The sequence below is a fragment of the Equus asinus genome, chromosome 8 (genome assembly GCF_041296235.1).
Source record: "Equus asinus isolate D_3611 breed Donkey chromosome 8, EquAss-T2T_v2, whole genome shotgun sequence".
NCBI lineage: Eukaryota > Metazoa > Chordata > Mammalia > Perissodactyla > Equidae > Equus > Equus asinus.
The window spans coordinates 43,245,875-43,390,053 of NC_091797.1; the positions used below are offsets into that span (position 1 = coordinate 43,245,875).

General features: G+C 40.0%; 2 protein-coding genes and 12 non-coding genes across 17 annotated transcripts; 7 read left to right on the top strand and 7 right to left on the bottom strand.

The window, feature by feature from the left end:
- The first annotated feature begins 7,610 nt into the window (after positions 1 to 7,610).
- On the top strand, positions 7,611 to 36,729 carry LOC106827621 (zinc finger protein 184-like). 4 transcript variants are annotated; one of them, XM_070515452.1, is made up of 4 exons: positions 7,611 to 8,330; positions 8,842 to 8,936; positions 22,666 to 22,745; positions 29,147 to 32,837. In XM_070515452.1, the coding sequence occupies exon 4, from the start codon at positions 29,230 to 29,232 to the stop codon at positions 31,123 to 31,125; it is 1,896 nt and encodes a 631-aa protein (XP_070371553.1). In that variant the 5' UTR covers positions 7,611 to 8,330; positions 8,842 to 8,936; positions 22,666 to 22,745; positions 29,147 to 29,229; the 3' UTR covers positions 31,126 to 32,837. The 4 variants fall into 4 exon arrangements, 3 of the variants coding, with proteins under 3 accessions (XP_070371553.1, XP_014691030.2, XP_070371552.1); XR_011505143.1 differs by lacking the exon at positions 22,666 to 22,745 and adding an exon at positions 36,490 to 36,729 and having other exon boundaries at positions 7,631 to 8,330; positions 29,147 to 31,401; XM_070515451.1 differs by lacking the exon at positions 22,666 to 22,745 and adding an exon at positions 11,485 to 11,571 and having other exon boundaries at positions 7,632 to 8,330.
- A 3,488-nt stretch (positions 36,730 to 40,217) lies between these two features.
- Positions 40,218 to 40,290, top strand: TRNAK-UUU (transfer RNA lysine (anticodon UUU)). Its single transcript has one exon. It is a non-coding gene; the product is annotated as a tRNA-Lys (tRNA).
- Positions 40,291 to 45,176: 4,886 nt separating this feature from the next.
- On the top strand, positions 45,177 to 45,248 carry TRNAM-CAU (transfer RNA methionine (anticodon CAU)). The gene has a single exon. It is a non-coding gene; the product is annotated as a tRNA-Met (tRNA).
- An 11,201-nt stretch (positions 45,249 to 56,449) lies between these two features.
- Positions 56,450 to 60,057, top strand: POM121L2 (POM121 transmembrane nucleoporin like 2). Its single transcript, XM_014835555.3, has one exon. It carries the CDS (start codon positions 56,450 to 56,452, stop codon positions 59,549 to 59,551), a length of 3,102 nt encoding a protein of 1,033 aa, XP_014691041.3. The 3' UTR covers positions 59,552 to 60,057.
- An 8,376-nt stretch (positions 60,058 to 68,433) lies between these two features.
- Positions 68,434 to 68,505, top strand: TRNAM-CAU (transfer RNA methionine (anticodon CAU)). The gene has a single exon. It is a non-coding gene; the product is annotated as a tRNA-Met (tRNA).
- Positions 68,506 to 72,211: 3,706 nt separating this feature from the next.
- On the bottom strand, positions 72,212 to 72,293 carry TRNAS-GCU (transfer RNA serine (anticodon GCU)). Its single transcript has one exon. It is a non-coding gene; the product is annotated as a tRNA-Ser (tRNA).
- A 2,386-nt stretch (positions 72,294 to 74,679) lies between these two features.
- On the bottom strand, positions 74,680 to 74,751 carry TRNAQ-CUG (transfer RNA glutamine (anticodon CUG)). The gene has a single exon. It is a non-coding gene; the product is annotated as a tRNA-Gln (tRNA).
- A 6,283-nt stretch (positions 74,752 to 81,034) lies between these two features.
- Positions 81,035 to 81,108, bottom strand: TRNAI-AAU (transfer RNA isoleucine (anticodon AAU)). Its single transcript has one exon. It is a non-coding gene; the product is annotated as a tRNA-Ile (tRNA).
- Positions 81,109 to 86,124: 5,016 nt separating this feature from the next.
- TRNAV-CAC (transfer RNA valine (anticodon CAC)) lies at positions 86,125 to 86,197 on the bottom strand. The gene has a single exon. It is a non-coding gene; the product is annotated as a tRNA-Val (tRNA).
- A 17,487-nt stretch (positions 86,198 to 103,684) lies between these two features.
- Positions 103,685 to 103,757, top strand: TRNAV-AAC (transfer RNA valine (anticodon AAC)). The gene has a single exon. It is a non-coding gene; the product is annotated as a tRNA-Val (tRNA).
- A 7,178-nt stretch (positions 103,758 to 110,935) lies between these two features.
- On the bottom strand, positions 110,936 to 111,009 carry TRNAI-AAU (transfer RNA isoleucine (anticodon AAU)). Its single transcript has one exon. It is a non-coding gene; the product is annotated as a tRNA-Ile (tRNA).
- Positions 111,010 to 124,429: 13,420 nt separating this feature from the next.
- Positions 124,430 to 124,502, top strand: TRNAV-AAC (transfer RNA valine (anticodon AAC)). Its single transcript has one exon. It is a non-coding gene; the product is annotated as a tRNA-Val (tRNA).
- A 6,569-nt stretch (positions 124,503 to 131,071) lies between these two features.
- TRNAI-AAU (transfer RNA isoleucine (anticodon AAU)) lies at positions 131,072 to 131,145 on the bottom strand. The gene has a single exon. It is a non-coding gene; the product is annotated as a tRNA-Ile (tRNA).
- A 12,662-nt stretch (positions 131,146 to 143,807) lies between these two features.
- On the bottom strand, positions 143,808 to 143,881 carry TRNAV-CAC (transfer RNA valine (anticodon CAC)). Its single transcript has one exon. It is a non-coding gene; the product is annotated as a tRNA-Val (tRNA).
- Between the last annotated feature and the right edge of the window lie 298 nt (positions 143,882 to 144,179).

Here is a 144,179-nt window from a genome sequence, read left to right on the forward strand (position 1 = left end):
CTTTCTGTTCTCTAATAGTGTGTCTAAATTATTCATTTTTCATACTTCTGTTTCTCTTTGCCAGTGGTTTTTAACCAAGAGTGCTACTACTCCAGTAGGGGATATTTAGGGGGCATTTAGAAATATGTGGGGATGTATTAGAGGTGGAAGCACTACTAGTATTTAGTTCCTAGGGATGTTAAACATTCTATAACGCATGGGACATTCTATACAATGAAGAATTGCCCCTCTCACAATGCCCATACTGTCCCTATGGAAACCCTGCATGCTGATGACTTGGCTCCACCTCTCCAGCTCTAACCTCTCACCTTCCTCCATCTTCTTGTGTCACGTGCCCACATGTATGACCATCCATTCCCATAAGCTCAACTTGTCTAAGTCTAACTCATCATTGTTTCATAATCTCTCTTCTCAATATCCTGTTTCTTCAGTGAATTTGCTTTATAAACATTTTACTTTTTAAAAACTGTTATGGAAAATCTCAAACATTTACAAAAGCCAACAAAATACTATAATAAAGCTCCATGTACCTATTGTCTAGCTTCAACAATATTCAACACATGGCAAATCTCATCTCATTTCCTTATTTTTTGAGTCTCTTAGGCTGAACATGATGGAATCATCTAACTATTCATTATCTTTTACTATCATATTCCTTTACTAGGATTGCTGTCATGTCCTATAGGGTCTTTAAAAGGTCTGTTAGATTAATCTTTGTTTTTTAAGACAAGTGGGAGTGTTCATTGATCTATTTACTCAAGAAGTATTTTTTGAGTGCCTGCTGTGTGCCAGGCGATCTTCAAAGTGCTGATGATGCAGCAGTAAACAGAACAGACAAAAATCCCACCCTTCAAGGAGGGAGTTTTTATGTTGAGGGAATAATTTAACAAATAAGATAGTGTTAAGGGTTAGGGAAAAATAAAATCAGAGAATAGGCATAGGGAAGGCCAGGGTGAAGGAGAGATGCAATTTTAAATATGATGGTCAGGGAAGGCCTCCTGGAGAAAGTGATAACTGAGCAAAGATTTAACAGAAGGAAGTGAGTCATGGGGGTGTTAGGTAAAAAAGCAGACCAGGCAGGGAGAAAAAAGTGCCTGGCATGTCCAAGGAACACGAAAGAGACCAGCATGCTTGGGGGTCAGCTAGCAAAGGAGAAAGAAGTAGAAATTCATGTCAGAGGGTAACATGGGGCAAGATTGTTAGAGTCTTGTAGGCCCTTGTAAGGATTTTGATTCTACTCTGAGTGAGGTAGGAGACATGGCAGGGTCCTGAGCAAAGGAGTGACATGACCTAACTTGCCTTTTAACCAGATCACTTTGCTTGTGGTGTTGAGATTGTGGGGAGCAGATTGGGAGAATATGGATGGTTGCAATGAGGAGAAACTGTCAGTCATGAGTTAGCCAGGAGACTCGCATAATTTAAGCACAAAGACCTGGATTCTAAGCTCAGATTCCTTTCCACAATTACTGTACATTGCATGTTTAAAGTAGGCTCGGGATTGGTGGGAAGAGAGCCTTCTCACAACGCCCCCAAAAAGAAACCCTGGACATTTCTAAACTAATTAGCCAACCATCTTCAAACTTGAAGGTTAGGTGGTCTGATAGAGCAGGAAGGAATGCAGCGTATCTCACCCTGGCTCACTACATTCCCCAGAACCCCCCCAACAAAGGCCAGATACCTGAAGATGATACTGTTTTGCACTTGGTGAGGTTTTCAGGTCATAAAGCTTAGTTTCATGATGTACCACATAGTTGAATATTTTGGGCATTTGTCACTATTCAGGAAGCACAATGCTTTCATTTAAAGAATGTTTACTCATATCGGGCTTTACTGGTTCTGGTATTGAAAACACCAGCAGGAAATGATATTCTCATTTGAGTGCCCAAGCATCTCTGAGCAATTGCTCTGCCTCCAGCTTTTCAGTACTTTCCCCCTCATCTCCCTAACACTCATCCCCCTACCCCCACCCCAATGCATTTCCCTGCAAATCCCATCATCATTTTCTTTTTGTCTGGGCCATGTGTCTAATTTCTGAAGATGCTTCCCACTGGATCACCTTCCTTCCTTCCCTCACATTTTGAAATATGCATATAGATTGATATGGCCCCCTTTCCCACAATTCTTTTCCTATGTCTGCCTTTTCTCCTTCCCCATCCCTGTGTGCTGTTAAATGCGAAGACATATTTTAGAGTGTAAGAGCCATATATATATATATATCTGTGGACATATTTTCATGATACCAGTTCATCTTCACCAATTCCCTGTCACTTAGCACAAGAGACATACATTAAAAAAATTTCTTTCAGGCTGGGAAAATAGTCTGGAGCAAGGAATCTATTGAAAACCAGGATGTTTCTTAAGAAGACTCAGCCTTGTGGCAGTAATGGAAAGACCCACCAATGATGGTCCTTGGAACTTAAACTTGGGAGAAGATGGGGAATGTGAGAATAAGTTGGAGAGCCAAAAGGGAGACCAGCAAAGAGTATAGGATCAAAAATCAGTTGCTAGCAAGAAAATACTCAACAAAGAGAGGGGCCAGGCAAAGAGAAAATTTGCAAGAACTTTTCTTATTACACAACAAGAAATTCCTACAGGAAAGAGACCATATAAATGTGATATGACTGAAAATATTTTCAAACGGAATACAGAGCGAATGAAACATCATAAAATATGCAGTATAGAGAAACCATACAAATGTAAGGAATAAAAACTCAGTTACCATTCTTTTCTTAATAATCATATAATGATTCATTGTTTCTCATTTCATTTTGGAGAGAAATCTTCTGAATATAATAATTGGAAAGTCGTCAGAGATAATGTAACTTTTTTCAACATCAGAAAATACACAGTGGAGGGAAACCCTTTAAATGCAATGACTGTGTGAAAACTTTCAGCAGGAGTTCTTCTCTTATTAAACATTAGAGAACTCATGCTGGTGAGAAACACTATGAGTGTAAGGAGTATGGGAAGTCCTTCAGCAAGAGTTCATCACTTATTAACTATAAAGAATACACACTGGTGAGAAACTCTGTGAGTGTAAATAATGTGAAAAAGCCTTCCAAAACCAGTCAACTCTTATTCAGTATCAGCTAATATACACTGGAGAGAAACCTTATGAATTTAATGAGTGTGGGGAAAGCCTCTGGCCAAAAGTCATCCCTGACTCATTATCAGAGAACACATAAGGGAGAAAAATCCTATAAATGTGTTGATTGTGGGAAGGCCTGCAGAGACCACTGCTCTCAGAAGTCATTCCAGAACTCACACTGGAGACAAACCCTACAGATGTAATGAATGTGGAAGAGTCTTAGCCAGAGTTCACACCTTACCATACATCAAGTAATCCACACTGGAGGGAAGCCTTGTGAATATAATGAATGTGGGAAGGCCTATAGCCAGAGTGGAAATCTTGTCAAACATCAGAAAATCACACTGAAGAGAGACCTTGTGAACATAGCCAGTGTGGGAAAGCCTTCAGTCAGAGTTCACACCTTACCACACATCAGATAAACCATACTGGAGAGAAACCCTAGGAATATGGTGAATGTGGCAAAGTCTTCAGCCACAGTGCAAGTCTCACCAAATATCCAAAGAATACTCACTGGAGAAAGACCCTGTGAATGTAGTCAGTGTGAAAACGCCTTTAACCAGAGTGCAATTCTTTAAGCAACTGCTAACTCACACTTCCTAGAAAGTCTGTGAATGTGATGAGTACTAATGACTTCTAGTAAATACTAATGACTTCTGGTAAATATTGGTCATCACCAGAGATCAAAGATTTTACTGGTAGGACAAGGAAAATTTAAGTAAGTCTTGACATTTCATGAAAGGTCAGCAAGTTAATGTTGTGAGCAAGAGACCACTAAATAAATTTTGTAAGATACTTGAGGAGAGGTATTGCATGGTTTTGACATTCTTTAGTAGCTTTTTATTAGGGTTTTGTACAAAGACTCAACAGTAAATGCTTGTATCATTTACTAATACATTTTTGGTCAAATCTTTTGTACGCTCACCCTCAGAAACTTTCTTAGGATTTTTAAAATAGGAATGCCCCAACTGGAAATGGAACTACCTAAATAAAATTGAGAAAGTGCTTTTAAGTGGGAAGAGCATCCCAAATTCTATATCTACAAGTTCTATTCAGAGAAGCCAGGAATCCAGGTATCTATCATGGGTCTTCTCAACTGTGAGAGATCAATACCAGAGGACTTGTAGGAGCAAAAGGATACCCTTTAAATAACTGACCCCTTTAACAGAGCAGTTCCATCACTATGCTTCTCTTTACCTCTTCATCCTCAACATCACAAGGTTGTATCTAAAGAGGAAAGACACGTGGGAAGAGAGTGACGTTCAAGATTTATTTCACAAGAATAAATTTTTACAGGATGTAGGCATGTACTCTTTGAAACCTATCTTGTCTCCTTTGAACACACCAGTGAACAAGTAAAAGATTAGGAAAGACACACAGATACTATATCTCTGAGCCTGTTCCTTATTTCTTGGCACTTGGTTTACAAAGCACCATGTAATTTTTCTTCATGCATGAATCCTAATTACTCATATTAAATGAGCCCATGCCGTTTTAAGAGATTGGGCCTTAGGTAGAAAGGTAAGATGATAGTAAATCAGAGTTCCCTTGAGATACCCACAACATACGAAGATGAAACCAGAAATGACCTAAACATGATGAAATCAGGAAACCTGACTTACTTCTTGCTTTCCCTTCATAGAAATGCTCTGCTCCCTCTTTAAAATTCATTTATATTTAGCTTTAGTTTACTGTTAATCAGTATAAGTTCAAATACGACTAAAGTATACTCCAAATTGTATGGCACTGCAGTAATTGCAATACAGACAAATAATGACAACAGAAATAGCAGCAATATATGGAAATTATTTCTCTAAACTTTTAGGCCCGTATTCAGTATGATAAAATGGAAAATACAAGTTAAACTTCAATTAACTTCAATTTTATCCATCCATTGATGAGTTAATGACAGTGTCCTTATTTGGGTACAGCTCTAACAGCTGGCATTTTGGGCAGTTTGAGTATGTTAAAGTCAATAATGCTAGTTTTCATTTGAAAAATCAGTCAAAGTTAGTTAAATGCCAAAACACATAGCCTCAAACAAAGTACTACATAAATTTTCATTACAGAATCTATGAATCAAATATATTTTTAATAAAAATTTCTGATTTCATATATTTAATGGGAATACATTAAAATGTTATATACAGAGATACTGCCTGCCAAAGGGCACAAAGGAACTTTCTGGGGAGATAAAAATGTTCTGTATCATGATTGGGGGTGGTGGTCATTCAGGTGTATACATCTGTCAAGCCGTTTACCTGTATACTTAAAAATTATACATCAATAAACCTTTTAAAAAATAATATGTAAACAGCCCATTCAAAAATTTCTATTATTTCTCTTTCAAATCACGTAATTTTTTTTCTTCAAAATATGTACACTTTCTTGAGAAGTTTGTAAAACTAGGTCTTTATTTAGATTTGCAGTCTACAAGATCCAGATTTGAGTTCAGCAGCATCTACTTCTCTCTCCACACATACATGTATGTCACACACACATACACGCATTTTCATCTCTTGCTGCATCATTGAAGGCCATGAACTTTAATCTTGCCTAGTTTATTTTAACAATAACTATTCTCATTTTTTCAGATAGCATTGCTTGTATTTTTCCAATTTTGCTTTATTTGAATCTTTCATGGCAGTTTTTCATTTGGGAGCACTGAGTTTCTAGATATTTAATTCTGAGTTCTGTTTGACTCTCTCTTAACTTCCCAGTTTCCTTGAGATGCTCCTTGTGTCATTTGCCAGGCTGTGTTCTCAGCAGCATTACATTATTAACGCGTTTAATCTTCACAACAACCTATAGAAGGAACCACCGATATGCACTAAAGGAGAAAGCCACATACTTGGAGGGGTCTCAAATTTTGCCCATTCGTAACCAAAGGATTGTGCAAGACTTGTTTAGATATAGGAATCAAGAAATGTAAAGAGCCAATCAGACAAATCCATTGATCGTTGTTTTCCCAGGCTTGTCCATTTAGGAAGGAACTGAAGAGCTTAAGACACTTTAAGAGAGACAGATATAGCAGCACTTATTCAGCACCATGCACTGTGCTTTTCTGTGCATTACTGACTTCTCAAAACAACTCATGTGCTCCTCAGTGCTAGGCCCCTTAACGTTCATCACTGTTAGAATGAACAACTGACATCAAGGCCATACCTTACCAAGGAATGGAACCTGGTTTAGTTTCCATTTTAAGTATGAAGCTAATGGAAACTTTAAGCAAGTGATATCTTGGGCCTGTTTTTATTTTTGCCTTTGGAAAGTAGTAAGGCACATAGCACAATAATTAAGAATGTGAGCTCCTGTAGCCAAATCGTATGGGTGACTTTGGGGTGAGTTACTTCTCTGAGCCAGTTTCATCATGTGTAAAATGAAGTTAATTATGACCTCAGTCATTCGTTCAAAAAATATTTGATTATCTACAATGTGCCAGTCTCTGTTCAAGCTTATGTTTTGAAGTAAAATGTGTTAAAGCACATCTGATAAGAACTACTAGGAATAAATTTATAGTCCAACAAAATTAGGCTTACTCATTCTCTGCAACAAAGTAGACTAGCACGAGCAGAAACCATGGGGCATCTCACAAAGGATGAAACAGGGGTATTGTAGGATTTTGAGGGAGGGTTTAAAAGAAGCAGTCTTTTGATTGGCTCAATGCAAGGCCACTCTGGATTAAAAGGTGGACTTAGGGTCCTGTTTCTTTGGAAATCTGTTAAGATAAATGTGATATGTCGTGACTGCAAATGCTGTATCTGAAGCTCTGCAGCTGGTTTGGAAATAGAGAATTTTTTTCTCTGCCAAAGATGGCTCTGATTCTCCAGGCAAGACTGGGATGTTCATTTATTCTGATATGATGTCAATTAGTCTCTAACAGCCTATGATTTTAGCAAACAAGATTTCTTAGTAATTTTTTTTTTAGTGGCAGTAGCAAGGCAAAGGCGGAGATGTCATTTGTAAGAAAGCAGTAATTATTTAAAGAGGATCATTATGACACTTTACAGCTGCAGTATGATTTTGGGAGAAATAACGTTTCCTGTTAACTTTGCAGCAGGTTTTATCAGTGTCATCCAGGTCTGGTTAATGGTGGGCAGGTTTTTGCTTTTTCAAAGGAGACAACACATAAAATGTGTTTAAAAGAGGGCCTGGCACACAGAATGTGCTTAATAGTAATTGACTATTGTTATTATAAAGTAAAGGAGTCTGATTTTCCTGTGTTCCAGTGACTTTTAATTAGCTGTTTATGTTGTAAAAAAATAATAGGAACCTACCTTTGTCCTTTGCTTAGTAGAGAACAGTCAATATTGTAATACAGAGGAACTCTGCTACATGCAAATTATTGACGTATACCCTAGTTACCGCAGAAGAGTCTCATAAATCAGGACCCCAAGCAAAATAGCCAGACAAGCAACGCTCTCCAGTGGCCACGCCTCTGTCCAATTAGGATCACCTGGGCCGGCTCTAGCCACGCCCCTGTCCCTGAATCAGCACAGCCGCAGACATGCCTGGGAAATGTAGTCCGCGGAGGGAGAGTGGCTCCAGCCGTGGCAAGCACCGCCCAGGCGTAGTTCTTCTGGGACTGGGGAACCCTTTGTTGGTACTCCCGCCGCGCGCCGTGAGGCTGAGGTGTCTGCAGCACGGCGCAAGCGGGTCCTAGGTTTCACGGGTTCTGAAGCTTCGCGAGGCCTGGAGCTTCGCGGGGGCTGGGCCTTGCCCTTTCGGAAAGAGTAGGGGAGAGGGGCGGCGGTGTGCGGGCTGGAGAGGTGGGAGCGGTTCACCTTTTTACCTGCGGCTGTCTCTAACCCAGGAGGCGCGGGAAGAAACCAGGACGGTCCCTCCAGGCCACTGGACCTGCAGTGTCTCCGCGGGTACTCAAACCAGCTCAGGACCGTGCGGGATCGGGGGTCCCGAGCCCCGGGGTTGGGGCGGCTTCTGGGCATTGGAGCCTGGGGCTGAGACTATCCAGAGAGTGACGGCGGCTGGCCGGCGCCAGTGATAAAATACGAGGCCCAGCCTAGTGCCAAGAGGTCAGAAATAGGTGGGGGCAGAGAGGAGAACTCCCTGAGAGCCACAAACTGGAGAAGAGACGCCCCTTGGCTAGTCTAGGGGCTTGTTTGGAGGAGGCCCAGGGTCACTAAGGAAGCAGAACTAGCGGTAGTATAGGAAACAGCCTGTGTGATGTCACAGCGCCGGGAGCACTGCAAGGTGCAGGGGACGACTTTCCGTGAAGAAAGAGGTAAGAAATAGACCACGTCGGGTGTGGGAGTGATCCGAAGACTGAATTTGAGGAAAGGTAGCCTTCCTTTTGCTCACCTTAAGAATCCTGGGGAAAGAGCTCTGTGTGAGAAGGTGGGAAGAGAGCTTCTTTCCACGCCAGTGGTGGGGGCTGCATGAGAGGGAATGTTTGAAGCTTCGGCCGAAACCCCTCGTGTCACTTCGCATGACGCATTTTTCCCACGCCAGCCTTTTATCTATCATGGCACAATGGAAACGGTTTGGTTTGTTTTACTTAGTTATTTTTTAAAATGTCATACGGTGAAATTGATATGAGAGGGGCGTACTGTTCTAACATACGTATAGATTCGTGTAAGCACCACCACAATCAGGATGCAGAGCTGTTTTATTCACTCCAAAAACCTTCCTTGTGCTATCCCTTTATATTCACACCCCTCCCCCCCCCCCGCCCCCGCCGTTAACCCCTGGCAGCCACTGATTGTTCTCCATTTCTATGGTTTTGTCTTTTCCAGAATGTCATATCAATGGAATCATATGCTGTGTAACCTTTTGAGACTTGCTTCTGTCACTCAGCACAATGCCTTTCAGACTCATCCATCTTGTGTATGTGAGTTCCTTCTTACTGCTCAGTAATATTCCACTGAATAGATGTACCACAGTTTTTTTAATCCATTCATCTGTTAATGGAATTTGGATTGTTTCCAGATGCTTTTGGTAGTTATGAATTATGCTGCTATAAATGTTCATGCACAGATTTTTGTGTGAACTTCAGTTTTCATTCAGCCTAGTGTTTGAAGGCAAACACATCAGAATTTGAATCCTGACTTTGAGACTTATGGCCTGTGTGATAACCTTGGGCAAGTTAACTTTTTTGACTACCTTCATCAGGGAGTTGTTGTGAGGTTAAATGACCCAATGTATCAGTGTTCTCAACTCTTTCAGACCCAACAGGCCCTTTTTATAACAAATATTTTGTAATGCCCTTGTTTCTATTCTGAAAAGAAATTCATTAAATTGGTAAAACTAACCTACATGCATAAATTTTTAAAGCTATGTAATGCCCTTACTCTAAAATTAAGGAGAAATAAAAGGGAACACATTGCAACTCAAGAGAAAAAAATCACTGTATATTAGCACTGGGAAAAAAACCCCAAAACCAAAATTCTGTGGTTATGTATAAAAAGAGAGGTTCTGAGCTCTGATAAGTATCAACAGATTTTCACCCATGTGGATGTTCTGCAGGACATTTGAAAATTGTATGGAACTGTCCTGTGCTGAAGGGTGTGTAGCATCGCTGGCTCTCACACATTAAATGCTAGTGGGGCTCCTTTCTCTGGTCATAAGGATTGGTTCCTGTCCACTGAGAGCCTCTGATTTATGTGAAATGTTCAGTATATTTACTAACTCATGGCAGCCGCAAGCAACAACATTCTGAAACTCCAAGAGGAGATTCTCCATTGTTTTAGTAATTTGGGGACTGGCTCAACAGTTTCACCTTCTTCTAAAACAGTGCTTCTCAAACTTGAGTGTGCATCAGAATCACCTGGAGGATTTGTTCAACACGGATTACAAACCCACTGCTGGAGTTTCTGATTCAGTAGGTCTGGAGTGGGACCTAAGAATTTGTGTTTCTGGGAAGTTCCACGGTGATGCCGATGCTGCTGGTCTAGGGAGCACATTTTAAGAAGCAGTGTTCTAAACCTCTCCCTTCAAATGTTTAAATTCAGTAGGTCTTTTAAAAATTTTAATCTTGGTTAATCTCCGTAAAATTCTGTAAAGCAGTGGAAACAGATACTCTTATCCCTGTTATTTTGTTACTGAGGAAACTAATGTTCAAAGACATTAGCGACTTGCTCAATGCTTTACAGCATTTTGCTCACCTAGATATTAGAATCCAAGGTTCTTCATCCCCAGTTGAGTGTTTTTTCCTTTAAGTAACACTGCTTGTGATAATAAAGGCAGTATGTGCTATATTGAAAGAATTTGAAAAGCAATTTCTCCTAGATCCTTGAAGAACCAAGGGAGATGGCACTATTTTATATCACTTAATGATCCATTCTTCATTTCTTACACTCCCCTAGCTTACTACACTCTCTAGCCCTGCTAGCCTCCTGTTCTTCCTAGAGCATGCTGAGGGTATTCCTGCCTCAGGGTTTTGATGAAGGGACTTTGCACTTGCTTTTCTCTCAGTGTACCCTCAGATGTCTTCGTGGCTCACTCCCTGTTTTTATTCAAGTCTAACCAAATGTTTCCTCCCCAGAAAATCTTCCCTGGCCATCCTATCTAAAATAAAGGTCTTCTTTATCCGCTTACCCTACTCTTTTGATAGCATTTATCACTACCTGAGGTTGTATATGCTTGTATGTATTTGTTGGGGTTTTTTTTGCTGCGTCTTTCTGAGGGACTTTTTCTGTTGTGTCATTGTCGCATCCCCAGTGCTTACAAGTGTCCTTAGCACAGAGTTAAATAGATACTTGAATCCAGTATGTTAGTAATTGGATTATGACTCCAACACAGATTTCAGCCCAGTTTATTCAGTTCAGCAAACATGTTGAGCACCCATCATATGTAGGTATGCACAGTGTTGGTATTAGGGATGTAAAGATGGATAAAACTTGATTCCTGCCTGAGGGAAGGGAGGAGAAAAGACACTCAAAAACATCATTTCAATACAGATAGCAAGTGCTGTGATAGAGACTAGATTACTGCTCTTATTCCCTGGAACCTACTTTGGTCATTCATAGAATACAGCATGGGACTGAGGCCACAGTCTCTGTGGCCCCTCTGTGGTCATGGGATGGCACAGAATATCTAGATGCCCTTACTCACTGGAACTGAAGATTCAGTTGGTGTCGTCTCACAAAGTACCACATATGTGGATTTCTAGACCAGTGCTGTCCAATAGAACTTTCTGTGAATATGTTTTAAATCCATGCTGTCCAGTACCATAGCCACTAACCACGTTGGCCTTTGAGCAATTGAAATTTAGCTATTTCAATTCAAGAATTAAGTCATTAATTTTATTTAAGTAACTTAAATTTAAACAGCTACATGTGGCTAGTGGCTACCATATTGGAGAGTGCAGTTCTAGAATGTCAACTGTTGTAGCTGTAGACACAAACTGACTTCTTCATAGCTTCTTTCTCTCCCCTCAGTGCCACCATCTCAAGACTCTGCCCTTCCTCAAGAGCCCAAAAGAGGAGGGAAAGGCTGACACTAGGCCCATGATAGCCATGTTCAGGGTGAGTTGGATCTCCTTCCTATATCCTAAAGTGTTAGCTTACATTTTCTACTTTCATTCTGTTGGTTTAGGTCCCAACAAAATCCAGTACAGTGATCTGACCCCAGATATTTTCTTCCCCAGTAAGTAAGGCCTAGTCTCTGACCATAGGCTTCATAAGGCTTGTCATCATTTGCCTCCTGCCTTCCCATGGTTTTTCTGTCTTTCATTAGGTAAGCAGCCGTAGCAATTAGGTTCTCAAGTAAGCCATTGTCTGTGGTACTTAGTCCTTGAGGAGTCTATGGCCCAACCAAGGAGTTAAGGAAAAATTCAAGGAAAGACATAAATTATTTTCAAGTGATAAAGACAAAATATCCCACAGAAGTTCAGAGGAGAGAGAGTATAATTTGGAAAATTTCATGAAGGGGATAGAATTTTGGTCGGCACTAAAATATGGTTGGAATTTAGTCAAAGGCAGGACAGAGGGCCTTTAAGGGGAGAAAACATAAGGCCAGCCTTAGGAGTAGAAGTGAGCATGTTTCCTGTGGAGCAATAGGTGGTAGGTTTATATTGAAAATTGTGAGGGTGAGATTGAGTATACTAGATAGGAATGAGGCGTTTGGATTTTACTGTATGGCTGATGGTGAATTAGTAGAAATTTTTGAAAAAGAAAATGCCATAATGAAGCTTGTTTGGTTTGACTTAGATATAGGGGATAAAAGAGAGTAGAGTTAAAAATGACTCCAGTTGGGGAACCTCGAAGATTCGAGAGAAATTAGATGATTTGGAAGGGAAACCAGTGTGCTGTGGAGAGGATTCAGGTGGGAAGCTAATTAGGATGAGCTAATTTTTTAAGAATATATTTACAGCAAGGCATATAAGGCAAGTGAAAAGAGACCTCAAACTTGGATGAAGATAGGATTCCAGAGGTGAGGACTGGGCGTGTACAGGCAGGGACCTGCCTGTGGTCTCCGTTATAGTAAGCACACTTTCTGAAGCTCTACAGTCTGGCCCTCATTACATCTCTGACCTCATCTCTTATCATGCTTCCCTTTATTCCTTTATTTCCAGCTGCGTTGATTTCTGTTTTTTTTGCATTGACTTCTTTTCTTTTCCTTGAATGTACCAGGCTCATTCTCTTGCCTCCTTCAAGTCTTTGCTCACATGTAACCCAATCAATGAAGCCTTTCCTGACCACTCAAGTTAAAATTGCACCACTATCCCCCTTACTCACGTCAGCATTTTCTATCTCCTTTGCCTGATCTATATTTCCCTACCGTACTTTTCACCTTTTAATATAATCTACAATTTATTTCTGTGGTTAGCATATTTTTTGTCTTCCCCTACTATGGAGTATGCTCTATACAGGCAGAGTTTCTCTTTCTTTTCTTCCTTGTTTTTGTTTCTTATCCACTGCTATATCATCTGTGCCTAGAATAGTGCCTGATATATAGTAGCTACCCATTAAATTTGTGTTAAATAAATGTTGAATGATTTAATACAATTATAAATTTATGATTTCCAGCCTCACATTGCCCCTTGATAATCTTGGTAATCCTTGACACTTCTGTGGAAAACTTAGACTGCTATATCTATTTCACACTTCTTTTGTTTCCTCAGACCTTGAACCACTCTATTCTCTTCACAGATTACAAAGAAAATACAGTCTCTTAGATGGGAATCCTTTCACCATCCTGAAACGAACATCAGCCTGCCTAAATCTGTATAGTCCCGTTCTTTATCCCTCCCCTTTGAATTGAGGAGCTCTATCTACCCTTCTGTAACAATTCTTCTACCTGTGCTTTGGATCTCATCTTTCCTGTATCTTCAATACCTTTATTCTGTTTCCCTTCTCCCTCTTTCTATTTTATACACCCTTGGCAGTTGTATCCTTCCTGTTATTTTTTCCCAGCTTTAAGGTATATTTTACATGAAATAAAATTCATCAATTTCATCTGAATGTTTTGAATTTTAACAATTGTTTACAGTTGTGTAACTTCTACCACATCAAGATATAGAACTCTTTGTCCAGTATAGTACCCACTAGCCATATGCAGCTATTTAAAATTAAATTAATTAAAATTAAATGAAATTAAAAGTTTATTTCCTTGCTTGTACTAGTAACATTTCAAATGCTTAGTAGTCACATGCGGCCAGCAGCTACTGTATTTGACAGTACAAGTATACAGTGCTTTGATCATTTCAGAAAGCTCTATTGGACAAGGCTACTGAGTGCTGCTGTAACTATGTCTCATAAATTTTGATATGATTACATATATTACCATTATATTTGAAATATTTTCTTATATTTTTTGTAATTTCTTTGACTAATTGACTTAGCACTACGTTGTTTAATTTCCAAATATCTAGGGATTTTTCCACATATCTTATTGTTATTGATTGCTAGCTCAATTCCACTTTCCTCAGAGAATATATTCTGAATGATCTCAATCTTCTTATGTCTGAAAAATGCTTTTATTTTACTTTCATTTTTTAAAGATACTTCCTCTGGGTGTATAATTCTAGGTTGACAAGTTTTGTTTTTCTATCAGTACTTTAAAGAGGATGCGCCTCTGTCTTCCCAACTGCATGATTTCTGGTGTGAAATCTGCTGTCATCTTATCTTTGTTCCTCTATGTGTAATATGTCTTTTTTTCCTCTGGCTGATTTTAAGATTTTCTCTTTATCACTAGTTTTGACCAATTTGATAAAGTGCATTGGTTCTGTTCTCCATGTTTCTTGTGCCTAGAATTTGTTGAGCTTCTTGGGTCAGTGGTTTAGTAGTTTTCATCAAATTTGTACAGTTATAAGCCACTATTTCTTCTAATATTTTTTTCTGCCTCGCTCCCCCAATTTGGGAATTCCAGTTACACAAACATTGGTCTGTTTAAATTTGTCCCACAGTTCATTGATGCTCTGTTCATTTCTTTTTTAAAAAACATTCATCGTTCTCTGTTTCTTTTTGGATAGTTTTTATTGCTATGTCTTCAAGTTCACTGATCTTTTCTTCTGCAATTTTTAGTCTACCTTTAATTCTATCAGTGTATTTTTCATCTTGGTCATTTTAATTTTTATCACTAGAAATTCAATTTCAGTCTTTTTTATTTCATCCACGATTCTCTACTTAACTCTTTGGACATATGGAATATAGCTATAATAATTCTAATTCTAACATCTGTCAGTTCTGGATTGGTTTTGATTAATTGTTTTTTGTTGTGAGTTGTAGTTTTCTTCTTATTTTTCCTAGTAATCTTTGTTTGGATTCCAAACATTAATTTTATCTTCTTGGGTGTTAGATGTTTTTGTATTCCTAGAAATATTTAAGAGCTTTTATCTGAGATGCAATTAAGTTACTTAGAAATGGTTTAATCCTTTCTGATCTTACTTTTAAGATTTTAAGGTTAAGAGATATATATATATATATATTGTAGATCTATTTTCCTTTAACAAACCTTTTCTGATGGGTAACACACTCCTGCGTGTTTCTCCTTTACTCTCATACTACTACCACACTCACAGCACTTCTGACACCAGATGTGTGGGATGTTTTTCCCACACCAAGCAGTTCACTGTGACACCAGCTGTGTGTCCTACAATTCAATTCAGTTCTGACACTAGTCAGAGTTAGTGAAGACCCCACAGGTTAAGGGCTTTTTCCTACAGGATTGCCTCCCCCTTCAGATGCCAATTGCAATTAGTAGGCCCCCAGGTTGCCCACAACTTCTGTCTGACTTGGCTACAAATTGGACCGTCCCATGACCTCCCTTTTTGGATTCAGTCATTTGCTGTAACAGCTCACAGAACTCAGGGAAACACTTACTTATGTATTCCAGTTTTTTATGTCATAAAGGATGCAGATGAACAGCCAGATGAAGAGATATAAAGGGCAAGGTACAGAGGGTTGGAGCATAGGAACTTTTGTCTCTATGGAGTTGAAGTGTGCCACCCTCCCAGTACATAGATGGTTTCACCAACCTGGGGGCTCTCCAAACTTTGTACTTTGGGGATTTTTTAGGGAGGATTCATCATATAGGCATGACTGACTATTCATTCAATCTGTAGCCCCTCTCCCCTCCCTGGAGGATGGGAGGGTGGGGCTGAAAGTTCTAAGCTTCTAATCATGGCTTGGTCTTTCTGGTGACGAGCCCCTATCCTCAGGCTGTTCAGGAGCCTATCAAGAGTAACCTCAGAACAAAGGACACTCCTATCACTCAGAAATTCCAGGGGATTTAGGAACTCTTTGTCGGGAACCAAGGACAAAGACCAAATATTAGAACAAAAGATACTCCTGGTGCTTTTATCACTTAGGAAATTACAGGATATTTTAGGAGCTCTGTGCCAGGAATGGGGTCAGAGACCAATATATGTTCTTTCTGTTATTTCTCACCTTATATTTTCTTTATGACAGTGCATTTGAGTACTTGTAATACCGAATACTTTGTAAATGCTTTTGTATTATATGAATAATTTCTGTGTTTAAAAGAAAGAGTCATGCAGTATATTTTAGATCCTACATTGCTTCCCAGATAGAGACTGATGAAGAGTCATTTATTTATTCAACCATGACTCATTGTACACTTTCTATGTACCAGGCACTAAGTGTGCCCAGGCACTACTTTGTTGTTACATGTTTTATGTATTGGCTATGTTCTCTCTGATATTCCTGGTGAGAGAGGCAGACTTATTTTTATCTGATCCTGAGCAATGTCACAATTCTCTTGTTCATTGTTTTTTATTGCTTCAACTATACCAGTTTGCATACTAAGTTTTCAAGATATTATTTGTCAAATCTAGTTCAGTTATATTTGGCCTTCAACATAATTAGCTGGTTGCTACTCTCCATATCCTTCTGCCCTCACACATGCATAATCTCTCTCATATCAACATGACTCATGAGGATGGTACTTTTTTTTTTAATCAATGATGAACCTACAGTGACATGGCATAATCACTCAAAGTCCATGGTTTACCATAGGGTTTTCACTTTTGGTGTTGTACATTCTATGGGTTTGGACAAATGTATAATGCCATATACCTGTCATTATTATGTCATACAGAGTATTTTCATTGCCCTAAAAATCACCTGTGCTCTGCCTATTCATCTTTCCCCTCACCCCCAACCCCTGATCTTTTTTTTTAATTAAGATTACATTGGTTTATAACATTATGTAAATTTCAGGTGTACGTCATTATATTTTGATGTCTGTATAGTCTGCATAGTGTTCACCACCCAAAGTCTGGTTTCCATCCATCAGCACTGGTGTTTTTATTGTCTCCATAGTTTTGCTTTTTTCAGAATGTCATATAATTGGAATTATACAACATAGAGTCTTTTCAGATTGACTTCTTTTACTTAGTAATATGTGTTTAAGTTTTCTCCATGTCCTTTCATCACTTGATAGCTCATTTCTTTTTAGCACTGAGCAATATTCCATTGTTTGGGTGTACGACAATTTATTTATCCATTCACCTACTGAAGGATATCTTGGTTGCTTCCAAGTTTTGGCAGTTGTGAATAGAGCTGCTATAAATATCCATGTGCAGGTTTTTGTGTGGATGTAAGGTTCAGCTCATTTGGGTATATACCAAGGAGCATGATTACTGGATCATTTGGTAAGAGTATGTTTAGTTTTATAAGAAACTGCCAAAGTGTCTTCCAAAGTGGCTGTAGCATTTTGCATTCCCACTAGCAATGTAGGAGAGTTCCTGTTGTTCCACATCCTCCCCAGCATTTGGTGTTGTCATTGTTTCAGATTTTGGCCGTTCTAAGAGGTGTGTAGTGGTGTCGCTTTGTTTTGATTTGCATTTCCCTGGTGACATATGATGTGGAACATTTTTTCATATGCTTTATTTGCCATCTGTATATCTTTTTTGGTGAAGTGTCTGTTAAGATCTTTGGTCCATTTTTAAATCAGCTTGTTTGTTTTCTTATTGTTGAGTTTTAAGAATTTTTCTGTGTTTTATTAACAATGCTTTAACAGATATGTCTTTTGCAAGTGTTTTCTTTCAGTATGACTTGTCTTCTAATTCTCTTGATACAGTCTTTTGCAGAGCAGAAGTTTTTAATTTTAATGAAGTCCAGCTTATCAATTATTTCTTTCATGCATTGTTTTGTATCTAAAAAGGCAATCAGCATACCCAATGTTATCTAGGTTTTCTCCTATGTTACTTCCAGGAATTTTATAGTTTTGCAGTTTATATTTGGGTCTGCAATCCATTCTGAGTGAATTTTTGTGAAGGGTGTAAGGGTCTGTGTCTAGGTTCACTTTTTGCATGTGGATGTCCAGTTGTTCCAGTACTATTTGTTGAAGAGACCATCTTTGCTCCATTTTTTAAAGTCTTTATTCCGTTGTCAAAGATCAGTTGAGTATATTTATGTGGGATTATTTCAGGGCTCTCTATTCTGTTTCATTGTCTATTTTTGACCACACTTTCTTGATTACTATAGCTTTATAATGAGTTTTGAAGTTGGGTGGTGTCAGTCCTCCAACTTTGTTCTTCAATATTGCGTTGGCTATTCTGGGTCTTTTTCATTTCCGTATAAACTTTAAAATCACTTTGTTGATGGTCATAAGATAACTTCTTGGGGTTTTGATAAGGATTGCATTGAATCTATAGGTGAAGTTGGGAAGAACTGATATCTTGAAAATATTGAGTCTTCCTATCCATAAATATGGGATATCTCTCCATTTATTATTTCTTCTTTGATTTCATTCACCAGAATTTTGTAATTTTCTTCATATTGATTTGTACCTATTTTGTTAGATTTATGGCTAAGTGTTTCATTTTCTTTCAGTGCTCACATAAATGGTATTGTGGTTTTAATTTCAGATTCCACTGTTCATTGTTTGTATACAGGAAAGCAGTTGGCTTTTGTGTATTAACCTGGTATCCTGCAGTCCTGCTATAATGCCTTATAAGTTCCAGGAGTTTCTTTGTCTTTTATTTCAGATTTTCCACAGATGATCATGTCATCTGTGAACAAAGACAGTTTTATATCTTTCTTCCCAATTTGTATGTGTACCTTTTAATTACTTCTCTTGTTTTATTGCATTAGCAAAGACTTCTGATACAGTGTTGAAAAGGAATGGTGAGAGTGGACATCCTTGCATTGTACCTGATGTTAGCCAGAAAGCTTCCAGTTTCTCACCATTAAGAATGATGTTAGCTGTTAGTTTTTTAAAAATAGTCTGTATCAAGTTGAGAAAGTTCCCCTCTATTCTTAGTTTACTGAGAATTTTTTGTCATGAATGATTGTTGGATTTTGTCAAATGCTTTTTCTGCATCTATTAATGTGATCGTATGGTTTCTCTTTTTTAGTTTGTTGATGTAATGGATTTACATTAAGTGAAACTAGCCTTGCATACCTGGGATAAATCCAACTTGGTTGTGGTGTATAATTATTTTTATGCATCGTTGGATTCAATTTGCTAGTTTTTTTGTTGAGGATTTTTTGCATCTATGTTCATGAGAGATATTGGTCTATAGTTTCTTTTCCTGTAGTGTCTTTATCTGGTTTTGGTGTTAGGGTAATGCTGGCCTCATAGAATGAGTTACAAAGTATTCCCTCTGCTTCTATCCTCTGGAAGAGATTATAGAAAATTGGTACAATTTCTTCTTTAAGTGTTTGGTAGAATTCATCAGTGAACCCATCTGGGCCTAGTGCTTTCTGTTTTGGAATATTATTAATTAGTTATTCCACGTCTTTAATAGCTATAGGCCTATTCAAATTGTGTATTTCTTCTTGTATGAGTTTTGGCAGATTGTTTTTCAATCTGCCAAATAGACCAGGAATTGGTCTGTTTCATCTAGGTTGTCCAATTTGTGGGCATTGAATCATTCATAGTATTCCTTTATTATCCTTTTAATGCATATGAAATCTTTAGTGATGTCTTCTCTTTATTTCTGATATTAGTAATTGGTATCATTTTTCTTTTTTTCTTCATTAGCCTGAGTAGAGGCCTATCAATTTTATTGATCATCTCAGCTTTTGGTTTTATTGATTTCTCTGTTGATTTCCTGTTTACAATTTCATTGATTTCTACTCTAATTCTTTTTTTTTTTTTCCTTCTGCTCACTTTGGATTTAATTTGTGCTGCTTTTTCTAGTTTCCTAAGGTGGAAACTTAGATTATTGATTTTAGATCTTTCTTCTTTTCTAATATATGCGTTCGGTGCTATAAATTTCCCTCTAAACACTACTTTCACTGCATCTCACAAATTTTGGTAAATTGTTTTCATTTTCGTTTAGTTCAAAGTATTTTAAAATTTCTCTCACGAATTCTTCTTTGACCCATTTGTTATGTAGAAGTGTGTTTTTACATTTTTTTCTTTTTGAGGAAGATTAGCCCTGAGTTAACATCTGCTGCCATTCCTCCTCTTTTTACTGAGGAAGACTGTCCCTGAGCTAACATCCATGCCCATCTTCCTCTACTTCCTATGTGGGATGCCTGCCACAGCATAGCTTGCCAAGCAGTGCCATGTCTGCACCCAGGATCTGAGCTGGTGAACCCCAGGCCACCAAAGCAGAATGTGTGAACTTAACTGCTGCACCACCAGGCTGGCCCCTGTAGAAGTGTGTTTTTAAATCTCCATGTATTTTGGGATTTTCCAGTTATCTTTCTCTCATTGATTTCTAGTTTAATTCCACTGTGGTCTGAAAGCAGATATTGCACGATTTCTGATCTTTTAAATTTGTTAAGGTGTGTTTTATGGCCCAGGATGTGGTCTGTCTTGGTGAATGTTCCCTATTAGCTTGAGAAAAATATGTATTTTGCTGTTGTTGGATGAAGTAGTCTATAGATGTACATTATATCCACTTGATTGATGATGATGTTGCATTCAGCTGTGTACTTACTGATTTTCTGCCTGCTGGATCTGTCCATTTCTGAGAGAAGTTGAAGTCTCCAATTATGGCAGTGGGTTCAGCTGTTTCTCCCTGTAGTTCTATCAGTTTTTGCCTCATATAGTTTGCCTCTCTATTGTTAGGTGCATACACGTTAAGAATTATTATGCCTTCTCGGAGGATTGACCACTTTGTCATTAGCTAAATGTCCTTCTTTATCCCTGATAACTTTTCTTACTTTGAGGTCTGCTCTGTCTGAAATTAATATAGCTGCTCCTGCTTTCTTTTGATTAGTGTTAGCATGATATATTTTTTCCATCCATTTATTTTTAATCTATATGTGTCTTTATATTTAAAGTGGATTTCTGGTAGACAATATATAGTTGGATCTTGTTTTTTGATCCACTCTGACAATCTCTGTCTTTTAATTGGTTCATTTAGACCATTCAAATAATCACCATTCAAAGTGATTATTGATATAGTTGGATTAATATCTACCATATTTGTTAGTGTTTTTTATTCTTCCACTCTTATTCTGCCTTTTGTGGTTGTAATTGAGCATTTTATATGATTCCATTTTCTCTCCTTTCTTAGTATATCAGTTATGCATTTTTAATTTTTTTAGCAGTTGCCGTAGAGTTTGTAATATATGTTTACAACTAATCCAAGTCCACTTTCAAGTAATACTATACCACTTCACGGGTAGTGTGAGTACCTTATAATAACAAAATAATCCTAATTCCTTCTTCCTTTGTCTTGTATCATTGCTGTCATTTATTTCGTTAATACACAAGCATACGTATTATACATAGATATAGGATATATACATAAGCATACGTAATCTATTATTGATATTTAAAAAAACTGTTATCTGTTAAATCAATTAAGAATAAAAATATTAAGTTTTTATTTTACCTTACTTATTCCATCTTTGGTGTGCCTCCTTTCTTTATGTAGATCTGAGTTTCTGACCTATATTACTTTCCTTCTCTCTAAAGAACTTCTTTTAACATTTTTTGCAAGGCAGGTCTGCTGGCAAAATCTATTATTGATATTTAAAAAAACTGTTATCTGTTAAATCAATTAAGAATAAAAATATTAAGTTTTTATTTTACCTTACTTATTCCATCTTTGGTGTGCCTCCTTTCTTTATGTAGATCTGAGTTTCTGACCTATATTATTTTCCTTCTCTCTAAAGAACTTCTTTTAACATTTTTTGCAAGGCAGGTCTGCTGGCAAATTCTGTCAAGTTTTGTCTGAGAAAGTCTTTATTTCTCCTTCACTTTTGAAGGATAATTTCACAGGGTATAGAATTCTAGGTTAATTTTTTTTTCTGTCAATACTTTAAATGTTTCACTCCACTTTCTTGCTTGCAAGATTTCTGAGGAGAAGTTGGATGTAATTCTTATCTTCGTTCCTTTCTAGGTAAGGTATTTTTGTCCTCTGACTTCTTTCAGGAGTTTTTCTTTATTTTTTATTTTCTATAATTCAAAAATGATATGTCTAGCTGTAGTTTTTTGGGTGCTTATCCTGCTTGGTGTTTTCTGGGCTTCCTGGATCTGTAGTTTAGTGTCTGACATTAATGTGTGTCATTGTTTCAGATATTTCTTCTGTTCCTTTTTCTCTTTTCTTGTCCTTCTGTTATTCCCATTATACTTATTATACTTTCTGTAGTTGTCCCACAGTATTTGGATATTCTGTTCTGTTTTTTTCAGACTTTATACTCTTTGCTTTTCAGTTTTTGAGGATTCTGTTGATAATATCCTCTTGGAGATTCTTTCCTCAGCTGTGTCCAGTCAACTAATGTGTCTCTCAAAGGCATTCTTCATTTCTGTTACAGTTTCTCTTTTTATCTCTGGCATTTTTCTGTTATTCTTTCTTAGGATTTCCATCTCTCTGCTTACATTGCCCATCTGTTTTTGAATGCTGTCTACTTTATCCTTTAGAGCCCTTAGCATATTAATCATAGTAGTTTTAAATTCCCAGTCTGATAAATCCAGTATCCCTGCTATATCTGGTTCTGATGCTTGCTGTGTCTCTTCAAATTGTGTTTTTTGCCTTTTGGTAATTTTTCATTGATAATTGAACATGATGTACTGGGTAAAAGGAACTGCTGGAAATAGGCCTTCAGTAATGTGGTGGTAAGATATTGGGGGAAGGCAGGCATTCTATGGTCCTATGATTAGGTCTTAGTCCTTTAGTGAGCCTTTCTCTCTGGACTGTGAACCTCAAAAGTGTTTCTTTGTTTTTTCCTTCTCCCTTCGTCCCACAGGATAGCAGGAATGGGTTAGAGGATTTCTGCCATGTCAAAGGCCAGAGCCAGTTGGAGTTGGGTATTTCCCTTCTTTTAAGGTGAGTTAGGCTCTGATAAAACCCAAGCAGGTTAGGCTGAGGTTAACTAATTTCCCCTGAGGGTCAGCCCTGTTAAGAAGAACAGAATGTTCTGAGTTATTTCAGAATGGATCCTTTCTCCCTTCCCCTGCCAAAAGCCCAAGAGGACTTTTCTCAGATGTTTACTTTGGGAATTTAGTCGAGCTCTTGGAGCTAAATCTCACAATATTATGGATGCCCTCCCTCCCCATGACTGCATCCCCCTAGAGTGTTTTACTCTCAGAGTTGTCCACACTGAGCCTTCAGCAATTCATCAGTTATAGTTCAGATTTTTCTACCCCTGGCACTGGTTCCTGCAGCATTTTCCACTGGTGAGTCTCTGCTCCTATAAGTTGTGACTGCCTGTATTCCTCTGTCTTTCCCTTCTCGGGGGCAGTGGTTTGCCCTGTGTCCTGTGGTCTCTTAAGGATCAAAGAAGAATTGTTGATTTTTCAGTTGTCCACCTTTGTATTTGTTGTTAGGATAGAGTGGTGACTTCCAAGCTCCTTATATGCAGAAGCAGAAACCTGATATTTCTTAAAGTATGGATTATTCCATCATGTAGACTTAGGAAATTTGATTTTTGGGGGGGGGGGCGGCCTCCACATAGAGCTACAAACTGCTAAAGTCTAAGAGTAATGGAATGGACAACCTGGAAGAATCAAAATAGGAGGTTTTGGTGAGAATGTGTGTGATGTTTGTGAGTTCAAATTTCAGAGATTTAGCACTCTGTGGAGATGGCTCAGTCTTACAGTTGACTTTGGGAATGGGTACAAGAATTATATAGAAAAATTAGAAACAAGATTTCTATATAAAATGAAAGCTGAAAGATCAAACATGCCACTTATAATAAAAACTGTAAATTGGATTAAAATACTTTCTAAGTATTCTAAATGCTTTACATATTTACATATTATTTACATATTAACTCATTGAATCTTTGTGATAAGCCTGAATTGTAGTACTTGTTATTGTCCCTATTTAAAGTACAGCCTCTTGGTTTAGTTGTGTTTTGGTTTTTGAACCAAAGTGATAAAGAAAGATTTCAAATAAAAGATTATACAGATATAAATAAAAAGGAAGCTGAACTACAGAATTAATTTAAAAATAGAATTTATAGCCAAAGAAAATAAGACAAAGGAGGTCTTTTAGGATTATGATTAAGTTTGCTTTTTTTGAATATCTAATACATCCATATAGTTCAAAAATAAGAAATTGGAAAAGATATACAGTGAAAGGCCTTCTTCATGTTCTTTTTCTGCCCAGTTCCAGCTCCCCACCCTCCTTAGATAATCCTGTTCTTATCTGACCAGACTTTATAACAAAAAAAGAACACGTTATGCATACTGTTTACCATCTTGCTTTTTTCACTATATCTTGGGGATCTTTCCATATCAGTATGTAGATCTTCCTGTTTTTTTACAACTGTGTATAATTCTGTTTTTAAATTTAACCAGTCAGTTCCCTATTGAGGAATATTTGGGTTTTCAGATAATGCTGCAATGAATTCCTCCATATATATGAATTTCCCAAAGTAGAATTGCTAGATAAAAGGTTCAGTTATGTACCTGTAATTTTGGTAAATATTACCAAATTGCTTACCATTAGGGCTATCCTAGTTTATACACCCTTCAGCAGGGTATGAGTATGTCTGTTCCCTATGGCCAAGATAAGCATTTTTGTTAATTTGAGAGGTATAATCTACAATAAAGACATACCATGGCTTTTTCTATCCTGAATAGCATAGCACCAGAGTTTATAAATATATATAAATAAAATATACATATACGATATACAAAATATGTTAAAAATGCAAAAGAAATATTGACAAGTGTACAAAGATAATATGCCTTTCTTACTACTAGACAGAATCAAGCAAACAAAAAATGAAGATGTGTTGGTGCCGGGCCAGTGTCATAGTGGTTAAGATTGCAAGCTCCGTTTTGGCAGCCCAGGGTTTACAGATTCAGATCCCAGGCGCAGATGTAGCATCACTCATCAAGCCACACTGTGGCCGCATCCCACGTAAAATAGAGGAAGAATGACACAGATGTTAGCTCAGGGCCAATCTTCCTCACACACACACACAAAATAAATAAATAAAAAATAAAGATGTGGAATGTCTGGATAATTCATTAAAGTTGATTATGTACCTCTACAAATGGAGCATACATTTTCTACTATAAAATCCAGGGAAAATTACAAGGTTAATCATATATATTACGCAACCTAGCAAACCCTAATAAAGTTGTTGAAAACTTTCAGGCTCAATTATCTGAATCTCATGCTCATTTTTATCTTAGTCTCTTTATTCATGTTCTTCCATCTACTGTGCATGCTTCCTTTTATGCCAATCCTTGTGGCGGGTATTTACAGAGTTCCGCAGAATGATACACAAAAGAACATTATTTATGCTAACAGTTATATATTAGTGGAATTAGTTATAGTATTCATGATCTTGATATATATAATTTTTTTAAGTAAATACTTTTTTGAAGCAAGTTAATTTCTTTTAAAAGTGGTCATTAATGTTGCTTTTTTAATGATCACACATTTATTTCTTGACTCTATAGTTTATTTATCCCTCACCACTGTACTATAAATATGCTCATGAAGGGCATTCATTATTCCTTTCCTTTCAAAAGAATCTAGTGACTTTTTCTTAGCCCTCTTTTATCTTCTTAGATAAAATTGAGTTCATTGTCCTTATGAAACCATCTTTTTATGCTGTGCATGAGAGTGTAAAACTCTGATTTACCTAATTTTCTAACTACTCCATGAGTTCCTTTCGTGGTTTCTCTTTCTGTCTCTTAGTAATGGGTATCTGTGAAAAGTTGTCTCTGCAGTGGTTGTTACGGTTTATAGGTTGAATCTCCCCCTTAGCATTTATGCCTGTAATTATTTAAAAAGTAGAAACTTGCCACCAAACATTTACTTTTCCAAAAATTAGGATAGTGCTTTTATCTTAACTTTTGCTTTGAACAGTTTCCAGGGCTTAGTTAAAAAAAAAAAAAGTGACTGGACTGATTTTTAAAAACTACTGTCATTGTGGCATTCTCATTAAAAAAAAAAAAAAACAACCAACATTTGTCCACTCACCAAACATTTGGCAAACATATGCTGTGTGCCAGATATTGTGCCAGGAGTTGAGGGCTCAAATGTTAAAGACTTCAGTCTCTCATCTCCAGGAGTTCAGGGTCTAGTAAAAGAGGCTGTGATAAGTGCTGTGGTGAAGAATATGCTGACCCAACATGGGGAGCAGTGGTGAAGAAAGTGGACTCTGGGCCCCAGCTGACTGGGTTGAATCCTGGCTCTGCCACTTACTAGCTCTGTAGCCTTGAGAAAATTTCTTAATCTCTCTAAGCTAGCACTGATCAATAGAAATATAATGCGAGCCACATATGTCATTTAAAATTTTCTAGTAGCCATGTTTAAAAAAAATAATGAGAAACAGGTAAAATTAATTTTAATCTTATCCCATAACCTAAAACATCGTCTTAACATGTACTCAATATAAAAATTTATTAATGAGATATTTTACATTTTTTTTTGTACTGGATCTTCAAAATCTGGTATATATTTTACACTTATAGCACAGCTCAATTTGGACTAGCCATATTTCTAATGCTCAGTAGCCGCATGTGGCTAGAGGTTACTGTATGGGATAATACAATTTTATGCCCCATTTATTCATTCATAAAATGGGGATAATAATAGTTTCTATCTCATGGAGTTCTAGTGAGGAATAGGTGATTAAATACGTGTAAAGTACTTAGAACAGTGATGGTTCTAAGCATGGTAAGCACTCATTAAATGTTAGCTGTTATTATTTTTAAGGATAATTATTTTATTGTTGTAGAGGCCATGAGAATATAGATAAGGAGCCTAGAAGAGGTGATGTTAAAATTGAATCCTGAAGAATGGGCAGGAATTAGAGCAAAGACTAGGTGATGGGAGGGGAGTTCTACATGAAAAGAGCATGTACAGGGAGACATAAGAAATTTGATGAATACTAGGAAGTAAAAACAGTATGGTTAGAGTATAAGGTATGTGTGAAACTGACAGATGATGAGGCTGGATTGGTAGGTGGATCAAATCGTTAAGGACCTTTATCTCAAAGGGTCGGTCAATGACAAGCCACATATATGATGGTGATCCCATAAGATTAGTACCGGATAGCCTAGGTGTGTAGTAGGCTATGCCATCACATATAGCATGTGTGAGTACAGTTTATGATGTTTGCATAAGGATGAAATTGCCTAATGACACATTTCTCAGAACATATCCTGGTCGTTAAGCGATGCATTTCTGTATTTGAAAGATCGCAGTATCAGCAGTATTGAGGGTTGGAAAGGGGCCAAATGAGAGGACTTCTTCTGATTTCACAGAGAGAGTCAGTAGAAAGCTGAGATTAAAACTGAGGATTTTATGAACCTGTAGCCATAATAATTTCTACTACTTCAGACAGAGCAGTAGAGATTAAGTGCTTGGACTCTGGAGTTCTGGCTGACGTGTTTCTTGGGGCAAGTGACTTCAGCACTCTGAACCTCCTTTGAAATAGAAATTCCATTATCCACCTGATAGGCTTCTAATTAACTATTGTTAATATTGTGAGGCAGCTTGGCATAAACTCAATACAACCAAAAAAGGCATCAAAGTTTCTTTCTCTTTCCTCTAAGACATGAAGTAGTGACTCTGGAGACACATATATGCACACATGAGATAATAGATAAACAATGTAAAACACTGCTTTTAAGTGCTAAAATTAGAAGTTAAAACAGTAGAGCAAATATTGTGGGAGATCAGGAAAACTGGGGAATTAGGAATGTCATGGGAATAGTATAATTTGAGTGGGGCTATGAAATATGGTCAAGAATTAGATGAGCAAAACAAAGCAGGAAGGGCTTTTTGGGCAGGAGAAGCAACAATAAATTAGTTACAATGAGGAATGAATGTTGAATGTTAGTACAGTTAATTAAGTCATTAATTCCTCTTGTTTAATGCTTGCTTATTATATGCCAGCATCTAGGGGTCACACTGAAGGCATGTTTAAGTGAAAATCTACATACTGAATAAAGAGGCTGCCCCTCAATTTTTTCTTTCACTTGACTCAACATGGGCAGTCAGGCTTCTGCATACCACTCCTTCCCCAAGTAGAAGGTTGAAGTATTTCATTCTGGGGAAACTAATCAGCCCAAAATGAAAGACAATAGGTGCCAACGTTTGGGGGGTCCATTAACGATATGGGCAGGTGTCTGCCCAGTAATCCTGCAGTGAAACCCATTATTGATCATGCCTTTACACACAGACACTTAACTTTCAATCAACATATTAGAAACTCACTCTTAAGTATTAACCCATAGTGAAGGACTGCTTCTAGATATGCTGATATATAAAAAGAAGGATCATCTGTCTTTTGTCCTCTATGCTTAATGTTTCTTGCCTTTCTGTCCATGACTGAGAGTAAAAACAATCTAGATTTGTCTTAGGAAAGCCCTAAGAATTGTTTTTCACTTTAAAAGAGTAAATTTTCCCCTTTTCAACCTTTCTTTTTTCCTTTAGACCTAGTTTCTGCTCTTACATCAAATGTAAAGCAGTAATATTAGCAATTATTCTGCAAAAAGGGATTAGGTAAAAGTATTGCTTTGTGTAAGTCAAAAAACCAAATCTAGTAGAAAAGTTTATTTAAAATACATTTAAAGAGCTCTTAATTGGCTTTAAGATAATAGTTTAAATGTTGATTAAGTAGTTTTCTCACTGGAGGCTCCCTAAAAGACCATCTCTCTTTGATAACAGTTTTTCTTTCTTTTTGTTTTTGTTTTTTTTGTTTTTTTTGAGCAAGATTAGCCCTGAGCTAACTACTGCCAGTCCTCCTCTTTTTTGCTGAGGAAGCCTGGCCCTGAGCTAACGTCTGTGCCCATCTTCCTCTGCTTTATATGTGGGACACCTACCACAGCATGGTGTGCCAAGTGGTGCCATGTCCGCACCTGGGATTCGAACCAGCGAACCCCAGGCCGCTGAGAAACAGAACGTGCAAACTTAACCGCTCTGCCACCTGGCTGGCCCCACAGTTTTTCTTTCTTAATCCTTGCTTATCTTCATGTGTTTTTTTTTCCACTCTCTGTAATTTAGCATTTTCCCTAATCATCCTTCTCTCCTGACAGCGTTTGCTTCATTCTCTTTGATTACATTATGTCTTGAATCAGACTCTTTCATACCACTAGCATTTTGAGTTAACCCCTCCCTAGATTACGAGGCCATGTTTATATTCCCAGTATGGTATGTTCTCGGTATTTGTAATTTCATTATCTCATTCCTAATATAGCAGCTTCTTTTCTCCCAGCATTGGACATATAGTAGATTTGTATTTTTATGTCTTTTAGATGAGAAGTCTGGACCTAAAGCCAACAAATCAACAGTAAAGCAGCAGGACATTTTCAACGAAGGTTCATTCCAAGGAATAAAGATGGAAGAAATTACAAAGAGAAAGTCTGTATTGGGAGAAACCTGGAAATCTAGAGGCCAGTTTAAGAATCAGCACCTAAACCAGGAGAATTATCTGGGACAAGATATACTCACCTGCATGGAAATTCCTGCCAAAGAAAGAGATATAGAGTCTAATGAATTTGGAAAAGGTTTCAGTATAAGATCAGTAGTTGTTTTGGAGCAGAATGATCCTGTAGGAGAGTGTTGTCATGAATATGGTACACCTGGAAAAATATTCCAACAAAACTCAGATTTAATTAGACAGAAGAAGTGTGATGGAAAGAAACCTTGTAAATGTAGTGAATGTGGGAAAACCTTCAGAGACCACACTACTCTTATTCAGCATCAAAGAACTCATACTGGAGAGCGACCCTATAAATGTAATGAATGTGGAAAGAGGTTTAACCAGAGTTCCCACTTAACAAACCATCAGAAGACTCATACAGGAGAAAAGCCCTACAAATGCAATGAATGTGGGAAGGCCTTCAGTTATTGCTCAGTCCTTATTCAACATCAGAGAATTCATAGTGGGGAGAGACCTTATGAGTGCGTTGAATGTGGCAAGACATTCAGTCGTAGTACATACCTTACTCAGCATCAAAGAATTCACACTGGTGAGAAACCCTATAAATGTCTCGAATGTGGGAAGGCTTTTAGCCAGAGCACACATCTTACTCTACATCAGAGAATTCATACTGGAGAGAAACCTTATGAATGCAATGAATGTGGTAAAACCTTTAGTCAGAGTGCACATCTTACTCAACATCAAAGAATTCATACAGGAGAAAAGCCCTATGAATGTAATGAATGTGGGAAAACCTTCAGTGATCACTCAGCTCTTATTCGACATCATATTGTCCATACTGGCGAGAAACCTTATGAATGTAATGACTGTGGGAAAGCTTTCAGTTACTGTTCAGACCTTATTCAACATCAAAGAATGCATACTGGAGAGAAACCATACAGATGCAATGAATGTGGGAGTTCCTTTAGTGATTGTTCAGCCCTTATTCAGCATCAAAGAACTCACACTGGAGAGAAGCCCTACGAGTGTAATGAATGTGGGAAAGCTTTTGGTAACTACTCAGCTCTTATTCGACATCAAAGAATTCATACTGGAGAGAAACCCTATGAATGTAAGGAATGTGGAAAAGCCTTCAGCAGAAGTACATACCTTACTCAACATCAGAGAAGTCATACAGGAGAGAAACCATATAAATGTAATGAATGTGAGAAAAGTTTCACCCAGAGTTCATTCCTTACTCAACACATGAGAGTTCATACTGGAGAAAAACCCTACAAATGTATTGAATGTGGGAAAGCTTTTAGTGACCGCTCAGGGCATATTCAGCATCAGAGAACTCACACTGGAGAGAAGCCCTATGAATGTAATGATTGTGGGAAAGCTTTCAGTTTCTGTTCAGCTCTTATTCAGCATAAGAGAGTTCATACTGGGGAGAAGCCCTATAAATGCAATGACTGTGGAAAAGCCTTCAGTGATCGGTCAGCACTTATTCAACATCAGAGAACTCACACTGGAGAAAAGCCCTATAAATGTAATGTATGTGGAAAAGCCTTCAGTCAGAGTACAAACCTCACAAATCACCAGAAAACTCATACTAGTGAAAAATCTTATAAATGTAATGAATGTGGGAAAGCTTTTAGTTACTGTTCAGGCCTTATTCAACATCAGATGACTCATAGTGGAGAGAAACCTTATGAATGCAGTAAATGTGGGAAAGCCTTCAGCTGGAGGACAGACCATAAAAAACATCAGAAAACTCATACTGAAGAGAAACTCTACAAATGTAATGAGTGTGGGAAAGCCTTTAGCCAGAGCACATATCTTACAAAACACCAGAAAATTCATAGTTGAGAGAAAGCAAATACACATACTGAATGTAGGAAAACCTTCAGACAAAACTCTTCTGTTCCGCATGAAAAACCTCACACTGGAGAGAAGTCCTCTGAATACCTTGGGAGTTTGGCCAGTATGGTGACTCTTCCCAAGGAAACAGAAGCAGGATCTTGAAAACTGTCAGCTACCTAGAGTGGCCACATGGCTTAGTGGAAAGAGCACAATTCTGAGTTTTAGAAGTCCTGGACTCTAATTTCAGCTCTCTTACTAACTAGGTCTAGTACTTACTTCAGGGTAAGTTACTTTACCTCTTTAGACCTTAATTTATTCATCTGAAAAATTGGAATGCCTGATTAATCTTTAAGATTCACATTTATTTTATTTACTACTAGTGCAGGCTTTTATAGATGTGATTCTTAATTTGTGACTTATTTATAATAAATACATCAGGTGTGATTCACAGTGTGAGCATGTAGTAGTCATTAAGGATTCAATAAAAATGTAGACCACATGCTATATATACTATTTATTACCTTTGCATTGGTTCTCCAAAGTTGAGCATATCATGAATATTGAAGAAAATTGAGAGATAAAATAGTATAAGTTCTATGAATTATTGCAGTGGGAAAGTTGAGATCTTTTCTTGGTTAAGAATCTGGTTGTTAGATAAAACCTTAGAAAAGAATGAACTAAAATGTTGGTAAAGGCTAGATTACCTAGAATCTGTCCAAACTTAGTCTTGAAATATAAACTTTCTCTACTAAGTTTAGTATGGTTGCCATCATGTCCCAGATGAAAAGGAACTAGAAAACATGTCTTGGGCAGGTTACCAAGAAAAGATGAAATTGGAAAGTTTGTTATTTCCATACCTAAATATATGAAGGCCAGGTGGATGAGAATAAATGCTGAGATCCAACACATCTAGAAAAGTCTATTGTTCTATTGTCTGACTTTTTCCTGTGACTACAGAGACAATGGCCTGAAAATATGAAGATTTACCCCAGAAACCTGTGATTTTATTGACCAGCTAGGGACAGAAAAAAGATAGAACTTATCCAATGTATGGTTTTGGAGACTCTTCTAGACTTACTGAATCTGGAGTTCATTTTGGTGTCCAAGAAGATTGTTCACACGTAAGGGTAGATTATTATGGACTTGCTACACAAGCTTTGAGAAAACCTGGACTTAAGGAAGTTGTGTTTAAGCCTGACTGAATTTATGTATCCTTCTAAGAACATGTGAAAGTCATGCTTTCTCATCAGAAAAATATGGGACAGATTTCATACAGTTTTGTGAGCAGTTACAATATATATATATAATACTGGTAGTTCTATAATCACATATATATTATACTAACAATAGTTCATTTGAAAGTGTAATGGAGAAGAGATTCTATTCACAATAGCTATAGAAATATAAAATATTTAGGAATGAATTTAGTAAGAAATATGTAAGACCAAAAATTCATTAAAAATTTTTTTATAGTGTGGCCCCGTGGCCGAGTGGTTAAGTTTGCGCGCTCTGCTGCAGGCGGCCCAGTGTTTCGTTGGTTCGAATCCTGGGTGCGGACATGGCACTGCTCATCAGACCACGCTGAGGCAGCGTCCCACATGCCACAACTAGAAGAACCCACAACGAAGAATACACAACTATGTACCCAGGGGCTTTGGGGAGAAAAAGGAAAAAATAAAATCTTTAAAAAAAATAAAATAAAAATAAAAAATAAAAAAATTTTTTTATAGTGACAATAAGTTAATCAGTACACGAGAAATGTATCATGTACCTGTAGGGGATGAGTGAATAAAATTGTTAGTTAAAATCATTAATTAGCAAATTTAATTTGAGGTTATTCTAAGTTTAATATGAAAGAAAAAAGGGATGAGAATGGGCAAAATATTTCCAAAATATAATAAAGCTGGGGTGGGGAGGTGTGCAAAAACAATTGATCCATAAAGCAGAAAAGAAGACTCTGAAACAGGCCCAGTACATAAAAGAATTTAGCATGTGAAATTCTTCATTATGAGTGGTTGGATAACTAATTCAGTAACAGTTTTCAGGCAAGTAGCTAACCTTTATAGTAAATAAATTTACCAAGTGGATTAAAGATCAAATGTAAAAATGAAACTATGAGAGAAACAAATATGTGTAGATAAATACCTAACTGATCTTGAGTTGTGGAAGCTTTCCAAACTGTTCACAAGAAACAATAGTTATTACTACCAAAAAAAAAAGCTAAAATTTGTGTTTCAACATACCTCAAAAAGTGAAAAAGCAAATGACGGATTAGGAAAAGAACTTTCTTGGTGGTATATGTGATGAAAAAAGGGTTAATATCTATTATATATGAGATTTTATGAAATAAAAAAAAGGAAAGGAAAACAAGGATATGACACAAAAGAAGAAATACAAGTAGCCAATAAAATGTGAAAAATAGCCGTATTTGTTTTCAGAGAATTGTGGATTAGAACAATTATTTATACATTTTTTGTTTCAACAAATTGACAAAGTACAAAAAATACAGTGTTATTCAATTTTGAAGGATGAATGCTCTAACCCAACCTTGAATACTATGTTTATTGGTACAGTATTTCTGGAGGCACTTTGACTCTATGTAACATGAGACTTAGGAATATATGTGTTGGTTAACCTAGTTAGGTTGGTTAACCGAAGTGGATATCACTTCTAGAAATGTATTCTAAGCAGCAGTCGTTGATGTGCACACACAGTTATCACCAAGGATTTCTATTTTAGCATTGTTACATGGATGAAAGGCTGGAAACAACCAATTTGTGTCAGACAATAAGAAACTGGCTACATCTGGAATATTTTGCAATCTTTAAAAATAATCTTATAGAAGAATATTTAGTGAAAACTAATTGATATGAAATAAAAAACAGGTAAAAACAGTAAGTACTATATATATCTTATGCACTAAGCATAAAAGGAAAATTGATCAATTTAATGACATTAAATTTATAAAATAAGAATAAGTGAAATTAAGAACTCTGTTCATCAAAAGACACTATAAAAGAATGAATCTAAGTCACAGAATAGGAGAAGGCATTTGCCACATAAATAACTTACACAGACTAGCATGAAAATGCAGAATCTATAAAGACCTTCTATGACAGAGAGAGTGAGCCAGGCAGAAGATGCTTTGTCTTTTCTGATTTACCCTGAAATGTCAGGCATAGTATCACTTCTGCTTCATTCTGTTAGAAGTGAGTCACTAAGTCTAGCCCATAGTCAAGGAGATAGGATTTAGAATCCACCTTTTTTTTTTTTTTTCAAAGATTGGCACCTGAGCTCACAACGGTTGCCAATCTTTTTTTTTTTTTCCTATATTTTCTCCCCACGTCACCCCAGTACATAGTTGAATATTTTAGTTGTGGGTCCTTCTAGTTGTGGCATGTGGGACACCACCTCAGTGTGGCCTGTTGAGCGGTGCCGTGTTTGCCCACAGGATCCGAACCAGCGAAGTGGAGCACATGAACTTAACCACTCGCCCATCGGGCCGGCCCCTAGAATCCACCTTTTGATGAGAGGAGTGCTGAAGAATTTGTGGGCGTATTTTAAAAGAACTACAGCAATCAGTTTTTATAGAAATGAGGAAAATGCTAATTAATCCTAGATGCTACTGATCTTCCATCAGAATTGCTAAAATTAAAAAGACGAGAAGCACTAATTATTGACAAGGATGTGAAGTCATAACTTTCATCGCCACTATTGAAAGTTTAAACTGATATAACTACTTGAGAAAACAGTTGGACTTTATCTAGTAAATTGAAGACATACATACTCTATTATCCTAGATATGTACCCAAGACAACTGTGCACACGTACACCAACAGATCTGTGTAAGAATATTCATAGTATTGTCGTTTGTAAAGGCAAGAATTGGAAACAACCTGAGTGAACATTTATGGTAAATTAGAAAAATAATGTTTAATACTATTCAACAATAAACAACAGGTCAGAGCTACAGCAACAATACGGATGAATCTTACCAACATAATTGTGTGAAAAGAAGTCACAAAGGAAACATTTAGTATGATTATACTTATATGAATTTCAAAACCAGAACAAATAATAATATTTAGGCATGTATATGTGTGTGGTAAATGCATTAGGAATATAAAGAAATGATTACCATTGAAGTCAAGACTGGTTTTCTGGGGGAATAAGGAGAGTGTGGAAGACAGAGGTTGTGAATGGAAGGGACATATAGAGGGTTGCCTGAGTGCCAGCAATGCTCTATTTTTTTTGTCGTGAGTAATGGCTAAATGAGTATTCACTGTATAATTACTTGTTAAGCTATAGATACAGATTTTATTTACCTCTCTGTGTCTGACATTTTACAATAAAAATGTAAAACAAAACAGATAAGAAGCTTTCTATGTATTGATGTGTAAAGATTTCCAAAATATATCGTGAAGTATGAAAAGCAAGGCCCAGAACATTTGAATCTCTATATTTACATACTAGTGGATAAAGAAACTCCAGAAGAAGAGGTAAGAAATTAATAATAATAGAACCTGTGGAAGATGGAGGACAGAGTGGAAATCAGGTAGGCGGGTGACAGAGATGGGAGGGAAACTTCTCTGGAGAACTATTTATACTTCTCTTGAACTCTGTGAGTGTATTACCTTTTCAAAATACTAAATAAACAAATCTCTTAAAGCAGTATTCAGAAGCCTCACAGGAAAGTGTGTCTTCTTTAGAACAGATTCTCCTTCCCCCGGAGTCTCCTGTGTTATCTTCATCTTTAGGCACCAGTAGCTCAGGAGTCAGTTTATTCCTGGACAGCCTGAAGCTTTGGAAAGGGGAAGAACTAATGGCTACACAGATGAACATCTGCCGCTCTCCGGATGGTACTGGAAGTCTCAGGTGCTTAGTCCTACTGCAGGGTCAAGCTTTTAACTTCTTGCACAAGCATGAACCAGCATGGTGGATCACGTGATTAAACAGAAGACCCATGATTAGCAACTCCATCAGGTTTATACACACAACCACAACAGAGAGCTGTAGAAACAGAATCTAGAACATTTACCTATGAATAGACCATTCCTGTACCCTTTCAGGGTTAAACTCTTGAAATTTGCTTACACATCTACCTGTGGAAAAACATTGAGTGCTCCCTATGTACTCCAGTAGGGCATTCATTCAACATTTATTCAACAAAGTATTGAGTAGCTGCTATATTGTAAGTGAAGAAAAGTGAGGCCATCTTGTTTCGCTAAATGGCCTCCTCTGTGTGACTAATCGCTGCTCTGCACATACTATAAAAAGTTCACATTTTCTTCTGATGTATGGCTTCTGCTTATGTGTATACTCCCTGAGAGTTTGATAAATTAAAACTTTGTTCTATGAATTTCTCTCCAGTTACAGGCTGACCACAGGAGGGAAACACACTTACAAGGTATCCATCAGAGCTGACAGAAGAATGGAACAATAAAAGACCCTGGAATCTGTCATGCCTGAATGAAATCCCCTCCTAACTGCTCATTTTCCCTGTGTAACTACTTCAAGATTCTGCAATTTTTGAAGACGGGTTTTTTTTTGAGACATCAGTCTGCCATCTTCCTGATTATGCCGGCTAATCAAATTAAAACTTCCTTTCTTGATCCCTGACTCCTTGTGATTGATTGGCTCAGATCATGGAGAGCAGAGCCAGCCCATTGCTTGGTATCAATATGACATGTACTCCTCTAGATACTAGAGCTATAGCTATGAACACAGTGGGCAAAAATCTCTGTCCTCACGGAGTTTGCATTCCAGTGGGAAATGCAGACAAATGAAATGAATAAGTAAAATAGTATAATAACTAATGAAAAATAGCAGGAAAGATAATAGGGATGGCTGGTTTTTTAAAAAGTATTTTCTAATTTTAAATATGTTGAACAGTTAAGCCTTCACTGAGGAAGTGGTATTTGACCAAAGACCTGAAGGATATAAGGAAATGAGTTAAGCATATATTTGGGAAAAGTTGTTTCCAGGCAGAGGAATCAGCAAGTACAAAGGCCTGAGGCAGGAGGATGCCTGACTTGTTGGAGGAAGAGCAAGGAGGCTGGTGCTGGCTAGAGAGGAAAGGAGGAGAGAGGAGAGGGGAGGGCTCTTACAGCCCACTAGAAGCACTTTGGCTTTTATACTGGATGAGAGAAGAACCCTTGAGAGGTTTGCACTACTGCTGTGTCTAGACTAGACAGGGACAAGGATAAATAAAAAACAGGGAGACCAGTGAAGCGTCTATTGCAAAAATCTAGGTGAGAAGTGATAGTAGATTTTCTAGTGTGCTAGCAATGGAAATAGTAAGAAAAACAGCTGGATTATGGATATATTTTGAAGGTGGAATTGATAGATGGGACGTAGGATCTAAGCAAAAAGGATTTACAGATGACGGCACAGAAGGAGCAGTTGTTTACGGAGGTGGGGAAGATTGGTGAGGAGCAAATTTGGGAGGAAGATTAGTAGCTCAGTTTTTGACAATAAGTATAAAATACTTGTTGAGAAAGCAGTTGCATATGTGAATCTAGGGTTTCATGGAGCAGTCCAAGATGGAAAGAGATATTTGCATTTACACGGTATTTAAAGACGCAGCCTTGAGCATGCTAAGGTTTAGGGAAAGATTATACAAGGGATAGTTATAATATGTCATAAGTGCTATTAATAGAATTGAAATAATCTCAGGAACCCTGGGTGTATTCCAGGAGCTACTAAACCAGTCTTGAGGAGTCAGCAAAAGCCTCCAGATGGAAGTAACAGAAAATGTCTGACCTGAGATCCAAAGGACTAGTAGGAACTGGGAAATGGGAAAAGGGGAAAGAATTCCAGAGGAAATGCAACTGCAAATCCAAAAACAAGAGATGACATGAAACAATGTGGAATTTCACTGTCCCTTTCCACTCCAACTCCTCTGTCATACCCTCCTGTTGGAGGAGAGACTACAGACGTTTAGGGGAAGTTAAATGGAGAGATTTAAAATTTGGATTTGGTGAGTAATATTTATGTGGCTTCTAATCATTTCTATGTGGAGTAAAGTTGTTATTGAACATCTAGTGGTATAATTTCTGGCATATACAGTGCAGAGGCAGCTTCAAACGACAGGAGCCTTCATGTACAGAGACTTCCAAAAGCCCTATTTCCCAAGATAAGTCCCGGGAACAAAAATCTTGTTTTCAGACACAGCAACTCCTGGTCCCTGTCAAAATGGACCCAAAAGTTATCCAGTAGGAAATGGAATTCTGAAAGTCTGGCTCCCTTGCAGGTAAAGAAAAAGCTTTGATACCAGCTGGTTAAAACATCGCTGCCCTGGAGGCAGGGGTGTTAATTCCACACATCCTCAGGTTTTTCTCAAGTGAGAGTTTCCTCAGGGCTTTGCTCTGCGGGCTCTTCCTGGGCTCCCTCTGCAGTTCCCCCTCAAGCCCAGAAAGGCGTTTGAAGAAGAGGGTTCAGAGGTTGGAGCTTTGGCCGATTGGGAAAGCGCAGACTTGCAAGCACTGCTGGAACCATCTGGTTCTCAAGGGGGCTGATTTTAAAGAGGCCAAGAAAAGGGAGGAGCGAGCAAGGAAGAAGGAAGGAAAAAGATGGATGCGGAGGAAAAATATGAAACCATTCTCCTGTTGGAGAAAAACTAATTGCGATAATGGAATTGAATATTAGCGGGGGAACATCAGTTTATAAGCAGAGTAGCACAGCGGAAGCCTGCTGGATCGGTAACCCAGATAGCAATGAATTAAGACCATCATTAATTCTAAATTTATAGCAACTTCATTGCTAAGCTGTATTCAAACAGTTGAACTAAATCTAGATCTTATATATTTAACCTTTCCTAAGGAAAAATCTTTCTAAAATTTGCCTCTCTGAGACTTAGTCTGCCATAGAAGTGTGGCACATAAGTTCAAGGAAAAAATCTCACCTTTCTGCTTGATAAATTAAGACATTTCTGATAAATTAAGGCTCAGTTGACGGTGGCATATTGCCCCAAGGGTGTAAAAATGCTTTCCTCTAGGTTTCTTGACATGGAAACAATTGGAAATACTGAGTCAGAGACACCTCTTTCAATGGAGGTGGTCTCTATATGATTTCATGGAGGAGGCGGAATGACAATTCCACATTTCCTTCCATTACAACTTCCAGTAAAGGGTTTTTCAAATTCTTATCCATTATTCTGCCTTAATGATTATGTGCTACAAGTAGATGCAAAAGTAACACAATCCACGAGAAATATTTTTAACAGAGATTTGGGGCCACAGGAAAGAACAACATCAGATTTCAATATTTATACCAGTACTTGGCACAGAGAAGTATGGTAGGAAGATTTGAAAGACTACAAAATGATGTTGTATTGGGATAAAATTCTATGGGAAATATGGAATCAAAATAACGAAATCAAGGAGATAAAGGATCATTGTAAAATCTTCCACAGAGAGGGGCCTCTCTCTCACCCTCTCTCAAGGGATGTTGCTAAGTATTAAATTACTGTAGTTTTTAGATTCTTTTGATGTAAGTCACTATATCCTTCAGAAGAATTTAAACTTATGAAGAAAAATGTTAGATGTCCAGTGAAAACATGTGATAGGGAATACCAAGTTTGCCAAAATTATTTTAGGAGGTTAAAAAAATCCCCAAAGCAGTGAAATGTACAGAGTAGGTCCACCACAGTCACCACATGACATTTCCCTCCTTTTTAATGACTTGATTTTTTTCCTTGGACTAAGAAAAACATTGGTAGACTTTACCAAATTTGGCAAATTCTTACCATTGTTCTCCACTGGTTGCTTTCACTTTTCTCTCCTTGTTTTGTTTTTTTTTTTAAATTTTTTTGTTGTTCCTTATGTCTTTTTTGGGTTATTTCTTGGTGCCCAGTAACTAAGGGCTAACAGACATAACTAAGCATTCCATAAATATTTATTGGGAGCAATCAGTTGGTTTTTTTAAATTTCCCATTCTATAACTGTACAGAAAACAGAAACAAGTGCTGGGTAAGTTGACTGTGGAGGTTAAAAATCTGCTCAGTTGCTTTTCCTGAGTGCAAGAATGCATGTGCCACACCGTTGAACTGAAAAAGTCATTAATCCTATTTCTGTCCATGGCTATGCCATACCCCTGGAGCCTGGGTAGCTCAGTTGGTAGAGCATCAGACTTTTAATCTGAGGGTCCAGGGTTCAAGTCCCTGTCCAGGCGCTGGGGTGTGCTATTCCCTTGGTCCAAAAGATACTTAATTCTCATCTGCTGAAGACAGAAATTTGGGTTAAAGTTTGAAGACTTTTACCTGTATGGAGTGAGTAAATGCCAAGTCAGTTACTTTAACCAGTAGCTGAGATTTGCTATCCTATTCCAAGCAGAAGATGACTTTAGCAGTTTTTAATAATGGAGATTTCCTGAGTAACACAGTACAAAGGCTTACGGCCCATGAAATATAAGAAAGCTATCCTTCTAGATAAGTGTGTTTTAGAAAAGGAACAAGAAACTGTATTTATTGAGTAAAGTATTCACTGCGTCAGAACCCAGGACTTTTAGATTTTCAGTTCTTCACTCTTACAACTGAACTACATAACGGATGAGGAAAGCTCTCCACCAAACCATGGTAATGTCACATTCTGATGATAAACACACATGGTAGGGAGTTACATGACAAATACTGCAGTATGGTCTTTAGGCGAAATACTCACCCTACCCAGAAATAGCAGGACACTTTAACATTCAGTTCCACAGTTTTGGCCAATTGTTTGCTGATGGTGCAGTTGATTGCTCAGTGGATTGCATTTTTCTTTAGAAATATGCATTTCCCCTCTCTCTTTGCCAAAGAATTGTACTTCCCATTCCATTTGAAGGTTATATGATGATCTACATAGAAAATCATAAGGAACCTAAAAACAAACAAACAAAAAACTTCCTAGAACTACTAAGAATGTTCAGTAGAGTCACAGAATACAAGATCAAAACAGAAAAATCCATAGTATTTCTATATACTAGCAATAAACCCGTGGGCGCCAGAATTAAAATACAGTACCATTTACATTGCTAGAAAAAGACAGAAAGAAAGAAAAACTTAGATGCAAATCTACCCGAACATGTACATGCTGAAAACTACAAAACTACACAACGCTGATGAAAGGAATCAAAGACCTAAGTAAATGGAGAGATATTCTGTGTTCATTGATAGGAAGACTCAACATAGTAGAGATATCAGCTCTCCTCAAAATGGTATACAGGTTTAAGACAATTCCTATCAAAATCTAGTAAGATGTTTTTGTAGATTTAGACATGACTATTCTAAAATTTATATGTAAAGGCAAATGAGTTAGAATACCTAAAATGACTCTGAAAAAGAGGAAGAGGGGCCGGCCCCGTGGCCGAGTGGTTAAGTTTGTGTGCTCTGCTTCAGCTGCCCAGAGTTTCGCCAGTTCGGATCGTGGGTGCAGACCTAGCACTGCTCATCAAGCCACGCTGAGGCAGCGGCCCACATAGCACAGCTAGAAGGACCTGTAGCTAGAATATACAATTATGTACTGGGGGACTTTGGGGAGAAGAAAGAAAAAAAGAGAAAGATTGGCCGCAGATGTAAGCTCAGGGCCATTTTTTTTTTTAAAGAGGAAAAAGTGTAAAAAGTCTCTCATGATTTCAAGACTTATTCTACTGCCACAGTAATTAAAAAAATGTGCATTATTGGCGGAGGGATAGACAGATAAGTCAATGAAACAGCATAGAGAACCCAGAAATCACATATAAGTATAGCTAAGTTATTTTTGACAAAAACGCAAAAGCAATTCAGCAGAGGAAGGAAAGTCTTAGTCTTTTAAAAAAAATAGTGGTGGAACAATTGGATATCCACAGGCAAAAAACGTGAACCTCAACCTAAACCTCACACTTTATTAAAGAAATTAACTGAAAACAGTTCATAGATTTAAAATAAAATATAAAACTTTTAGAAGAAAAAAGTATAAGAGAAAATTTGTAGGACCAAATTGTGCTGCTGCACAATCTCCCACTCAGAAGTGACTGGACAGTGGTGAAAAGAAATCCTCCCAGTGGGTAGAGCTTTAGATGGTTCATTTGATCATCCACTTTATATGGAGAGAGGAGAGGCCTAAGGTAAGGCTGGATATGGAACCCTAGGCAGTAGGGAATGGTTGTCTGGATGGTCGGGAATCTGAAAAGAGCAAGATTTGAAGATTAGAGACCAGAAGAGTGGGGAAAGTCATGTGGACTGATTTATGGGAACTGTCACAATGCTGAGGATCTTTTTGTCATATATTAATGCCTACCAGATAAACCTCTACTTCAGAACAGGCACTAACAATCAGGTGGACAGATCGACTCATCCTGTAGATGTCATCACCTTTAGGTTTCAATAAATAGGAATTTGTATTATAAAAAAATGAAGAAAGGTGTTTACCCTCCTTTATTTTGGTGGGGGCTTAAGTGTGGTGAGTCATGTCTCTAAGTATCTCAAATGATCCCAGATATCTTAAGATGCAAATTTCCCATATACAAATATCCAGCTGATGCTAGAAAGCCATAAACCACAGCTGACAAAAGTAAATGCTGAATGAACGGAGTAACGTTTCAAACTACTGTACTGTGACAACAAACACAACAAAGGAAGGTGAGAATTACTGATCCTAGAAGAAGTGTAAGGGGAACTCAATATACAAATCTCTTTGAAGCATATACAGAAAACAAGGGCAGGTGCATCTATGCAAAGCCTTTAGAGCCATTGGTCCTGACATTTGAATGAAGGCTTGAGGGAAGCCGTGGAGTAAATCCTACACACATCTAGGTAAGTATTTTCCAAGCAGAGAGAACCACATGAGAACAATATGTTGGATGAGGTAAAATAGAGGAATAAAAAAATTATTGGAGCAAAATATGCTCCAAGAGATGAGGACCAATATCTACTTAACCACACGGGCAAGAATTCTTCAGCAGATGAGAGGAACAAGAAACCACCTCACAAGTGTGGGACAGAGGTGGAAAAAACTGAATCCAAGAGGACTGTTTAGACCAAGTGTGATTTTCCTTCGCCCACTGCAGGAATCAACACAGATAGGGGCAGATGGAGTGTAGCCCCTGGAGAGTTAACGTGTTTACTGTGTGATATCAAAAATGGCTGGTGGCATTAGAATACTCCTTTCAGTCTTTGACTACTGGTCCTACCATTAGGGAAAGGTCACTGTGTTCTACCCCATTATCTGACTCTAGAAGGACAAACCATTTCTAATACCATTATATAGGTAATAGTGTTTTTCAAATCGCTTTGTGACTCAGAAGTGAATGAGTGTGAAATCAATGTAAAAGAAAAGGTCATTATTAGTGTTTTAATAAATGAAACAGAATGTAGTGGGAATAGGAAATATCAGAATAAGCCCCACGTAGTAAAATATTGTTTTGTGGAGTTTGGCTTCTCTCTTTCCCTCTATATATAGGTAGATAGATACAGATGTAGATATAGATATAGGTAGATAGGTAGGTAGATTCAGATAGATATATCTCTCTATATAGACATATATATAGATGTTTGCATATTGTATTGAGTTTTGATTTAAAATGTATTTCTGACTCTGGATTGCAGTCAGAAAAGTTTGAAGAAAGACTGACTTTTGAGAGGATACAATTTGAAGATCGCAGCATCTGCTTGAGAGGACAAAGATCTGGGAGGACAAATGCCCAAAAGGAATAATCGAGTTTCACTTTCCTTGGATTCAGAATATCCCTGAAGACTTAAGAGAAACACATTGCCTGTCGTCTGGTTACTGTCTGTGGGCTCCCTTCCCCTTCACGTGAAGTCTGGGGAAAATATATCAAAATTCAAGAACACTCTTGTCCCAGTCTTGGTAAGGAAATCTTCGCTGAACAGAACATCCATCCCACCTGGACTGCCTTAAGAAGGCCCACATAAACGCTGTTTCAAGTGAGGGCCTCCGTGTTGGAAACGCTGAAAGCCTGAAATTGTCTGGAAGGTGGCAAACGATGTTTCTCTCTCAGCCTGTCTCCCCTGCTGCCCTGGGACCAGGGGACCCAGCTACCGGAGCTGCGCCATCGCGGTGCGCGCCCCAGCTCTGCTCCGGTGGGGCTGTGAGCACGGCTGGGAACTGGAGGAGGGTCCTCAGCTGTGCGAGCAACCTTCGCTCGCCCGTGTACCATGAAAGAAAATGCTGCAGAGGCTGTTCCTTAAGTTCCATTGTGGACAGGGAAATGGAGTAAAAAGAGAGAGCAGCAAACAAACAAACCCTAGCATGCAACCCATGGCCTAGCCGTGTGACTGAATGAACACATTACGCTCATCATCCAAAAGCTTACATTACTGAAGATAAAAGGTTTACAACATCCCGGATGAGCCCTATCTAGCGTCATCACAGAGGCAGCTGCAATCCAGAGCTGGTGTTCAGGGACTTCCTAAAGGTTCTGCTCTCTGATAGAAGCCACGAGAAAAGGAAGGTCCTATCTTTATTAGTTTAGTTTTTTTTATTATTATTTCCTTGGGTTTTTTGTTTTATTTATTTTATTTTTATGTCAAAACGGCCCCAAACGAGATCCAATAGAAATTGAGGTCGCCATGTAATAAGTTGAGCAATAAATTTGGTTTATTCTCTCTGTTCCAGGGGCACCGTCCTCGTGAAAATCTTGTGCCCTTGCAAGCAAATAAAAACCTCTCTTTTATCCAAACGATGTTTATGAGATTTTTTTTTGCAGGAAACAAACAAGACGGTTAACACGATTCCTCTCCAGTGGGGGCAGGGTTGGCTCCAGGACTCCTCAGATCTTGCCCGAGAAGGGTTCACCAGAGTTTTATTCCGCGTGCTCTTCCTCGGCTCTCCCTGAGCAAGGAGCGGCTCCTGGAAGAAAAAAAAAAAAGAAATCCGAGTTTGGACACTCCGGCAGGTTAGAAAAGCGCAGTCCTGGACCCACTGGTTGTGGAGGAGTGGATCTCCGACTTGCCTGGGAGAGAGAGGGGCGGCGAAAACGTTCAAAAGGAAAGGGACGGAAAAGATAAAGAATGCTTTCTCTGCGCGGGAAAGGTGATCTGGATCATTGAAATGAAAAACAGGGAAAAAGCAAAAATGGCTAGCAGAGTGGCGCAGCGGAAGCGTGCTGGGCCCATAACCCAGAGGTCGATGGATCGAAACCATCCTCTGCTATGGGGTCTTTTTTTTCTTAAACACTTATTCCTTGCTAAGTTTTATTCCAACTAGGCTGTGAGTAAAAAGATAAAATCAGTTTCTATGTATAGTTCATATTTATCTCTTCCATGTGTAATCAATCTTAAAATTCACCTGTCTGAGAATCCTTCTCCAATTTGCGTTCTTCTTTTCCACCTTCCTTTGAAATGCCGTTTTCCCACTAGACAATTCCTAAACTCTTCTTCCTACCTGAAGTGGCACACTGCCCAGAATTGTAGAATTCCTTCCATCCCTGGCGTCCAACAAAAGGAAAATTGGAAATCTTCCTTCAGTTGAGGTAGTCTTGTACATCATACACCATTTCATGGAGAAAAACGAGGCAAATTCCACATTTACTTCTGTTAAATCTTCCAGTAAAGGGTTTTCAAATTTATTATCTACTTATGATGTTTTGATTGTGTATTACCAGTAAATGCAAATATAACTCAAACCCAAAGAATTAATTATAACACAGATTTGTGGTCCCATCAAATAGCAAAACCGGATTTCAATATTTACACATATATTTGGTGCAGACTAATATAATCGAATGATCAAGTAAAGACTTTAAGTGTAAACATTCATTATATTGGCATAAAATTCTGTGGAAATACAAATTCAAGGAGAAAGAAGATCGATATAAAATTTCCAAATGTCACAGAAGGGCGTGCTCTTCTGTTTTTTTAAAGGGATGTTGGCAGATATTAAATCACTATGGTTTTTAAAATCTATTTGATACAATAAAGGAATGTGATGCCATTGCTTAAAAAATATTTAAAAGTTTACAATATGCCAGTCAGTACAGTCTTTACATGTATCTGTTGAAAAATGTTAGGCGTCCATTAGAAAAATATATGAGGGTGTTCCAAGTTGGTAAAAATTCCTCTGGAAGGTAAAATCACCTAAAAACTAGTGGAGTTAAGGGCACAAAGGAGGATCGTACTCACCCAGGACATTCCCTTCCTTATGAATGATTTTTTCTTGCATCAATAAATATTTGGCAAAATGCAATAATTCTAACTACTGTTCTCCACTAATTGGTTTCCACTTCTCCTACTTTGTCATTATTTTTGTTTTTGTTTGTCACCAAAAGGTGACTAGTGAATGTATTAAGTATTAATAAATATTTACTGAAGACAATCAGTTGGTTCCACCTCTTGAGTCTCTCACCTTTTACAAACTGTGTGTAAATAAATAAGGATTGTTGTGTTGATGCTATTTACATTTCTTCTATATAGGCCAGCATGGCTTCTTAGACAGTGCAAACCAAACAAGTAACAGCTCACCAGTGAATACCAAGTAACGCTCAGAATACACGAATACACTTCTGTTCAATGAATTTGCCCTAAGGAATTTAAATCATTTCTTCAGCTATCGTTCCCGAGTCCAAGAATATATTTACAGTACCAATCAACAACAGTGATATTTGCTCAAACCATTTCTGGATATAAGTAAGAGGTTTTCCCTGGAGCCTGTGTGGCTTGGTTGGTAGAGCATCAGAACTTTGACTGGAGAATCAAGGATTCAAAGCCTTGTCCAGGTGTGACAGTATTTCCTCTCTTGGTGCACAAGGTTTGTTTCTATGTACTTGAAGGAATATACCTAAGGAACTATACTCAAGGTACCTCACATACACCTGGATGTAATTTAAATGTTAAATTCTGAGCCCTTTGAGGCCTCTTGGGTGATGGTGAGTGTGTTTTGCATGAGGAAGAGACATGGATCATTGGTGGTCAGAGGGGAGACTCTGGTAGGCAGCATCTAAGATGACCCCCAGTGATCTCCACCTCTTGAAATTCATGCCTCTATGCAGTTCCCTACCTAATTTTATCAGGGTTGGTCTTTTTGTGACCAACATAATTGATGGATCTGGCTCTAGGGGAAGCCAGTTGCTATGTCACCAGCAGCCCTGTGAAGAGGCCCAAGTGGGGAGAAAGTGTGACTTCCTATTAACACTCAGACAATTTGGAAAGGGATCCCCCAGCCCAGTCAAATCTTAAGATGACTAGAGCTGTAGCTGGCATCTTGATTGCAACTCCTGAGAGACCCTGAGCTGGAACTACCCAGCTAAGACACTCCTAAATTTCTGACCTACAGACACCATGAGATAATAAAAGTTTATTGTTTTAAACCACTAAATTTGAAGTTATTTGTTACAGTAGTAGGTAAATAATACAAACTTCAAACCAAGTTTATGACTTAAGGTTCCCTGAACTACCCAGGAATTCACATCTAGGATGCCTATCTGCTAGAGGTTCACTTTGTGGCTGACTTCTCAGTGACAGGGATGTTTTCTATTTCTTTTACTCCACACTTTCCTAAGTGACAAGACAATTTTTCCTGCAGTTCATTGGGGGTGAAGGTTGAGTTTTCTCTCTAGGTCATTATTAACCTGAATCTATACCACAGGGGACATGTGCTAATATAGGGTGGTTCTCCATTTTGAGCAGGTCCCAGTGACTTCACTTTGCCTCTGTTTAGAAGCTGCTAAAATATAAGCCCAATTTTTCCTCCATGAGTAAATGCTCTAAAAGAAAAGGCAATTGGGCGCTATAGTACTCTGCTTCTCTTGTTTTTATTTCCTTTTAGATTTTTTTTTTACATGCCTCTTAGTTCTCTTTAATGTTTTATTATTTTTGTTTTCTAAAATAAACTTTTAGGGTGCTGGCCCCGTGGCTGAGTGGTTGAAGTTCTGCACTCCGATTCAGTGCCCCTGGGGTTCTGACCCGGATCCTGGGTGTGGACATACTCCACTCATCAGCCATGCTGTGGAGTCATCCCACATACTAAGAATTGATCCATAATATACGTATACATATTGATTTATAACTTTCTTTAAGCTTTTTTGGAGGGAAATAAAGTATTTTGTTTATTTACTTTATTATTATTTTTTAAATTTTTATTGCAGCAGTAACATTGGTTTACAACGTAATATAAATTCCGGATGTACATCACTATATTTCGATTTCTGTGTAGATTACATCATGTTCACCACCCAAAGACTAATTACAATCCACCAGCATACACACGTGCCTAAGCACCTCTTTTGCCCTCTTCCCTACCCCCCTCCCCTCTGGTAACCACCAATCCAATCTCTGTCTCTATGTGTTTGTTGTTGTTTTTATCTTCTCTTTATATGCGAGATCATATGGTATTTGACTTTCTACCTCTGACTTATTTTGCTTAGCATAATACCCTCAAGGTCCAACCATGTTGTCACAAATGGCCAGATTTCATTCTTGTGTATGGCTGAGTAGTATTCCATGGTGTATATGTACCACATCTTCTTTATGGATTCACCCCTTGATGGGCACCTAGGTTGCTTCCAAGTCTTGGCTATTGTGAATAATGCTGCAATGAATATAGGGGTGCATATAAATATATATATATTTGCATTTGTGTTTTCATGTTCTTTGGATAAATACCCAGCAGTGGAATAGCTGGATTGCATGATAGTTTTATTCTTAATTTTTTGAGGACTCCCCGTACTGTTTGCCATAGAGGTTGCACCAGTTTGCACTCCCACCAACAGTATGTGAGGGTTCCCCTTCCTCTACTTCCTCTTCAACATTTGTTATTTCCTGTTTTGTTAATTATAGCCTTTCTGAAGGTCATGAGGTGATATCTCTTTGTAGTTTTGATTCGCATTTCCCTGATAGTTAGTGATGTTGAACACCTTTCAAGTGTCTGTTGGCCATCTGTATGTCTTTTTTGGAGAAATGTCTGTTCAGATCTTTTGCCCATTTTCTAATTTGGTGGTTAGTTTTTTTGTTGTTGAGACATATGAGTTCTTTATATATTTTGGATATTAACCCCTTATCAGATATATGATTTGCAAATATCTTCTCCCAATTGGTAGGTCATCTTTTCCTTTTGTTTATGGTTTCCTTTGCTGTGCAGAAGCTTTTTACTTTGATGTAGACCCATTTGTTTACTTTTTCTATTGTTTTCCTTGCCGAGTCAGACATGGTACTTCAAAATATGCTGCTATGACCGATGTTGAAGAGCATACTACCTGTGTTTTCTTCTAGAAGTTTCATGGTTTCAGGTATTACATTCAAGTCTTTAATCTATTTTGAGTTAATGTTTGTGTATGTTATAAGATAATGGTCTATGTGCATTCTTTTACACGTGGCTGTCTCTTTAAGCTTTTAAAGAATTAATTTATAACATTTTTAAGCATACAAATCATATGGATGGTAAATGAGTTTTCACACAGGGAACCCACAAGTAACTTCCATCTACATCAAGAAATAAAATACTACCAACACCTCAGATACAACCTTTATGCTATCTCTCAGTCACATTTCCCTTGCTCTAAAGGTAATCACCATTCTGACTTCTAACACCAAAATTCAGTTTTTCCTGTCCTTAAAATTTATGTCAATGGAGTCATATTGTCTGTGCTCTTTTGTGTCTGGCTTCTTTTATTCAATTATATCTGTAAATTGATCTATGCTATTAAATGTAGCAGTAGTGTCTTCATTTTTGTGGCAGTAGAGTATTCCGTTGTATGTATATTATACAATTTAGATATTCCACGGTTGATAGACATTTATGTTGTTCTCATTCTGGGACTATTATAAGTAAACACAACAAAAGGAACATTTTTGAATATGTCATGGTTCACAAATGTATGCATTTTTTCTGGGTCTATATTTAGAAGCGAAATTGTTGGATTAATGGGTATGCATAGGTCCAACATTATAAGATATTGCCAAACAGACTTCCAAAACAATGATTTGCATTCTTTTTAATTTTGCTATTTTGCTAGGTGTATAGTGGTAACTTAATGCATTTTAATTTGCATTTCCTTAATTAATAATGAAGCTGAGCATATTTTCATATATTTATTGGCCATTTGGATACTTTTGTTTTGGTAAAAAGACCTTTCAAATCTTTTTGCTTTTTCTATTGGGTTGTCTGTATTTTTATTATTGATTTGTATGCATACATATTATGGATAAGAGACTTGTATCAGTTATATATGTTGGAAATATCTTTTCCCATTCTGTAGTTTGACTATTAAATCTCTTAATAATGTCTTTTAATAGACAGAATTTCTTAATTTCAATTTAACCCAAAATATTACTATTTTCCTTTGTGGGTAGCCTACTCAATATTCTGTTTAAGAAATCTTTGCCTACCCCATGATCATGAAGATATTCTCTTGTGTTACGTTCTGGAAGCTTTCTTTTACCTTTCATATTTAAGTCTAAAATCAATCTGGTATTGATTTTTGTTTGTATAGAGAGAGAATAGGATTCATTTTTTCCCCATTAGATATCCAATGGATTCAGTATTGTTTATTGAAAAAAACATCCGTTCCCCCACTGCTATACAGTGCAATCTTTTTCACAAATTGTGTCTACAAATGTTTGGTTCTGTGGTTCTGTTTTTGGACACTATTTTGCTGCATTGGTCTATTTTTAGCATGCTGTCTTACCACAGCATTGCAATAACCATTGATATCTATCTATCTACATCCTCTCATTTTGTTCTTTTCAACATAGTATTGGCTACTCTTGGAATTTTGCATTTCCATATAATATTTAGAATGAGCTTGTCAATTTTCACAATACTGTCTTTTAATTTTAATTGCATTGACTTTATACTTCATTTTAAGGAGAATTGTAATCTTTACAATACTGTCTTCCATTCAATAAATACAGTGTATCATTACATTAATTTAGGCTTTCTTTACATTCTTTTGGCAATGTTTTATGGTTTTCTGAATAAAGATCCTGCACAATTTTGTAAGATTTATTTCTAGGTTAAAAATGTTTTTTGGAGCTATTGCAAATGAATAATTTTTAACATTTTAATGAAGATAGATATATACGTGAAACTCCACATATAAGTATAAGCTTTGATAAATTTTTACAAACTGAACATATTCATGTAAAGAGCACCCATTGAATTAAATGGGGGTGCGATCTCAGGACAAATTGCTTAGAGGAAGAAAGTGGGAAGAATTTATCCACCAGCCACTGTCTCCAATTGGTCAAAGTGTTGCTCCATGAACCATTAATAGCTTCATACAAAAGAAGAAGTCCCCTACGTTCCTGACTCTTTTTATATCTTTTTCTAAACACCTTAAAGATAATCATTCTTTTAAATTTGACTTTTACCATCATCTTGCATTTCTTTATTTGAACATTAGCATTTTTTATTAATATAATTTTCCACGTTTTTAGAATTTATATGTATGCTGCACTATATGTACTCATCTGCAATATCCTCTTTTATGCTTGAAGAGACTGTCATAGGTTGAATCAAAATGAATTAGCATTTCTCAAATTTTTATCTTGGTGTAGTCAGGACTACTGTCTATATTCACAACAATTCTAAAAATATCTTCTCTTGCAATTAAAAGAATTTTCATCAAGAATTTTTTTTACTGAGGTTATGTTGGTTCATAACATTATATAAATTTCAGGTGTACATCATTATGTTTTCATTTCTGTGTAAACTACATCATGTTCACCACCCAAAGACCAATTTCCATCTGTCACTGTACACATGTGCCCTGTTACCCTTTTGGCTCTCCTCCCTTCCCTCTTCCCCTCAGGTAACTACCAATTTAACCTCTGTAGCTATGTGTTTGTTTGTTGTTGTTGTTATCTTCCACTTACAAATGAAATCATATGGTATTTGATTTTCTCCGTCTGACTTATTTTGCTTAGCATAATACCCTCAAGATCTATCCATGTTGTCACAAGTGGCAAGATTTCATCTTTTTTATGGCTAAGTAGTATTCCATTGTGTATATATGCTACATCTTCTTTATCCATTCATCCATTGATGGGCGCTTAGGTTGTTTCCAAGTCTTGACGGTTGTGAATAATGCTGCAATGAACATAGGGATCCCTGCAAATATCTTTTTGCATTTGTGTTTTCATGTCCTTTGGATAAATACCCAGAAGTGGAATAGCTGGGTCATATTGTAGTCCTATTCTTAATTTTTTGAGGAATCTCCTTACTGTTTTCTATAGTGGTTGTACTAGTTTACATTTCCACCAGCAGTATATGAGAGTTTCCTTTTCTCCACATCCTCTCCAACACTTGTTATTTCTTGTCTTAACTATACCCATTCTGATGGGCGTGAGGTGATATCTTATTGTAGTTTTTATTTGCATTTTCCTAATAATTAGTGATGTTGAATGTCTTTTCATGTGCGTATTGGCCATTTGTATATCTTCTTTGGAAAAATGTTCAGATCCTTTGCTCATTTTTTAAGTGGGTGCTTGTTTTTTCCGTTGAGTTGTATGAGTTCTTTATGTATGTTGGATATTAAGCCCTTATCGGATATATGACTTGCAAATATCTTCTCCCAATTGTTAGGCTGTGTTTTCATTGTGTTGATGGTTTAATTTGCTGTGCATAAGCTTTTTAGTTTGATGTATACCCATTTGTTTATTTTTTCTTCTGTTTCTCTTGCCTGGTGAGACATAGTATTCAAAAAGATACCACTAAGACTGATGCTGAAGAGTGTACTGCCTACGTTTTCTTCTAGAAGTTTTATGGTTTCAGGTCTCACATTCAAGTCTTTAATCCATTTTGAGTTAATTGTTGTGTATAGTGTAAGATAATGGTCTACTTTCATTCTTTTGCATGTGGCTGTCCAGTTTTCCCAACACCATTTATTAAAGAGACTTTCCTTTCTCTATTGCATGTTCTTGGCTCCACTGTCAAAAATTAGCTATCCATAGGATTTCTCTCTCTCTCTTTTTTTTTTTTTTGATGCAATAGAAAGCTCTATGGGGAGCAAGGGAAAATGATCATATCTGAAATGGCACAGGTAGATCTGGAAACTCTATTATCATGCTTAATCAACATCAAAGCACATATCACTGGGTAGCAAGATGAAAGAAAACTAGTGGCGTTCTTCAGCATCAGGTTTTTCTCATATATAGAGGACATATGAATGGAAAGACACAAGCTAGTTCCATAAAAGAAAACAAAGCAGCTCACCAGCAAGAGGACAAAATGGGTGGCTTTAGTTTCAGGAAAAGATTGTGGAGAGAGGCTGGTACTGTGAATATGCAAGATGACCTTGTGATGCCTGAACAGGACAATCACCATGTAGAAACTGGCCCAAATCATGAAGAACAACAAGAAGACATCTTGAATAAATATGACACTTTGAAATAGCATTTCATGATGGTATATAAACTGTCTTGTCTTACAGTACCTCAGAGAATATAAAAGTCCAACATTAGTGGAATTTCTGGTGGCAATGCTTATGATGACCCACACATTGATTAGCATGTTGCTCATCCAGGAATAAATCAACAAGGGCAGAATTTGTGTGAAGATTTTGGGTTTGAGCCATGCCCATTTAGAATAAGCCAGACTGATAATAACGGCCTGAAATATACTCACTAGAGAAGAAGTACATAGAGAAGCACCCCATGTCACTTTATAAATGTATAGCACTGCTTTACAACCAATATCCTGCAAAATATTTCTAATTCCAAAGGATGACATTATATATGGAATGCGCCTGAAAATAACTGTTATAACATTAGCCAATGTTAGCTGAGAATCACATCTAAGGGCTTCTTCTGATGAGGTTGAATGAATAAGATGACATATATATAATGAAAAGCAATAAGTTCCCCATAAGCCCAATGCCAGTTTGAAAGATAACTAAAATTCCCAATATTACGTCACTTGAAAACAAAATGATCATGGTTTTCTTAGAACTTTAGATTGAAGCCAGCATAGCTTAAAGAGTCACATAAATATAATCCAAATATGAAAGCAATCACTGAATCCTTGGAAAGAAAGTTCAAACATTCAACTACTCAGGAATTCACAGCATATTTGTGGCATTTCCAGAGGCTCGATGTCGTGTATTGTTCTAACATCTAGAGAACAGATTAGGTTTATGTAGCAATTGAACTTCACATGTACACTTTCACCATTTGTTCTAGCCCATTTTCCAGGAGTTGTCTGTTTTGTTTTAAAGAAAACTTTGCATATAATGAAAAGCAATTTTTCTTCCAAGTCTAACATTGTATTTTAATTTTATCTTAAAATTTTGCATATTTTGCCCTTTTTATCAACAGCAATCTTTATAACTTATAAATAGTAGTACATGTATGTCAATCCACTTTTCAAAATGATAATTGCACCACACTGTTCTTTTATGAATAATAAAACATATTTAGAGCATATAGTTAACAACTATTGCATCATTCCTGCTGTTAAAATGCTAATTTTGCTTGTTATGAAAAGTTTCCTTTGCTTAGGGAGCATATTTATTGTGTTTACAAATATAGTGATGGTTCAGTTGAAGTTGATAAAGTGACCAAATGTAGTAAGGTATTAGACAAATTTACTTTCCAGTCAGCCAACAAGACAATGAAGTGTCTATCATTTAATTAACAAGCAGCCCTTCTCCTGAGACTGAATTACCATTAGTAATTATATAATTCTGCTTCTTCACAACAAGGTATATTTAAAAGTCTGACCTCAAAAAGTTATGTCTTCTTTTGTGAAACTAACGCCGCCACCCATGTTGTCCTCTTGCTGGTGAGCTGCTTTGTTTTCTTTTATGGAACTAGCTTGTGTCTTTCCATTCATATGTCCTCTATATATGAGAAAAACCTGATGCTGAAGAACGCCACTAGTTTTCTTTCATCTTGTTACCCAGTGATATGTGCTTTGATGTTGATTAAGCATGATAATAGTTTCCAGATCTACCTGTGCCATTTCAAATATGATCATTTTCCCTTGCTCCCCATAGAGCTTTCTATTGCATCCAAAAAAAAAAAAAAGAGAAATCCTACGGACAGCTAATTTTTGACAGTGGAACCAAGAACACACAATGGAGAAAGGAAAGTCTCTTTAATAAATGGTGTTGGGAAAACTGGACAGCCACATGCAAAAGAATGAAAGTAGACCATTATCTTACACTATACACAACAATTAACTCAAAATGGATTAAAGACTTAAATGTGAGATCTGAAACCATAAGACTTTTAGAAGAAAACTAAGCCAGAGTCAACTAGGTAACTAACATTCTAGAAAAGTCAGAAACAGGGAACTTTTAAAGATTACTAAAACAATTCCTTCTAATAACAATAAAATAGGCACGAATTGAGTACGACTCTTTCAAGAACACGTTAAGGTCATCCTTGAACTAGCTCTCTTCAAAACCCACTCTGTCCAAAAGCGAGTCCAGACATCCCCCACTTCTTGGCTCCGCTCCAGGAGCTCCGACCCACTGGGCTACGTGTGGACTGCGAGTGGAGAGATCGTGGGAGTGCGCTGAGCTAGGGACTAAGCCCGGTGGCTACCAAGGGCTCAGGTTCTGGGTCGATAGACAAAATATCCCTTCGGCCTCCTGCCGAGCCTCGAGTCCCCGCCAGATGGCGATCTTCCTTGCATTCTCAAAGTGCAAACAATCGGAAGGCGACCCGGATTCAGCCTCCGGGAAGCGACCCTGGATGGGGCCGGGAGGTGGCTGCGTCAGGAGTTTCCATTCCCAGCAGATGACTGGAGCCTACTGGCTGCAGAAAGGAAAGGGCAGCGGGAAAGGAGAAGTGCGGAAATCGCCATCCAGCAAATTAGGCCTCGAGTCTTCCTGGCTGCTGGTGCCACGAACGCCACCTGGGCTGCTAGGGTCCTCCCGACCGGGTCTCCAGTCCTGCTCCGCGACTCACCCTGCCAGGCTCAGACTGCATTCCGCACTCCGACTCCGGGGAACCCGCGGGCGGAAGGATCGGTGCCGGTGCCGGGAGCCCGGAAGCCCGAGGCTGGCCGCAGCCGGATCCTGGAGATCCCGCGCCCGCTGGACTCTAGCTCTGCGCCACTCAGTGAACTGGGCCCGCGCGGCTCCAGGCTGGCGCTGCGGAAGCCGGGCGAGGCGCCGCGCGCTGCCGCCAGCGGAGGTGAGAGCAGAGGTCCGAGCGCCCGGCTTCGGCCTCAAAATAATACTGGGGCTGCCGCGGCCCTGCGTGTCCTCTTTCCCACGGGGCGCTGACCTGCGAACGCGGAGCCTAGGGGGTGTCGAGCGCCCAAAGGTCCTTGCCCTTTCCTCGCGCCCAGATCCCAACCGTCATCCGAACACTGCGCCCTTCGGCTCTGGCTGGATCACCAGACATCAGAAACTTCGTGAGTCAGGAGACGAAACCCTATTCAAAGTCACAGACCTCGCCTCATTGCTCCTTATGGGCAGTTACCTGGGCAAGCCGGGACCCCCGCGGTCGTCTCCAGCAGAGCCGTGCACAGACTTGCCCCAGAGGCCAGTGAACCGCCGACCAGCTCAGTCCCTTCACCAGGTTCACCGGGTTCAGCACATCCATCGCGTCCATCCTGCCCCGCGGCATAGACCTGCGAGGAGACCGATGAACTGGGATCCTACCAATCCCACTGCGAGGGTGGTCAATGAGGCTTGGAGGCGATTTCCCATGAAAAGGTCCCAGAATTCCATCATGGGGCCTCTTCCCTCAGACTGGTGGGAAAGTTACTTCAGGCGGAGTATCTGGTCTCTTCGGCACCCCAGGGCAGTATGGAGCCCGGTGACCATCAAGATCGCTCCTCCTCACCGGGGACTGCCCCCCTGCACTTCCCCAGCAGAGGTAATAAACTCTGCAGGGTCCTTACCCTCTGAGAAGACCCCAGACCCATGTGCAAAGGAGTCAGTGCTGAGGGCCCTCAGAGAGTGCAAGAAAGGGAAAGTGAGGTTGGAAGAACCGCTATTCCCTGAGAGCTTGGATAGTAAAAGAAGGAGTGCAGAGACGAGACCATCTGCATTTAAACTGCTGAGAAAGAATGGAGTCCTCCCTTCTTTTGTGCCCAGGCCTGGTCCTCTGAAGAGAAGCCTCAACTCCTGGAGTTCAAACCACAGCTTGAATAGGAGGCCCAGTTGCTACTCCGTGAGCTCCTTGGCCAGCACACACACAGGTGGCCTCGTCAGCTCCAAAAGAAATGCTATTACAAGCTCTTATAGCTCTTCTAGAGATTTCTCTGTTCCTTGGAAGAGAAGTGTTTCCAGTGTGTCATTCCAGATACCAGAGTGGCCAGTAAAAAAGAAAGAAAAAGGCCGTCAGTCTCACTCTCCACTGATACCACTATTGTCGAATGAGTCCCCAGCAGCATATGGCAGCTCTGGGCAGCAAAATCAACAGATTCCACTGCTGCTTTCTAGCCCCGGGAACCTGCTGTCTCTGAGTCCACCTCCCCAGCTTGGTAATGCAGTCCCTGAAGAGATCTTGGCATTAGGGAAGAAAGCTGGACTCCAATGGAGCAACAAAGCCAGAGGGGATACAACTGAGGCCACCACAGATTCTGTCCCTGAGACTCACTCTGCCATTCAGCCTTCCCTGTCTCTCACCGTGCGTTCTGTAGGCACAGCTCCAACCCAGGGCAAAAATCCTCAGTTGGAAAGCTTAAAGAAAATGCAGAAGTCTCCAGGTCAACTGGCCTTCCCACAATCTACTGGAGAGGCAATCAGTGTAGGACATTCACCTCTGAAGACACCCAATCTACTGTCTCCACTTGGGTGCTCACAGACAGAGCCCCTTTCAGGCACCTCTTCAGACTCTAGGCCCACATCTAGTTTCATCCTTCTGACCCCTATTTCTCCCACATCACCAGTCACTGACACCACATGGCCACCTTTGACCTCTCAGACTAATAGGTCTGCCATGCCCCCAGACGCACCTGCCATTACCTCTGCAGCACTCACTAGGCAAAGTTCTTTGTTTGGAATGAATAACCCAGCTTCTCATCCTGCATCTGCATTTCCTGCTGCAACTTCTGCTGACCCCATGTCAAAACCCATTTTTGGTCTCCCACCCAACAGTGAGATTGGAGGCTCCTTATATTCCAGAATTTCAGTCACAGCTGCAGTATCTTCAACTCCGGGTATCTTAACTCCCACCTTCAAGCCTATCTTTGGAAACACAGAACCACTTAAAACTATGCCTATGATAGCTCCTTTCTCTTTCAAGCAGACCACTTCTCCAGCTACTCCTGCTTCTACCCACCTCTTCCATGGCCTGGTCAAGGCTACCTCTGTAGTCATGTCCACCAACTCAGCTAGCACATCTGAAGACTCTTCTTTCAAGCCACCTTTGGATTTTGGTATAGTGAATGTTACCAGTCCCATGGGCAACGCTTACTCCATCCCTTCCACTTGCCACACTCTCCTTCTTGGGGCTGCCCTTGCCTTCAGAGCCAGCTTCTCCCCAGCCACAGGCTTCATTTTCCCACCACACCAACGTCCTACCATTCCTACTGTACATACAGTCACCATTTTCAGCCGGGTTCTTCCCAGTGCTATCCAGATATCCTCTAGTAGAAGCACTGCCAATTTTAGAAGTATGGGCAGCCCTCTGTCAGCCTCAGCCCTAGTAACCACAAACCAGCCTGCACTGTTGTCCAGTACCTCCAATTTGACCTCCACATTTACAATTCCCTTGGGGTCAAACTCAAGGCCACCTTTCTCACTATCCCTAGGAGCCACGCCCCCGCCTGCATTTGGGGCTGCAGATGGGCAGAAGCAAGGGGCCCCCCAACCAGCCATTGGCCCAAGCTTCAGTAGCTCTTTCATGTTTGGAAATTCAGTAGTGGCATCCCCAACCCCAACCGCAGCCCAGCCAGCCTTCAGCAGTACCACACAGTCAACCGTCGGGGGTTTGACACCCTCAGCCTCCACCTTTCACATCCCTGCCGGCATCTGGCCAGACATTGGCAGCACTCCAGCAGGTTTTCGCTTTGGTCAAGCTAATACAGCTGGCTTTGGAGTTGTCACCCAGACCTACCATAGTGGGGCTTGTGGCTCAGTGTTTGGCAGCACAGCCCCACGACCTTTTGCCTTTGGGGGCTTAGTGACTCCTATGGACTGTGGGGAGTCTGGAATCAGCATGACTGCTCCAGACATGAACTCCAACTCTGGAGCATTCAATGTTGGAGCAGTGCCAAGTGGGAGTACTAGCACCATCACACCCTTTGGAAAAGGCTGGAGCCAGAACTCCCAGGGCTTGACCAGCCAGAGCACATCTTTTGTGTTGGGGCGGGCTAGCATTTCCTCAAGAAAGGCTATGTTTGGGGGCTCCTCCATGGCCCCTTTTGCTCAGAATACCCTTGTCCCTGGGCCAGTTAAAACAGGCCTTGGCTTTGGGATGCCCTCTCCACCTGCCCGGGGCTCTGTTGGAAGAGGATCTTTCAGATCATCAGCTCCTTCCTTTTCCATTGGTACAAAATCAAAAACCCCAAAGAATCGGGAGCAAAGGCGTTCCCGAATGCATCATACCCACAAGAAATAGCCTGTGTTCCCTGTGACCCATACCCTGATTTGGACCTCAGTATTGTTGTGAAGAGCTTTAGTCTCTTCCAATTCTCTAAAGCAAAAATACCCCAGATCTAAGGTTAGGGTTTTACATGCTCACCTTGTGGGTCCTAATCTACATTCTAGAAGAAGATGGAGGGCCAAGGCTTCTAGTGGTGATAGCAGAATGAAACTGGGTGGAACCAAACCTTTGAAATTGAATAGAACCTTGCCTTCCCCTCCCTGCCCACTCCTCTCTGTGTCAGGTGTGAACTCAGGACACTGCCTCCTGCTTTTTCCCAGATATGCCAGGAAGCCGGCAAGTACAGCCTATATCCTCTTGCATCTTTGTGAGGAGGAATAGATTCTCTCTAAATCCTAACCTGCTTTATTTGGCTCTAAGAAGTGGTTCCCTTTCTCTGGTCCCCTGGGGATGCCAGTTCCTCATTTCTTGCTGCTTTATTGCTCAGTGGATTCTTGGAGGAACTTTTGATGTAATTTGACCTTGAAGCCAGCTTTTCCTTGAGGATCAGCAGTCAGCCCTTAAGGGCAGCCGTGTGTGCTGCTCTTGAGGGGCACCCACACAGGCTGCCCTTGCTGTGCCACTTCCTGTCACCAAGTTGTTTTAATCTTTGCCCAAGAGAAGCGGTGTTCCAGTCCCATCCTTGTCTCTGCCAACTTAGCCCTAAGAGATTGGCGAGTCAAGACTCAGCCTGTCAGACCCCAGAAAATGGCAACACTTAGCCAGCCTCCCGCCAGGCTTGGAGCAAGCGGCTTGGCCTTTCCTGCTTGCAACTTCTTCATTTGTCACTCTTTGTGTTGGGGCGGGCTAGCATTTCCTCAAGAAAGGCTATGTTTGGGGGCTCCTCCATGGCCCCTTTTGTACGTTTATATAGAGACTTGTTCTCTTCAGTTTGTCTGATACTGATGTGTATTTTGTGCTTTCAATGGAGTTTAGAGGAGAAATGACTTGCGGGAGTGGTTCTATGTTGATAGAGCCAGATTTAACTGTGTAAAGCTTCTGGGACCTGGCTAACTGGATGAGGCAAGCAGCATCAATTAATGGCTACAGGTGCTGATTCCTGAATTTACAACAGTATTTTGACTTTAAGGAATGACATCTGAGGAAATAATAGGGTCCAGAGAGGGAAAGACAGGGTGGTGCAACCTTCTTCTTCTCTCTCCGCTATAGGTCATGAGCCCTCCAATATAAGCCAGAGATACTCAGTTAGGGAACCAAAGCTTACACTTCAATTTTTCCTTTAATTTCTACCTCATGAAATCACTCCTCCACATTCACATCTCTCCCAGATATACGAGGCAGGGCCGGAAGCCTCTTGGGCCTGAGAACAGAGGGAGAAAGGGAAGAACAGCGGATTCCCAAGCTGACTTCTGCTCTGTACCCAATGGGCGGTCTCTGAGTGAGCTGTGACATATTCCTCGGCACTTCTTATCATCTTGATGGAAAAAAAAAAAAAGGCAAGAATGACTCCCTGAACACATCTATCTCCTGTTTTACGGTTATCTTGGAAGACGCCTAATTGCAAAAATAAGCAATTTTAAATTGGCTGGTACAATAAAAATAAATTGTTTAAATAAGTCTATGGTAAATTACTGTTAAACTCATCAATTTGGAGGCAGAAACCTGTGAAGAAACTTGCCCTAGCCCACTCAGTAAAGGTTAGATTCAGGATCAAACTCCAGTGGCTCCAACGTCTGTGCTCACTTCTCCCTCACTATAGCAAGTTACCAAAGTTAGAACTCTAACCTGGGTATGTCTGATTCTAAATATCCATGCCCTTTCAACTTTTCCAGGCCTCCCATGACCCAAGATTGTCATCTTACAGAAGGGGACCAGAAGAAAGTATTAGGCATTGTTTACAGCTGTCTACATTATAATTTATTTAACATTTATCTAGTGATGACTATATGTCCTGTATTGTGCTTTGCACAGGACATTCAGAGGTGGAGGACAACTTCTGTTTTGGAGATTACAATTTAGTGGGGAGACTGATAAGTAAGCTAGTGATTCCAATACAAATGACAAGTACCAGGGGAATGGAAGCAGGGCAGAGGGTCATCTTACCTAAGACTTGAAACTTGACTTCTGTCTTAAAGTGTGTGTTCTGGGTATCAAGTAGAGAAGGGCATTTCAGGCCAAAGACAAAACATGTGCACAAGCAGGTCTGGAAGATAGAGCAGATCTATTGAGATAATCTCCAAGGAGTCAGGCATAGCTGGGGAGCAGCAGGGGGAGATCATGGATATGCTTATAAACCATGCAGTGCAGTATGGACAGTGTTCTAAATACAATGGATAGTGATAGAAAGATTTTAAGCAGGAAAGATAAAAGCTTGGACTTAGACTACTCTGGCTGTCACTTGAGGGCGGAATCAAATAGGGACAGACTGGAGCTTTGGGAACTGGTGGGAGACTGTGGAGACACCAATGAACATTAAAGATGTGAGTTTGAACTAGGTAGTTAACGGTGATTGCTAACCAGGTAGTTGACAGCTGGGATGAGGAGACAGTAGGGAGAGGAGGAATTAATGAGCAGAACTTGGTGACGGATTGCATGGTTCAGTAGAAGGCACTCAGAAAAGATTTATTGAAATAAAAAACTTCTATTTTACATAAGGTATATTATATATATGTATTTTAATACGTTACTTTTTATTTAATATTATACACATTTTCTCACTATGACAAATGTTCTTTGAAAATATACTTCTAAAAGTTCCATATATTCTACTGAATACAGGACACTTAGGGACCATAAGCTTCATGTCTGTTCTGAGCCCAGAGTAGAAACAAATTAGGCTCACAAATATTTGCTACATTGACCTGAAGATTATAGTTTATTTATACATTCCAAATATTTTTACTAATATTGCTAAGATGAATATCTCTGCCTGGAAATCTGCTTCTACATCTGTATTTCCAAAGGATTGAAGCTTGAAGTGGAACTATTGGGTATATATGGAAGAATACCTTTAGACTCTTGCTTTGCTTATTGATTTCTAACTTCACTCTGTTGTAGTTAGAGAAGATGTATTGTATTATTTCAATCTTTCTAAAATTTATTGAGACTTTTTTTTGTGGCCTAATACAAGGTCCATTCTGGAGAATGTTTCATGTGCACTTGAGAATGTGTATTTTGAGGTTGTTGGGTATAGTGTTCCGCATATGTCTATTAGGTCTTGTTGGTTTATACTATTGTTTAAGTTCTCTATTTCCTTCTCAATCTTCTTTCTAGATATTCTATCCATTATTTAAAACTGAAGTCACCAACCATGACTGTAGAACTCTCTATTTCTCCCTTCAATTCTGTCAATGTTTACTTCCTATATATTTGGGACTCTGTTTGTTTGATGCATATATTTTTATACTTGTTATATCTTCTTGATGAATTGATCCTTTATCAACATATAATGTCCTTCTTTGTGCATTATAGCAATTTTTTGACTAAAGATATTTTGTCTATGGGCTAGCCCAGTGGCACAGCAGTTAAGTGCACACGTTCCACTTTGGTGGCCCGGGGTTTGCTGGTTCGGATCTTGGGCGTGGACATGGCACTGCTTGACAAGCCATGCTGTGGTAGGCATCCCACATATAAAGTAGAGGAACATGGGCACAGATGTTAGCTCAGGGCCATCCTTCCTCAGCAAAAAGAGGAGAATTGGCAGCAGATGTTAGCTCAGGGCTAATCTTCCTCAAAAAAAAAAAAATTTTGCCTAATATTAGTATAGCCACCCCAGCTTTCTTTTGGTTACTATTTTCATGGAATATCTTTTTCCATCCTTTCACTTTCAATTTAATTGTGTCTTTGGATCTAAGGTGAGGCTCTTATAGACAGCACATCATTGGATCATTTAAAAAAATTCATTGTACTAATCTCAGCCTTTTGTTCAGAGAATTTAATCCATTTACATTTAAAGTACTGATAGGGAAGGATTTACTTCTACCACTTTGCTATTTCTTTTTTGTATGTCTTATACCTTCTTTGTTTCTCTTTTCTTCTATTACTGCTGTCTTTGGTATGTAATAGATTTTTTGTAGTGTATCATTTTGATACTCTTCTCATTTCTTGTTTTGTGTATTTTTTAGATAATTTCTCAGTTCTTACCATGGAAATTATGATTAACATCCTAAATTTATAACAAGATGGTTTGAGTTGATACCAACTTACCAACTCAGCTTCAATAGAATACAAAAACTGCTCCTATACAGCTCTGCCTCTTCCTTTATGTTGTTGTCGCAAATTACTTCATACATTGTGTGCCCTTTAGTACAGATTTATAATTATTGTTTTATGCATTTGCCTTCTAAGTCATTGGGAAATAAAAATAGGAGTTACAAAAAATATATAATAATACTACCTTATACATTTACCTATGTAGTTACTTTTACTGTTCTTCTCTATATCCTCATATAGCTTCAAGTTGCTGTATAGTATCCTTTCATTTCAGCCTGAAGGATTTTCTTTAGCATTTCTTATAGGGTAGGTCTACTAACAAGAGGCTCCTGCAGCTTTCATTTATCTGGTAGGGACCAAATTAACAGAGTGCATTGGAAGCTGTCCAGCAAGCTACATGACACACTATCCCCTTTTGGGGACACACAACCTTAATGGCTACTTTGAACTACAAGTCCCTGTGACTGATAGTTTTGCTGGAGGGGGTCTCTGGAAAAGGACAGCAGCCCTCACTCAGAGGTACTCCTTGGGGTGTTTGACTCACTGCCTCCCTGGCAATGCTGTCAGATTCACCCTTTGTGAACAGCAGCTACTAGCTTGTTATGGAGCTCTTATTGAAATCGTATGCCTGATCCATGGAGCCTGATATTCCCATTTTGGTGTGAGTCAACTCAGGCTCAACAACTAACAAGGAGAAAGAGACCAACAAGCATTGCATGCCAAATGGAAATAGTATGTTCAAGAACACAGCTATTTTGGCCCCAATAACATCTCAGCTTTAGGTGAAAAAATGGCAGCTATCCCTCTGAAGAAAATGTCATCCCCTTCTTTGATACTTGAAGCTGGGCCATTGCCTCAGTGAAACCCTCAACTCACAGAGATTTCCTTAAATGCCTAGGCCTGGACCACTGATGGTTCAGCTAAGCTGAAACCCCGTGGTGTCTACAGGTTACTGTGGCTGTTAAAACTCAGACACAGCTATGTAGAACCAAAAATGCATGTGGTTACTCAACTCAGTAGGCAGAACTCAAGGCCATGCTCATAGCTCTAGCCAGTTGTCTCCTCAATGAACCTGACTGTTCCAGAGCATGATATATCTTTCCTTTCCCTAAGAACAGCCCCAGGGTGGCAGCCTAGACAAAAGGGGATTTAGGGTATGCAAACTTAATTCTGGTTCAACAACCTGAATTCTCTTGTTGGACTGACATGCTCTTAGATAAGGATAATGAACACCTGGAGGAGTATATTGCTTGCCAAGTCTCCCTACAATGATCCTACATGTGGGAAAAATGGGAGACATAATATGTTCCTGTGTTTTATAAAAGTACCTTTGTCCCTCTTTCACCATAAAATGACTCTTCCAAATGAAATGTCTGAGTGTGAGTAAGAGGTGATTGACAAAAAGGGAAAGTTATAGCTACCTGAGTGAGATACACTGGAGCGAAACAGCTACTGAGGCAACTTGGAAAAGAACACCTTTGACTTGGGGAGGCACTAAGGAGGAAGGGACATTAAGGATCTTTTCTCTCTCAGAATTGTCCCTTTTGCCCTCCTCATGGATGAAAATGGCTTGGAGTGGCTCTCTCAGGCTTACTAGCTACTGGCTTACTTAGATGGCTCTGACCACAATTTGGTCACCACTCCTGGTAAGTTTACCAAGAAATTTATTGGAATCTGCCACAGCTCCTGCACCTCCATGCAAAACACCTGTCAACACCTTCAAATATCTTCCCAGCCCATTTTTCTATGATCATCCCTCTGTCATTCTGTGGATCCAACTCTATGCTTCAGATTCTCCTCCCTCATGCTACCTCATTAGCTTGCTCAGAACACAGGGATTCTCAGCCGAAGGTGAGGAACTGAGGAATGAGTCTTTTAGCAGAGCTATGCTCCAAGCCACCTGCCAGTGTTCAGGATAGGTGCACCACAGGAACTCCAGCCTGAGAGCTAATTTCGTGACTCTCATGTTGGATCTGTGTTCCTAACCCTTTGTGAGCTTCAGGCAGGGAGAAACGCTGGTTTTGGGGGGGCATATTCAGCTTCTTGTGAATTGCTCCATCTCTGGCCTTGTAACCACAGATCTGGAGTTGATGATGAGAGCTGTCCAAGCCCTCCCTCAGCTGTTTCCTTTTCTACTTGTCCTTGACTTCAGACATGCTAAATCCTGCAGTTTTCAGAAATGATTATCTCCTTTCTGGGAGGTGCCACATAGCAGTTAGATATCAGATTACAGATCATTTTAGAATCAAGCTAAGATGTCGTTGTTGCCAGGGGGTTGAAGGTGAGAATCTCAAGACAGGTCTTCATGCCAGTGAGGTTTTTGGTATCTGGGCTGGAGGCATCTGGTCGAATCTTATCTTAAATGGCATCTTTTTTTTTTTTTTTCTGATAAATCAGTTCTCCTGGGAACCACTAGTTCATCACAAGTGAAAGATTCATCCTATTTTATGACCCCATAAAAGATAGACTTTCTAATGCAGTGTCACCTTCAATTACCTTCCTTTTTCTCCCCACAAAAGCAATTATTTGCAATAAGGGTGTGACGTCTGAGCTAGTTGGATTTGTTGGATTTGCAGACGTTGTTTTATCAACAAGCCACAGGAAAGACAAAAAAATTAACAATAATAGTCACAATAATACAGTTGGAGCCCCCGGTGACCTACCAGACCACTCTTTTTGATTTAAGAGCTTTTCTGATCAGCTTTGTACCACTATTATCTTTTAAATACAGAACTAGTAAGTGCTATTATAAAAAAATGACATCCTCATGTCTAGATTGTTACAAACAGAAAGTTAGCCTTTGGCAAACAGTATATCTTTAAAGGCTCAAATTTTTTCTTAAACCATGCAAGCCTATGCTACATGAAACACACTTTTCTATTCTTCAGAAAACTAAGTTTCCAGTGTGGTTGTAACTTCTCATTTTTTTATTATTCTTCCATAACCTGAGATTTCTGCTCAAGTAGAACATCCTAATAGAGTCGAGACATATATCTGTCAAGTGTAGAGACAAGATTTTTTGTATTTTAGGGGTCTCATTTTACAGGAGTCTGGACTGTACCATAAAAAATGCAAATAGTTTTCATGCTAAGGAGGAAGAAGGAAATTCTAACCAAGGTGATATTGTCCTCACAGGTGCGGCCAGGGATGAAGCAGACAGCTTCATTTTGCAACCTTATAAATTAAAGCATTTTCTTTGGGCATATGCAAGGTTCTAGTCACATCACATTGGGTTAAGTTAGGGGAGAAACCATGTGAAGGGCATTTGGCTATGTAGAGGGCCATATCAGGATTGGCCTCTTCACTATTTCTTCTCTCCTCAGTATTTTCTCCTTACTCAAATGTCTGCATTATGAAGTACCACACATATATATATATATATATTTTTTTTTTTGGTTTGCTTTCGCTCTACTCTTTGTGGCTTCCTAACAGAAACCATGAAGCTAGACTTTAGAGACTCCCTAACTTCTCAGAGGTGGCATTACAGAGTTTCTGAGCATGTGCCTTTGGGCAGCATTCTTTATCAAAGGAATGCAAGACCAGCTTCCCAATTCAGCAACCACTACTTACAGCTTATAGATTTCCTAGTGTTGATGGAATTGTGACTTGTGGACAACATAGAGAAAACCTCAGTCTGTCTTTGCATACATAAGTCTTGAAAATATGTTTAGCTGAATGAAAGGACATAATTTTCACCTGTCTGAGAATGTGCTTCCAGAAACTGAATACTCTTGTTTTAGTTTTGATCTTCCCTATTTCACCTCTTAGAATTGTTATGAAGGAAATGGATTCCTGAAAGTAATACTTTAAAAGTAAACTTCCTTTCTACTTATTTAGGAGAATGCTTTCAAATCTATCAGAGCCTGCATCTCTATTAAATCTGTCATTGTTTCATGCATTAGGGGTTTTGAGGAAACCTACCATCCTGGGAGGAAAGCAAGGTTTGACAAAGAGGCATTTTGCATTGAGAAGGTGATGTCAGCTGGAGGCAGTTTCCCCAAAGAGTGCTGTGAATTTTCTCCTGCTTCTAAGGACCACTTCATGGTTCTACAACTTAGTTTTGGAAGTTGTCCTCTGGTGGCCTTAGCTACCTGAAGTATACAGAGAAGGTACTTTCTTTTCTTTTCTTCCTTCCTTCATCCTTTCCTTCCCTTCTCTCCCTCCTTCCCTTCCTTTCTTGGTTATTATGTCTCTGTGGTTCCCGTTTTTCAGTACTTTTTTGAAGTATATTTTGCGTGCAGTAAAATGCAAAGATCTTAAGTGTAGAAGAGCTCAATGAACTTTGCATATGTATACTCCCGTGCGACCACTACCCGGGTGAAGATTGAGAACATTTCCATTGCTCCAGAAAAATTGCATTATGTCTCTTTACCCGTCAATACCACATCCTGGAAGCTAATCACTATTCTGATTTCTATTACCAGATAGTTTTGCCTGCTCTTGAACTTCACATAAGTGGAATCATATAGTATGTCCTGTTGTGTAGCATTTCTTTGCACAGCATGATGCTTTTGAGATTTACAGTTATTCGTGTCATTACATGTATGATAATTCACAGAGGTCATTTTTCTTACTGTTAAATAGGATTCCGTTTCGTAAACAAACCACAATTTATCTATATAAGGAAATGTGAGATAGCTGATGATACTACAATTAAAGGAAACAGTAGGGCAGGAAAACCAACAAGCAGAGTGGCGCAGCGGGAGCGTGCTGGGCCCATAACCCAGAGGTCGATGGATCGAAACCATCCTCTGCTATGGTTGCTTTTATAACACAGAGATTCTTTCTCCAGCATTGCAGGTAGAAGATAGTGGGAAGAAAGTCAATTTGCAGCTGTGCGTCCTTGTTTGACCACTCCTAAAATGTATTGCCACCCATCACCTAATCTCTAATAATTGTTAAGCATCTGCTTTTCCTGTTTTTGGAAAACCCACCCTTCTCACTCATTTCAAAAAAGAGACAAATCTCTCTCCCTTCTTACTCAGGAAGAGGTGACAAATTTACCGTTAACTTCCAAATGATCAGTGTTATGTCTTCCAGCGAATGAAATACACACTTGTCTCTGGTTATGGTTTTATATTTTCTTTACACTTGAAAGAAAGACATATTTATTGATTTCTGCCCAATGATTATATTGCATTTTTACTTGGGCATGAGTCTCCTGCTCATTGTCACTTCTTTATTCACTCCTATGCATGATTTATCAAATTTAGATCAAGGTAATGGGAATGTTCTGAGAATCCTTCTCTAAAGCAATACATGTTGCAGTAATCATGAAGACACCATTTTATGGACTTCATGTGAAAAACAGAGGCAAAAATGTGAAATGGTGAGAAAAATGGAAGGAATACATTAAAATAAAAAAGTTTGTGCATCAAGATCCCATGGGCAAACTCAGGGAAAAAAAACTGCAAAACAAAACACAGAAGTCTTAGGATATTTGCAAAAAATTGTTTAATTAAAGTGTTCTCTAGTGAGTCCCTACATTATGACAAGAAAATATAGATTCCTCTAAACAAGAAGCACCTTAAATAATGAGAATTTTAAAAAATCAAAAGGAAAAGTAGAAATAAGGTGACAGGGGAGAGACCTGTGTTGTTCCTTTACTTTGTTGCTTTGATGATGTTCTTATTTAAAGGTCCCCTAAACTAACAGTCTTCAACTTATTTTGCCTACTTACCCCCCAAAAGCATTTTGACTAACTTTAAGTATCCAGGGTTAGGAGCTTGGATGGATAGCTTTGGTACATGTACACAATGGAGTACTACAAAGGAGAATGAATAAAAAAGATGTCCATTAACTGATATGGAGTAATTTCCAGGAGACATTAAATACAGAAAAAGTAAAGTGCAAAAGATTATATATCGTATATATATACATAGAAAGATAAATCAGAAAACACTGAAATTGATTACCTAAAAGGGTCGTGGTCATGGGGAAGATGGAGTGGAAGGGATGTGGGATGGAGTGACACTTCCCTGAGCATGGTTTTTTTTTTTTATTATGAGAAGGTGTAAAAATACCCTAAAACAGAAGGCAAAGTGAAAGAAATGAATCCAGTTGTGTTTGCAGTGAACACCATACCATACATAAGGGTAAAAAAGAAAGTACCAACGAAGTTATTTATTATCATGGAAACTGAGGCAGGGAGAGAAATACAAACAAATCCTGGATTCTTTCTAATTGTTTTCTTTTCTGTTATCACATGGACAAAGCAATTTTGAAGCTATTATAGGTGTATTATAGGATAGAGTTCATGAATAAATGTGCTGGTGTCACTTCAACCAGTGTTCTCATTGTAGAAAAAGGAACATCCGAATATGAGGTGGAGGGAAGATAAAAAAGAATCCTGTGGGAATGGACTAGAATTGGAGATATCAGTGTGAACTCATGATTACTAAAATATGCATATGTATGTGCATATGCATACACACATATATATGTTTGCATGTGTCTATACATTTATTATGCATGTGTATGCAAATGCATACATTTCTTAGATATTTTTGCTAAAAGGTCCTAGAAGCAAGGATACCCCAGAAGCGATAAGCACACCCAGACCCTGGATATTGGTCTCTAACACTATTCCTCACTAAAAGGGCACCTCTAAGAAATAACTGACTTTAGGACTGGGACAGAGTCAATGCAAGTCGAGCCTGGAACAACTTATTATGCCAGATATTAAGAAAGTCCTCAAAAACATGATCATAGACTGTCAGAAGGACACAGTAATCAGCTTGAAGGGCCTACCACTGACCAAAACTGGGTTAATTTGAGTACCAAAATAGTTAAAGGCAATAATGATTGTAAACCACCAGAAAAAACAGGATTTCACCAGCCCATACTGAGAATAAATACATAAATAAGTGGAGGTTGAGGGAGAACTCTTATTTGCAATAGAACGCCAAAGTGCAGATTGGTAAACGTGAAGAGAATGCTGGAGTTGAAATATAATTTTGCAGCTATCATAATAAAGATTGGTTCGGGTAAGAATCCTCAATAGATGCTAAATCTGAGGGGTAATTTTGATGGGGAGCAAGATATTTGCATGGTCTTAAGATGTCTCCTTCAGATTGCTTATTAGTTGCAAGGGGGGAAAGTATACTATGTATCACCTTAACTGTGTGATCAGAATTAACCCCATTAATGAGAAGCAATGGACATTGCATGCCTCCAGATTTGATACCCTGGAGAAGGACATATCACTTACATGGTGTTCTGGCTGGGGATGCATAACCTGAATGTAATTATGAGGAAAAAAATCACCAAAAGCCCAAATAAGGAGTCTTCTATTTTTGAAAAAATATGAGTGCTTACTGTATTCTTCAAAAATGTCAATATCTTAAGATACAAAGAGAGGCAGTAGAGTTGTTCTAGATTAAAGGAGACTAAGGGGCTATGGACAACTAATGCAATATCTAATCCTAGATGGAATCCTGTACTGGAGGGAAAAAATGCTACAAAGGGCATTATTGGGTCAATTGACAAAATTGAAAATTATTTTAAAAACAATATCAATGTTAAATATACTGAACCGATAATTATACTGTTGTTACGTGTAAAGAATATCTTTATTCTTAGGAAATATCCACTTAAATATTTAAGAACAAAGGGCCATGATACATACAACTTACTCTTAAATAGGTCTGAGAAAAATAGAGAAATACAGAGATAGAGATAGAGATTGAGATGGGGAGAGAGAGATGGAATGGTATAAAATGTTAATAGGTGAATCCCAATAAAAAGCATATGGGTGGTCTTTGTACTATTGTCCTTTTTATAAGTTTGAAGTTATTTCCAAATAAAAAGTTTAAGACCCTTTTAATGGAAATTTGAAAAACTAAGAAGAATGGTATAATGAACACTCAAGTTCCTACCAACCAGCTTAAACAATTAGCGATGTTTTGTCAGTGTTGTTTCTTCTACTATTCGCTAATCACCAACTAGCATTTTGAAGCAAATCGAAGACAGGAGGTTCCAAAGCGCTTCATTGTAACAATAAGCAAAGAAAGGTAGGGATTACTCTGACTTGAAGAAATGAAGAAGGTGATATGCAAACTTCTGTCAGTTGTTCAGAGGAGCGGGTAGCCAGGGTTCTGACTGAAGCCTGGGCTCCTCTGGCTCTGCGATTTGAGCCTCGATGTGATTGTGACGAGGGATTGCGCCATGGGGACACCTTTCCAAAGAGTCCCCAGGACAAGGTCACGGCACATCCATGTGCCTGATGTTTGGTAAGTTACAAGAAGAAGCAGTAAGTGGTGTTCTAAGAGTAGAGTGTATTACACTCAGCCAGACATGCAAGAACACTAGAATATCTGAGAAGGAAAGGAAACTACCCGATTGGGGGCAGAGGGAGGAGGGAGGAAGCGAAGCAGGAAAGTTTGTACTTTTCTTTGAGCAATCAACTCAGAAATCAGGAGCAGAAAATATGTGTCTCAACTCGTGTAAGCTGAGAGTAGGGGTCGACGAGGATGGGATTCGAACCCACGCGTGCAGAGCACAATGGATTAGCAGTCCATCGCCTTAACCACTCGGCCACCTCGTCCCACGGGAATGTGTGTCTCTTGAATACTCATTTAAGTCTTCCTTTTGGAAAACACTTGCACTTTGATCCTCATGTGTAGTACTGTTCTTCAAACTGCAGTCATCTTAAAGAATTTTCACACAGAACCAGTTCTTCCCACTTTTCTCAAGGGAGTATTTCACACATTGACAATCTTTTCCTAACCTGCCAGCGTCTCCAGCCTCTATTGTCATCCTTCCTCAGTACTCACACTTGCCTTTCAGTCACGATGAAATTCTTTCTATTCTCCCCAGGCTCCATAATCTCCTCTTTTCCCACCCTCAACATGCTTTAGTCTTCTTGCTCTGCCCTCACTTCACCTGCCTTGGTTCTCTACTCATTCATCAGATCTCAGCTTAGGCCATACATCCTCTTCCCCCACCCTCACCCCCTTTTTTCCTTACAGTCCTTTTTACTAAGCCATTACAGTTGAAACTTTTTTGAGAATATGTTTTCTCTTGCAAACATATTTTCATTTCATTTCTGCCACAGAATTTTATCCTAATAGTATGTATTTTTGTTCTCAAAGACCCTATGATGCCACTCTGTAACAGAAAATACTTATATAAATTGAAATTTAATTTTTAGTTATTTCCAGTGACTATAAATCTCTGCTTAGGAGTTTTACTTCTGACTTGAATTACCTTCACATTTAAAGTAGCATACAATAAAAGATATAAATAGATAGTTTTGATAACATTTATTATATATGTAAAGTAGAACTGCATTGGAAATGCATCTTTTAGTGAAAGGGCTGGGGATATTTGTTCCCATTAATTCATGTGTCTGGGGATGAAAATTTCTTATGACTGGAATAAGAAGAATTCGGTGGAAATGAATAGCAAAAAGACCACTAGTTTGTGGTTTTGAATAAGTGTGGGGCTTACAAAAGGTGCTTTTATATTTAAGTTGCATTTTTTAAAGTAGAATCTTCAATACATTTCCACTAAATGTAATAAACAAATAAAAATGATAGCTACCAGGGGACGTGCAACCACGTAAAAATATAGTTTTACAAAATATGGATATCTATTTTCTTTGACAAAAGTCAATAGGAATAATTTTCTCGTCTGAATAATCGTAAAAAAAATTAAAGCACTAACTTTCCATGATATGCTTATGTTCCCTTTCTTTAAGAGTGTAATGTTGTTAGTCGAGAGTAGACGAAGAATTTGTCAACTCCTCCTCCATGAAATCGCGTAAAATACACAACTGAGGCGGAGCCGTGTCTTGTTTAGGGGTGAGACTTCAGAGACACCAATATTTCCAATTGTTCTTGCTTGTCGGCAGGGAATATTTTTACCCCTGAGGTAACGTAGCCACAGTTAAAATGTTGTATAAAAAGTAATAGAACAGCATCATTTGCAAGGGAGTGTAAAAGTAGAGATCGTTCACATCCATGAGGAGCGGGGGCGTGGTCAGGAAGGCACAGTTTAGGAAAGTTTCGCTTTTTCCTGGTGGGTCTCGCGATCTCCGGCCTCGCAACGTTGCTGCCAAGTTGCTCCGCTGCCCGACGCCCTCGCTCATCTCATCTTCCTGAACGCTAGAGCTGACTTTTCCTGTCCGCATTTCCTCTCTTCTCGCCTTTCCCGCCGCTCCCGTCTTCCCTCCGGGCCTCTCTCCAAAACTAAACGGCCCCCCATTCCTGGGGCGACTGCGCTTCCGCAATCTGCAGAAGAGGGTCCCAGCTCTGCGGGAGCCGAGCAACTGCAGAGAGACCCGAGGAGCCCCGCGCCCAGCAAAGTCCCCCGGACCCCTCGTTGGGAAAGGTCGCGGCGGCGTGGAGTCAACACGTCTGTCCTCCGAAAGGAAGTCTGTTAATCGGCTCATTTCCCCGCTTCTCCGAACAAGAAAAGCTTGCTCGTGCAAACTCGAAGCAGCGTGTCCACTGACTATTGACTATAGCCAGTTATAGCTTCCCGTCCCCTGGTCAATCGACCCAGACCTCTGAATTTGGGCTGCGATCCCCTTGTGTCTTGTCCGCGAACAGTTTTCTCTCGGCCTCCGTCGACTCTCTCAGACCCATTGCCTGGGAGTAAATCCGTTTCTAAATTTCTCTGCCCACGACTACCGCCGCATTTCCTCTCGCTCTTCTCACCTGCCGCTCTTCTCTAGAGATTTCCAGCTCCAGGAAGGCTCAGGCGACTTCCTTGTGCATTTCCTTTCGAGATTTCTCTTTTTTTCCCTCAAGAAGTAAGTGGTGTACAGCAAGCATTAAGTTGTCCTTTGGCTGGTGACTGCTGAGGCTGGGTTCAGCAGATTTGACTTGGGACTATCAGGAATAAAATCGGGCGCAGAGATTTGTAGAACAAGACAATGGGTTGCAGAGAGGTGATGGGGACCGAATAAGAAAAAGAAAGAGAAAACTAGGTCCCACCGAGATTTGAACTCGGATCGCTGGATTCAGAGTCCAGAGTGCTAACCATTACACCATGGGGCCCAGCTGTTTTTAGGGTTTTCTGAAGACCAGGATGACCTAATTCTTCATCCTTAAATGTGGTTATTTGAAAGCTCAGTACATTCGGTTTTTCCTCCTCTGGATTTAAATCATGGATGGTTACCTGTTACACGCCAGCACACAACACCTTTTACACCAGAGTTTTAATGGAAAACGCCGACTTCCAAACGTCAGGAATCCTCCCCCGCATTTCCTCCCAAGTGGTTCCGGAACCTTGTGGCCCACTGGAAAACAGCGGAGTCCTTGAACAAGACTGCGCCCTTACGGTGTTTATGGCTTTGTGACAGGTGTTTTGTTAGCTCACCTAAGGCTCACAACTATCCTGTGAGACGGGGACCGTTATCGCTGTTTTACGGGTGAGGAACCCGAGGCAGAGACCTGAGATCCTTCCCTCTGCTTCATTATCAGGTCTTATCTTTCTCGAAAATCATCTTTAACTAGTGTGATATCTGGCGCTTTTGCGGACGCGTTGAGGAAAGATTTTACCGGTCCCAGGAGAGACGTCGGCGTTTAGGGAAAAATCGAAATCAGTGTGCTTGAATGACGGGCCTGGAGGAGGATCCCAGAAGCCCTGAGAGCGCAACTCCGGGGGCGAAAAGGAGGGAGAAGGACAGAGCGCAGCCCGCCGTCCTCCTACTCTGCCCTCACCAACCGGAAATACGAGCAGGAAAGACCCCCAAACGGACTCAGAAAGATTCCCCGCCCCTGCCTCGCATAGCCCTTTCTGGCACACACAGGACCATACTGTGAAAATCCACAAAACGACTTTCTGTTCCTGGGATGACTTTCATTGAGGGTCCTGTTTCAGCATCTTCGTAAACTTCTTCTGCTGACCGTTAACTGGCTCAGAGCGCGAAGGTTCTCCGTACAAGTTTAATTAGGAATCTTGAGCAATTTCTTTGGTGGTATAACAATACATAGCTGTCCTCAAAGTCGTTTACTTGGGTTGCATTCTAGCTCAATGAGAGCGGACCTAGTGGGATTTGAAGTCTTCTGATTTTAAGCACCTGAGGCCAGGAGTCGAGGCCTGCGCGCCCCCTCTTGGGCACCGACGGTAAAGCGCAAACACAGCCAGGTGCCGTTCAAGAGCCTTACATACTTTCTCATTGAATTCTACAAAATCCCGACAAGTAAACATCATCATCATCATCATGGCCTTGTACATTTTAGGGATGAAAAAACATTGCCTCGATCCAGGAAATGGCAGAGCTGGGCATCCAAGCCAGGTTGTCTGGCTCCAGAGCGAACTAAGAACGCGAAGAGCTAACAATTACTATGTGACGTGGTCTCCCTTGTTGGACTTCGAGAAATATTGTTGGAAATAAGTATTTCTGTGTCTAGGCTTGGAGAATTACTTATGTCTTAATTTCTGTTAAAAGTGTCATCAATATTAATAATATTTTTTAAACATAGGGAAAAGCATGAAGATTTAAGAACTCCTTTTTACACATTTTTACCACAAATGCCCAGAATGGGATGTTTTTACACTGCAAACCCAATGACTTTATTAACAATGTGTTGAGAGGAACAAGTTTGTGACCTTGATGTCTACTCTCCTCACAATCACCTTAGATTGTCCTTCTCCCTTAGCTCTGGGGCACACTCCTCCTGCCCAGAGACAGAGCCCAGGACACTCAGAGTCAGTGTGACCAAGCTCAGAAGTCAGGCTACTTTCTCAGAGCCATCGGAGCCCAGGTCTAGGGTCTGAACCGGCAGACTCTGATGGAGGCCAGGTTTTGTGGAAGGGTAGGGAGGAAAGTTAAGTTCCTCAGATTGCCTCCTGTCAGTCTTGCGGGATAAAAATGTTAATAATTGCCAGAATTTCCTGAGTGCTTTGCTTGCTCAGGTAATAAATAATTACAGACCAGAGACTTGTGATATACATATACTTTAAAAATGATAAAACTGTGACTTACAGTTTTTAGAGACTTGTTCAGGGGCTCACAGCAAGTAATAAGTCAAACTGCCAGTAGCCCCTCAAACTGAGGTGTTTGATGCTCCCTGACTAACCCAGGGTGGCCTCTATGTTAACACCGCCATGATCACTCCAGTTATGCATGCAAAAATGCTTGGAGTTGCCTTCTCCACATGCTCTCACTCTCTGCCCTCTCTTCCTGCATCACACCTGAGCTGTGGCCTGAGTTTGCAGTCCATACGCTCATTCAGGATTCACGGACAGACATGCTGAGTTCTTCCAGCTGCCTCCTCCCACATCTCAGCCTCTAACTCCAGATGCAAATCCTTTGTTCACCGATTTTTTATTCATTTTCTTTAAAATAGTAAACATCTTAGCGGCTTCTTATAGTATATAATCTTTGTAGAAAATATGAAACAATAAAGGAAAGATGAATGAATTCCTTCCAAACCTACTCCAGTACCACAGAGACAACCACTTTATTAACAGGTTGGACTATACTCCCTTAACCTTGCTCTAAGCCTATGGAAAAGAACTTTATTTACACATCTATAACTATAGTCATACATAAATAAAGCCCAATAAACCTAACGTTATGTAATTTTTAGACTTATGTGTCCTGGACACACTTCAAACATCGATACATAAAGGTCTGCCTTCTGTTAATTATTTAATTCTATACTGTAGCATAATTTATTTAACTAGACCTCATATGTTGGACATTCAGGTGGTTCCAGTTTTTCTCTCTCATAAAGAAGTTTCACATGAACACACCCATGCCCTCTGCCACTAGATCTGCCACCTGCTGTCTGTCCTCCCAAGGCCGACCCCTAATTCCTCACACAGGTACCCGGCTCCTGGGTCTCCCGGCTGGCCCTCTGGCTGGCCCTCTCTGACCCTCACAGCCTGCTGCTAACCTTACCTTTGCCCCCTGGCTCCCATCCTTATTACCTTTGGCAGGGGCTCCTTTGTACTCACAGGCTGGGGAGCCCTGGGGCTGACGTTTTACTTCCCTGGGTTGTGGGAAATTGGGCCTGGCGCTCCTGTGTAGGATATAGAGTGGGGTGAAGTGTGGAGGGGCTGCAGGCACAGAACCCCTCCTGGAGCCCTTTTCCGAGTCACGGTTAGAATCTCCCAGGCTCCAGGGCAGGCAGCAGAAGGGAGGACAGCAGCTTCTGCTTGACTCTTGGGAGGAGGCGGGGAGAGGGAAGCATAAGACCACGATTCTCTCATTTGTATAAAGGAATATTTTTCATGCCTTATAAATGCAAGCTTGGTCTTGCAAGTGTGGAACATACAGAACTCCCCTCTCCGAGCCCCTGTCCCTCCCTAGGGCACAGAGTGAAGTAGAGGGACCTGAGAAGAAAGTCATCCACAGAAAATCACTCATGAGAGGTGCAGGGAGAAAATCTGTAAACTTGACTTCAGACAAGTCCTGAGAGGGATTTTCTTTCCCCCTGGGTCCTTCCCTTCCTTACAGTTTTCGCCTGATGGGTTCCTCTCCCGAGACCGAAATTCATGCTGTCAGCGCTCTGTCATCCTCCTGGCCTACTGAGTGGAGCTCTCCTCTTAGATGTCCCTCTGGCTCCACCTGCTAGAAAGTCTTTCTCTGTGGGTCCTTCCCTGCCATCCCTGAATGCAGCCTCCCCCACTCCACCCCTACCTGCTGCAGGCCTGGTCCTCTGAGGAGTTTCCAGCCTGAATATAACAGCTGGTGGGTCAGGAAGAGGGTTCCCCTTCTGTTCAAGGTTGAAAAAGGGCAGGGCGGGTGGAGAATTTAGTTGATAGAAGTGCAAGGTGAGGTGAAAGAGCAGGGGAGAGAGGTGCGCGAGACCACGCCTGAGGATGCCATTTCTGCAAATAGATGATGCAGATCCTACTCAACTCCAGGCTTCAAACCCCTGGGAAAAATAGTTGTGAGCTGACCTTGTGATTTACTGACTATGATTTCTTTATTTCCACTCATATATTTCTCATATAGATTTATTTCTAAAATAATCTTCATATAGCTTCCATTAAATAAAATATAACTAGTTATTTGCATAGAAAAAGTAGCTAAAAAGGTAAATAAAATGAAAAATTATTGTTATTTCCAAAAAGATACATCATTGATTTACAAAATTAGATAGATGAAATAATTTTTAATGAAGGTAAGGAAGTTCTCAGCTTGTAGTAAAAATGGTACATTAAATTTTCTGCAAATATACTTTAAAATTAGAAAATCAACTACTTGAAATGGTGAACATAAGGTTTCTTATCTCGATAGAATTGTAAGGCAACCAAGATCATCAATTTTTATACTAAATACCGTAAGGTCTAATTTAATGAGCTAAATATCTATGTCAAAATAGAGTCAACTAGGATGTCCTTATTCTCCTGAGAATTTCAAAATCAAATAGTACACAAACTACACTTTCTAACAACACAGTACAGGTTGAATGTGACTTTTACGAGAAAGGTCATTTAAAGATCACTGGCAAAGAACTTGTTCCCTCAAGACCCACCCAGGCCACAGGCAAGTCCAACCATGTCCCATCTCTCTGTATGCTCTGATGTGGACAGGGACAGGGACGGCCTAAGCCAGGGACTGAGCAGGGTCCCTCCAGTGGACTCATGTGCTGGGCAGGTCCCATTCATTTATCCACTTGCAGCCTCTGAGGCTGTGTCAGGTGACAATCACCGCCAGGCCTCCTAGGGGAACAACCAGAATTCACCCATGTCGAGGCACTGATGGAGGAAGGAGGTGTTTTGATTCCCCGCAGGTGAAGGGCAGTGTGATGACAAAGAAAACGTATATGATCTCGCTTACCCCAAGTCTTAGATAACCTTCATCAGAAAATCTTACCTTCAGCCTCCCAGCCCAACAGAGATCTGAATACCTCTTTTGGTTGTACTGTCCTCTCAGGAACCCTGGTCCCAGGCCCTACTCTCTTGCAAGCACCCTCCTCTCCCCTACCATCCCTGGCACACAGAAATCGTGGAGAAGATGATCTGACCTGTGTTGAGGCCTATAGCCTGGACCCTACAGACAGGTTGACCTAGGTTGAGCCTGGAGACCCAGTCCAGTACCTGTGCAGACTTCTTGCCATAAGCAACAGGGGGCCCCAAGATTCCTAGAAAGGCAGTGCGAATTGCCCCAAGACAGGCCACTGAACTTACCGACGGACCCCTCTCTGCTCTCAAATGCCTGCAACCGGGAGCAGAAACAGCAGAGGCCTTAACTTCCCCTTCTTTATCCTCCAAACAGTGGGGAGACTGGTTTCCAGTCAACATGGAATAACAGGGATCAGACTTACCATCCTGCCTGAAAGAACCAAAACCTCACAAAATATATGAAATAACAATTTTTAAGGCACCAAACATCAGGTAAAGAAGGATAGTAATCAGTGAAAGAGAAAAAAATGAGGTCATTGTGGGGGAAAATAAATTGAGAACTAGGATTGCCACCAATGCACTGCCTTTAGAGAGTTTCTAGGGCCCATTTCAGGGAAGGGGGACCCAGGCAGAGGCTGGGGAACTTCCTGAGCTGAGGAGAGGGAGCTGATAGTCCAGGAGACCAACACAGCCGGAGTTGGCAGGACAGAGTAGCAGAAAGGGGAGAGCTGTGAGAACAGGAAACTCCGGAAAGAACTTCCCATTGAGCTGAATACTGATGGTCTCATGCAGGCAGGGAAACTATACCAGGCTGATGAAAGACTACTTGCAAAGGTCAGAGGTAACTGTGATATTTAACTGTCCTTTCAAGTCAGAAGCAATGATGCAAGATGCATGTCTGTCTACTGATCACAAGAATCTAGATTGGACTCTTGTTCTAAAGAAAGAAAGTCCGTGTTCTGTGTTTCTTGTTCAAAGTGATAAAGACACGTAGGCAGAGGAGGTCTCCTGAGCCAGTCCTTCACTTTCCCTGGTGCTTCCGCACAGGGTCATCTCAACCGTCAGTGAAACCTTAAAGAATCTTCAGAGACAGGGAAAGAACAATCTTTTAACTTCTCTTTACTTGTATCTCTGGATAATTTGAGAAAGGAGATTGGTTGCAAAAGTGCTTTGGAAAGACAATTTAAAATCACATAAGCTTTTTCCAAAAAGTTAGCAGAAATTTTTTCCACTTTTTTTTTCCCCATTGTGCAGAGCTCCCACTCGGGCTCTCTGCCCTTGTGGGGCTCCCTGCATTGCTTCTGGAGGATCACTGCCCTGGGTAAACGCTCAACTTGTGGCAATCCGAGAACTGAGATGGGTTATGAGTGGGTTATAGGAAAATGAGGGGAATGGATCTGGAACTTCTTAGAGCGTTGAAGCGGGTTTCTCTGAAAATAATTAACAACCTCCTTTTGGAGGTTAAGCAAAAGTCGTTGGCCCGTACGGGGATCGAACCCGCGACCTTGGCGTTATTAGCACCACGCTCTAACCAACTGAGCTAACCGGCCCCTGGTCACTTTCAACGTCTTTTCTTTTTTTTTTTTTTTTTTTTTTTTTTTTTTTTTTAACTGTTCAGTTCAAACTAATTGTTAGAGTTATTTGTCTTAGAATTTCTTTGCTGCTTGTCACCCTTAATAAAAAGAACGAGATGCTTTCTCTTACAACAAACACAAAACAAAAGAATTAAAGAACATTGGTTTTAAGTCGCACTCATACACTTGAAGGGGAAACACGCTTTTCAAATTGCGGCTAGTGGCCCGAGAATTCCTGGAAGTATTTGCTGCTCTCTACACGGCTGGTGATCAGCACGTGCAGATAATGAACCTGACGCCCTGAACTACGAGCGAGTCCAGGCTTCGGAAAGGCCGCTCACTAGTAGATAACACTTTGTGTCTGAAGAATATTCCCACAGGTCTGATTCTCAATTGTCCCAGAGTCTCCCAGGTCGCACTTGCCCAGCGCCTCCGGGGTCAGACTTGGTCGCCATTAGGGAGCCTTCCCATTTACCAGCTGCCTCAGATTTCCGGAGTGACCTCAAATTGGAGGTCACTTCAGGAGTCTCGGTACTGTCCAGTTCTAGAAACGTGGCTCTGCCACCGTTCCAGAGGCCATTGAACCAGATTTTTCTGCCTGCCCAACCTTTCTTAGCAGTCTTCGTCCCCCAAAAATGTTAATATTGTTTTCAGTATCTTGTTTATCCTTCCTGAGATTTTAAATGCACATAACACTTACATATATATTTTTTCTCTTTACAGGGAGTGGTATTTTATCCACATTTTTTTGTCTTGCTTTTTTATCTTTTACTTAGAATGTATTTTTGTGATCTTTCCATATCAGAACAGAGAAGTGTTTTTCATCTTCCTTTATCTCTGCATGGTATTCAATTACATGGAATGTACCACAGTTTAACAGACAGTTAGCTTAATCTTCCCCATCCTGCTGTTGCAAACACTGCTCACATCTCATGTGTGTCACGATGCCTTGCAGACATGCTGGAAAATGGCATCAAATAATATGTTCATTGGCAATTTTGATGGACGTCATCTGATTGTGCTGACCCCAGTATTATTTTTATTTCTTTTAACTATATTGAGCACAAATAAATAGGATCCTGGCCACATTCCCTATTCCTTCTTCTTTCTGAATTCCCTGCTACATACTACAGGTCTGAAGCAAAACTAGACAGCCAGTGAAGATGTGGAGGAATTCACAGTGCAGGCATGTTTAATTTGGAAATACCACCTTCTCGCTGGTAGATGAGACTTTGGGGGTGCGGTTAATGGTGTTTGACTAAGGGAAAGTGATAGAATCAGACAGAAGAAGGAGGGGGCTAAGTGGACAGCCAGGGGAAGGGCCAGCAGTGGCTTCCTTTTTTTACATCTCAGAAAGAACAGCATGGACAAAAACACCTGAGGAGAAAGGAGCTAAGACGTGCTGGTGTGTCTGGAGAGTAAGACTGAACTGCAGAGCAATGGGGGAGAGTAGTAGGGGATCAGGCTAGAAGAGAAGAGAATGTGTAGATGATGCTGGACCCTCTAGCAGAATATAATATCTAAATCAGGGTACTTTTGTCGGTAGAGAGAGTGCTGAAAATAATTAATAGTCATTAATTGATCTGCATCAGATGTAAACTAAGAATAACAGGTGATGAATGATCTACCTCAGGTGCAAATTAAGAAGTATTGGGCCAGCTGGTGGCGCAGTGGTCAGGTTCACGTGCACTGCTTCAGTGACCCAGGGTTTACTGGTTTGAATCCTGGGTGCAGACATATGCACCACTTATCAAGCCATGCTGTGGCAGGCATTCCGCATATAAAACAGAGGAAGATGGGCATAGATGTTAGCTCAGGGCCTGTCTTCCTTAGCAAAAGAAAAGAGGAGGATTGCCAGTGGATGTTAGCTCGGAGCTAATCTTCCTGAAAAAAAGAAGAAAGACGTATTATTTATAGACAAAATTAAAGATTTTTGAATTGATTCTAACAAGAATGAGAATCCATGGAAAGATTTTATGCAGAGCAGTCACATAAAGAGAGTTTCAGATGATCTCCCAGTTTCAGGCACTTGGGAGGCATTAGGCAACTACAGCAACAACATGTTACTGCTACGAACAACAAAAAAAATTCTGCCTTCATAGAGGGTGGAAGCAGATATAACTAATAGACATGAGAAAAATGGGAATTTCATAATGTATACAGGACTGTAAATGTGATTGAAAAAATAGAGTTAGGTAGGGGGAACTGTAGTGTTGGGTGAAGGCTGGAATTCTAAACAGTTGTTAGTGTAGGCTTATTAAGGTTTCGGTAACACATTTGACTGGAAGAAGATGGCAGAGAGCACAGCCAGTGCAGAAGTCCAAAGCTGGGTGCTTGCATGGAATGTTTGAGGAATAGCAGGAGGGCCCATGTGGCCAGAGCACAAGTGAGGGAGAGAATAATGGAGATGAGACAGAGAGAAATGGAGGGTTAGAATGTGTAGGACCTTGTAGGAGATCTTGGGAATTTGGCTTCACCTCAAGTACAGTGGGGAGCTATTGGATAATTCTGATTTTAGGAGAGACAAATCTCACTTATGCCTTAAAATAATGTCTTTAGTAACTCTTTTGTGAGTAGAGTCTAGAGGAATGTATTAGACTGAGTTCTCTGGAAAACAGTCTCTGGGGTGTAGTTTTTATGAAGGAAGTTTATTGGGAAGTGTTTCCAAGAACAATATACAGGAGGAATTCAGAGGATAGAAGTATGAACTGGGATGTTATTGCAACAGAGGTGTCAGCCAAGCCCATGGGGAGCTCTGGAGTTGCAATGACCCTTGAGAGTTGTCCTGAATTGAGACACAGGAACTGACTTGTATCCACTCAGAGACCTGTCTTTAGATGTAGGCTGCTCTCAGAGAGAGGGTGTAACCTTAGACAAAGTAGCTTCCTTTAGTTGAAGCAATTCCTGGGAGGAGCTCAGCTTTGAGCTATCAGCAAACAACACTCCAGGCTGCTGGGAGAAATGTGTGCCTTGCATTAGAAAGGAATGTTTTTGGATGGAACATCCATCACAGCCACTCCAGTCCACCACTTGTTCTACTCAGAGCCCCTTCCTTCACATAATGAATTCATCCCCTCTGGGAATATCTTCTCTTGGACTCTGGTTGATCTGGTTGCTCACTTTTCCTGAATGAACCAATAAAAGGCAAATGGCTGCTTGGTCTCCTCCAGAGAGGCAGCATTGGTGTGTATTGTTGGCAGGTTCAGTGTTTGGCAGTGGCAGTGACTTGATCAGCCTTCATGAATGGGAACCCTGGTTATCGGGCCATCCCTGCCACCAGGCTACTCCATTGATGTGACCAATTTGCCAGCACTGGAGCTGCTAATTACTAAGGCTGGCTGACAACAACTGGCAGAATCATTCTGGTTACTTGGTTGTTTAGTGCTTCTGTGGTGGATGCGCTCTGGTGGAGGTTAACGTGTGATAGAAAGATCTTCACACTTTGTGCTCTCTCTGACCAACAAGCCAAACCGTTAGTTGCTATGCATGAGTTCATGTCTATTCTGATATCCGAAAGAAGTAGATGTCTAGATCCACCACCCAAAGCTCTGTCCACTAGGAGGATCCTCCTCTCACTGCTCTCTTTCAGAGATATTACAGGATGGGAAGTGGTGCATCAGCACTTCTCTAATGCTGGTAGCCTGATAGAACTGTGTTAGAGAGATTCATTCAAGAACCTACTTAACACTCCCAATGAGGCACTTTAGTTTTAGGCTTGAAGAAAAAAGACAGGGCTGTTTTTAGGTCTAAGAGGCAAAACAATAAAGAAAGACCCTGAATATTTTTCCTAATGTTTTAAATCGATTCACATTCTTACTAAGTCCAGGCTCATGCCCCAGCAAAAGGGACTTTCTTGTTGAGTTGAACACGAGCCAAAAGGGAGCTACTTATGCGGACTTTGCACTCAAATGAGGATACACATGATGGACTCAGCCATTTGCAAAGAAAGACTGTCCTGCATGGTCTGTGTTCTTGAGTAAAGTATGAGACTAACACACACAACCAAGTCACTATTAAACCTTTCCCTGTGTTCTTCCTCGCCTCCAAAAAATCCCAGTAAATGACTCCACTTATCTAGAGGATGCCGACTCCCTCCTCCTACCGGGAATGGTCTTGGTCAGAGCTCAATGATCTCCACCAGCTGGATGCTGAGCCCTGGGAAATGTCCAGCAAGAACATCTGCAGGTCCAGGTTCCTTGCGAGGACCCCAGCGCACAGACACGCAGGGAAACGCACCCTAACCCCCATCCTAAATCCACCTGGAGCGTCCTGGACTAAGTGGAGCTTCGCTTTGATCCCACTGAAGCTGAACCACTGAGTCCTGGCGCTGCAGGCATAGCGTGAGCGCCCTGAGCCAAGCCTTGGCCTGGAGGGGCGGGTTCAACCCAGGACTCCGCTCCACCCCAGCTTTCCGCAAAAGCGCATCCCAGGAGAAAGCCGTTGATCAAGTTGGCTGCGAACGGAGCTCCTGAGGTCTTCGTGGGGACCAGGCGGTGGGCGCATCCAGACAAGGATTCGTCAAAAGAGGCAGGGTCAGCTGTAGGGTCTGCTCCACTGACATCTCCCTGCAGAATCTTGTTTTATCCATCTCCCTCCCCACGATACCCTATGCCCCAAATGTCAAGAGATGCCTGAAAATATTCGGCAATAAATAAATTGCTGGAGATTGGTGATGTCCACCCAAGTGGCCATCAACACTCGATTTCGGATCTTTTCCTTTTAGAAATCCTGAGATCCCTCAGAGGGACACTTTAGATTTCCAAGAAGACGGAGAAAATCTCCCTCCACATCTGCTTAGGCGCCTCATTCCATTGACACCCGGGTGGACCACGGGCTGGAGATGGACACCTGACGGAACAACCTTCTGTTTTCTAGCCAGCACCCTACTCCCCGCCAGCAAAGAGAGCCAAGTATCCTACTGTAGTGCAATTTTAAATACGACTTAGAGGAAATTTAGGAGAATCTTCAAAAGCAGATGTGTTTGGGCACAGTTGTTTCCGCCCGGTTTCGAACCGGGGACCTTTCGCGTGTGAGGCGAACGTGATAACCACTACACTACGGAAACCCGAACGCTTGTTTCTTCCTCTTCTTCAATAGAGAACAGATTTTTTTCTGGCTACCTCAGGTTCGGTAACATTGAACTGATCTTTTCTTTCGAGAATTTCTCAGGGCTACTGCGCCTTTCTATTTGTTCAAATCAATAATATTGGAGGCAATTAGTCACACCAAGGAAATGCTACGCTTAGGGTTAGAATCGCTTTCTAAACGTAGGACAGAAATTTTAGGCAGCCTGGGGATATGGTAGATTTCAGAAAAATTCTTCGATTTTGTCCTATTTTGGTTTATCCGACCTGAGAAGGTTCTATGATGTCCATCTCTTGGGTGCCAGAAAATGATCCCAGGAAAACAACCGGGGTCCGGTGGACTGGAACTCTGGAAACTGCCCGTTCTGTGCCAGGCTGCATTTAACCTACAGAAACTGGGGGGCGGAAAGGGGGATGTGCCCACTTGTCTGCCAGGCAGAGCTAGGACTGTGCATGGAGAAGGGAGGATCGTACTTCCTATGACTGGACTCAGAGCCCAGAGCGTCTAAAAGACGTCAAGTGGCCCCCTGACATGGAATGTGTATGCTCAGTGTCCACGTTTGTCACTGTTTTATAACAAGAGGAGGACCACTGTGATAACTGAAAGGCAGACCACGACTCAAGGGGTCTTGCCAGCAGCCTTTGGAATGGTGACTGGAACCGTATTTCAAAACCTCAGCAGTACCGAGACCTCGGAAAGAGATCTCATCTGATGCCCATGAAGGTTGCGATTTGAGGTCGCTCGGGAAATCTGAGGCCAAAAGGCAGGGCGACTGAATGGCGTCCAAGCCTGGCCCTGGACGCGTGGGCAAGGGAGATCGGAGGAGGAGGAGAACCAGCGCAAGGAAAATGAGATCCTTCAGAAATCCTTCCACCTTGGCATTAGATTTCCAATTTGTGGGGTGCCTGTGCATCCCCGAGTTAAAAGAGAAACAGTAGGAAATCGCACCCAGAGGATCCGGTAGATCCTGGAAGCTCGCCCAGCATGACTTATGATCAATTTGAATAATTCACGTTCGTTTACAATTTTTTAGTAAAATGACAAGATAGAGCAAGTTTTCTCTTTCGAATATTTTATGTGTTATGCTAAAACTGTGCTTCCCTTAACAGTTTCACATTCGTGTGGGAGTTTTTTGTTTTTGTTTTTGTTTTTACAAACTAGTGAATTTTTTTAAATGAAAGTTTATAGTTAGTTCGGCTTCTCACGTTTCCACCTAAATTCTCACATTTCTTTATAGACTTATATTGGAGACCAATGGTATGGATGCATCAACAATTAACATCTGAATTATTTTTAAATTTACTTAAGAAAAATAACCTGAGAGCACTGGAACACACTTTTAAATAAATCATAATATATTTTCACTCTGTCAGAAAAGAATAGCTCATTAAGGGGGAAAACCTTTGTTAATATGTGAGATAAAATCATTCAGCAGATAAAAGCGCAAAAATAAAAAAGTAAAAATGGAAGCAAGAATTTAGCAAATTTATTTATTTTAAAAATTTTATTTGACCAAGAAACTATAGAAAACTAAATCTAAAAAATTATAAAATTAAACCAGATAAGTGAGGCTGACACAAATTGCCTTGAGAATTTATATAAAGTTTGAAGGAGAAAATCCTTCTAAGAGTGTGGTCTTGGGGGATGGGAGGCAGCATGGAATGTCTCTAGCAGCGCTAGCTCTGAAGCCAGACTTCACTGATACTTGATATCAATTCTGTGATTTATTTGCTTTGTAGTTTTGAGCACATTGTTTAGCCTCTTGCTGCCTTGGATCCTCCATGTAAGAAGCCCTGTGACAAATGCTTGCCCCAGGGTATGGATTATTATTATTACTTTTGAGTGTGTATGTGTGGGCGCTTTATTTATTTATCTTTTTTTTTATTGCAGTAACATTGGTTTATAACACTATATAAATTTCAGGTGTACGTCGTTATTTATTTCGATTTCTGTGTAGATTACGTCCTGTTCACCACCCAAAGACTAATTATAATCCATCACCACACACGTGTGCCAGATCACCCCTTTCACCCTCCACCCTCCCCACTCCCCTCTGGTAACCACCAATCCAATCTCTGTTTCTACGTGTTTCTTTGTCGTTGTTTTTATCTTCTACTTATGAGTGAGATCATATGGTATTTGACTTTCTCCCTCTGACTTATTTCACTGAGCATAATACCCTCAAGTTCCATCTGTGTTGTCACAAATGGCCAGATGTCATCATTCCTTATGGCTGAGTAGTATTCCATTGTGTATATATACCACATCTTCTTTAGGTATGGATTATTATTATCCCAAATAGGACTGGCTGCATAATTTGCCACGCCTAGTTCAGAATAAAAAATAAGGGTGCTCTATCTGGGGCTGGGGAAGCTAATCTCCCCTTCCCACAGGCTGCAGCCCCAATTCATGGCAAGGACTGCAACCTCAGTGCAGAGACTCACTCACTACTCAGATATGGGTGGGAAGGGGCGAGCCTCACTTCCTACCTAAGGAGGGGTGACGTTGCCATCTCCACTCTGGGTGGAAGTGTTGGACCCAGAGCCTGGGCCCCGCCTGAGGTGGACGGTGGCAGCAGTCATGGGGCTAGGCAGGGCAGGGCAGGGCAGGGCAGGCCAGGTATGTCCCAGGGCCAGGAAGCAGAAGCAAGTGGCCAAGAACATATCCCAGGGAGGCAGGGAGCCAGCAGAAAGCAGACCGTGTGCAAATATCCAAACCCACAGTGCATGCTTCACTGTCTCATTAGACTTCACTTAAAAAATACAAACTGAGGGGCCAGCCCCATGGCGGAGTGGTTGAGTTCCTGTGCTCAGCTTAGGCTGCCTGGAGTTTCCCTTAGGCAGCCTGAAGTTTCCTGGTTCAGGTCCAGTTTGGATCCTGGGTGCAGACATGGCACCGCTCGTCAGGCCATGTTGAGGCAGCATTCCACATGCCACAACTAGAAGGACCCACAACTAAAATATATAACTAGGTACTGGGGAGATTTGGGGAGAAAAAGAAAAAAAATACAAACTCAAAGAGAAAATTTTTAAGGATTTCAAGACAGTGACCTCAGAGCATTAATCCCCAAGCACAGGGTCCTTCTGAAAATGAAGATCTGTGCACTTGCACTGGTCTCATCCGCGAAGCTGATCTGGAGATCAAGATCTTTGATCCCAAATCTGAATGGGTTCCTCCACCAAGACAAACAGTACAGCTTCTATTGCTGCCATTTATTGCTTTAAGAAGGCTGCTTGTACCCCTTTTGATTGAAAGACAAACTTTATTTCCAGGCATTTCAATATTTGGAGTTCCTGGAGTACTCATCTGAAAAAGATTCACATTCTTCCTCCATGTCTAACTTGCAACTTTTGAAAACGCCTAGGAGAAAACTTGGAGCCCTATGAGCCACTCATCAGGCCATAAAATTGGTAGGAGTCACATTCTACTAGCATCCTTGTGTCTGGAGAAAGAAATGAACAGGTTATGGATTCATTCCCACAATGTATTGAGCACACCTGTATTCCAAGTGTGTGAAGGTTCTGAGATGCGGAAAGAATGAAGAGAATTTGGAGACTGCAGCAGCTCCTAACACTTGCTTGTCCTTTCCTCTCAAGCAGTAAAAGGATAGTGAGAAGGATGAAAACTTTGACACCTACGGAGCAACTTGCTTAAAGCTTCTGGTTCCTAAGGTCGCTGAGAAACGAAGACATAATAAAGTAGGTCTGCCTGGAATTTCCTCTAGTGGAAAAGAATCTGCACACTAGAGGGAACTAAGTCTTCCAAGCTCTGTTGGCAGATCCTTGGCCCAGTTTCACTCTGATTTCATGGTTTTGAACATCTTCTCTTTTGCTGTGAGCCTTCCTGGGACTAGAGGAATAAGCCTCCTTTGAAATATTTATTTTGTTCTTGGGTCGTGACCAGAGAATTTGAGTAAATTTCCCCTTAGAGGTGAGGTTCATTACTGTGGGAGTTGAGATTTTTTTCTTTATCTTCTCACCAGGGGAAGGTAGGGATTAAGAAGAATGTGATTTTGTTGTTGTCAAAAAATAACCTGAAGAGACAATATCGTGGACACAATTCTATAGATGGTAAAAAGGAAGAGTTGTATCGAGAGCACTGCTGGCAAACTGGGTTGTTAGATTAGAGAGTGGTTTGATAAGTTAAAGTCAAGGGTCAAAGTGAGTGCATTTTCTTTACTTCTGCAACAGAATATGTAGTTCAGGCTGGAAACAGCAGGGAAAGCCCTCCTGAGAATTTACCCTTTGGTCCTAAATCTAGGTTTCGTTAAAATGAGACACACATCAAGTATGCCTTATGCTAAGTGATTTCCCACCATCTCCAGCTTTTTAAAACAAGTATCATAAAATTAGTTTACATATTTTCTCATTAAAAAAAAAAAAAACAGCAACAACAAACAGGTTTGGGATGGGGGTAGAATTGAGAATAGGATTGCCCAGTGTTGGTGTGTGTGTGTGTGTGGTGGTCACTCTCCATTAAGCACCTGGATCCTCTCTCTTTCTTAGAGTGTGAGCGCTGATACTGAGTGTCCACGTGCCTGTCCAGTGCTTCCCCTTTGCCTGGTGAATTAGTCTGCTTGAGACGACATAGCAAAGTACCACAGACTGGGTTAAACAACAGAAATTTACTTTCTCGCCATTCTAGAGGCTAGAAGTTCAAGTTCAAGGTGTTAGCAGGTTTGGTTTCTTCTGAGGCCTCTCTCCTTAGCTTGCAGATGGCCACATTCTCAATGTGTCTTCACATGGTTGCGCCCTCTGTCTATGTGTTATCTGTGAACCAATCTCCTCTTCTTAGAAGGATACTAGTCTTATTGGATCAGGGCCCACCCCTATGAGCTCATTTTATGTTAATTATGTTTTAAAGGCCCTATGTCCAAATACAGTCTACATTCTGAGGTCCTGGGGGTTAAGAATTCAACATATGAATTTTGAGGAGACATAGTTCAGTCCATAGCATCTAGTCTTTGCTTGTTCACCTCCACTGTCCCTCAGGTTAATGGACAGCAGTTCAAACTGATATTCCTTACGTCTTTGTTTCAGGTTAATCATTGTAGAACAAACTACATATGTTACTCACTTATTTCTTTGTTAGTCTGTCTCCACCAGGATGTGGGCTTCACAAGGGCATGGGGTGGGTTTTTTTGCTTCTTTTTTTTAACCCTGTCCTATCACATGGCTTAGAGCAGTGATGACTTTCAAACAGAAAATCAGTAAATATGTCGCTAATTCTCCCCAAAAGTGTGTGTTATTAAACTTTTGTATGTTTGCCAATCCAGACTATGAGAACAAAGATGCAACCACAAAAAACTAGGAGTCATATGCAACCAAGGTCGTTATCTACTCAAAAAAAAAAAGACTGTAGGGATCCTTTATTTTACGTAATACACACAGAAGTGCAGAGAAGAAAAATAAAGTGACAAATATATGCCAAGAGGGAAAGATATTTAAATGTTGCAGATTTGACCAGAAGATATTTTGACTTGTCTTAGTAAAGAAAACACCAAATTTTCAAGATGTTTGTTTTGTTCCTAAGAATGTTTGAAATAGACATCCCTGTTCTTTCTCTGAACCTCTCCACATTGTGGATGCTTGCTTGCTAACTCTCTAAATCAAGGGTGAGATAAAGAACAGAGATGGAATTAAGGTTGACTTGAGGAATGAGACAGGACTTAAAGAAGTAGTAATGAGCAGGGATGGAGGGACAATCATTAACTGGTGAAAGCAGAGAGGAGATAAGGGATGGAAATGTGTATTGAGCACATTGCCTTGCAGGAAAAAAATAATTTTAATTTTGGACATCTCTACTTAAATTAGCTACACCCAATTACTTCATCAAAATCTTTATTTATTCTGCTACAGTTACACTGGCCTATTTACTAATCCTTCAACACCCTAGGCACAGTCTCACCTCAACAGTTATCATGCCCTTGCTGCTACCTCTTCCTAGAAAGATCTTGCCCAGATATCACGTCTCCTTTCATCTTGCCCTCCTTCCTTCCTTTATTACTTTCCCCCTGCTGGTCCTATGCTCATTGACACTTTCACTGAGAATCCTACTCAAAATTCCAAACAAACACCACACTTTCAATATCACTTCCTTGATTAACATTTGTCCACTTCATTCATCAAGATCTCTATGTGACTTGTTTTCTTTACTGTCTATCATCCCTCCTCTGGAATGTAAGATAGATATTTTTGTCTTTTTTGTTCACAGCTCTATTCCAAGGAACTAATACAAGTGCTTGACATGTAGCATAAGCATTCGATAAATATTTGTTGGATAAGCGAATGAACAAGTTAGTGAATTATGCTTTCTTCACAGGAGAGTAGGATGCCTGCCTAGCGAAAGGACCTACACAGGTATAGTCTGATTTCTCGTTGTGCTGATGAGGCTACTGAAAAAACTGGCAAAAAGTTAAGATACTTTTAGACTCAGATGAAAAAGTAGCAGGGCCCAAGTCTGGCATAAGGGATAGAGGGATATGCCATGAGCCGCTTTTGACTCTGTATGAAACACTCCATTGGAATTTTCATGCAATGTTTTTGTCACTAGGCCATCAAAGTTTGATCAGAAAAACAAACTTTAATTAAATCAAATCCAAGGTGACTTGGTGCAGTCCAAACTTCTCTTCTCAATTTTACTCACTCCCTGCCAGATCTCGTGCAGTCTCATCATTTAAATACTATCTATATGTTAGCAGCTCACTCATTAATATCCTCAGCCTGAAACACTTCTTTAAACTCCAGACTGGTATATCAAACTGCCTAATTGATATCTCCAGTTGTGGGTCTTATAATAGGCATCTCCAACTTAGTATATTCAACATCAAACTCTTTTTTTCTTCTTTTTTTCCGAGGAAGATTAGCCCTGAGCTAACATCTACAAATCCTCCTCTTTTTTTTTTTTTTTTTTTTTTTCTGAGGAAGGCTGGCCCTGAGCTAACATCCGTGCCCATCTTCCTCTACTTTGTATGTGGGACGCCTAACACAGCATGGTGTGCCAAGTGGTGCCATGTCTGCACCCTGGGATCTGGGCCAGCGATCCCTGGGCTGCCGAAGCAGAACGTGTGCACTTAACCGCTGCACCACCAGCCGGGCCCGACATCAAACTCTTGATCTCCCCCCACCCCAGTACCTTCCCTCATTTTATTCCCCTTCTCAATTAAAGACAACTCCGTGCTTCCAGTTACAAAGCCAAAGGGATTGGAGTCTTCTTCAATTCCATTCATCCCTCACTCCCCATGTAGAATCTGTCTGGCTGTTTCTTTAAAATGTGTTTAGAATCTAACCATTTGTCACTATCTCAACTGCTACCATGCTGGTCGAAGCCACTTTATATCTGGCATGAAATACTTAAAAATATCTTAATAGACTTCCTGCTTCACCTTTCCCCCTCTACAATATTCTCCATGGGGCAACCATAGAGAATCTTTTAACATTAAGTCACATGAAACCACTCCCTTGCTGAGAAGCAAACAATGGCCCTTGTTTCACTCAAAGTAAAAGCCAAAATCCTTACAATGATGTGCAAGCTTTTCCTGCAAAGCTCATTATTTCTCTAAGCTCTTCACCTTCTCTCCCCTTGCTCACTCCATTGCAGTTCCAATTGACTTTCTTGCTTCTCCTTGAACACTCCTTGAACACAAGACACATTCCTGCCCCAGGGCCTTTGTACAGACTGATTGTTTTCTCTAGAACAGTTTTCCCAAATATAGACATGCCTTGCTCCCTCACTTACTTCAAGTCTTAGTTCAAATGCTACCACATCAGTTTTATTTTACATGAATATTACTCCCAGAATTCCTTTTTACTCCCAGAATTCCTTTTTTACATTCTTGTTTTATTTTTCTTCATAGCACTTATCTTCTTTGAACACATTACAAGATTTGCTTAATTTTTTCATATACCATGTTTTCTCTGCACTGGAATGTAAGTTCTGTGAAGAGATAGGGAATTGTTTGAGGTCTTTTGCTTATCCATCTCTGTATCTACACAGTGCTGGCCACATACTGAAAATTCAACAGATATTTGTTGAATTAATACACCAAGTTTAAGGTTCAATTTTGTATATTAGAAAAATGAAATTCCAAGAGGGTATTGACCTTCCTGGAGTCATGAAGATAATAAAACTCATGTTTCAATCTAGATATCTGCATTTAACCCCATCATGATTAAATGTAGCTGGCTGGATTTAATGCTTTTCAGCTTCTGCTTGATTGCTGACCAACCATGGTGACCTCTCTTTTGTTTTTTTAAGACTGGCCCTGAGCTAACATCTCTTCCCAATCTTTTTCTCTCTTTTTTTTCCTCCCCAAAGCTCCAGTACATAGTTGTATATCCTGTTTGTAAGTCATTCTAGTTCTTCTGTATGGGATGCCGCCACAGCATGGCCTGATGAACAGCATGCAGGTCAGCGCCCAGGATCCAAACCAGCAAACCCCAGTCACTAGCCACCAGCCACCCAAGCAGGGCATGCAAATTTAACCACTAGGCTGGCCCCCATGACCTCTCTTTCTTATTTGTCATACGTTTGTCTACTTCAAAATCCTAACACTCTTCTGGCACAATTTTTGAATTAGAATTGTAATGACCATTATGGGAAATTTTAGCATGTCAAAAATAATAACTTAATATATGTAAGAAGAACTCTAAAAAAACAGTTAGCACTCCTCAGAAATGGAGTAAGTGCATTCCACTCATCTCTCTTGAACGGAACTAAGTCTAGGACAGAATGCATGAAGCAGCTATCTGAGGACTGTGAAAAGTAAATAATAGAAGCAGATTGGGGAAGAAAGCCAGAACTAAAGTTTCACCAAACTGGCTGTGAGTTTCTCACCTCCTTTCCTCCAGTAGCTCCCAGACTAGAATCAAAGGCGGCCTAAAACCCAGAGCTGCTCCAGCCCTCAGGCAATCTCTCCTGTGGTTGGTGGCAATGGCAACAGCAGCTATGCAAGCATAAAACTCTGAGGGAGGGGAAATCTTGACTCTGACCAGAGGAACTGGTTCCAAGAGCATGGAGGAGATCTGAATTGCTTTTACTCTCTGTCTTCTCACTGCGTGACCCCAGAGGAAGACTCAGCTGAGTGAAGTGCCCAACAGAGCAAGAAAACTGAATCCCGAGTCTTCTAGCCAGAATACTAGGAAAAGGATCCACTGAGAGCTGGAAAGTGGGAAATTGCAGAAGGGAACTCAGAAATGTGAACTCATAAAGTTGTGTATGAACTTGGGGACTCAATTCTGAGCTGCACATGCATATATCTAACCCTAAATGGCATATGAAAAGTATTTTTTAGCAGCTATATAGAAGTGTAATTTACCATAAAATGGATCCATTTTAAGTGTACAATTCAACGGGGTTTTTTTTGGCAAGTCTACAAAGTTCTGCAAATGTCATTACAATCTAATTTTAGAATATTTCCGTCACCCCATGAAAAAGAAACTTCATGCCCTTTTGCAGTCATTTCCCATTCCATTCCCAGCCCCAAGCAACCGCTAAACTACTTTCTGTCTTTAAGATTTGATTTTTGGTCATTTCATGTTAAAGGAATCGTACAATAGGTGGAGTTTTGCATCTGATTTCTTCCATTTGGCGTAAGTGTTTTGGGTTTCACCTATGTTTTAGCTTACAACAGTATTTTGTTCATTTTGTTGCCAAAAAGTGTTCATTGCATGGATATGCTACAGTTTGGACACCCATTTACCTACTGATGTATATTCCGGCTGTTTCTACTTTGGGGCTAACATGGGCAATTCTCTTACGAACATTTGCATACAAGTATTTGCATGGACATATGTTTTCATTTCTCTTGTGTAGATACCTAGGAGTCGAATTACTGCATTATATGGTAAAATTATGTCTAACCTTTCAAGAAATTGTAAAACTATTTTCCAAAGCAGCTGCACCATTTTATGTTCTCTCTCTGAAACCCATATGAAGGTTTCAGTTTCTCTATGTTCTCACCAACGCTTGCTGTTGTCTATCTTTTATAGTATGGCCATCCTCGTGAGTGTGAAGTAGTACCTCATTGTGATTTTAATTTACATTTCCCTAGTGACTAATATTCATCATCTTTTCATGTGCTTCATGGGCATTCATATATGTTCTTTGGTGACATGTCTATTAAACTCTTTGCCCATTTCTTAATTTAGATTATATTTTTTTCTTATTATTGAGTAGTAAACATTCTTTATATACTCTGGATCCAAGTCCTTAATTGAATATTTCACTTGCAAATATTTTCTCCCAGTATGCTGCCCGTCCTTTCACTTTTTAAATGATATTCTCTGCAGTGCAAATGTTTTAAATTTTGACAGAGTTTAATTTACAATTTTATGCTTTATATGCTTTTGGTGTGATATCTCAGAAATCTTTGCCTATTCCAAGGTCACAAAGATTTATTCTTATGTTGTTTTCAAAGAGTTTCATAGTTTTAGCTCTTACATTTATGTCTAGATCCATTTTGAGCTAAAATTTACAAAAATTAATTACAAAATTAACTCAAAGCTAATTTGAGTTAATTTGCAATGAAGTAAACTGGTGTTTTTTCACATGAATATCCATCCAATTGTCCTTGCACCATTTTTTGAAAAGACTATCCTTTCCCTCACTGAATTGTTTTGACACTTTTGCTGAAAATCAATTGACAATACCTGTAGGAGGTTATTTCTAGACTCTCAATTACGTTCTGTGGATCCATATATAGACCCTTATTGCCAGTTCCACAGTCTTGCTTGCTGCAGCATTGTTGAAAGTTTTCAAACCAAAAGTATAAATCCCCCACCCTGGTTCCTCTTTTTTCAAGAATAGTGTGCCCCCTGGGTCTTTTGCATTTCCATATGAATTTAAAGATTAGCTTTTAAATTTCTGGAAAATAACAACCTAGCTGAGATTTTGGTAGGGAATATTTTTATTTTATAGATAAATTTGGAGAGTATTGTCATTTTAACTAGAGTCTCATCTATGAATGTATGATGCTTCTCTATTTGTTTAGCTCTCTCCTAATTTCTTCCAGCAGTTTTGTGTAGTGTTCTGTGGACTAGGAGCGCACTTTCTGCAGCCAAAAACAAGCATATCTGTCTGGAATTCCCTTCAGGAGTGAAAGAGAATCTGCGCACTGTGAGCAGGAGCTGAGTCCACTGAGCCGTGGAGGCTCCTGATGCACTTCCTCTGATGTCAAACCTTTAAGCAGCTTTGGGTGGGTTTTTCTGGGAAAGAGGAAAAAGGAAGAAAGCACCCCAGGTAGATGTTTTTCTGTGTCTTTTCAGGCCGGAATCGCAGAGTTTGAGAAAGGCAAAATTTCCCAGTGAGTGAAGTTTATTCCAGCTGAAGGCGAAATATTTTCTTTCTTTTTTTTATTTCTAATAAATTGGGAAGGGTAACATAAGAAAAGCACAAAAATGTCTAGCTTTCTCTGAGGAGCTACTGCGTGAAATCAATATGAAAACTTTTAAGCAACATCATGAAAAATAGCTTGGCTAGTTGGCTACACTTATGCTCAAAAGAAGACACTTCTTTTAGTGGATCGGCAAAGAAAAAACAGAGGGGAGAACGACCCATGTCTCATAACTCTACATAGGAGGTATCTACATTTTTTATTCTTCATCAGAGAACTGTGTTTTCCCAGATGAAGGTAAGCCCCTATTCCAAACACACTGACCCTGATTGTCCAGGTGAGGGCTTCAGGTCTGGAACCAGAGGAATGTTGATACTGAGACAAACTCCCCCTGGAGTTAATTTGGAAAACCTCAGTGCAGGCAAATTTGGAGTTTGAATATGCGACATTGGCTTTAACAAGGAAGTATTTTAACTAAGAGTTCCAATGATCCACTAAAGAAATCTCTTTCCTGAGCACCTACTACATGCTAGGCACGAGCCAGGTGCACATAATCTACCATTTCAGTGAGACCCTGCCAGACTCTGCAGGGATAGGTTAGTGGGTTGTTTAAGAACTCATTCAGGCAGGTCCCAGATGGGTGTTTAGGGGTTTATGTTGAAAGTCTGTGAAGTCTCCTGGAAACAGAGATGAAATTAAATCCTGAACTAAGGTTTGGAGAAGAATCAATGTATAAACATCATAAAACATCTATTTAGAGCCACCAAGATAAATAAATAGATAGATTCTTCTCCATCATTTTGGTTACCAGGGGGAGGAATTGCAACGTGAGACGCCTGTATCAGCTGTATCACACAAGCTTAAAAGGTCCAAGGACAACTCTCCCCAGGCTTAAAATCACTGATTCAGCAGGAATCTGGCTCTTGTTGGTAATGCACAGAGCTTACTAAGTTCACAAACGTGTGCCCTCTAATACCTCCATGGGAAAGGAACATGAGAAAGGAACATGTCACTCGCTTCATTGGTCCATCCAGCTCAGAGCTCTGTCTCTGGCCATTTAGATCTCTGTGCAGTGAGCAAAGAGATGGCATGAGAAATTCTTGCCTTTGCACATTGAAGGAAGTCCAGGCTTGTCAGTGCTTGGGCTAGAGCAGGATTGGGAGGAGCGAGTAACAGGGGCAAGAAAAAGCATATCAGACAAAGGAGTTCCCGGGCATTGGCAGACATGGGAGTTATTGTATTACTCTATTATGACTCTTAGCATAGAGTAAAATCATCTGTGGTGTTTATAAAATATATTTATCTAGAAAGTGTAAATACATAAATGTAACCAATACAGATTAATAGAAATATATATAGAAAAATATCTTTATGACCTAAAGGACAGAAAAGAACTTTAAAAAAAAGCTGTAAAAGCACAAACAGTAAAGCAAAACATTAGTATAGTTTATTTCATCCATATTAAAGATATGTTCAATGACCGCCACAATGGAAAAGTAAATAGACAGGGATGACAAAAGTGGAAGATATTTGAAAAGTTCAAAAATGACAACTTAATCTATATAATACAGTAAGAAGCCGTGAAAATCAGCAAAATCAGACAGAAAGCACAATAAAAAATGGGTAAAGAACAGGGACAGGATACCTATCGGAGCCAAGATACAGAAGAAGAATCTGAAAAGATTAACAAAGACTTTAAATCATTAATATTATTAATAATGTATAAAAAGTCAAAATAAAATGAGATACTATTCTACCTACATTAAGTTGGCAGAATTAGAAAGCTGCGTGTGTCAATTACGCAGGAATCGGATATAATACCCCTCATGTCCTGCCTATGGGAGTTTATCCAACGCAGCCATTCTGAAGAGAAATCTAACATTTTTTAACCAAGCTAGGATTATTCATACCCAATGTTCCAGATATTCTGCTCCTAGGTGTGTATGATCCCCCCTACACACACAATTCTCACAAAGGCACAGGTTGTATCATATGTGTGTGCTAACTGCAGCATTATTTTGGGTTTTTCAGAACCAGATTCAAACTTGATGCCATCATTGGACAGTAGATAGGCAAGTGTGGTAAACGCAAAATATTGAATATTGTGCATCTAGGAGATGTGATAGAGTAGACGTACGTGGAACAACACGTGTGAACTTTAAAAATAAAGTTTTAGAAAAGATATTTAACACAATGAACATTTTTCATTTATTATACTAATCATTCTGCTCTCTGGTCTTCAAAATCTTGCTGCTGCTCTCCACTTTCTCATGTTTGTCCTTGTGCATTTATGCCTTCAAGAACCCTAATATTTCCTACGGTGTAGTTTGAGATAGAGAGAAAGCAAATGCTGTGCTTAATTTGCCATAATTATAATTAGGCCCATCTCTGACTGACTGTGAGACCCCAAGGATTAGTAAAATAGTAGGTGGTGATGGTGCACCACCATTTATTTGGAATCAAAACACTAAAGAGGCTAGAAATGAATTTTTATGTCAAATTTTCCTGTCTCTCATTTCACCACTGACCATTTCTATCTAATGAGGTTAAGCTGAAGCAACAAATGGCACATTCAGGACATGATCAGAACTTCATTGGCAAGCTGTTGCTATTTCCGATCACTCCTCCCAAGTTCTGAGAAATGCTGGCTCGGTCACCACCATCCTCCCTCCCCTCCTGCTCCAACTCCTTAGGATATGGAGCTAAAGGAGAGGACCCATATAAGCTCCACTTTTAGGAGTCATAAATGAGACTATCTTTTATTCCTGAGCATTAATTTCTCTGCTGGTGCAGTATTTAAGGCCTGCTCAGGCCATCTGAGTCCCTAGGCTCCTCTTTGTTGGCTGAAGCTGGCAGCATGCCATATCTCTATAGTTTCCACGATAGTCCCCAAGATTAACCATTAATTCTGTGTTCTGAGAATATTTGGCAATTATAGGCACTCAGGCTTTGTTGAAAATGCTTTTAGGTGGCTCCTTAAGGCAGCCAGAAAGAAATGAGGAAATGTAAATGTCAATGTGATCTCAGAACCCTGCAGTCCACTGGAACAGGAATCATCCTGGATGGGAACGATTGTGAAACAACTTCTTGATCTCGCTGTTATGAAATAAAAACCCAGGAAAGAGCGATCAGTGCTTGGTTTACTTTGAATCTAGTGGGGAAAAAAACTAGGACCTCTGCGTGTAACACACAAGTGATAACCACTACACTAAGACCCAGTGTCCTTCCTGAGGATGACAGGGGCAGACAGTAGAAACAGCAGGAAGCCAACAACAAATTGGCTTCAGTTAACAGCTCCATGGACAGTCTCATCACAAGCTCAAGTAAGGAGGATATTTTAAGTGCTAAGTAACCTTACAGGCATCTCACTGGGTACAAGTTTAAAAGGCCCATCAGTTAGAATACATTAGGAAAAAGTAAGTTTAGATGTCCAAAACTGAATTCCTGATTTTTACCTGGTCCTTTTTTATTGGTTCATTAATTCATTCATCCACCCATTCTTTTAGAATATTAATTGAATTCCTATTATAAGCCAGAGATTTTTAAGTAGTTGGGATGAAAATAATGAAGACAACAGACAAAATATCTTTTTCCTCATGGAACTTATGTTTTAGTTTCAATCAAATAATAGTGGCTGATTAAGTATGCCTTTCTTTGATGAAAATTGTAACCACACTTAGCAGAACTTTTTTTTTATCACCTCCCCTTTATAGGATTGGTGAAATTTGGTCCCCTAGATACTGTTCACAAAGCTAAGTTGAAATATTTAGGCATGAGGAAGCTGCCAATATATGCATGAAACTATAATGAATATATAGTGTGGAAAATGTAAATCTACACACAAGGGTACATATATACATGTATATATTTGCTTCCTGGTAATTGGTCCTAATGAATAATTTTTCTCTACCTTGATTTTAAACTTCCCAAAACCCATCCAGGCTCTTTATTTCTTGTTGTACAAATTTGCCTGAACACTGCCCCGTCTTTGTTTTCAACCTCAGGAAAACATCTAATTTAGGAGTGATAAAAAAGGATGTCTGAATCTTACTATTAAGGTCCTGACAGGCTACCAGCATAAGGAAACGTACAATCAAATTGATGTCCTGTCTGATAAGATTTTAATTCTTCAGGTCATTCAGCTTCAAAAAGAAAAAAGCCTATGAGGCCATTTGTCCCTTAGACAACAGAGAAGAACACTTGGGACCCTGCAATCCTAGGTGCTCAAAAGAAAGTGAGCCCAACCTGCCCTGGAAAGATGGCTTTTCAGTGACCACTCCCCACGCCCCCAACTCTTCACAAATGCTAAGGCTCTAGGAGATTGCTCTGGAAGCAGTGCCAAGCAATAGATTCATCCCAGGGGCAAGGGATATTGTCAGGGAAATATTGCCTTTTGCGCAGAAGTGCTCAGCAAAGAAAGCTGAGGACCAGTCTCCAACAAGTAAATATGCGTGTGGTGTTCACTGCACAGTTCTTCCAAATGTTACGAATGCTAGAAACATTTATCATAAAATATTGCTCTCCTTCATTCATTGTTTATATAAAAGCCAAGAGATCTTTGGATCAAAATGGAAAATGTCATGTTCCTCTTTAAACAGTCAATTCTTTCCCACCCATCACATCCGAATTAAATCTAAATTCCATCCTTTATCTCCCCGATCCAGTACATGTTATTTTACTTACAGTCAGTGAATAAATTTCCATGAGGAAAAGTAATAAGTAAAGGCTTACTCTGATTCAAACCTACAATTGGAGCTCCTCACACCGCATTCACCCTCAGTCCCATGTTCACCCCAACGCAAGAAGCCCCTCTCCATTCAAAGCTCTTCAACCACCTCATATTTTTTTCCATTAACTAAGTCACCTCATTTCCACTAGCAAGTATTTCCTGACCATTAAGCCTGGAAGGGATGTTTCTTTTCTGAGCTCATGTGAGAAAACTCTGTGACTTTTCTAGTTGTTGTTCCATGCCGTATTCTCATTGTAACTAAATTACTATGTGCAAATTTATCATTATAATCAGCTTAGGTCCCCTTTCCCTTCTTCTAGTTTGTCAGTTCCTTTAGGGCATCAGATGCCTCCAGTGAGCAGAATGGGACTGGGCTATTTAATAGTTTCTTTAAAACAAACATCAAACCAAATTGCTCAGAAAGGTTAACAAACACACATACGCATTATCTTAATAGCTCTTTATCTTACTGATCTGATCTCAAAGCAAAAAAATGTTGGCCTAGGATCCTGCCAATGAGAACCACACCTCTCTCCTCCACTACTCACAGTATTTCCATCAGGTCACGTTTTAGCTGCCACCAGAGGGAGCCAGTCGGGGATCTTTCTCAAAGGCCCGGAAACCTTGGTCCTGTAACTAGTTTCTCACGACTAGTTTGCGGACAAGCACTTTTTAGCAACTGAGCCCCTGGCTCAGCCTTAGAACATAATAGAAGGCAGATCGCTTGCAGTGTCCGCGGTAAGAACAGCGACCTAGGATGGCTGAAATGTGAATAACAAAGGAGAGTTAGGTAAATCACAAAAGTCATCTTCCTGTTATAAGAAGTTAACGTACATCACACATCGAGTTGACACGTTCCAGAGCAGTAAACATGAGTGATGCAGAACAGAAGAGAGCTGTTCATTTGACGTCTACTGGACTTCCTCGCTGGATTTCACTTTCACAAATTTCCTAGCCACCCACACCACCCTCGCCTGGCAGACAGCTGGGCACAGTCCGCCACTCTGCCCTCTGGCCCTCAGTCTCTCGCTACATTGCCGAGGAAGTCCCCTGAGCTCAGCCAGTCGGTTCTAGTTTCTAAAGGATAATCTTCAGTCATCGAGAGATGAAGATCATAGTGTCTTACAAGCACAAAAATGCACGTAGAACCTATCAAGAAATTTCTTGAAATAAAATTTCCCAGAAGCCACCCTAAGATTTCCCTGCCTGATGCTTGTAAAGTAACTGGGGCTCTGGAAGTAGCATTTGCTTGACTATGAATTACCGAGTTTAGGTGTTGTTGATTCTAAGAATTGGAAAGTGTAGAAGGGAAAACAGTGCCTCAAGTAAGAATATATCCGGAAGGAAAGGATAAATTTAGGATTCATTTTAACTAATTCAGGACTGTAAGAGAGACAGCCAGGGGAGTTTCCGTAGTGTAGCGGTTATCACGTTCGCCTAACACGCGAAAGGTCCCCGGTTCGAAACCGGGCGGAAACAACTGGGATGTCTTTCTTGAAAGCCAGGGTTTTTCTACCTCAATTTGTCTGCCTTTCCACCAAGGCTTAATATGTCTACATTTCCGACAAGTCTCAATCTTCGCGCTCCTTTTGCAGCCCAGCAATCTCAATTACAAGAATTATGAAACAAGACCAGTGCTGAAGCTTGCTTCTTTGCCAGTTCAACAAGTAATTGCGCTATATCCTTTCCTTTGCGTTGGAGAAGATTCTGCACTTCCAATGAAGAACCGAGGTCTCCACCTGTTGTGGGCAGGAACAGAGTGAATACCCTTAAGACAGGGGTGTGGTTGATGTATGCAAGGAGGATCAAGAAGCCAACTGTAACTGCAGCAGAGAAAACCCAGGGAGACTAATTCGTGTAGGCAGAGAGGTAACAGAATGAATAGGACAGATCAAGTGGAACCTTATTTCTTAAAGGACTTTGGCCTTTACTCTGATAAAATGAGGAGACGTTGGATTTTAAGCAGGGAAGTAACTTTATTTGACCTGAGTGTTTTAAGAGGGCTCCTCTGCCAGCTCTCTGGAGAATGTTCTGTATGGAGAAAAGAATGGACTCAAGGAGATCTATTAAGTCCGTCTCATCAGGCTACCAATCAGAAGTAACCATGGCTTGGACAGAATGGTCCTATTGAGTTGGTGAGGAGGAGTCACAGTCTAGCTACATATTAAAGATAATTCAAGAGAAATTCCTCAGAAAATGGATGTGAGGAGTAAGAGAAAGTAGAATCATTGATGACTTTGAGGTGTTTGCTGAAAAGTGGAAGAATGGAGTTGCTGTTAACTGAAATGGAGAAGACTGGATGTAGCAGTATTATTAGGGAAACAATGGGAGTTCTGTTTCACACGTGCTAACTTTTAGATGCCTAGCATAAAACCATCAAGTGTAATACTAAGGAATGGTTGAATATACCAGCCTAGAGTTTAATGAAGTGGTCTAGACTGCAGATACACATTTGTGAGTTGTAGTCACATAGATGTTATTTAAGCTATGAGAACAGATGAAATCACCAGGTAGTGAGTGTATATAAAGAAGAGTTCAAAGGACCAAGCCCTGAGATATCCCATTATAAAAAAGTGAGAAGAGGGGAAGCAAAGGATGTTGAGAAGGAGAAGTCAGGGAGATAGAAAGACAATCAGGACAGCAGTGTCTTGGAAGACAAAAGAAGAAAATGTTTTAAGAAGCATAATGTACCCATGGCCCCTGAGAAGCCAACAACTTCGAAGAGATCATTAATTTTAGACATTTAGAGGTTACTGGTGATCCTGACCAGAAGTTTCCAGGAAGTGGTGGTGCCAAAAAACCTGAATGTAGTGAGCTTGAAGAAAAATAAGAGGAAAGAAACTACAGATAGTAAATCTGTGTATTTCTCTAGAGATTTTGTATGAGGTCGTCTGAGAAATAGGGCAGTAGCTAGAGGAAACTGTTGGGGCCTTTTTAAGATAGGAGTCAAACAGTATATTTGAATATGAGATTCATGAGATTAATCCAATAGTCAGGAGAAGATTGTTCTAGTCAATGAAGATAAAACTCTCTTTTAGTCATTAGTAATACTGATAGGAATACAAGAAAATTCCTCCCCATGAAGAAACAGAAGAATTTTTCAAAGTCCTATGGTAGCAACATGTCACAAATAGATTTTAATTGCATGTTTGTCTTTTCTGTTATTTTCTCTTTTCAAGACAAAGATACATGAAGACTGTTTCTAGAACTATCCTAAAATTTAAAATATGGAATTTAAAATGATGGAAGGGATCACGAGATATCTACTTTGGAGTAACAGATTTGGCAATCCACTAGCTTCCCATGTCATTAGTTTCATTTAATAAATGTTGCTCCACTGTCAGCCTGGATCACAAAAGTGCCATATGCTTTTGGAGGGTGGCCATATTTTCTAACATGTAATGCTGACACCCAACGTCTGGCCATAAATGACTGGGTCAGAGCTCTTAAAGGCAGTCAATCCATGGGCTGGCAAGCAACCTGTAAGAAGACCTCTAACCTGATCCTCAGTAAAAATCTCTGCCCCAAATGTGGTTCAATTATTTAGATATGTGGTCCATATGGATTTTTTAGGGGGTAAATTGAAACTGGAAAAAGTAAAGATAATCAGACAGTAGACAGACAAGACGTAATAGATTCAAAGAGAAAATGACACTGAGAGACTTATTCATTCACATTAATTCCAGATTTGCCAGCATATAGATCAACGAACTACTGCCCTTGAGTAGGTTCAAGATAATCTAGACCCTCTATAGATCTTGTTAAATTTAGAGACTATTCTAGCTGGAGTATAGGTGACCTTATCCCCAAAACCCTAATTGGGTAACTCCCACTCCACCTAGGTTCTAGATATGGAAAGAGACTGGAGATGGAGAAAACTAACACCAAGCAGGTCCTCCTTTGAAATTCCAGAAAAGGGAAATGTGCCATTTTTGTTCTACTGGCCCAACATCTCTGGAGGGCCAGATCTAAGGTGATGTTGGCTTCTCTCTCCGATCCTCTCTTCAAGTATGTGTCCTCTTTGCTTTAGACAAATAAGAACTTAATCACTCATTGTATTTGAGTATACTATGAGTCAGATACTGCACTCATCACTGGGACAACAGCTGTGAACAAAATAGACAGAAATCTCTTTCCTTTCTAGCGGCAGGTTTACAGAATTATTTGTACAGTTGAGTTGCAAATATAATGCTAGATGATATGAGCATAAATGTTAAGGAGAACAATTAATCTTGGAAGGATTAGGGGTGAGTTTTTATTTTCAATTTCTAAATGGGGTATTGGCGACATTTGAGCAAAAATCTGAAGGAAGAAAATGAATGAGTCACGGGAATATCCAGGTAAAGTTATTCCAGATGTAGGCTATAGTGCCCATAAAGGCCCTGATGTGGCATTTACTTTGTATATTTGAAGAATAGCGAAGAGGCTAATTCTGCTGGAGTAAAATGAATGATATTTTAATGTACATATCAGTTATCTATTGCCACAAATACACTGCTTGACAAACCATCCAAATTCAAGCTTAAAAGCAATTAGAATCTAGTTAGCGTGCTAGTCTATGGTTTACTAATATAGGTTGGAATTGACCAGACTGTTTATGTTCCAGCTGGGCTGACTCACATGTCTGGTGAACAACAGACAATCAGCTAATCTCCATACATTATTTATTTTCTGGCATGCCAAACCCAGGCAAGTTCTCATGAGAATGGTTCAGGGCAAAAGCAGTCAGGGGAAAACAAGCTCCCCTCCTGTAACGAGTACATAAGCAATTATAGCAATGTTGTGGGATACCAGGTTAATATGCAAAAGTCAACAACTTTCCTATATACCAGCAATGAGCATTGAAATTAAAAACACAATAAGATTTACATTAGCATCCCCTAAAATGAAATAGGTATAAATCTAACAAAAGTTGTATAAGATCTATATGAGGGAAATTACAAAACTCCAATGAAAGAAATCAAAGAACTAAACAAATGGAGAGATATTCCATGTTCATGAATAGAAAGACTCAATATTGACAACATATCAGTTCTTCCCAACTTGATCTACAAATTCAACACAATCTCAATGGAAATCCCAGCATGTTATTTTGTGGATATTGACAAACTGATTCTAAAGTTTATATGGAGAGGGAAAAGACCCAGAATAGTCAACACAATATTGAAAGAGAAGAACAAAGTCAGGGGTCTAACACTACTTGACTTACTTACTTATTTTATAAAGCTACGGTACTCAAGATACTGTGGTGCAGGCAAAACAATAAATACATGGATCAATGGAACAGAATAGGGAGCCCAGAAATAGATCCACACAAATACAATCAATTGATCTATGACAAACAAGAAAAAGCAATACAATGGATAAAGGACAGCCTTTTGAACAAATAGTGCTGGAACAATTGCACATCCACAAGCAAAAAAAGTAAATCTAGACATGGACCTGACACCCTTCTCAAAAATTAACTCAAAATGGATCATAGACCTAAATATGAAACACAAATCTATAAAATTCCTAGAAGGTGACATAGGAGAAAATCTAGATGACCACTGAGTCTAGTGATGGCTTTTTAGATACAAGGCCAAAGGTACAAGCCATAAAAAAAATCAATAAGCTGGACTTCTCTAAAATAAAACACTTCTGCTCTGTGAAAGACACTGTCAAGAGAATGAGAAGACAAGCCACTGACTGGGAGAAAATATTTGCATGACATATAACTGATAGAGGACTGTTATCCAAAATATACAAAGAGCTCTTAAAACTCAACAACAAGAATATGAGCAACCTGATTAAAAAATGGGCCAAAGACCTCAGCAGACACTTTACTAAAGAAGATGTACAGATGACAAATAAGCATATGAAAAGATGGTCAACATTATACATCATTAAGAAAATGCAAATTAAAACAACAGTGAATTTATCACCACACACCTATTAGGGTAGCCAAAATATAAAACACTGACGACGCTAAATGTTGAGGAAGATGAGCAGCAACAGTAACTCCCATGTATTGCTGGTGAGAATGCAAAATGGTACAACCACTTTGGAAGACAGTTTGCAGTTTCTTACACAACCAAAAACACCATTAACAACCATACGATCCAGCAATCCAGTTCCTTGGTATTTAGCCAATGAGGTGAAAACATACATCCACAGAAAAACCTGCACACAGATGTTTATAGCCGTTTTATTCATAATTGCCAAAATTTGGAAGCAACCAAGATGTCTCCCAGTAGGTGAGTAGATAAATAAAGTGTGGTAAATCCAGACAATGGAATTCAGTGATTTAAAAGAATGAGCTATGAAGCCATGAAAATATATGTAGGAACATTAAATGCATATCACTAAGTGAAATAAGCCAATCCAAAAAGGCTAAATACTGTACGGTTCAACTATATGACATCTGAAAAAGGCAAAACCATGGAGACAGTAAAAAGATCAGTGTTTGCCAGGGTTTAAGAGGGAGAGAGGGATAAATAGAGCACAGAGGATTTTTAGGGCAGTGAAACTATTCTGTATGATACTATAATGGTAGACATATGACATTATATGTTGGTCAAAACCTATAGAATGTACAACATCAAGTGTGAAACTTCATGGAAACTATGGGCTTTGGAGGATAATGCTGTGCCACGGTAGGTTCATCAGTTGTAACAAATGTACCGTTCTGATTTAGGATGTTGATAGTGGAAGAGAATGTGTGTGGCCGGGGTGGGGCTATGTGAGAACTTTCCAGGAAATTTTGATGTGAACTTAAAGCTGCTCTAAAAAATAAAGACTACTTTAAAAATCAGACGAAAAACTAAAACATCAGTGAAAACAAGCAAACAGAAAGAGCAAAGGGCTTATTCAAGAATCTCCTTTGTCAAGTTTGCTAATATCTCGTTGGCCGAAGTAAGTTGCAGCGCTCAGCCCAGAGAGAGTGGGAAGGTACTCCAAGGTCACATGAAAAACAGCAGGGAAGGGAGAAGGAATGGGATCATTAAGGGAATAAACCCACCACCAGCAGCTAATTATTTCTGGTTGATTTGATGCAGAAAGATCAAAATAAAAATCATCTTTTTTATTACCCGAGTATGTGCTCCACATCTTCCAGTTTGTTACCCCAACTCCATCATCACCCCAGCCATGATCATGATCCATCTGACAGTTACAACATCCCTAAGACTCACCCATCCCTCACGCTGTCCTTACTCCATCTCTGCTATTCAGCCCATCACTGAACTGAAAGTTAAAGTGCCTAAGACTGATTGAGAGGCTCGGTGTTTTTATTATACATTACTTGGACATTGAAAGAAAGAAAAAAGGAAGAAAGAAAGAGATAGAAAAGAAGAAAAGAAAGAAAGAAATGATTTTACTTGTAGATCACAGTAAAATGTTGAGAACATAAACCAATCACAAACTTAGGACAAGACTGATTGTTCTGTAGCCATGATAACTGTAGCCACCAGAATAGATTCTAAACCAGTTCAGGCTATCAATGATAAAGCCATTCTGTGAACATACTTTTGCATGACATCCAACCACTGCCAACCCTTTCCTTCTGACAGTCAGCCAGCCAGGGATGAACTCACGTCAATAAACACGACTTTGAGCGTCAACCAAACAACAGCATTCTCTCCCAAATAACCAGACTTCCATAGATTCTGTCAGTCAACCCACTCAGCCTCTGAAAGTCCTTGCAACTCTAAACTTTTTCCCCCAAAAAACATCATCCATGGGCTCTCTCAAAGGAACTGTGCTTCACCAACACAGCTCTCTCCTTAAATGAGCTTTGACTTTGTGTTTTAAGTATTGAGGGGTGGTTTCCTCATCCTTTGAAAATACCCCTTTGTCAAATCTGATACATCTAAATTTCATTTTTTGCTGGGGTTATATTCGTCATTATTTTTTCATTTCTGAAATTCTTCTGTATTCTATACAGTAACATGGCCTCTACAATCACAATGTGTTGTCATAAATGGTGATTTTGGTGGGCTTTGGTTCCTTTGTAAGTGTATTAGCCAAATTTGGCAAAAACAACATCCCAAAGTTTGAAAACACACTTTGATGGTGAGGCTTCATATGTTCACCCCACAAATATTTACCGAATGCCTACTTTTTGTTCAGAGCTGTTCATGGGCAGAGAGATCCAGAAGAAAAAAAAAAATCTGTTGTCTGGTAAAAGCTGACTAATAATTTAAATGGGGGGCGGGGAGGAAAATACGCAATGGTGATTATTTTAGCAATAAGCAATAGCGACTTCAATAGTTTTGAAAAGGCAGCGCAGAGGACCAGGAGACAATCAGGTAGATGAAGTATGTAAGAGCCACACGGAGCCTGGGTGGACTGGATTCTGGGAAAAGCACAAGGAAATCTGGGCGCTCAGAGGCTCAGGGGCCATCAGACACACATCTCCAATGCCACCTCTACTCTCATACCATAATTTACTAAAATTTCTTTCTGAAGGTTTTATGCCACTTTTTCCACAAATTTTTTTTTTTTTTTTTTTACTTTTTCTTGCCTTGATGAGGGAGACGAAGATAAGCGTCACTGCTGAGGATTAAGAAATGAAGTCGACGTTTAATCCTAATTTTATATCGGAGAGGTTATTTCCAATGTGTAAGATGACTGAGCAAAACTAATTTTTATTCAAAAGAAGAAAAGTGACACTTCCTTGGCCAGTACGGGGATCGAACCCGCGACCTTGGCGTTATTAGCACCACGCTCTAACCAACTGAGCTAACCGGCCACGAAGCGAGCCGCGTCTTTCATTCAGAAGAGAAAAAGCGTGTTCACATTGTGTTTAAAATTAAAGACCTTTCTTGCCCCTTTCGAAAGGAGACTTTTTCGTTTAACTTCTTTTAACCAAGATCAAGTCATACTGTTTCTTCGAGACTCTATTCTTGCTTTCCATTTCCCCTTTTCTGCACTAGGCGAAAAGAAAAAGACAAGGAGAAAACTTTCTGCCTCCGGTAAATGAACCTTGCCTCTTCGGTGGAAAGCCGACTTTCTCTCGCTCATCGATTCCGCCCCGAGAAAACACAGAGGAACATCCACAACAGAGGCTTCTTTCTTCCCACCTCGAGAAGGATCTGGAAAGAGAAGCTGGTCGTCCGAGCTTTACTTCCGAATGGGCAGATTCTAAATTGACCCTCCAGCAGGCATGGCCGCTGGGTTTGGTCCTGGCTCCCGACAGGAGGGTTCCTCTCCATCCCGGACGGAAGGAAATCTCCGGCAGATCCGGATTCCTAAGGACTCGGGAGGTGCTCCTTCTCGGCGCTCCCCTGACGACGCCTGGAGGTGTGAATGTCTGCTGCTTTCCTTTGTCAGTTTATTATCATGAACTGAATGTGTTTCTCTTTCTTGTTCTTGAGGGTGAGGACTATGCTGTCTTCGTTCCTCTGGCAGCCGCGGGGCCCGCACAGCTTGCTAGATTCTCGGTCATTTAATTTAATGAATGGGGGAAAGGTGTCCACGAGGTCATTTCTGCTACTGATCTGGTCTTCGACAACGAGCGCGAGGATATTCGGGGTGTCAGTCAGATGTCATCAGGAGTTTCCATTTTTTCTTCTTTCCAGAAAGTTACTTTCAACAGAAATCAATTCACCTCATCCCCGGTGGAGTGTTGCTGGGAGATGTTGGAGAAAGATGCCCTTCAATAGGAGATAGGAGATCGCCCTCGGCCGAAAATGACTTTCCCTCCCAGTTCCCGCCGCTCTTGCTCCGGGAAGAATTCCAAGGATTTCCTTCTCAGCCAGGCTCGGTCCGCGGCTCTTCTCATCCGGCCGCGCCTCGGGCTCCTGGCGCTCACTCGCTGCCCCTCCCACAGCCCAAGGATTCTCAAGTTCAACAAGCTTGGTGAGTGGTTCTTTTTACACACGAAACACACAAGGCCTGAGATGCAACCCAGGTTTAGCAGGTGCAGGGGTGTGTGTGTGTGTTGGAGGAGACAAGTCTGAGCTCCAGAGCCCTCGCAAAGATCCTTGACAGGCAGCTCTTGCTCCTGGACAATTTCCCAGCAACTCAGCGTCCCGCTCCGAGCTTGGTGGCCACGCAGGCCAAGGCCATTTCGAGTGGAAAGAGGGATTCCGACCATTTCTGGAGTAACAGTGGCACCTGCGACCGCTTTAGATTTTCAGGCCCCTTTCAAGTTTCTTGGATTTCTATTCTGAAGGCGAAAAGAGTAACGCTCAGCTGGCCACCAGGCCCCTGTTGTGAGATGCCCCAGCAGCTGTGCAGACCTCAAAGCACTGGAGAAAAGCATGTGTTGGAATTTCCGGTCTGAGTGGGGCCTCTTAAAGTAGCGTTTGGAGGCTGTTTCCAATAAAAACAGGATACAAACAAACGCTGAAGAATTAACAGAGCTTAGATGATTTATTCTTTTCGAAGTCGAGCCTTTAGCCTTCAAAATTATTACCCATACCCAACCCCCAATTTTAAAGCTATGTACCCCAGAGCGTTTTTTGACAGCTAATATATTTTTATCATAAAATTAAGCAGTTGCTTTTCTTTGAGTTATAATTATTGACAATTTTAAAATAAAACGCATCACTCGAATATATTGAACATAAATTCTGAATAATTTGATACAATCATTATTTACAAAAAAATGCATGAACAAATACTTATTAATCTTATATCATTGTTTTCTTCTGGAACTTCACTTTCCCACAAATGCATATCATGATATAAAATAGTTTTCTGCTTGAAATTATTTTGAGCTTCTTATTTCTTACTTTACTGCAACAAAAAATATATATACACATTACAATTAATTTAAGGAGGGCATAAGGCTCTAATTTTTATGAGTACTTCTGTACTAAATTATGAAAATTATTTCTTATATACAATTAATTGTAACAACAGAAATACTATGAATTTGCAAACTTATCAGTAAAATTAATGGTAAAAATAATTGAATGTTTATCTAAATGATACTAGGCTTTTAAAGTAAGTTCATACAATCACAGATAAATGTACACATTGCCATGATGTCAAGTTTCAGGGTTAATTTTATGCTAGTTTGTAATTACTGAGGAGATTTATTTTAATAAACAAATAAAATAAAAGTAGATCAAGTTTTGTTATACAAATGTCCCACAATTGTTTAACGCCTTCTGAGTTATCTTCAGAAAAATCACATAGTAATCCACCATCAGTAATTATTTTTCACTCTATTATATTTAATAACTTGACTAGATTCTCCCTTATTAAAAGTCAATAATTGGAAACTTCCTCACTTACTAAAGGTTAGTTACCTAACTATTAGAATAATTCAACTATCTTACATTTCCTCAGCCTTTCTAATTGTCCCTGGGTTGGAGCCTGCAGCTTGTTGCATTTTCAGTTGACGAACCTTTTCAGAGTTGAGAAGAGTGAGAGAACATGCTTCTTTTGCAATGTGAGAAAAGGTCATCGAGAAATGTCCACCTTGATATCAGGGGTGTTCTCAGATAGGTCAGTTTTAGATAAAATCCATATGGTGGTTGATGACTGGGAAACTGATTGCCTGAGGCAACCTGGGCTCTTGCACTTCTTTCAAGGTCTTCCTGTGTCCCCAAGAGTGAAATTAGTTGACAGTGGAATTTGTGTATATAAAATAGAGAGCTATAAATATGAGCGACCCAGAATAGAAGCGCATTTGACCTCTTCTAGCCTCACTGGACACTTGCTCTAGTCCCCCCAAACCCTACACCTCATCACCACCTGGACACACCCCATCCTGTCTCAGCATCCCAGTCTCTCCCAGTCAAGCATTGCCCTTCAGTGACTGCTGATGGCTTCTGGAGCTCCTTCTTTGGGACTCATAAATCACCAGTCATGAACTGGTGAGAGCAGAGAGGGGATAAGGAGTGGAAATTTGCGTGGAGCACATTGCCTTGTAATAAAAAATAATTTTAGTTTTAGAAATTTCTCTTTAAATTAGCTACACCCAATTACTTCATCAAAATCTTTATTTATTCTGCTACAGTTACACTGGCCTATTTACTAATCCTTCAACACCCTAGGCACAGTCTCACCTCAACAGTTATCATGCCCTTGCTGCTACCTCTTCCTAGAAAGATCTTCCCCAGATATCACGTCTCCTTCCTCCCTTTCTTCCCTCTTTCCTTTCTTCCTTCCTATTTTCTTTCCTTCCCTCCCTCCTTCAGGTCTTCCCTTCCTTCCTTCCTGCTCATTGAAGCTTTCAATGAAAGCTCTATTCAAAATTCCAAACAAACACCACACTTTCACTATCACTTCCTTGATTAATATTTATCCACCTCACTTATCAAGATCTCTATGTGACTTGCGTATTTTGTTTATTGTCTATCACCCCTCCTCTAGAATGGAAGATGGGGATTTTTGTCCCTTTTGTTCACTGCTGTATTCCCAGGAAGGAACATAAGTGCTTGACATATAGTATAAGTATTTGATAAATATTTGTTGGGTGAATGAATGAATAAATTAGTGAATTACGCTTTCTTCACAGTAAATTAGGATGCCTGCCTAGTGAAAGGACCTACACAGGCATATGTCTGATTTCTTGTTGTGCTGATGAGGCTACTGAAAAAACTGGGAAAGAGTTAAGATACTTTTAGACTCAGATGGAAAAATATCAGGGCCCAAGTCTGGCATAAGGGATAGGGGGATATGCCGTGAGCCACTTTTGACTCTGTATAAAATGCTCTGTTGGAATTTTAATCCAATGCTTTTGTCACTAGGCCATCAAAGTTTGATCAGGAAAACAAACTTTAATTAAATCAAATCCAAGGTGACTTGGTGCAGTCCAAGCTTCTCTTCTCAATTTTACTCACTCCCTGCCAGATCTCATCCACTCTCATCATTTAAATACTGTCTATATGTTAGCAGCTCACTCATTAATATCTTCAGCCTGAACCACTTCTTTAAACTCCAGACTTGTATTTTAAACTGCCTAATTGATATCTCCAGTTACAAGTCTTATAATAGGCATCTCCAGCATAATATATTCAGCATCAAACTCTTGATCTCCCCCCATCCCAATATCTTCCCTCATTTTATTCCCCTTCTCAGTTAAAGACAACTCCGTGCTTCCAGTTACAAAGCCAAAGGGATTGGAGTCTTCTTTGATTCCATTCATCTCTCACTCCCCATGTAGAATCTGTCTGGCTGTTTCTTTAAAATGTGTTTAGAATCTAACCATTTGTCAATAACTCAACTGTTACCCTGCTGGTCGAAGCCACATAATATCTGGCATGAAATACTTAAAAATATCTTAATAGACTTCCTGCTTCACATTTCCTCCTCTACAATATTCTCCATGGGGCAACCATAGACATTCTTTTTAACCCTAAGTCATATGAAACGATTCCCTTGCTGAGGAGCAAACAATGGCCCTTGTTTCACTCAAAGTAAAAGCCAAAATCCTTACAATGATGTCCAAGATTTTCATGCATAGCTCATTATTTCTCTAAGTTCTTCATCTTCTCTCCCCTTGCTCACTCCATTGCAGTCCCAGTTGACTTTCTTGCTTCTCTTTGAACACTGCTTCAACACAAGACACATTCCTGCCCCAGGACCTTTGCACTGACTGATTGTTTTCTCTAGAACAGTTTTCCCAAATGGAGATATGTCTTGCTCCCTCACTTCCTTCAAGTTTTAGTTCAAATGCCACGGCATCAGTTTTATTTTATCTGAACACATCAGAAGTCCTTTTTCACAATCTTGTTTTATTTTTCTTTGTGGCACTTATCATCTTTGAACACATTATAAAATTTCCTTAATTTTTTCATACACTATATTTTCTCCCCATTGGGATGTAAGTTCCATGAAGAGACAGGGAATTGCTTGAGGTTTTTTGCTTATTCATCTCCTTATCTACAACAGTGCTGGCCACATACTAAAAACTCAACAAATGTTTGTTGAATCAATGCACCAAATTTAATGTTCAATTTTATATATTATAAAAATGAAATTCCAGAAGTTATTGATCTTCCTGGAGTCATAAAGATAATAAAACTCATGTTTAAATCTCGCTGTCTGGATTTAACGCTTCTCAGCTTCTGATTGATTGTTGACCATAGTCGTTGTGACCTCTCTTTCTTGTTTGCCATATGTTTGTCTATTTCAAAATCCTAACACTCTTCTGGAAGAAATCCTTCCTATATAAAGTTGCACTATGCCTGTAACTCATAACTCTCTTTGGTAAATGGCACACACAATTTTTGACTTAGAATAATAATAACCATTATGGAGAATTTTAACATGTCAAAAATAATAAATTAATACATGTAAGAAGAAATCTAGAAAGCAATTAGGACTACTCAAACATGGAGTAAGCACATTCCACTCATTTCCCCATTGAATGCAACTAAAACTCTGGGACAGAATGCATGAAGCAGATATCTGAAGACTCTGAAAAGCAAATGGTAGAGGCAGATTGGGGGCGAAAACCAGAACTAAAGTCCCCCCAAACTGGCTGTGAGTTTCTCACTTCACTCACTTCATTGCCTCCAGTAGCTCCCAGACTAGACTCAAAGGCAGCCTAAAACCTGGAACCACTCCAGCCCTCAGGCAATCTTTCCCGTGGATGGTGGCAATGGCGGCAGCAACTATGCAAGCATAAAGCTCTGAGGGAGGGGAAATCTTGACTCTGATCAGAGAAACTGGTTCCAAGAGCATGGAGGAGATCTGAATTGCTTTTGCTCTCTGTCTTCTCACCGCGTGGCCCCAGAGGAAGACTCAGCTGAGTGAGTGCCCAACAGAGCAAGAAAACTAAATCCTGAGTCTTCTAGCCAGAGTACTAGGAAAAGGATCCCCTGGGACTTGGAAAGCGGGAGATTGCAGAAGGAAACTCAGAAATGTGAACTTATAAAGTTGTGTACAAAGTTGGGGACTCAATTCTGACCTGTGCATGCATATATCTAACACTAAATGACATATCAAAAGTAGTTTTTTAACTGCTATATAGAGGTAGAATTTACCATAACATGCACCCATTTTGAGTGTGCAATTCAATGATTTCCTTTTGTAAATCTGCACAGGTGTGCGAATATTATTACAATCCAATTTTAGAATATATCCATTACTTCACAAAGAAACTACACCTTCTGCAGTCACATGTCATTCTACTCCAGCCCCAAGCAGTTACTAATCTACTTTCTGCCTCTAAGATTTGCTTTTTCTGGGCATTTCATATTACAAGAATCACATAATATGTGGTGTTTTGCTTTGGTTTCTTCCATTTGGCATATGGTTTTGGGCTTCATCTATGTTTTAACTTGTATCAGTATTTTGTTCCTTTTATTGTCAAATAGTATTCCATTGTATGGATATAGCACAATTTGTATTCCCATTCACTCACTGATGTATATTTGGGTTGTTTCCACATTTTGGCTAATATGGATAATGCTGCTATGAACATTTGTCTACAAGTATATGTGTGGACATATGTTTTCATTTCTCTTGTGTAGATGTCCAGGAGTGGAATTACTGTATTATATGGTAAATTTATGTTTAATCTTTTAAGAATTTGTCAAGCTATTTTCCAAAGCAGCTGCACCATTTTATGTTTTCTCCCAGAAAAATATATGAAGGTTTCAGTTTCTGTATATCTTCATCAACCCTTGCTATTGTCTTTTATAATATAGCCATCCTTGTGAGTATGAAGTAGTATCTCATTGTGATATTAATTTGCATTTCCCTAGTGACTGATGGTGTTGAGCATCTTTTCATGTGCTTTGTGGACATTCATACGTATTTTTATAGTCTTAGTGACAAGACTATAAAAATCTTTTGCCCATTTCTTAATTTGGATTATTTCTTTTCTTATTATTGAGTGGTAAGTGTTCTTTATATATTCTGGATCCAAGTCCTTAATTGAATATTTGACTTGCAAATATTTTTTCCCACTATGCTGCTTGTCTTTTCATTTTTCAAATGATATTCTCTGCCATGCGAATGCTTTACATTTTGTTGGAGTTCAATTTACAATTTTATCTTTTATGTACTTGTCATGTGGCATTCCAGTAATCTTTGCCTATTCCAAGGTCATAAAGATTTATTCTCACCTTTTCTTCAAAAAATTTCATAGTTTTAGCTCTTACATTTACAGCTATGATCCATTTTGAGTTAATTTTTGTAAATTTGCAAAAGTTAATTACAAAATTAACTCAAAGGTAATTTGAGTTAATTTGGTCTGAGGTAAATTTGTGTTTTTTTCGTGTGAGTATCCAGTTGTCCCTGTATTATTCGTTGAGAAGTTTATCCTTCCTTCGTTGAATTGTCTTGGCACTTTTGCTGAAAATCAATTGACAGTACATGTAGGGGGTTATTTCTAGACTCTCAATTATGTTCTGTGGTGCTGTATGTCTATCCTTATTGCCAGTACCACAGTCTTGCTTACTGTAACACTGCTGAAAGTTTTCACATCAAGAAGTTTTCACATCAAGAAAGGTAAACTTATAATTTATTTTTGTTATTTTTTTCAAGATTATTTTGCCTTTCCTTGGCCTTTTGCATTTCCATATGAATTTTAAGATCAGCTTTTCAAATTCTGTCAAGCAAACAAACACCCAGCTGAGATTTTGATAGGAATTATATTAAATTTATAGATAACTGTGGAAAGTTCTGTCATCTTATCTATATTCTCATCCATGAACATAGAATGCCTCCCCATTTGTTTAGATCTTCTTTAATTTCTTTCAGCAGTTTTTTGTAGTCTTTGGTGTACTAGTAATGTTCTTTTTGCAGCCCAAAGAAAGCAGATCTGTCCGGAATTCCCTTCAAGATCATAAAAGGATCCGCACACTGTGAGCAGGAGCTGAGTCCTCTGAGCTGTGGAGGCTCCTGAAGTGCTTCCTCTGATGTCAAACCTTTGAGGGGCTTTGCATTTCTGTGGGTTTTTCCAGGAAAGTGGAAAGGATCTTGCGTCCTTTCTGGTCAGAATAGAGGGTTTGAGAAAGGTGAAATTTTCCAGTGAGTGAAGTTTACTTCTGCTGACGGTGGAATTTTTTCTTTATTTTTTTCTTTATTCCTGATAAATTGGGAAGAGTGAAATGAGAAAAGCATAAAAATTTAGCTTTCTCTGAAGAGCTACTGCAGGAAATAATGATTAAAACTTTTAAGAAAAGTCATGAAAAATAGCTTGGGGGGTTAGGTGCACTTATTCTCAAGAGAAGACGTTTCTTTTAGTGGATCTGGAAAGAAAAACCCCCATGGGAGAAGAAGTGGAGTAATAGAGGTGGGGAGAATGCAGCTGTGTGAACCCTGTCTCATAACTCTACAAAGGTGTTATCTATACTTGGTATTTCTCATCAGAGAACACTGTTTTGCCTGCTGAATCTAAGCCCCCATTTCAAACCCATAGAATCTGATTGTCCAGGTGAGGTGTTCAGGTCTGGAACTAGAGGATAGTTAATATTGAGACAAACTCCCCCTGAAGCAAAATTGGAAAGCCCTAGTGTGTGCAAATGTAGTCTGGAGTTTGAATATATGACATTGGTTTTAATAAGGAAGCATTTTAACTGAGTTCTAACTATCCACTAATGAAATCTCTTTCCTGAGCACCTACTATGTGCTAGGCATTGAGCCACATATTCTACGACGTCAGTAAGACACTGCCAGACACTGCAGGGATGGGGTAGTGGGTTGTTTAAGAACTCACTCAAGCAGGTCCCAGATGGGTATTTGGGGGTTTGTGTTGAAAATCTATGAAGTCTCCTGGAACCAGAGATGAAATTCAGTCCTGAAGTAGGGTTTGGAATAGAATTAATTTTTAAATGTTATAAAACACCTATTGAGACCCACCAAAATAAATAAATAGATACGTCTCTGTTATTTTGGTTACTGGGGAAAGAACTGTAATATAAGAGGGCTGTGTCAGCCATACCACACAAGCATAAAAGGTCAAAGGACAACTCTCCTCAGGCTTAAAACCACTGATGCAGAAGGAGTCCAGCCTTTGTTGGTAATGTACAGAGCTTACTAAGTTCACAAACGTGTGCCCTCTATTGCTTGATGAAACCATGAGAAAGGAATGTGTCACTTGTTTCATGGGTCCATCCAGCCCAGAGATCTGTCTCTGGCCTTTTAGACACTCTGTGCCAGAAATCAAAGAGATGGCATGAGAGATTCTTGCCTTTGCACATTGAGGGAAATCCAGGCCTGTCAGTGTTTGAGTCAGAGCTGGATTGGGAGGAGTGAGTATGCAATGTGTGCAAGAAATGGCATATCAGAGAAAGGAGTCCCCATGCACTGGCATATACAAGATCTTTTATATTATTCTATTACTGTGATTTTTAACACAGAGTAGAATCATTTATAGAGTTTATAAAATATACTTATCTAGAGAGTGTACATAAATGTAAGTACACAAATGTAACAGATAAAAATTAATAGAAATATATATAGAAAAATACCTTTATGACCTAGAGGACAGAGAAGAATTTAAAAGAAAAAGACTTTAAAAGCACAAACAATAAGGAAAACACTGGTGTAGTTTACTTTATCCATATCAAAGATATGTTCAAGAAGGCCACAATGAAAAACAAATAGACAAATGTGACAAAAGTAAAAAATATTTGAGGGATTTAAAAATGCCAACATAATCTATACAATTGACAAGAAGCCATGAAAATCAGCAAAATCAGACAGACAGCTCAATAGAAAATTGGTGAAGAATAGGGACAGGATACTCATCAGAGCCAAGATAGAGAAGAAGTATCTGAAAAGATTAAAACATTTTTTAAACATTTTATATTAGTAGTAATGTATAAAAAAGCAAAATAAAATGAGATATTATTTTACCTACATTAAGTTGGAAGAATTAGAAAGACGGATGTGTCAATTATTGCAGGAATAGGGATATCATAACCCTCACATCCAGCCAGTGGAAGTTTATGCAGCCTTTCTGAAGAATAATCCAATGCTTTTTACTCAAGTTAAGATTATTCAAACCTTATGATCCAGATAGTCTGCTCCCAGGTGTGTATAATCCCTCCCCCTACACAAAAAATCTCATTAGGGCACCAATTATGTCATACGCGTACGTTAATTGTAGCATTATTTTGAGTTTTTCAGAAGCAGATGCACCCTTGATGCCATCACTGGATTGTAGACAGGTAAGTGTGGTCAATGCATAACATTGAATATGACGCAACTATTAGAGCTGATAGAGCAGATGCACAAGTAGCATGTGTGGACCTTACAGAGAAAGTTTTTTTAAAAAAGATACTCAAGACAATAAACTTTTTTCCCTTATTACACTGATCATTATGCTGTCTCGTCTTCAACATCTTGCTGCTGCTCTCTACATTCTCATCTGTTTGTTTTTGTGCATTTATGCCTTAAAACATCCCTAATATTCTCTATAGTGTAGTTTGAGATAGAGAGAAAGCAAACGCTGTGCTTAATTTGCCATAATTATAATGAGGTGTATTTCTGACTTCCTATGATTTTTCATCACTATGAAACCCCAAGGACTAGTAAAATAGTAAATGGTGGTAGAGAATCACCATTTATATTGGGATCAAAATACTAAAGAGGCTAGAAATGAATTTTCATGCTGAATTTCACTGTCTCTCATTTCATCACTGACCATTTCAGTCTAATTAAGTTAAAGTGAAGAAACAAATGTCATACCCGGGACATGACTAGAGCTTCGTTGGCAAGCTGTTGCTGTTTCCAATCACTCCTCCTCAGTTCTCACAAATGCTGGCTCAGTGACCACTATTCTCCCGCCCCTGCTGCTCCAGCTTCTCTGATTATAGAGCTAACGGGCAGGCCCAACATGAGCTCCACTTTTAGGAGCCACAAATGAGATTATCTTCTATTCTTCAGCATTAATATCTCTCCCTGTTGCAGGGCTCAAGGCCTGCTCAGGCCATTTGAATCCCTGGCCTCCTCTTTGTTGGCTGAAGCTGGCAGCATGCCATATTTCCATAGCTTCCACAATAGTCTTCAAAATCAGCCATTAATTCTATGTTTCAAGAATATTTGGCAAATATAGGCAATCAGACCTTGTTGAAAATGCTTTTAGGTGGCTCCTTATGGTAGCCAGGAAGAAATGAGAGAATATAGATGTCAGGAAGAACCCAGAACCCTGCAGTTCACTGGAGCAGGAATCATCCAGCTAGGAAAGATTGTAAAACAACTTCTTGATCTCTCTGTTATGAAATAAACACCCAGGAAAAAAGGGGTCAGTGCTTGGTTTACTTTGGATCTAGTGAGGAACAAAACTAGGGGCTTCTGCATGTAACACACAAGTGATAACCATTACACTAAGACCCAGTGTCCTTGCTGAGGAGGACGGGGCAAATGCTAGAAGTGCTCAGCAAAGAAAGCTGAGGACCAGTCTCAACATGTAAAAATACATGTGGTGTTCACTGCACAGTTCTTTCAAATGTTATGAATGCTTCAAACATTTGTCATAAAATATTGGCCCTCTTCATTCAGTGTTTACACAACAGCCAAAAGGTCTTTGGACAAGGATGGAAAACGTCATGTTCTTTTTTGAACAGTCAATTCTTCTCCCCCCTCCATCATATTCAGATTAAATCTAAATTCCATAGTATGGAGGGTCTTCCTTTATCTCCCTCATCCAGCACGTGTTATCTTACTTACTCTCAGTGGAATAAACTTCCATGAGGAAAAGGAATAAACAAAGGTAAACTCTGATTCAAACCTACAATTGGGGGCTCCTCACACTGCATTCACCCTCAGTTCCATGTTCACCCAAATTCAGGAACGGCTTCTCCATCCAAGGCTATTCAACCACCTCATATTTTTTTTCATCAGCTAAGTCACATCAGTTCCCCTAGCAAATATTTCCTGACCATCAATACTGGAGGGGATGCCCTTTTCTGTTCTCACGTGAGATAACCCCATGACTTTTACAGCTGTCATTTCATGCAGCACTCTTATTGTAACTAAATTACTATGTGCAGCTGTATCCTTATGATCACCTTAGTTACATGGGACTGGGCTATTCAATAGTTTCATTAAAATAAATGTCAAACCAAATTGCTGACAAATGTGCTTAACAAACACACATATGCTTTAAATATAATAGCTGTTTTTAATGTTGATCTTATTCCAGAGCAAAAAAAAGATGGGACTTGGGGCCAACCTGATAGCTTGGTGGTTAAGTTCACCAGCCCAGATCCTGGACACAGACCTGTGCACCACTTATCAAGCCATTCTGCGGCAGGTGTTCCACATTTAAAGTAGAGGAAGATGGGCATGATTGTTAGCTCAGGGCCAATATTCCTAAAAGAAAAAAAAAAGGTGTGACTAGAGATTGTGCTAACGAGAAACATGCTCTCTCCTGCACTAGCCACAATATTTCCATCAGGTCACGTTTTATCTGCCATCAGAGGGAGCCAGGCTGTGATTTTCCTCAAAGACCCAGAAGCCTCTGTCCTGTCACTTGTTTCTCACGACTACTTTGGGGACAAGGGAGTTTTCACCGCTGAGCACCTTTGCAAGGGCTCAGACTGAGAACCTAGTAGAAGGCAGATCTCCTCCAGTGTCCCAGATAAGGACAATGACTTAGGTTAGTTGAAATGTGGTGAATAACAAAGAAGAGTCAGGTAAATGACAAAAGGTCATCTTCCTGCTATGAGACGTTAACGGACACCACACACCGAGTTGACACGTTCCAGAGCAGTAAACGTGAGTGATGCAGAACAGAGGAGAGAAGTTCGTTTGACGTCTACTGGACTTACTCGTCAGATTGCACTTTCACAAACTTCCCAACCACCCCCACGGCCTCGCCTGACAGACAGCTGGGCACGGTCCGCCACCCCGCCCTCTGCCGCTCAGTCTCTCCCGCCCTTGCCCGAGGAAGTCCCCTGAGCTCCGCAAGTTGCTTCTAGTTTCTAAAGGATAATTTTCAGTCCTCAAGAGACGAAGATCAGAGCGTCTTACAAGTACAGAAATGCGCGTAGAACCTATCGAGAAATTTCTTGCAATAAAATGTCTCAGGAACCTGCCTAAGATTTCCCTGCCTGGTGCTTGTAAAGCAACTGGGGCTCTGGGAGTAGCATTTGCCTGGCTATGAGTTACAGCGTTTAGATGTTGTTGATTCAAAGAATGGGAAAGTGTACAAAGAAGAATGGCAACTCAATCAAGAAAATATCCTGAAGGAAAGGATGGGTTTAAGGTTACTTTTACCTAATCCAGAAACATAAGGACCCAAGAATCGGTGGGTTTCCGTAGTGTAGTGGTTATCACGTTCGCCTAACACGCGAAAGGTCCCCGGTTCGAAACCGGGCGGAAACAAGCAGTACTTTTTCCCGAGAAGTCTGAATTTTGGTCCAGAAATGTCCACACTGAATTTCTATACCTTTGCACCAACTCTCAAGTCCTCGCGATTCCTTTGCCGCCCTGGACTTTCAATTGCAAGAATTATGTAACAAGACCAGAGCTGAGACTTGCTTCCTCGCCCCCCTTAACAAGTAATCATGTCCTATCCATTCCATTGGTCAGAGAAGATACTGCGCTTGGCTGCGGTGGCTAACCATCCTAGAAGGAGCGCTTCCTATCTCTTATGGACAGGAACAGAGAATGAATCTCCCTGACACAAAAGTGTGGTTGATGAATGCAAAGAGGATCAGGAGCCAACTGTAACTGCAGGAGAAAGAGCTGAGTGGAGAGTGGTTCCTGGAGTCAGAGAGGAAACACACTGGAAGGGAGAGATCAAGTGGAGCCTGGTTATTTCTTTTAGGACTTTGGCCTTTATTCTGATAAAATGAGGAGATCTTGGATTTTAAGCAGGGAAGTAGCTTTACATGACTTGAGTGTATCTGCCAGCTCTGTGGAGATTTTTCAGAGAGAAAACAATGGAAGCAAGGAGATCTATTAAGTCCCTCTCGTCGTGCTACATATCAGAAATCACTGTGGTCTGGACAGGATGGTGGCAGTCCAGTTGATGAGAAGTAGTCACAGTGTAGATATATTTTAAAGATAGAGTCAAGAGACATTCCTGAGAAAATGGGTAGGAGGAGTGACAGAAAGTAGAATCAATGATGACTTTGAGGTATTTTGCTGAAAACCTGGAAGGATGGAGTTGCTATTAACTGAAATGGGGAAGCTTGGATGCAGCACTAATATTAGGGGACATTGGGAGTTCTGTTTTAGACATGCTAACTTTTAGATGCCTAGTATAAAACCCTCAAGCGTAATGCTAAGGAATGAGTTGAATCTACAAGCCTGTAGTTTAATGGAATGGTCTAGATTACAGATACAAATTAGTGAGTTGTAGTCACATAGACATTATTTAAGCTACAAGAACTAATAAAATCACCAGGTAGAGACTATATAAAGAAAAGGTCTGAGGACCAAGCCTTGAGACATTCCATTGTAAAAAAAGGTTGCATGAGAATAGGGGAAACAAAGGATATTGAGAAGGAGAAGCCAGTGAGGTAGAAAGACAATCAAGACAGCAGTGTCTTGAAAGTCAAATGAAGAAAAGGTTTTAAGAACAATAATGTGCCTATGGCCCTGAGAAATCAAGGACTTGGAAATGATCATTAATTTTAGACATTTAGAGGTCTTTGGTGATCTAGACCAGAAGCTTCCATGAAGTGATGGCGCCAAAAAACCTCAGTGTACTGGGTTTGAAGAAGAATGGGAAAAGAGAAACTGCAGATAGCAAATCTGTGTAGTTCTTTAGAGATCTTGTGTGACGTCATCTGAGAAATAGGGCAGCAAGATGAAAATGTTGGGGCAGAGAAACATTTTTAAGATAGCAGTCAAATAGTATATTTGAATGATCATCAGAATAATACAATAGTCAGGAGAAGATTGTTTTAGTCAATGCACATAAAATTCTCTTTAAGTCATTAGTATTTCACTGATAGGAATGCAAGAAAATTCCTTTCCCTGAGGAGACTAAAGAATTTTCCAAGGTTTATGGTAGCAAATGTCACAAATAGATTTTAATTCCATGTTTCTCTTTGCTGTTATGTTTCCCTTTCAGGACAAAGTTACATGAAGACTGGTTCCAAAACTATGCTAAAGTTTAAAATGGTGGAAGAAATCATTAGGTGTCCACTACGGAGTAAGAAACTTGGCAATCCACTAGTTTGCCATGCCATTAGTTTCATTTAATAGACACCATCAGCCTGCAATCACAAAAGTGATATTTGCTTTTTGAGGGTGGTCATATTTTCTAACATGTAATGCTGACACCTAACCTCTGGCCATATAGAATTTGGCCAGAGCACTCCAAGGCATCAATCCATGGGCTGTCAATTGACCTATACAGAGGCCTATAAGCTGATCTTCAGTAAAAATCTCTGCTCCAAAAGTGGTTCAATTATTTAGATGGGTGGTCCACATGGATTTTTTGGGGTGGAAGGGGGATTTGAATTGGAAAAAGCAAAGAGAATCAGGCAGTAGACAGAAGAGACATAGAGAGTCAAAGAGAAAATGACACTGAGAGATGTACTCCTTCACATTAATTCCTGATTGCCAGCATATAGATCAATGAACTACCACTTTTGAGTAGGGTCAGGATAATCTAGACCATCTATAGATCTTGTTAAATTAAGAGGCTTTCCTCGCCAGATTATAGATGACCTTATCTCTAAAACTCTAATTGGGTAACTCCCACTTCACCTAGGTTCAAGATATGGAAAGAAGAGAATGGAGATGGAGAAAGTAAACACCACGTGCATCCTTCTGTGAAATTTTGGAAAAGGGAAATACGCCTTTCCTGCTGTGTTGACCCAACATCTCTGGAGGGTCAGATCTAAGGTGATGTTTGCTCCTCTCTCCCACCATCGCTTCAAGCATGTGTCCTTTTTGCTTTAGACAAAGAACTTAATCACTCATTCATTCAATAAATATTTACTGAATCTATACTATGTACCATATACTGCATTAGTCACTGGGATAACAGCTGTGAACAAAATAGACAGAAATCTCTTTCCTTTCCAGTGACAGGGTAACAGAGATATTTTAAAAGCAAAGTTGCATATAAAATGCTAGATGCTGTGAAAATAAATGCTAAGGAGAGCAATTAATCAGAGAAAGACATTAGGAGTGAGTTTCTATTTTCGGTTTCTAAGTGGAATATTGCTGAATTTGAGCAAAAATCTGAAGGACGAAAATGAATGAACCATGAGAATATCCAGGTAAAATCATTCCAGACATAGGATATAGTGCCTACAAAGACTTTACCTTGTGTATTTGAGGAATAGAAATGAGGTTAATTCTGCTAGAGTAAATTGAATGATATTTTAATGTACACATCAGTTATCTATTGCCACAACTATACTGCTTAATAAACGATCCTAATTCAGCAGCTTAAAACTGCTAGAATCTAGTTAGCTCACTAGTCTGTGGTTTACAAATATAGGTTTGGACTGACCAGACTATTTATGTCCCAGATGGGCTGACTCTCATGTCTGGTGAACAGCGGACAATCAGCTAATCGCCATACATCTCTTATTCCCTAGCATGCTAAACCCAGGTGAGTTCTCATGAACATGGCTCAGGGCAAAAACAACCAGGAAAAAAAATACCCTCCTGCAACTAATAAGCAATTACAGAAAGGTTGTAAGACACATAGGTCATATGCAAAAGTCAATCACTTTCCTATATACCAGCAATGAACACTTGGAATTTGAAATTAAAAACACTATATTATTTACATTAGCACTCCCTAAAATGAAATACTTACTTATAAATCTAACATATTTGTGTAAGATCTATATGAGGAAAATTACAAAACTCTGATGAAAGATATCAAAGGAGAAGTAAACAAATAGAGGATATTCCATGTTCATGGATAGAAAGACTCAATATTGACAAGATGTCAGTTCTTCCCAACTTGATCTATACATTCAACACAACCCCAGGCAAAATTCCAGCAAATTATTTTGTGGATATTGACAAACTGATTCTAAAGTTTATGTGGAGAGGCAAAAGACCCAGAATAGTCAACACAACATTAAAAGAAAAGAACAGAATTGGAGGTCTGACACAACCTGACTTCAATACTTGTTATAAAGCTACACTAATAAGGACATTATGGTACTTTAAAAGAATACATAAATAGATCAATAGAGCAGAATAGGGAGCCCAGAAACAGAGCAACGCAAATATAACCAGTTGGTCTATGATAATGGAGCAAAAGCAATACAATGGATAAAGGACAGACTTTTCAACAAATAGTGCTGGAATAGTTGCAGATCTAGATGCAAAAAAAAAAAAAAGAAATCTAGACAGAGACCTGATAATCATAACCAAAATTAACTCAAAATGGATCATAGACCTAAATGTAAAACACAAAACTATAAAACTCCTAGAAGATGACACAGGAGAACATCTAGATGACCATTGAGTCTGGTGATGATTTTTTAGATATAACACCAAAAGCACAAGCCATTAAAGAAACAATTGATAAGTTAGACTTCACTAAAATTAAAAACTTCTGCTTTGTGAAAGACACTGTCAAGAGAATGAGCAGACAAGCCACAGACTGGGAGAAAATATTTACATAAGACATGACTGATAGAGGACTGTTATCCAAAGTATACAAAGAGCTCTTAAAATTCAACAACAAGAATATGAACAACTGGATTAAAAAAATGGGCAAAAGATCTCAAAAGACACCTTACCAAGTAAGATATACAGGTGTCAAATAACTATTCAAAAGATGGTCAACATTATATGTCATTAAGGAAATGCAAATTAAAACAACAATGAGATACCACCACACACCTATTAGAATGGCCAAAATCTAAAACACTGACCACACTAAATGCTGGGGAGGATGTGGAACAACAGGAACTCTCATATATTGCTGGTGGGAATGCAAAATGGTACAGCCACTTTTGAAGACAGTTTGACAGTTTCTTACGAAACTAAACATGCTCTTACCAACCATACAATCCAGCAGTTGCATTCCCTGGAATTTACCCAAATGATTTGAAAACTTACGTCCACTCAAAAACCTGCACATAGATGTTTATAGCCAGTTAATTCATAATTGCCAAAGTTTGTAAGCAACCAAAATGTCTTCCAGTAGATGAGTAGATAAATAAACTGTGATACATCCAGACAATGGAAAATTATTCAGCACTGAAAGGAAATGAGCTATCAAGCCATGAAAATATATGGAGGAACCTTAAATGGATATCACTAAGTGAAAGAAGCCAACCTGAAAAGGCTACATACTGTATGATTCAACTATATGACATCTGGAAAAGGCAAAAGTATGGAGAAAATAAAAGGTCAGGTTGCCAAGGATTAGGAGGGAGAGAGGGATAAATAGGCACTGAGGATTTTTAGGGCAGTGAAACTACTCTGTATCATACTGTAATGGTGGACATATGTCATTATATATCTGTCAAAACCTCTGGGATGTACAACACCAAGAGTGAACCCTATGTAAACTACATACTTTGGGTGACAATGACCTGTTGTAGTAGGTTCATCAGTTGTAATAAATCTACCATTCTGATTTAGGATGTTGACAGTGGGAGAGAACGTGTGTGGTGTGGGAGGGGGGATGTGAGAACTTTCCACTCAGTTTTGCTGTGAACCTCAAACTGCTCTAAAAAATAAAGCTTATTTATTTTTTTTTAAATAAAGCTTATTTTAAAAAACAAACAAAAAACTAAATAACAACCCAAAAAAGCAAGGAGAAAGAGCCAAGGGGTTTTTCAAGAATCTTCTTTGTCAAGTTTGCTACTATTCACTGGTGAAAGCAAGTTGCAGTGTTCAGCCTAGAGTGGAAAGGCACTACAAGGTCACATGAGAAAGAGCATGGATAAAGGGAAGGGAGAAGAATTGTGATCATTAAGGCAATAAGCCCACCACAACTAGCTAATTATTTCTGGTTGATTTAATGCAGGAAGGTCAAGATAAAAATCAACTTTTTTATTACCTGGTTCTGTTCTCCACATATTACAGTTTCTTACCCCAATTCCATCGTCATTCAAACCATAATCACGACCCATCCTGCCAGTAACAACATCCCTAAGCCTCACCCACCCTTCACCCTGTCCTTAACAACATCTTTGTTCATTCCATCACTGAACTGAAAGTTAAATTGAGAGCCTCAGAGATAAAATCGGTGTATTTATTATACATTACTTGGATAAACAAATAAATAAATAAAGTGATTTTACTTTTAGGCCAAAATAAAATGTTCAGAACGTGAACTAATCATAACATTTGGAAACACTCTCTGATAGTGAGGCTTCTTCATACATTCAATCCACAAATATTTATCTAATGCCTACATTGTGTTGAAAACTGTTCTTGGTCCTGGAGATCTGGAAAACAAAAGCTGTCCTCATAGACAGAAATTCTGGTAAAGGCCAAGTGATAGTTCAAAAGAAAAAACGAAGAGGAAAATATGCATTGTGTCTGATTGTGATTATTTTAGTAGCAAGCAATAACGACTTCAACAGTGTTGACAAGGCAGCGCAAAGGCCGAGGAGGTAATTATGTAGATGAAGCAGGTAAGGGCCACACGTATACTTGGTGGACCGGAATCTGGGAAAGGAACAAGGAACTGGGGCTGTCTGAAGGCCAGCGGCCAGCAGACGCTGCTCTCCAATGCCATCTCTATCCTCATACCCTCATTTTCTTTACTAAAATTTCGATCTGAGGGCTTTATGACACTTTTTCGGCAAGGCTTTTCCTTTTCTGCCCCCCCACCTCTGCCCCCTCTGAAGACGGGGCCAAAAAAGGTAGATGTCATTGCTGAGGATTAAGAAATGAAGTGTATATTTAATTCCAATTTTATGTCGCAAAGGCTATTTCCAATATGTGAGGTGAAGACAGAAAAATTAATTTTCATTTAAGAGGAACGAAGAAAAGTGACACTTCCTTGGCCCGTACGGGGATCGAACCCGCGACCTTGGCGTTATTAGCACCACGCTCTAACCAACTGAGCTAACCGGCCACTGGGCAAGTCGCTGTTTTCATTCAAAAGTTAAAAATTGTGTTTACATTCTTTTGTTTAAAATTAAAGATCTTTCTTCTTCCTTTCCAAAGGAGACTTTCGTTTAACTTTTTTAAGCCAAGATCAAGTCACATTGCTTCTTCAAGCCTCTCTTCCTGTTTTCCATTTCCCCTTTCTGCGCTCCTGCGAAAAGAAAAAGACAAGGTAAAAACTCTTCCTCTGGCAGAAATGAACTTCGCCTCTCCCGTGGAAAACAAACTTTCTCAAACTCGTCGATTCCGCTCCGAGAAAACACAGTGAAACATTCACCACAGAGGTTTCCTCTTTCTCGCCTCGGGAAGGATCTGGGATGAGAAGTTGGTGGTTCTGAGTTTTACTTCCGAATGGGCAGATTCTAAACTGACCCTCCAGCCAGCATGGCTGCTGGGTTTGGTCCTGGCTCCCGGCAGGAGGATTCCTCTCCATCCCGGAAGGAAAAAATCTCCGGCAGATCCGGATTCCTAAGGACTCGGGAGATGCTCCTTCTCTGAGCTCCCGTGACGACGCCCGGAGGTGTGAATGTCTGAGGCTTCCCTTTGCGGTTTTATTATCATGAACGGCTTGTGTTTCCCTTTCGTGTCCTTGAGGACGAGGACTGTGCTGTCTTCATTCCTCTGGCACCCGCGGAGCCCGCACAGCTTGCTAGGTTCTCAGTCACCTAATTTAATGAATGGGGGAAAGGGGCCAGAAGGTCATTTCTGCCACTGATCTGGTCTTCGAAATCGAGCGCAAAGATACTCCGGGTCAGTCAAATGTCATCAGACGTTTCCATTTTTTCTTCAAGTTATGTTCAACAGAAATCAGTTCACCTCCTCGCTGGGGAGTGTGGTGTTGGGGTGGAAGATGGTGGAGAAAGATGCACTTCAACAACAACTCGGAGATCTCCATTGGCCAAAAAGGACTTTCCCTCCCAGTTCCCGCCGCTCTTGCTCCGGGAAGAATTCCAAGCACTTCCTTCTTAGCCAAGCTCCTTCCGCGGTTCTTCTCATCCGACAGCGCCTCGGGCTCCTGGCGCTCAACTCCCTGCGCCTCCCACAGCCCAATGGTTTTCAAGTTCAACAAACTTGGCGCGCATTTCTTTCTACACACGAAACACACAAGGACGGCAATGCAACCCAGGTTTAGCAGGTGCAGGGTGCGTGTGCGTGTGCGTGTGTGTGTGTGTTGGAGGAGACAGTCTGAGCTCCAGAGCCCTCGCAAAGATCCTGGGCGGGCAACTCTTCTTCCCGGACAGTTTCCCAGGAACTCAGCGTCCCGCTCTGAGTTTGTTGCCCACGCAGGTCAAAGCCATTTTGAGTGGAAAGAGGGATCCCCACCATTTCTGGAGTGGCAATGGCACCTGCGACCGCTCTAGATTTTCGGGCCACTTTCAAGTTTCTCGGATTTCTATTTTGAAAGCAAAAAGAGTGACGCTCAGCTGGCCATCAGGCCCCCTGCATTGAGAAGCCCCAGCAGCTGTGCAGATCTCCAAACAGTCCAGGGAAGGACGTGTTGTAATGTCCACTCTGAGTGGAACCTCTTAACGTTGGGTTTGAAGGCTGTTCCAATAAAAACAAGATATAAATAAATGCTGAAGAAGCAACAGAGTTTATGCGTCATCCTCAGTCAAGTTCAGCCTTTAGCCTTCAAATTTTGTTACCCATGTCCCTCCCCCAAATTTTAAAACTATGTCCCCCTGGAGCATTTTTTGGACAACTAATTGATTTTTATCATAAGATTAAGTTGTTGATTTTCTTTGTGTTATAAAAATTGACAATTTACAAATTAAACTGTTGCATCACTTGAATTTATTAAACATAAGTTCTGGATAATTTGATACAATCATTATTTATGAAAAAATGCATGAACACCTACTTCTTTTACAGCCTTTAATCTTATGCCATTATTTTCTTCTTGAAATTCACTTTCCCAGAAATATATATCAAAACATAAATTTATTCTATGCTTGAAATTATTTTAAGCTTCCAATATCCTACTTTCCTGCAACAAAAAATGTATATGCACATCACAATTAAGTTGGGGGAGGGCATAAGGCTCTAATTTTTATGAGTTCCTCTGTACTGAATTATTTTAAAAATTATTACTTATACACAGTTAATCATAACAGAAATGTTATAATTTGAGAACTAATCTAAAATTGTAGGTAAAAAATAATTGAATGTTTATCTAAATAATACATCTAGGCTTTTAAAATTAGTTCATACAATCACGGATAAATTAAACATTGCCAAGATAAGTCATGTTTCAGCATTATTAGTTTACAACTACTGAGGAAATGTATTTTAACATACAAATAAAAGGAAAGTAAATCAGATTTTGTGATACAAATGTCTCACAATTGTTTAACAATTTCTGAGTTAATCGCAAAAAAAAATCACATGGTAATCCACCATCAATAATTATTTCTCACATTCTATTACGTTTGATAACTTGACTAGATTCTCCATTAACTCATTTAAAGCAAATAATTAGAAATTATTTCTTCTTGACTTGCTAAAGGATAGCTATCTAGGTATTAGAATAATTCAATTATCTTACCCTTTCCCCAGCCTTTCTAAGTGTCCCTGTGTTGGAGCCTGGAGCTTACTGCACTTTGAGTTCATGAACTTTGGTCAGATTTAGAGTAAGAGGAACATGTTTCTTTTGCAGGGTGAGAAAAGGCCATTGAGAAATGAACACCTTGATATCAGGAGTGTTCTCAGAAAGGGCAGTTTTAGATAAAATCCATGTGGTGATTGATGACTAGGAAATTGATTGCCTGGTGCTAGCTGGGCGCTTGCACTTCTTGCAAGGTCTTCCTGTGCCCCAAGAGTGAGATTAGCTTGGTTTGATCACTGTCGCATTGGACCAATGGAACTCACTCCCTGAAAAGTGAGAAAGGGAAACGTCCACCAACTATCACATCCCCTGCTTTGTGGTAGCCACACTCCTGAGGGTTGGGTATTACTGAATGTTTAAGTAAGTTCATCATGATCACAGGTTAACAAGCAGCCAGGTCACAGGAAAGCCATCCCCATCTATGCCTTGGGAGTCAGCATTGAAACACTTTGGAATTTGGACCTATGCAGTCAGTGGAGAGATACTCTTAAAATCTCAGTAACATTAGGAAATATATTAATTTGATTATCCACATTGCAGGGCAAAAGAAACTTGCTACATGAACTACAAGAATGTCTTCATTGATGTGAAAAGGATTTTGATGACATCACAAATTGTTTCTTATTTGTGGGGAAAAGTCTTACTGTCGAGTACCTTTGTGGGGTTCTGCCCTGGCAGGGAAAAATTTTCAATTGAAAAAAATGAAAATGTAGCTTACTTCTAGCTACTCTGGGTAAACATTGTAGAGGAGAAAGAACAGTGATGTGCATCAGTTGAAAGGGGGCCCAAAAAAATAGAGTATCACATAAAAAAATTAGATGATAGGGCAATTGGTGTATATAAGACATAGCAGTATAAATATGAGTGACCCAGAATAGAAGAGCATTTTACCTCTCCTAGCCTCACTGGGCACTTGCTGCAGCCCACCATTTCAGCACATACAAAGGCATAAGCAAACCGAGGAGCATTTGTTTATGAAGACAACTGAACTTTAGGAAAGAACACTGCAAGTCTATGGCAGGCTCTTTCCCAGGGCTGCTCTCATTTCCCATTAGTTCTGTCAGCACAGTTGTTCAACCTGCATAGGAGAGATCATGAAAATAGCAACTTTGCTGTTGCTGCTGAGGACAGCTCACTTGATTAATACACTGTTTTTTAAAGTAGCAATCTTGGGGGCAAAAACACCAGGCGGACCAGTGATTCTCCCAGCTTTCAGTTCTGAATAAGTTTGGAGCAAACAACGGGTGAGAGGGTGAAGTGGGGTTTAATAGGGAGATGAAACAGCCATCGGTGGGTTAAAAAGATCTGCACAAATCCCACGTTGACCTGAAGATGTGTGCATGTGCCACAGAGACAGAAGTGAAGCCAAGCCACCCCTACACATCCCTGAATGACTGAGGCTGTGCCCATACACAGAGGAGACACAATATATTATCTCAAATATCTAATATTTAACAAAAAAATTATGAGCCATGCCAAGAATCAGGAAAGTGTGACCCATACACCCGAGAAAAAGAAGACAATAGAAACTGCTCTTGAGAGGACTTAGATGTTGAACCTAGAAGACAAAGACTTCAAAGCAACAGTTATGAATACTTTCAAACAATTAAAGGAAACCACATTAAACAATGAAAAGAAGTATGGTGATAATGACTCATCAAATGGAGAATTTCAATAAAGGAATAGAAATTATGTTTTTAAAACACAAGCAAAAAATATGGAGTGAAAAAGTACAATACCAGAAAGAAAAAATTAAATGCCAGAAAGGAAAAATTCACCAGGGGGATTCAACAGTAGATTTGAGCTGTCAGAAGAAAGAACCAATGTACTTGAAGATGCATCAATGGAGATTATCCAATGTGGAGAACGGAAAGAAGAGAAGAGAACAGAGCCTCAGAGATCTGTGAGACACCATTAAGTGTACTACCACAAAGAGAAAGATTAAAAGGCATAAAAAATATTGTAAAATAATGGCCAAAAACTTCCCACATTTGCCTAAAAACATCAAGCTACACATCAAAGTAGCTCAACAAATCCCAAGAAGGATAAACACAAAGATCCACACTTTCATATACGCCACTCTAATCACTGAAATCTAAAGACAGAGAGAAAATCTTGAAAGCAGGAACAGAAAAATGATTCACCTACGCCAGGGAAACACAACAAGAAAAATAGCTGACTTATTATCTGAAACAATGGAGATTATAAGATAGTGGAATGACATATTGAAAATGCTGAAAGAAAAAAAGAAAACTATCAACAAAAAATCCTATACACAGCAAAACTATCTTTCAAAAATGAAGGCTCTCCCAGAAGAACAAAGACTAAGATAACTCATTGGTAAGCAGACATGTCTTATGAGAAATAATCAAGGAAGTTCTTCAGGCTGAAAGGAAGTGACGTCAGATGATAGTTCAAATACATGTGAAGAAAGACAGTATCAGTAAAGGCAATTAAGTAGATAATTATACAAAGACAGTAAAAGTATGCACTTTTCTGATCTCCTCTTTACGGACTTAAGAAATGATAGCTTAGAGCATTGATTTTGAAATTGTATCATTGGGCTTATAGTGTTAATGGTCACAATTTTTCTCAGAGTACTTCTCAAACTGCTCTATGCTTCTTTAATGGGCAAACTGTCTGATTGCTGTCTTTGTGGACAATTTCAAAGACAGTTGTCTGCCAGAAGACTGATTTTAAAGGGCCACTTGAGTTCATATGCCGCTGTTGAAACTACAATAGTGTGTGGTGTTATTTACTGCCTCAGGATAGATGAGTGTGAAATGGAGTAATACCTAGACAAGGTGTAGACGTGCTGAAGTGTCTCCCTTTGCTTGAAATATATTTTTCTTACAATAGATATTTTCTCAGCTAGTTCCTAGGATGTATAAAGTATCACTTTGTCTGTAATCTGGCAACGTGTAACTACTGCTATTTCTGTGTTTTTATAACCTTGATTTATACTTCTTTTTCTAATCAGCATTATTGAGGTATAATTTACATACAATGAAATTCACCCATTTTTAAGTGTACTATTTATTCTTTTGTGGCTGAGCAGGGGTCAAGAGACTATGCACATAGACTGCCATTCCCGACACCTATGCATGCAGATATCCGACTGTCTCAGCACCATTTGTTGAAGAGACTATACTTTCCCAATTAAATTTTCCTCAAATACACTTTAAAATTAGAAAATCAACTACTTGAAATGGTGAACATAAAGCTACTCATCTGGAATATAATTGTAGGGCAACAAAAATCATCAATTTTTATAATCAATATCATAAGGTCTAATTAATTACCTTAATATTTATTCCAAAATAGACTCAACGAGGATGCCTTTATTCTCCTGAGAATTTCAAAATCAAATAGCACACAAATTACTCTTTCTAACAACAACATCAGTACAGATTAAATGTGACTTTTACAAGAAAGTTCACTTAAAGATCATCGGCAAACAGCTGTTCCCTTCAAGACCCACCCAGGCCACAAGTGAGTCCAGCCATGTCTCATCTCTCCACACCCTCTGATGTGGGCAGGGACAGGGATGGCCTGAGCCAGGGACTGAGAGGCTTCCCTCCAGTGCACTCAGGGGCTGGCAGGTCCCATTCATTTATCCACTTGCAGCCTGTGAGGCTGTGTCAAGTGGCAATCACCACCAGGCCTTCTTAGAGGACGGCCAGAATTCCCACAAGTGAAAGGCAGTGTGACAATAAAGAAAAAGTACACAGATCCCACATACCCCAAGTCTCTGACCCCCTCATCCCAAAATTCCCACCTCTAGCCTTCCAGTCCAACAGAAATCCACATGCCCATTTTGGTTGCTTTGTCCTCGCAGGAGCCCTGGTCCCAGGCCCTGTCCTCCTGTAAGTGCCATCCTCCCCCTTAACCAGCCCTGGCACACAGAAAACCAGGGAGAAGACATTCTGATCCACGAGGAGGCTTGTAGCCTTGACGGGTTGACTCAGTTGGGTCCTGGAGACGCAGTCCAGTATCTGTGCAGACTGCCTGCCACAAGCAACCTGAGGACCCAAGATTCCCAGGAGGGTAGTGCAAACTGCCCCAAGACAGGCTGCTGTGCTTACCAAGGGGCCCCTCTCTGCTCACAAAAGCCTGTAACACACAGCAGAAACAGCAGAGGGCTTAACTTCCCCCTCTTCGTCCTCCAAATAGTGGTGAATCTTGTTTCCAGCGAAGATGGAATAACAGGGATCAGATTTACCCTCCTGCCTGAAAGAACTAAAACCTGAAAAAATATTTGAAACAACAATTTTTAAGACACTGAGCATCAGGCAAAGAAGGAGAGTAATCCCTGAAAGAGAGAAAAATGAAGTCATCCTGGGGGAAAATGAAGTGAGAAGGAGGACTGCCCCTAACTTACTGCCTTGAGAGAGTTTCTAGGCCCCAATGCCGGGAAGGGGAACCCAGGCAGAGGCTGGTGAACTCCCTGAGCTGATGAGAGGGAGCTGATAGTCCAGGAGACCAACACAGCTGGACTTGGCAGGACAGAGTAGCAGAAAGGAGAGAGCTGTGAGAACAGGAAACTCCAGAAAGAACTTCCCATTGAGCTGAATACTGATCACTGCATGCTGGCAGGAGAACTTTACCAGGCTGGAGAAAGACTACCCACAGAGATCAGGGGTCGCTGTGATATTTCACCATCCTTTCAAGTCAGAAGCAATGATGCAAGATGCATGTCTATGTACTGATCACAAGAATCCAGATTGGACTCCTGTCCTAAAAAAAAAAAAAGTCTGTGTTCTGTTAAAGTGATACAGACACGTAGGGAGAGGAGGTCTCCTGAGCCAGTCCTTCACCTTCCGTGGTGCTTCCTCACGGGGTCATGTCAGCTGTCAGCGAAACCTTAAACAATCTTCAGAGACATGGAAAGCACAACCTTTTAAGAATTTCTCTTTACTTTGTATCTCTTGATCATTTGAGAAAGGAGGTGATTGCAAAACTGCTTTGGAAAGACGATTTAAAATCAAATAAGCTTTTCACAAAAAGTTGCCAACAATCTTTTCCACTTTTATTTCTCCATTAGGCAAAGCTTCCACTCTTGGGCTCTCTGCATGGCTCCTGGAGGAACTCTGCCTGGGGAGATGTTCAACTTATGGGAACCCGGGAACTGAGTTGGTAAAAGAGGGCAATGGATTGGGAACCTTTAGCGCATTGTTAATTACGGGGAGTAACTTTTCACAGGTTAGGAATCAAGTTTCTCTGAAGGTAATTGATAGTCTTCTTTCAGAGGTGGAAGCAAGCCAGCGGTACTTACGGGGATCGAACCCCGAAACTCGGCATTATTAGCACCGCACTGTAACCACCTGAGCTAACCAGACTTGAACTTTTGGCTGCCGTCCTTTTTTTTGAAGTGTTAACGTCAAAACAATTGTTACTGTTGTTTGTCTTAGGAGAATTTCTTTGCTGCTTTCCATAAATGGAATCAGACGCTTTCTCTCACGAGTAACAAAAACAAAACAAAAGAAAGAACATTAGTTGTAAGTCGTATTCATACACATGAAAGTCGAAACAAACGTTTCAAATTGCGGCTAATGGTCCGGGAATCCCTGGAAGTATTTGCTCCTCTCTAAAAGGCTGGTAATGAGCACGTGCGGATAATGAACCTGACGCCCTGAACTGAGAGCGAGTCCAGGCTTCGGAAAAGCCGCTCATTAACAGATAAAATTTTGTGCCTGTCGAGTATTCCCACGGGTCTGACTCCTGATTGTCCCGGAGTCTGCCAGGCTTCATTAGCCCAGCACCTCCAGGGTCGGACTTGGTCGACATTCGTGAGCCTTCCCATTTACCTGCTGGCTCAGATTTCTGGGGTGACCTCAAATCGGAAGTCTCTTCGGGAATATGGGTACTGCCCAGTCCTAGAAATGTGACTCTAGTCATCATTCCAGAAGCCGCGAAACCCAATTTTTCTATGTGCCCAACCTTTCTACCCAGTCATTGTCCCTTCAAAATGTTACCATCGTTTTTAGTATCTTGTTTATCCTTCCTGAGATTTTAAATGTGTAAAGTTATACAAATATATGTTCTTTTTTTTTTCAGAGTGGCATTTACCCACATTTTTTTCTGTCTTGCTCTTTTTTAGTTTTTACTTAGAATGTATTTTTGTGATCTTTCCATATCAGAACAGAACAAGAACTTTTCATCTTCATTTAAATCTGCGTGATATTCAGTTGGAATGTACTGCAGTTTAATGGACAGTTAGCTTAATTTTCCTCATCCTGCTGTTGCAAACATTGTTCATATCTATGAACATACACCGTATCTTGTGTGTGTCATGATACCTTGCACACGCGGGAAAACGGCATCCAAGAAAATGTGCATTGGCAATTTTGATAGACATTCTCTGATTGTGCTTCACAGAGCTGACCCCAGTATGCTCTTTTGTTTGCTTGTTTGTTTTAACTATATTGAGCACAAATAAATAGGGTCCTGGCCACATTTCCTACTCCTTCTTCTTTCTGAATTCCCTGAAGCAAAACCAGACAGTCAGTGAAGACGTGGAGGAATTCACAGTGCAGGCATGCTTGATTCAGAAATATCGCCTTCTCTCTGGTAGGCGAGACATTGGGGATGCAGCTAATGGTGTGTGACAAAGGGAATGTCATGGAATCAGACAGGAGAAGGAAGAAGCTAAGTGGACAGCCAGGAGAAGGGCCAGCAGTGGCTTCCTTTTTTACACCTCAGAAAGAACAGCATGGACAAAAGCACCTGAGAAGAGAGGAGCTAAGACCTGCCAGTGTGCCTGGAGAGTAAGACTGAACTGCAGGGTGGTGGGGGAGAGTATTAGGAGATGAGGCCAGAAGAGGAGAGAATGTGTAGATGAACCTGGACCCTCTAGTAGAATGCAATATCTAAATCAGGGTACTTTTGTTGGTAAAGAGAGTGCTGACAATAATTAACAGGTAATGATTGATCTATATCAGGTGTAAACTAAGTACGATCATTATTTATACAGGAAGATAAGGATTTTTTAGTTGATTCCAACAGCAATGGGAATGCATGGAAGGATGTTAGACAGAGAAGTCACATGAACAGATTTGCAGCATAAAGATCTCCCAGTTTCAGGCACTTTGGAGGCATTAGGGAATTACAGCCACAACACATTACTACCACCACCAATAACAAAATTTCTCATAGAGAGTGGAAACAGATAAAACTAATATACATAACAAAAATCAGGAATCACATAATGTATAAGGGGCTGTTAAATGTGGTAGAAAAAATACAGTTATGTAGGGGGAACTGTAGTGTTGAGAATAGGCTGAGATTCTAAACAGAGCTGTTAGTGTAGGCTTATTAACATTGTAGCAGCACGTTTGACTGGAAGAAGGTGGTGAGGTATTACAGGCAGAGAGCACAGCCTGTGCAAAAGTCAAAAGCTGGGTATTTGCATGGATTGTTTGAGGAATAGCAAGAGGGCCCATGTGGCCAGAGTACAAATGAGAGAGAGAATAATGGAGATGAGACAGAGAGAAATGGAGGGTTAGAACGTGTAGGACCTTGTAGGAGATCTTGGGAATTTGGCTTTACTTCAAGTACAAGGGGGGAGCTACTGGATAATTCTGATTCCAGGAGAGACACATCTGACTTATGCTTTAAAATAATGTCTTTAGTAACTCTTTTGCAAGTAGACTATAGAGGAATGTATTAGACTGAGTTAGCTAGGGTGACTCAGCCGGGTAGTTTTTATGAAGGAAGCTTACTGGGAAGTGCTTCCAGGAAGAATATACAGGAGGAATTCAGAGGATAAAGAGAAAGTGTGAACTGTGATGTTGTTGCAACAGAGGTCTCATCCAATCCCACAGGGAGCTCTGGAGCCGCAATGACCCTTCGGTGTTGCCCTGAATTGAGACACAAGAAGTAAGTTGTTGCATCCACTCAGAGACCTGTCATTAGATGTAGGCTGCTCCCAGAGAGAGGGTGTAACCTTAGACAAAGTAGCTTCCTTTAGTTGAAGCAATTCCTGGGAGGAGGTCAGCTTTGAGCTATCAGCAAATCACACTCCAGGCTGCTGGGAGAAATGGGTGTCTTGCACTAGAAAGGAATGTTTCTGGGTATAATATCCATCACATCCACTCCAGTCCACCACTTGTGCTACTCAGAGCCCCTTCCTTCACATAACGAATTCATCCCATCTGGGAATATCTTCTCTAGGACTCTGATTGGTCAGGTTGCTCACTCCTCCTGGGTAAACTAGTAAGAGGCAGGTGGCTTCTTGCTCTCCTGCAGAGGTGCTGCATTAAGGACTCAGCATTGGTCTGTCCTGTTGGCAGGTTCAATGTTTGGTGATGGCAATAACTTGATCAGCCTTGATGAATGGGATCCCTTGTTATTGGGCCCATCCCTGCCACCTTGCTACTCCACTCATGTGACCAATTTGCCAGCACTGGAGTTGCTAGGTACTAAGCCTGGTTGACAACAACTGGCAGAAGCATTCTGGTCACTTGGTTATTTAGTACTTCTTCTGTGGTGGATGCGCTCTGGTGGAGGTTAACGTGTGATAGAAAGATCTGCATACTTTGTGCTCTCTCTGACCAACCAGCCAAACTCACTGTGCATGAGTTCATGTCTATTCTTAATCTGAAAGCAGTAGAAGACTAAGTCCACTGCCCAAAGCTTTGCCCATTAGGAGGATTCCCCCCTCACTGCTCTCTTTCAGGGATATTACAGGATGGGAAGTAGTGCATTAGCACTTCTCCAATGCTGGCAGCCTGATAGAACTGTGTTAGATTCACTGAAGAATCTGCTCAACACTCCCAATGAGGCACTTTATTTTTAAGCTTGAAGACAAAAGGCAGGGTTGTTTTTAGGCCTAAGAGGCAAAACAATACATAAATAACCTGAATCTATTTCCTAATGTTTTAAATCGATTCACATTCTTACTAATTCTGGGCTCACATCCAGCAAAGGGGACTTTCTCCTTGAGTTGAACACGAGCCAAATGTGATGTACTTAAGTGGGCTTTGAACACTTACATGATGCCCCTCAACTACTCAGCCATTTGAAAAGAAAGACCGTCGAGCATGGTTTGGGTTCTTGAGTAAAATATGAGACTAACACACACAACCCAGTCACTATTAAACCTTTCTCTGTCTTCTCCCTCACTTCTAAAAACCCCAGCAAATGGCCCCACTTATCGAGAGGCTGCCCACCCCTTCCTCCTGCCGGGAATGGTCTTGGTCAGAGCTGGATGATCTCCATCAGTTGGATGCTGAGTCCTGGGAAGTGTCCAGCAAGAACATCTGCACGTCCAGGTTCCTTGTGAGGACTCCAGGGCACAGACGTGCAGGGAAGCACACCCTAACCCCATCCTAAATCTACCTGGAGCATCCTGGACTAAGTGGAACTTCACGTTGATCCCACTGAAGCTGAGCTCCTGGCAGTCCTGGAAAGGAGTGAGTATGGTGAACTGTCTTGACCTGGAGGGGCAGGTCCAACCCTGGGTTCTGCAAGACCAGCTTTCCACAAAAGCTGGCCGGGCAATGGAAACACCCCCCGCAAAAGCGCCATTAACCAAGCTGTGAACCCTGTTCCTGAGTCTTCCTGGGGACCAGGGGGTGGGAGCACCCAGGGAAGGAGTACTCACGAGCGTCAGGGTCAGCAGTGGGCTCTGCTCCGCTGAGATCTCCCTGCAGAATCTTGTTTTAGCCACCCCCTGCCCCCTACGATACCCCATACTTCTTTTCTCCCTCGTCTCTAAAAGTCAGGTGATACCTGAAAGTATTTGTGTAGCAATAAATAAATTGCTGGAGACAATGAACCCTCGAGTGGCCTTCGACACTCGGTTACTCTCGGTTTCGGATCTTTTCCTGTTAGAAATCCGAGGAGCCGTCGCCGGGGACAGACTTAGGATTCCTAACAAAGCGGAGACAAGCCCCATTCACATCCCCTCTGGAGCCTCATTCCATTGACAAGCCCACCCTGAGGATAGTGCTGTGGTGTAATTTTAGACACGTCCGCTGGAAAGTTTAGCAGAATCTCAAAAACGAAACTCGTCAAAGAACAATTGTTTCCGCCCGGTTTCGAACCGGGGACCTTTCGCGTGTGAGGCGAAGGTGATAACCACTACACCTACGGAAACCTCGACGTCTTTTGTCTTCTCTTCTCTAATGGAGAATATACATCTTCTGGCTAGCCCAGGTTCGGTAGCATTGAATTGACCTTTTCTTTCAAGAATTATCAAAGTGGCTACACTTTTCCATGTATTCAAATCAATACTATGAGAGTCATTGACTCACCCCAAGCAAAGACTACCCCTCGGGAGAGAATAGCTTTCTAAACGCAGGGCAGAAATTTTAAGCAGCCTCGGTGGATGGTAGATTTCAGAAAAACTCCTCGCTTTTGTCCTATTTAGGTTTGTCTGACCTGAGGAGATTCTG

Coding starts and splice junctions, on each gene's coding strand:
- LOC106827621 (XM_014835544.3), top strand. CDS start 8,843: ATGTCATATCAATGGAATCATATGCTGTGTAACCTTTTGAGACTTGCT. Junction 8,937..29,146: donor GACTCATCCATCTTGTGTAT/GTGAGTTCCTTC, acceptor TATGTCTTTTAG/ATGAGAAGTCTGGACCTAAA.
- POM121L2 (XM_014835555.3), top strand. CDS start 56,450: ATGGGCAGTTACCTGGGCAAGCCGGGACCCCCGCGGTCGTCTCCAGCA.